The sequence below is a fragment of the Patella vulgata genome, chromosome 4 (genome assembly GCF_932274485.2).
Source record: "Patella vulgata chromosome 4, xgPatVulg1.2, whole genome shotgun sequence".
Lineage (NCBI taxonomy): Eukaryota > Metazoa > Mollusca > Gastropoda > Patellidae > Patella > Patella vulgata.
In genome coordinates, this window is record NC_065882.2 from 17,395,681 (window position 1) to 17,515,796 (window position 120,116).

A 120,116-nucleotide genomic window follows, 5' to 3' on the forward strand; every position below is an offset into this window, starting at 1 on the left:
ATTTAGTTGTTGCATGCTTTCTCGTGTTTACTTAATTGATGCTTTTCGAGGGAATAAGAGAAGTCTCTTATTTCATGTATTTACAAATCTATGTTTTCTTAACTCAAGCATCATCAAATTCTATTTTTGTGGACTGATATGGCATAAATTTAACTAGATTTACACTACTACTACTAGAGATCTACTTTCACTTTTGTGGTACAACAAACAACATTTTACAATGGAGCTATTTTAAATGTTATTACTTTTGTATTCAAGGTGCTGATTGGTCAAAAATGGTATACTCAGCAAGCAACAAGAGCTGTCAATCAAGCTATAGGGCGTGTCATACGACATAAACAAGATTATGGTGCTATCATTTTATGTGATGAAAGGTAAATTAAAGTAGCAAATCAAATTTAATCAATCTTACAAATAATCCAGTCCAAGCTTTTAAAAAATTGCCAGAGAGTCATAATATTTGGGGTGGTTCGCTGATTAGTTTGTTGAATAACTAATCAGGATCATACTGCATACCTCGAGAATACATCACTGCGCTAAATGCCGTCCATTTAAAATGCTCACGTGATCATTTTGGGGTGGGACTTTACGGCCTATGACGTATATATACGTGGTTTATGTAAACAAACATGTCAAGTTAGCGAAATGTCGACTTCTGCTATTCCGGTAAAAGCGATATATATGTGCCAGTGGGTGATATTGCAATACAGTCTTTATCATTGTAAACTGCCTTTAGAGTTTGAGACTGTTTATCTTTCAAAACAAGGTTAGATACTCCTAAATTTGTCTTTGCAAATTTGTCTTTGAACGTATCTTTCATGGGCGCCGCCAGATTGAATAATTAGTGGACTATTTCGTGCTTCCGCTCTAATCCATTTGACATCTTTCATACACACAACAGCTAAATAAACATATTAAATTTCATTGAATATGAAAATAGAAGAGAAATAAATACTTCTAAAAATTTCTAAAGGCATACTTAGTGTTTTCGACTAAAATTGTTGATGTAGGAATTAAAATGTTGGTTAATTAGGTTAGACCTATTCTCAAGCGGAGTAAACTGTAGAGAGGCATCCTAAGTTTGGGATGTAACCAGGATATCATGCAAAGGTTCTTAGGATTTTCCAGATTGGTATCCCCTTGTCAGTGCTGCAATCGTGCTGGTACAGAAAAGCTTCTACCGCCACCGGTTGTCATTTTAATGAGATGATAAACCTTGATATTCTCTATACCATTGGTGCAGCATGTTAAACATCATACCCTGACACTTAGAAATCGAAATAAGAGTAGGCGGTAACACTACTGTCAGGGCAAAATTCCCCCATTAGCCTTGTTGGTGCAGAAAAGTAGGATGTTAAACCACATTTCATCTCATTTCAGCAAATTGTAGAGCAGTGATACAAAATTAAGTGCAGTACTTTTCTAAATTGTCAACTCTGAAATCAATAATAACACTTGTTTATGATTCCGAAATGTTTGTTATAGGTTTTCAAGACAAGATTCTATCAAACAGCTACCTGTATGGGTTCGACCATATGTTAATAATTTTGATAATTATGGTAAAGCTCAGGGTTATCTTCTCAAGTTTTTTAAAACTGCTGAAAGTAAGGTAAGTTGATTCATTTCTTTAAAACTGCTGAAAGTAAGGTAAGTTGATTCACTTCTTTAAAACTGCTGAAAGTAAAGTAAGTTGATCCATTTCTTTAATTGGTCAAAGATACTCATTTGGTAAGAGACTTGGGAATACTCAACACTGCCTCAGTTATTGCTTCTGACTGAAATGTGACAAGTCTGAATTCTGTAATACTGTATGTAACCTTTTAACTGTGGATAGTAGCTGTCTAAAGTATGGGCATCTAGATTACTATCTGTACTAAGAATCCACTTCTGTCGTCTGTTATCAATGAATAATGCATAAAGTACAGATATATGGCTGTTTGTATTTCCACAGTTGCCAGTACCTCAAGCCAAGAAGAAAACAACTTCCACTGTGAGTCATGTCGGTTGTGAAGGAGCCTATTTTCAACCTACAGCCATTCGTTCAGCTACACCTATATCTTCTAGAGGAAGAGTAGAATCAGCTAGAAATGTTGCCTGTCATGGACAAACTTTACAACACACCACAGGTACATATTATAATTATCTTCTTTTCTAATTTGGGTCATTTTTGCAAGTGAGCTATGGTGGCTCAGTGAGTAAGACATTGGCTCGCTAACCTGGAGGGGGGGTGGATGGCTGAATGGTTAGCATGCGCGTGCTGTATCATAAAGTCTGTCATTGAGTCGAGTGGCGTGGTTTCGAATCCCCGGTTGTATGTGACAAGGAGTAGGGTCGCCTGTCCAACCTCGTGGGTTTTCTCCGGGTCCTCCGGTTTCCTCCCACTGCTAAAGACCTACGTGCAAGCGAATTATTGAAATAAAATTAAACCATATGTTAGTCCCGAAATGACCTAGTTTGTGTCGAGTTGACGTTAAACCCCATTTCTCTCTCTCTCTCTCTCGCTAACCTGGAGGTCACATTTTCGATTTTCTGCACTGGCCGAGAATGTTCATTGGGATTTTCCAACGTGGTTCCCCCTTGTCGGTGGTGTAGGAGAGGAGACCTTGCAAAGGACAATGTATAGTCGTTCGGATAGGATGGAAAAGAATAGGCCGTAGCTAGCGCCGCTGTCATAGCACACTGTATGGCATATTCCCTTCTTCATTAGCCCAGTCAGTGATGGCTGATAAAATTACCAGTATTTAGGATTTTCATGCTTGGTTTCCCTTGGTCAGTGGTGCAGAAAGTATGCATCTAGTTGTTCATATGGTACGAAAAAATGAGGTCCATCTTTGTTCTCATTGGCATGCATGTAAAAGAATCCTTGACAGTTGGAATTGGATAAAGAAATGCCACTGTCCTGTACCTAATAAACTGTTTACCATATCTAGATTCAAAGGCAAAATGATATTGAAAATCTGAAGTTAAAAACTGGCCATTTAGACTGTCATTAATATGTTAATATTCCATTGTTAATATCATTTTAATGTGTAATTGTAGATGATAATAATAAACTAAGTAGCCAATACCAACAGTTAGGTTCTTCTAAATCATCGACATCTAGAACCGGATTAATACAAGCTCTCGAATTCGATGAGGTACGAACTTCATATATTTATTTTGGGGGAGTGGAAGTGATCAATGTATACACATGTAATTTTGTCTTATGTACCGTTCAAGAAACAATTATCTGTCAAATTGATAAAAAAAATGTCGGCATCATTCCTATTTGGTTTTAGCAAAATTTAAAAACTTTGAATTACTCTTTGCAGAAGACAAATGAAGATGGGGATGACAGCTTCAATCTAGGTCAGGTAAGTTGAATATATCAATTTTAGAAATATCATATGTTTGCTCCCGATTGCCTGTTTAATAAACATAGTCTATAAAATAAAGTCTCACCACAGTTTATTTCAAAATTCCCAATTAAAACAACATTGTCCGTGTCTAAAATTACATAATTATACTGAGTCTGAGTAACACAGGAGTTAAAAATAGGTAGTGATTTTTTTCAAGGGATATGTCCACTTCTTCCAATAATAATTTTGTGAATTTTTTTTTTTTTTTTACCAATTTTTTTTTTTTTTCTCAGACATCCAGATTTGGACCCCAGAAAGCAACATTTAAAAAGAAGATAATAGTTAAGGTATTACTGTTGTACAGCCTTATATACTTTTATATTTTGATTTTTGGACCAGGAACTGGTTGCTAACTGCTACTCATTATCTTCTTGTTCTTGGGGTGATGCTCTTCGAAAAAGCCTAAGGCTCCGTCAATTCAAGTCCGATTGACATGAAAATTCTCATGCTTCTTCTTTGAACCTTTCTTCATCGATTTGGTGAATTAGATTTTTGAATTTCCTTCAACAACATGGTCAATTCCTGGTCCATACTTGTTAGTATTGACAGCTGTTACTATTGTTTTTTTTCAAAAATCGGTGGTTTCTGAGGGTTTTCAGGTCTGCAAGGACTGGTAGTTGTTGTTTATTAACAATATTACTACTGTGTCTCCCTTGTTATGGAATAAAGTCCATCTTTTTATTACACAAAATGATACTGTATCTCATTTAAATCACATTTCAAAACCGTTTATTTTATCATCTTTTATCTATATATTATTTATTATTGTGCAAAACCCCTCCACCTCTCAGTATAATTGAATAATTTACATATTAACAGTATTATTGAACAATATAGCAGTATTATTGAACAATTTAGCAGTATTATTGAATAATTTATCTATTTTTATAGAAACCTGGTGAAATAATTGAAAGTAAAACTACCAACGGTGCTAAGAACAGTCAAATAAAACAGAAACACTATAATCATGCTGAAAATTATCTTGAAGAGGTGGGTAGAATTTATTATTACTAATATCAATTAATATCATCGTACGATCCAGTAGAGCACACTTGCCTCCAAGTGATTTGAATATCAACCAGAAGTCACTCTGTGCCCTATGTTATAGTAAATCCCTATTGTAATGCTGAATGTTATAATTTCAGATAAAACAAGCATTAGCTAAAGATGGTTATAGAACATTTTCTAAAGCATTACGTGATTATAAAGAACAGGGTGATTATATAAAAGTTACAGCTGTATTAGCTGATCTGTTTACATCTACACCTACTTATTATCATCTATTTAGAAGTAAGATTTACACATCTTTTATTTTATATTTGTTCCCCACCATTTAGAGAAAGAATAGGACTATTGAAATGAGTTCATTTTTCTGCCTGTCCATCACACATTTTGGGACACAATAACACTGCTTCTAATTGAGCTAGATTGTTCATATTTGGTGTTGGTGTTTATTAGTTGAAACTTATGACCGAGTATTTATCTTTCAGTTTCAATTCTATATATTATTATTATTATTATTGTTTGATTTATATAGCGCTTCATTACACGTGAAGTGTTTCTAAGCACATATCACAAACATATACTTCAAACACACAGAAACAGTCAAAATCAGGAGAACATAATTAAACACAGCTGCCTGTTAGGCGCTATTATTCAAAGGTTTATATCCAACAAATCAACCGGCTAATCTCTATATTGAACTCAGTCGAGGTATTACCTGATGAACACCTACACCAAGTAGAGTTCAAAAAAAAAAAAAAAATATACTCTCATATGTTACAATACATCTATTTGTTTATGCTACATTCGTTTCATTGTTTGTTTCATCTGTCTTTTGGTCTGCAGTTATCCTGAATTATCTATAATTATGTGTTTTTCAGAGTTTTACAGTTTTTTAAGAGCTAAACATAAACAGGAGTTTGATCAGTTATGTAAAGATATAACTGGTGAAGGTGCTGGATATAAACCAGAAGATAGTATATCTAATAAACGACTTCGACAAGATCATACAGATGGTATGTTACTCAAGTGTAATACCATTTCCTGATAGTTCAACCCATAGGACGTCTTTGTGTGTTGGGTTTGGTGGGGTGGGGTGGGGGAGGGCATGCACTGGGATTGATTTGCTGTGACCTGACATTGTTTTATGGCCTTTGTAACTGTTATTGTTTTAATCCTGAATTGATGCTAGGTGTGACAAACTCCCGATTTCCAATCCCAGACAAATATGACAGTTATCTCTGAGGAATAAGAGACCTGGGATGATTCCTGTACTCCTAAAAAATATTAATGGGGACAAATTTAAGAAGGCTGTTTTTCCAAAATAGCTGTCAATTAATTTGTTAATTCTCTTGTCTTTTGCCTATTTTCCCCCTATTTGGCCCAAATTTTGGAGGACACTTGGTCCCGCCTCCCTGGCTTGTACATCCATTATTCAGCCATAGTTGTTTGGTTAGTATACTGTCCAGAATGTCCTGGTGTTGTGGCTTAAAAGAAAAATGGTATAATACAGTGATCAATAGAATGATTAAAAAAGATAAAGATATACACTAAATAAATAACACCAAATCAAAGGCTTATACTATAATTTAAACAGTTGCAATGTTTCAGCATGATGATGTTCAAGCACATACAGCTTGTGTCCCCATGGACTTTTTATACCAAAACAAGGTGGCGGGGATCAATTGGTCAACCCTTCCTGATCTCTCACCAATAGAAAATCTGCGGGACAGTATTGGATGTCGTCTTTCCCAGGGTTCCTAACTGCAAAATCACTGTCAAATAGAAGCAGCATTACAACAATAGTACTAGTAGAGAAGGATCCCACATGCGGCGATGCAGAGGCTTATTTTCTCCATTGGGCAACATCATTAACTTTAGATTTTGGCCCTTTTGCCTTTGTAGAGCCATATGAGTGGTGCATTTTCAATGCATCTCAGTATATTTGCATGATGGGACATGGTTAAGTTATCATCTCTTTTTCTCATATTTATCCAAATGTATTTAATGATGAACAATCTGTTTTTTCAGGTCCTGCAGACAAAAAAGCAAAAACAGACAATTTTAACAGTGCTAAACTTCCTTCAATAACAGCAAATGTGATAACTGTGTCTTCTAACCCTTCTACATCCAGTGCTCATTTAAATACTTTATCAAACTGTGCATTCTCAGAAACTAGTACAAGTAGTAAGGATATTATTGACCCGCCATCAGTGACTAGTAGTAAATCAAACAGTCAATCTAGTTCTATATCTACGTGTAGTTTAGATAATAATGAGAAGTTAACTGATGATGTGGTGGAGAATGTGAATAAAATTCTAACAAGTAGTAATAAACCTTGTACAGGTCAGTTTCTATTAAAACTTCCATTTTGTAGGCCGTCTCACAACACAAATATTCCGGGGGACCCTTTGACCAGCCCCATTTTAGATGAACTATGAAGTCTAGAATATCTCCCACTACTTTCAATTTCATTATAACAGCTATAGAAATATAGGCTCAGTAAGCTGGTGACCAGTAACAGAATGCTTAACTTAACTTAAAGGGGCTAAATTGCTAATATTTGGGACCTAGAAATTGACACAAATGGGTCGCAACGCATATAATAATGTAATATGAATGTATATAAACTGATTTACATTCAATCGTTTCTGTTTTTACTGTAATTTCTAATCAGTTATGTTCGGCGAAATACACCAGAAGTCTCAATCGAACGCCAATCTCTAGCGTCTGGTTATTCCAGTGTACACCGATAGTATTTATTGCGAAGGCTCTTCAGATACAAATATGGCGTCACCGTTTGACATGACTAGTGGAATATGCCTAGCCTCTTTTTTCAAGTCCCTTATAACAAATGGCATTGAAACGCATTATGGTACATGATTCATGTACCAATTGTAAAATGTTTATTTTGTCTTAAATATTGGATATCAGAAGGCCATCTTTTCCCGGTAAGATCACAGCATCAATGTCGAAGATTTGGATGATATTGAGTTAGAGACTTAGCTACTTTAAAGGGGTAACTTGTTAGATAAAATGTGGATATAGATTCTTAACTCTTAAGACCGTATATGTGCTCATTAACAAATGTGTTGATCCAAAAGTTACGGACACAAGCTATCAGCAGGTGTTAAATTCTATTGGGCTACAATAGGTTGCATTCAGTTCATTACCTGTCAAGATATTTCCATCTGAAAAGCTAGTTGAAAATAAGGAGAGTCACATAAAATGGAAAACATCATGTGACAATTGTTTCTCCCTGCAAGGCGTAAGCACTCCCTAATGACTCAAATCCGGAGCTAGGAAATTCCCACAGTGGCAAAAAACTGGAATCGTGTTATTTTATAGGTAGCACTCTTGTTTATTGTGGATTTTTATAGAGATGTTTTCAATCTGTATTGTAGGTTATACTTGTTCTCTATGTGGTAATGATTCTAAAGTACCATTTGAAGCACTGTGTCAACATACTTGTTGTCTAACATGTTGGAGACAAGTTTTAGATGTAAGTCTTGTTAAGTATATCGGACAGTTCCCAAGGTATACTCTCCAATTGATATTTCATTACCTTAGATGCAGGACACACAGTATACTGCATTGTTCTTAAATCATTAACTGTTGCTTTCCACAGAATCTTACACAGATCATATATTACCCTCCCCATAAAATATATTTGATCTTCAAAAGATTAGCTGAGCCATAAAGCATTATAAATCGAACAATAATAATAATAATAATAATTAAAAGATGCATCAATCGATTTTATGGATTCTGGAGGGAAATTTCTAAATTTTCAAGAAAAAATATATTTGTAGGAACGGATGTCTTTAGTTCGATATTAGAATTCTAGTTATGTAATAAATCATTGGGGATTCAATTGTATGTGTTGAATAAGTCGAGATCATCTGTTGTAACAAGTATTCCCATATAGTTAGGGAAATAATCTTATTTTACATGCTATCATGATTTTATTTTCAGGGGAATAAACTCTGTCCGGGTTGTGGTGTTAGAATCAGACGAAGACATCTCGTACAAAAACTGTTTGCATCTGGACCAAATTTATTACAGTAATTCTTGTACAAAGCAGGACTTCATGTTTCTATACATGTGGTGATATTATTAAAATGTCAAAATGTAGAGTTGAGTGTTAGTCATCATTTCCTTTGGATCGTATAAATGGTGATGGCTTGAAGTCAGATTACAAATATTTTGCCGTGATAGTGGCACTGCGGCCTACTCTTATTTTGATTTCTTACTATCAGGGGATCTTTAAAGTTCTGCAAATGGTATACAAGAATTCTTTTTTTTTTTCATACCATCTTAACAACAAGATGTGTTTGCATGCCAGTCTATCCATCTGCCACCACTGAAGCCAAGCTGGAAAAAATTCCAAGGAACAAATATATCGGACTTCAAATTCCCAGATTAAAGTACATTGTGTAGGACTGTATATTGCGGTTTGTCACTGAATCTAATGGCCTGGTTGCGATACCAGACTTGTATGTGCATACAGGTGACTTATTGTAATAAAGACAGACTATCTTAGTCCCAAAATGACCTAGATTGTGTTGTGGACATTAAACCCAATTTCTTTATCTGAAATCCCCCCTCCCCTACTCCCAAAATGTTAAATCTGGCGACCAATGTGATGAACATATTTCACAGTGAATATTTGTCAGACTTTAGCATTTTTAACACATTAACCATAATTTAATTAAATTCCTGTGATCAAATACATCAGGAGGGTCTGAAGTCCACTTACAAATGCACCAGACATCAAAGTCCATAATTTAAGATATTTCAACTGGAATTTTACTACAGAGCATAACATCTGCCAAGAAGAGACATGCCATCATAAAGAAATTGTCATTTCCTGCTGATTTCCCTACTTAAATAGTTGTTTATTCAAATAAAATGTGTGAATGTTATCTAAACATTAAAACTTGAAATAACATTAGCTAAATGGATATAACCCTGACAAGCTTACAATTTTATTGATGTTAAAGACACTGACTCGGGCAACATTATTAATCTCACATATATTGATATTTAATAAAATATTTGTTGTTTCTGGTGGACTATTAAAAGGGCTTGGATAACCAAATGATCTCACACGTATGCTTTAGATCATAAGTTCTGTAATTCAGTCAAGTGGCATATTTTTGAATCCGTCGTTGCCTGCCTAACCTCATGGGTTTTCTCCAATTGCCGCCCATTCCTACAGAACCCTATGTGCAAGCGGATTATTAAAATAAAATTGCACTATGTTAAACCCAAGATGACATAGTTTGTGTTGAGTGAAAGTTAAATCCCATTTCTCTTTAGCACGAGATTAAAGAAACAGGTTATGTTGATATTTTGTTTCTCACATTTTATTTTAATGAAACATCATCTGTTTTAGTGGTCCAGTTTGAAACTTATTCTGTTGACATTATGGTTTGCACATTTATTGATTTCTTAAAAATATTTTGTTTAAATAAAACAGTCTGATTCTGGTGATCCAATTAAGAGGATAATATTATTGATATTAAAGAAACTGATTCTGTTAACATAATGATTAACACATTTTATATAATATATAAATATATTTTTCAAGAATTTTATTTTAAAACAAAATACATATGTTCTGATAGTTTTATTGCACTGATATGTTTATTGATACTAAAGACACTGTTTCTAGTAATGTTACAAACTACACATTCGTCTAAAGAAAGTTATTAATTACCAAAATACATGTCAGAATACATGTAGAAAACTAATATTGTTTTGTTAATAGACAATTTTTAATGACATACTCTTTAACCAAAACTTTCAGTTTTAGTGACAAACTATGTAATTAGCTGTGATTCTCAATAGATGACTTATACCTATGTTATAAATTGTTAGCGAAAGATGACAAGTTCAATAGGGTTGTGGAACACACAAACTAGGTGACAGTTAGCTGAATAGCGTAACTTTGAATCAAATTTGAAATGTGACCGTATATTGTCATGGCCTCCGGCGCCCACAATTGCTTGTGGATGCTCCAGAGGCTAAAGATAATATCTGATTGAATTTTAATTAATACAGTGCGCAAGGTCATGAGACCATAGAACTGTACTAGAATACGATCTATGATGAGACGAAGAATCCTATTGATTGTCAATGATTTCCGATAAGTACTGTGAGTTATGGCCCTTCATAATGTTGAAAAATCATGTGGCAACTCTAGTAAACCAAAGTTATCATCCAATTGACTTTAAATTTATACACTGTGTTTAAGGTCACGAGGCACAGAAGTCGCCTATTGATCAAGCCCGACGGAGTGGGATGAGGAGGGCTCCAATAATTTGGCCACAAGTAGGCTACTCCTTTCTCTAGGTTATGGCACGCAAATAACTATTCAGTTAGATACAATAACGTATCTGGAAGAGTAGCATCACTTTAACATAGAAGTGAGACTTCTAGAACGTAGACTTTCTGAGAAAAAACCCTGCTATACTATATACTGATCCCCCAGTCACCCTAGTTGCAAGGGTCGCGATTAGTTAACTGAACAGTCGATCTTTATTCAAGCCAATCTCACTTCCGTTGTATCGGGCATTTGACGGGAAGTTTCTGTCAGGCTTTCAGAGAGAGAGGCAAAAATGGGGTGTAACGTCCACTCGACACAAACTAGGTCATTTCGGGACTAACACATGGTTCCATTTTATATCAATAATTCGCTTGCGCGTAGGGGTCTTTAGCTCTGGAAGGCAGGCGACCCTACTCCTTGTCACGTACAGCCGGGGAATCGAAACCCCGCTAGTTGACTCAATGACAGACCGTATGATATAGTGCGTGCTAACCATTCGACCCACCCCCCCCCCCCCCCACACACACACACCCACCCAACCTTGTGTAACAGGGAGCGGCCATTTTGTCAGGCAGTTTCGGTCCGATTTTCACGAAATTTAAACTCAATCGTAATTATGATGCAACGGTGATATTTGAAAGGTTTTTACAATCAAATAAAAATTGTGACCTCTAGATAGTCCAGAATCTAAAATGTGATTTTTCGTACAATTCAGAAATATCGACAGGAACCCAGATCTTTATAGATTGTAAGTTTTATCAAATTCGGATAAAAATTGTGACCTCTAGTGGTCCACAACCTTGGTATTATTATGCATATATTTTGTTCACCCCCTACCCAATCATGAATTGTTTCCGCCGGCACTGTTGATTTTCAACAATTTCCGATTATTATTGCCAGAGTTATGGCCCTTGACCACTTTGAAAAATCTTGGATTCTCTCGAGACAGAACTAGAAGTAAAACAAATCCTAATAATTACTTAATGGGTTGGTTACTCTTAATCAGTTTTTAGTGTATGGTAAATGCTCTCATTACCGACAAAATAAATAATGCGACAACCCTTGTGGACTGCACGGACGACTTACCAACCTATCCTTGTCAGTGCTGTTTCCAATTATTACAATATTCACACGCGTCATCATTTGTCCCGGGCGTTTATGGCATATTCCATATTCCCAATGGACTTTAAAGCATGTCAGTTTCTGTACATCAAGGTCATTTTAGAAAATAATCAGAATAACCTACAAATGTGCAAAGCATATGAAATATAAAACTAGGTCAACATTAAAGTTTAAGAAAATAGAAAATACAGTCCTGTATTCCTTCATTCAGCCAAAACTCAAATATTCTAAAATACGATCTTAAAGATGGGAATGGTTTGCGATTACGTTTACGGAACAGATCAATAGACGCGGGGGGGGGGGGGGGTCAGGCTGGGCTCGTGCACTCACCCGCATCCCCAATAACTTGTAATGGATCCAATTTTAGTATCTCTAGCATAACAGCCCTCTCCCCCACTCTCTCCCCAATCTGCTGTAAGCTCTCTTCGGCCATGTTACCGAATATTACCATGGTGTAGGGAAATAGAAGTTTTTTCAGGTGTTCGATTGCATCAAATTCTTCATTTTGAAAAAAATAAATAAATAAAAAAGATAACTCGTATTTTGTTTAATCTATCGGAAAATCGCTAATTCGATCCCAATAATTTGCTTCGCAATAAAGCATCGGTCCTCCTTTTGAAATTTCTGTATCCGCGATGCCTGGATTTTGTAATCAACGTCAGACTTTGTGTATATTTATTTAGTAATTTAAAAATTATTATTTCAAACTCATACACATGTATACCACCAGTCGATCATTCGTTTCATACAGCTAACCTCCCCAAGATTACAGACTCATATTTCAGAAAGATTTCTTTGGGCTTTCTTTATCTATACTGTCAATTGTTTTTGGAGACAATAATAAATGGGTAACTTAAAACTATAAATGGTTTGATACATCGGCCAACTATCATAATGCGTTCATAAATAACACACTTCATTCAGAACAACTTATTTACCTTCTAAACTTAAAAATATTTTCTCAACTAAGTAATTGTTATCCACAACCCTTGTAGTGCGAACTGTACCGAACCCAGTCAGATCCTTGGGGTGTGTTTTGTATTTTTATAACCTCCAAAAGACTTCATTACACTCGGCAGACATAACAATAAATATTGTAGACGGCTAAAGGGTTAGACCCTTATACAAATATAGAACTTTTATTGGCATCTTGAAATAATGATCTGTGTATAAGTATTTATGTTGAAATACCTATATATATATAAAGCAGTTAAAGGGAGGTGTTTATAATGGTTATAAATTAACCGTCATATTATAAACACACCATTCTGCCCACAGAGAACTACCTACTTCAAGAATAGATCTCTGCCCTGACTGGCCGCCATATTGAAAACATGGTGTATTATTTTTTTCTGCGGTTCTAAACCGTTTTACACAACGACTAAATAAACATTTTGAATCCCATTAAACTCTAGCGGAATAAATACCTCTCAATATTCTCGAAGTATATTAGTTTTTTTCCACTAAAATCCCCTTATTAGGAATTCAAATGTCGGTCAACTAGCTTTGTGTCTGTTCTCGAGCTGAGCTAATTGTAGACAGCCAATATAAGTTTCGTATAAATACACCTAACACAGGACTTACAAAACAGTTAATCTCTTCAAGTACTTTCAAGTAAGTACCACCCTTTTCTCCTTCAATGCTCTTGAAGTTCTCTTCCAATATTTATTAAATACAGGTAATACAAATTATTTTACCATACACAGGTAGGTCTTATACCAATTACTATTCACCTGTATTTTACAGAAGTACCTGTTTTGTGAGATCTAGGTAGCTACGTGTCTCATTTATTTATGAGAAAGTGATTACTGGATAATTAATATTACCACTTACAAAAATAAAACATTAATCGAAAGCCAGCAAAACGAATTACACCTCTAATACTATACACACATAACTCTGTGCGAATCTTAATTAGGACCAGTCGAACAAGTTTGAAGATAAAAACTACGACCTGAAAAATGTTTACAAATGTTTCGATCACAGGGGCAATAACTCTGTGCATGCAAGATTGAAACCATGCTCCTAATTTCGGTGGGATTCCAAGAATGTCTGAATTTAAAAAAAATACAAAAACAAAAAGACTTTGGAAACATTTTGGTGACGTGAGACTCTTAATATCCTCGTCATTTGTTTTTTTTTAATCGGAAAAACTCTGGCAATAACCACACATAAAATTGATGCGCGAATAAGAATTTAAACAGGATTGATACCCTCTGAACGAACGATATTCTAATAGTAACAGAAATGTTGAACACCTTGTGTATATGCAATCTCAAATTAAATTTCAACGAATGCAGATTATCAAACCAAGAAACAAATCAACAAACTTATATTTCACCCAAATTATTTTAATTTGAAATGAAAATTAAATTTACAGGTGCAAAATTAAGTTATCTTCCCTTATAACTTTGGCTCAAATGTAAATAACAGAGGGCTGTGTTTATTATTATTATTTCTCATACTGTATTACTATAATATATACCCAACCACTTTACGTAATCTTATTCAGTAATTGAACATGATCAGGCGTAGTTATCTTCACGTTTCTATCATGGAGCTGCTGGCATTGTTGCGGTGCCAAACCAATATCTAACCATCTCCCAAACGTCTGGTGCGTATTATGTGTTCTTCGGTTACTTTCCTGGTATTATCAAGTGTCGCGTAGTAATACAAACATAGAGTAACATCTCCTTGGCATTTACTCTGGAACCTTTTACTCACTGAATACCAGACATATGCGTAATTCTGTGTGATATCCCTCATTGTGCCATGCACGTGTGGTCACGTTTTAAACGGTAAATGGCGATTACAAGATACCGTTCATTTAGGTTTCACCCCGTTACCTTTCCACGCGGTCCAATGTATTTTTGGTTAGAAGCGTTGCTTGAATTATAAAGACCATTGATGAAGACTTTACTATTTATATTAGAGACTAAAATAGATGAGTATGTTACATCGCGTACACAAATGTTGACCACGAGAACAAAAGAAGGTCCACAGTGAAAAATCTCTGAATGTTTACAAATCCATAATTTAATTTAGTATATGCCCTGGTGTATATGTTGTAATTGGACTTGGGTCTTAAACTGTAATGCAGTAATTTGAATAAGGAGAAGATACAATGGAGATTTGTAAACCAGAACACTCTATACATTAGTTCGGTATGAGTTTTGAAGAGGATCCTGGATTGCACGTCATAGAATTGAATTCCCTCTTACTTCTGTGGCACCTAGCACCCGAGAATTCAATTTCTGGACGTTCAATCGAGTATTCCCTATATAAATCAAACCGAAACATCCAAAACAAAGTGCGATATCACCTCGGTGGAAGCGGACGTAAAATACAACTAACTCACACACAATCCAAGACAACATCTATGAGTTGCAAACAAAAGGATCAACATGACCTGTTGAAACAGGGTCAATCCCCAAGAATCTTTAACAATAACATTACATTGAAAATGACATAATTGCAGAATAATTTAATAGCAAAACCCTCTCTGAACAGCATAGAAACAAGTGGGTGTCTTCCTACAATATCGTAATACAGATAATCCGCGGTGGACTATTTATTTACATCCGTTTCCAATAAGACCTCCTTTGATAGTTAGACCTATATCTGTATTATATATATTGGTCAGATCATCAGACAATACGATGCCAGAATATACAACATATAGTAACGTATACCAGCTCATGCTATAAACTATAATATATTTATTTATTCACGTGGTGCGGGGCAGGATGAAGATTTTCTTTACATAAATAGGACCAGGAACTAAATACCCAATGAAATATACCTTTGGGAATAACTGATATTTGTCCAGAAGTCAAGAATGTGTTGTAATTTAGAATGATGTAGAAAACGGTATGTGTGTTATGTACAGACCAATGATTGTGATATCTTTTCTTACTACAATAACTTTTACTGACAGACATGTAAATTTTATCGACATTCTGCTGTTTTATGTGCTGTGCTAGAAGGCCCATAAGCTTACTTCTAGGTTGTGAAAGTCGAGTGGTCAGGGGACGACTGTCAGAGAGGTAGCGCTCCTGTGTGGCTGATATGTACAGTGTTACCTATTCGTTCGAATGTGCACCTAAAACTAAAAACCCGAGACAGCTGGAATTCGATGAAGAGTTGGTGGAAACGCCACTGATTGAGAAACATTATTGCACACGTGGCCATAGAAAAATAAATCACCAAATGTCAGTCTCAAGATGACCATAGCTGTATTGTGTTTAACTCCATTTCTTTCTTCTTTCTTACGTGTTAGCTATATTATGTAGCCTATTCCACAATGTGACCTGGCATTGTGTGTTCTAGAAGCAGTAAAAACAGCAGTTTTAGCATACCCAACTTCGTACACGGCATCATCATTATATGGAGCTAAATTTGGGTTTTGATTTTAGATGTCGAAGCAACCTTAATGACTGTAAAAGACGGAATTCGGTCGATGTTAGATGGTGGGATATTAGTAAGCATATTATCAGTCGTCTGGGGGACCAGGCTAGTATAATGACTAACGTCTATCATAACTCATCTAAAGGAGATGTTAAACCGAGATAACATAATTTAATGCATATGAACGAACATCCACTCAAGATGGTAGTTATTAAATAATCTAATTCAAGAAGTAACGAGTGCCGTTTACGAAGCAAGGTATCATTCGTCTACTCTTTCTAGAACCATCGTTAGCAACTTTGCTGATGACCCCGCTGGAGATTACACTCTTCCAAAAAGATGCCCCTCCCTCTCTCTCTCTCTCTCTCTCTCTCTCATTTTTTTTTGTGGGCGTTAGAGATGAGTATGGTATACGTGTAGTCACTAAATTCAATTGGAAATCTTAGTGGTCTGCATCCAGACATTACACTCCACCAAGAAGATGGGCCTGCTTAAGTCCAAGCGCTCTCTCTCTCTCTCTCCCAATTTTTTGTGAGCATTAGAGATGAGTATGCTATGCGTGTAGTCACGAAATTCAATTGGAAATCGTTAGTGGTCTGCATCCAGACTTTATCACACATAAACTCATCAAGAAACATTTATCTGAAGATGTTGGAGAACCGATTAATAAAACTGTTTACAAGTTAAAATAATTATTATTCATGAATACATCACCAGATTACATTCCTGTAAATACATCTAGAATTTATGACGATCCCATTCACCCACACAAAGAATGTATACACATTTGTGTGAAAAACATATAGTGCATGAAGCGTTTCAATCCAAAGCAAACATTTCAAATATTAACGAATTACTAAGAAGGGTGTGCGAAAATAAAACCCGTTGAAATCTAGTATATTACTAGCTACAAAAATAACGAAAAAGTTTATATTTGCTGACATCTCGACCTGCAAAAATCCTCATAAATCTGTTAAAATAATTCTCATTTTCCCATTCGCATTTCTAATTTTCCAGTTGTAGGTCAGTGACTTATCGGAATGAAATTGCCAGACTGTTATTTGTTGAATGCCGTGAATTTTGTCAGAGCGAAATAATAATAATTATTTGTAGATCTCTAAAAACCTATGTTCCAATGGCTCTTGTACGTATTTCAAAGATAAACATTGTGGAAAAATGGAATAATTGTTGGGAAAAGAGATTGAAAATAATGATGAAAAGGCGGTCTGTTTTATGTAAGGGTAAAAAGGTAATAAGAACCAAAAAATACCAAGGCTTGTTGTTGGTCTGGAATGGAAGAGTTCAATGCCTTAATGTATTTATCTTATATTTGTAAACTATAATTGAGAAGTCATTAAACACATACACACATACGATAAGTATTTACACGGGGGTATTTTGACGATAGAGTGAACTGAACCAACCCTGTACTATGGTAATGTTGATAGCTGATATTATTTTACTTATAAATTAGAGTACATAATTAAATGATATTAGCAATACACCTGCTCATGGTAAACCGCATCTTCACAATGTTAAGGTACTTAAACTGCACTTCTCAGATCTCACAAACCACAGCGCTGTTGACCATTAATTGTTATATAAATTATTAATTAAGACATTTATTAACTCACCAAGAAGATAATCAACTCTCGGTGCCATCGGATGGTTCCGATTTTAAGTAGATATGAATACGATTTGCGGGTATTGATTTAACGTAAAAAAAAAATGGATAATCGAGACTTTGTTTATTATCGTAACAACGGTAGCAATGGCAATAGAAGCTACACCGTTACTGTAACGCCGATAACTCGGCTCAGATTGAAGTAATTTGATTGAAATTTTCAACATATTCCCTTTTCATTATCTATTTTTTAACTATTATATATATATATATCTAATCTCATATAATGCCCATTTAATTCATTTGTTCTTTTACACTTCGAATGATCTCTTTAACGCATTGGTGACGATGACAAACCCCCAACAAAATACGAGGTCAGTTAACCCTACAAATATAAACACTATTTACTGACGGTGTTTAATCCGATAAATTATTTGCGGTCAGCAAGGTGTTACGAGAAACTATGACCCCGCCACAGTTTTCCAAAGATTTAGCTTTCCCAATTTGTCCCCCAAAGAGAAGTCGGGTGGGGACGGAGGTGGAGGTGGTGGTGGTAAACTGTATCTCCGGAAAATTTGTCAGAGGTTGAAAATTATGTTTATCTCCCCTATTATTATTAACCAAGAGCAACACCCCCTTCCAATTTGTTTTTAATAACCTTATCCCCCATCCAACGTCCTCTCGCCACCCTACCACCCGGCCCATTCCGCCATTACGTACTGGCTGGCAATGCCACTGTTGAGAAATAATCAGTAGTGTAGTGTGCATTGATCTTTCCTAGGTTATGTTGACATATATAGCTCTATTTAATAATTAGTTAAACAGGTGAAAACATGACTTTTAAAATGAAAAGTGGGTCAAAAAGAGAACTACTTTACCGTTTGGGCTTATGTACATCAGAGTTTTTTTCATCTGTAACAGGTTTCAGGCGCATATCAGAATGTCTAATCTATTACAAGGGGTACTGGTTGTACATTTTAAAGCCATAAGCTTCTGGCCAGTTGGTTAACTCTATCCTGCACCAGTATAAATGTATTGTCTCAAACTTGCCCCTTTTGAGTAAATCAAAGCCTGGGGTTTATCTCCTTTAAACTTCATAACTGGTAATATTCGAACTTTTTATGCAAATTTGTACGCCCACCCACGTCGCCTTTGGTTGTTTACCTATTGCCCGTTGCTTCAACATGCAAAAACAATCGCCCTTACCCAAACTTGACACTGAACCAATTTGTTATAGCAATTCGATCTATCCCATTTCTTCCATCTAAATAAGTAACGGTTAAAGGAGCTAAGTCTCAAACTCAATACTTTTCATAATATTCGAAATTAAAAACAGGAATTAGAATTCAATATTGATTAATTTCAATCACTATTGATGTTATTGTCTTGCCAAGAAACTATAGGATCCTAATATTCGATATTTAAGTCACAATTAACATTTTATAATCAGTACACGAGTCATGTACCCTATGATTTCGGGTGCCATTTAGTGATGAACAAATAAAAACATGTCCTGCAACACAATGTGGAAGTAATTAGTGAAGCTGATTAATATTAATACGAAAAAATAATAATTTAAAAAACGTGTAGAATGCACTAAGCAGGCGTAAACGACTGCCGTTCAGTTTGAACTGTTCACGTATTTCACCGAACATAATTGGAAATTACAACATTTTTTTCAAAAAAATGAATATAAATCACCCTCATATGTGCTTTTAGAACCATTTTTGTCTATTTCAAGGTTCCAAAAATAGAGCCATACGCCCTTTAAAGACAGACCGCAGAGAGATAATAATTTAATGTCCCCTTTGTTTTACAGTGACACGATTTACGATGGTTGGTATTACTTCACCGCATGCTTTAACAATTTCTTATCGTTTGTTTGCCTATTGGAGTTATATCATATACAGTACTTCACAGCCAAACAACTAACAGGAGGATAGATAACACACTGATTTATTGTTTATATCAACACAAACATGTGTCGATTTAGATTGATAGAAGAGAAGCAATTGGCGTCACTGTACGATAGCCATTTTGAGAAATGTAACATTAGACAATATTCCTTTTATATATTCTTTATTCTTTACTCCATGGAGAGACAAAAAAGCAGATACAGTTGTGTACAACTATAAAGTTTGCTGAGCTGAGCGATGCCAATTTTGTGGTTCTTTTAAACTTATTTTACAAATATACTTTATTCTTTCATTAATTTACCAAGCACATACTTCATTTTTCTCATTTAGGATTCATTAGTCAGTAGTTAATTCCTTCTTTTGAACTATATATTTCGGTGTGTAGTCCTTCGGATGGTACGAAAAACCTAGGTCTCGCGCATATGTTGGCTGACACGCAGTTGGGCCGCATTGCGTATGCAGTGTAAGTTTTTTCAACGAGTTAAGGTCGAATATATTGTAAATGGATTGATCTGGGCACTGATTCATAAGCGCGTGTCAGACTTACGGACACGTGAATCTAATATGTTACTTTACTACGTACACTGTTGAACTTACATGAACCTAACTTTACGCAAGATTCGTTCAAAGGGTTCCAGGTCCAAACCATGTCGCTATGATTGGTGCGAAGTGTGACACATACATGATGTTATATTAACAGTTGTACTTCAAAAGTACGAATGAGTCGGCTCACATCGTTATGGTACCACGCATATATCGGATATATTTCGACACAATTAAAATGCCCCCCCCCCAAAAAAAAACAAACAAAACAAACAAATGCGGAAGGTTAATAGTTCTCACTATAATAGTTAAAAACTAGATAATGTAAAGGCAATTTGCTGAAAATTTCATTCAAATTGATCCACGATGAACCGAGAACTAAACGATTGAAATTTCCGCCTAGCCTCGATCATCATTACTAAAGTCAGTACGATAAACAGCATAGTCTCGATTATCCATTTAATCGTTAAATCGTGAAGGAAAGTTATGCAGTAAATCAGCTCATAATCCACTAAAGATCGCAGGCTAACGATACCATCTAGAGTTGATTATGGTCTTGATAGGTTAATTAATGTTTAATTAATAATTTAGATAACATTTCAGGCCTAAAAAAAGACCTGCAATAGACAGATTTAGCTCTTACATAATGTATGTTTAAACACGCATCCAGTATAAACAGCTAAAGTTTAGAAAAATAACGGTGCTTAACGTTTAAATAGATTATATGCTTCTATATCTTGTGTTTATAGATGTTCTTTTTCACAAAATATATTATCTTGTCTTTAAGACGTTTACAAGATCATTTTTTGTCAGTAAAGTGTTAGGAGTATATCACGATACATTCAACAAGTAGTTAGATAACGTACATTTATCTCAACTGGTCTCTATATATATATCCATGTCTTCATTTATCTGCCTTTCCTCTACTAAAAGTTAAAAAATAACAATACAAAAACAGGGAGGTATTTTGGTTATCTTTGATACATCGGTCATAATAAGCTTGGCTTTTGAAAATTGGCAGTAATTCCGGCATTTAGAAACGAACTCCCACATACCAAAATCTATTTCAGTCCTTTTCATTGCCGCTGACATTGAATTGTGTAACGAATGAAAAGGTTACATCTTGTGATTTGGTTATCTGTGGATAATGCAATGTTGTTTTGTTCGATATTCTGTTTTCAGGTTTTTTAAAAGTGTATTTTTTCTCTATGGGCGATGATACATGGTGGTATATAGTGATATATAGTGATGCATAGTGATATATAGTGGTATATAGAGATGCATACTGACATATGGTGTATATAGTAATATACAGTGATGTAATGTCCAGTGGCATTTAGTGATATACAGTGGTGTACAGTAGTGATGCATTGTGATATATAGTGATATATGAAATGAAATGGGGTTTAACGTCCTACTGTTCTGCTCCTATACTGGGCTAATGAAGACGGGCATACGCCATACAGTGTGCTATGAGGGAAATTTTGCCCGGCCAGCGGCACTATCGCCTACTCTTATATCGAATTTCAACTGCCAGGGGATCTCGTTTGGAGTCCTCTCATCTTACCCTGCAACTCGTTTTTCTCAGTCAATCATAAAACCATTTAATAAAATAACACTTATCAAAATTCTGCATCATTAACGTTAGTTTCAGATAAGTTTTCTTTACAAATTGATTCTTGGCATTTAGGAAATATGACAAAGATTTTAGTGTTTTTTTTTTTTAAAAAAGCTTTAATAGTTATAAAGTAATTACTCCCGGTGTGGTCTTACAGCGTATACAGTGTTATCATTCTTAACCTGGGGATAAACTCCATGTAGAATGATATTTAGAATAAAATCCCCACAACTTATTATACATGGTAACACGATATATTATCATTATAGACAGTTTGATTTACCGTAAACCATCGTAAAATTTATCGCCTTAAAATGAATTGATAGACTTCTTTGATCTCGGTCAAAAATACAATTGGAAATTTCATTGAATTCTATATGTTGATGGTTGAGGACAGTTTCTCTTTGTTTAAAATTTTACGTCTATAGATAAAGCCAATGTTGAGATATAATCGCGTGTGTGACATTGTTGTCTTGATACAGTAATACAAGCCAAAATGAAACTAGACAAGAAAAGAGGTCCTAAAGAACCCCTGACAGTTGGAATTCGATGAAGAGTAGGTGGAAACGCCACTGTCCCGATAAAATGTCCATCATAGTTCACTGCATGGTGTATGTCCGTCTTTGTTATCCCGGTCATCAGAGAAAGGTATTCGCCCCCACCCCTTTATTTCATTTAAGAATAATAGAAGTGATAAATAAAATCACTTATTTGTTGTTATTCATACGAAATTATCATAAAGTAGAACAAGCGGTTGCCACATTTTGCAAAAGATGGAGAGAGAACGAGCTAAATAAAATAAGGAAGATTTGGTCCGATATGCGCGAATATCGACAGGATCCGAGATCTTAGGATTATAAACATAATATATACTTCAAGTTTAACGGTTTTTAAAACTGAATAAAAAATGCGAACTCTGTGGAGACCATAAGCTAAAATCGAGATTATTTCGTACAATCAGGGGTCATAATCCAGGAAGTTACTGAATGATATGCGCAAATATCGATAGGGTCTGAGATATTTGTGATATGAACATAAATTTAAAGTTTCATCAAATTCGGATCAAAATTATGACCTCTAGAGGATCCACAAGCTTGATATACCATACTTTTACACTATTTGCGTATGAGGAGCGGCCAGTTTGTCGGGCAGATTTTCACGAAATTCTAACTCAATCATCATTATGGTGTAACGTTGATGTATTTGACCTCTAGGGGGACCACAAGCTAAAACTGCAATTTTTCGTACAATCGGGGGTCATAATCAAGGAAGTTGCAGTTCGACATGCGCGAATATCGACAGGAACCGGTATCTTTGGGTTATAAATATACATTTCAAGCGTCGTCTAAATCGGATAAAAACTGTGACCTCTAGAGTGTCTGCAAGCTAAAAACGTGATTTTTCGTACAATCAAGGGTCATAATTCAAGAAGTTTCGATCCGATATATGTCAATATCGAAATGAATCGAGATCTTTTGGAGATAAACCTATATTTCAATATACTGAATACGGGCGTATAAAAACACACCAAGTACGAGCGCACTATACCGGAAACCGAGCAAGTCGCCATCGCAGCAATCTTGGAATTGTCATAATATATCAAAAATCGAAGTCAATGGAACAATGTCAAATTTCGTGTCGATTGTACTTGAATTGGCGGATCCTTATGCTTTTTGTTGAAGAGCGTCGAGGAACTAGAAGAACAAGATGAGTAGCGCTTGGGTCCAGCACCTGACTACAAAAAATCATCGAATTATTTTTATAATAAACATAAAAATGTAATATGAATAACAATTACTATTTTAATCAAAGCGTCGTTGCTTGATGACGTTGAGTGAATCATCAGAGAAACGTCGCGTCTTTCAAATTATGTTTTTGAGCTTATTACGTGTGATTATTGCTAAATAACACTAAAAGGAGTTTATTTTTATATTTAATCTAGGACATGTGTACAAAAACGACTCTTATGGAATACAATTACTGAATTTAATAGGGGCAACATTTCAACAATGATAATTTTGCTCTTATATTAAAGTCAGTAATTGTATTCAACTGTATTTTATTTAATGTGACCAATTACTGAAATTCCACTTAAACAAACAGCTCTTTTAATTTATTATCAAATAAACCTTGTCACGCCAAAAAAAGACAAGAAAGACAAAAACCGATGAATTAATATTATCCATAGACTTGAAGCCATGGCAGGCTTATAAGTGAAGTGCGGGGACAGGACACGGTTACTTGATTGATTTGGTCTCCATTCTAAATTATATGGCAGGGAGGCAAGGGTGTATTGTGTGTAAATTATTCCTCGACCCGGTCCATTACCTTCAGCGATTGTAAAGCCAATGACCAGGTTATCTTCACGGGAAATGTCAGCTGTGTTAAACCAAATGGTGTTTTACAACTCCTACAATAAAATGATTGATGCTCAAATAATGTAGAGTCAATATATGTTTAACCCCTAGTCCGGCTGTGGGTGGCTACCTTTAGGATATATGTAAAACACGGTCACCTGTTTTCATTGTACATATATCACACTGGTCAAATGGTGGTCATCGTATTCAGGTAATATAACCATGAACAGGTAACCAGATCCTGATCTTCGCTCTGTTTTATATGAGTATACATTTTATTACGGCAAAACAAATGTATGTATTGTCTATAAACCAAGTTTAATATTATAAATTTGAATTATTCTTTTACACATCAAAGACAAAGAAATAAAATTAACACAAAAAGAACATAAATATCTCTCCACATCGCCCGCCAAACAACCAAACAAACAAATAGGAATGAACATAAATTCAAATATACATGATTTAAAAAAATAAAATATAATTATTATTCATTGAGTGAGATTGCAGTGTATCGGTTGATATCTCTATATTCCATACGTTTGTATATTTTTGTTATTTTTTTTTTGTAAATATTAATATTTAATGAATAAAATTGCAGCGTATTATCTTATTAATTATTTTAATAACAATAAGTACGATCGTGCTATGGACCAGGAACTGACCATGTTGTCGGATGGAATTCAAAAATCTAATACACCAAATCAATTCAGAATTGCTCAAAGAACAATCATGCCAATTGTCATGTTGATGGGACTTGAATTGACGGAGCCTTAGGCTTTTTCGAAGAACAAGAAGAAGAACTAGATGAGTAGCGGTTAGAGACCAGTTCCAAATCCAAAAAAAATGCAAAAACGTATGACCACCGCATGTTTAGTGGGAGCAAAGATGACTCGGTGAGTGTAACGCTGGCTAAGTGAGTAAGTCGCTGGTTGGATCTTGTGTTCCTTCCGGCCTGATTTCAGGTGTTCTAGCAAGGACCTAATAGTTTGGATGCAGCTATGGCGGGTGTGGCGCCAGGCAGGCTAAGCTTACTCTTCCGGACACCTGTTACCACTGTTTGTCGTGTATTTTGTACACGAGGAGCAGTCCATTTGCTGATTACACTATTTTGCTTGAATACACTATTTTGCCTATAACGTTTTTTAGGACTTCGAATTCTGTCTTATGGTTTGGATTGTTCGTACTTGGTTTTATTTTATTTTATATCTATATAGTCGGTCAGGTAGGACGAAAAACCGCGGTCCCGTGTAAACCACTGGCGGCACGTAAAATAACCCTTTAGAGTTGGAAATAAGAGTCCGGGTAAAATTCCTCTTACAGCACACTTCATGGAGTATGCATATTTTCATTTGCCTGTCATTTGCCTGGGTGGTACAGAAAGTAGGACGTTAAACCTCACTGATTTTTCATTTCACATTTGTTTAGACATTATATAAATGCCGCTTAGACAATTTAGACAGTTGTTAGCTTTTTAAACAACAACAAAAATAACAAATAAGTAACATGTTTTAAAACATTTCAGTTCTGTAAAACTCCTTTCATTTAATATAACATAACATATATAACTGATATATTATTGATGGTAGCACGTAGGAGGGTAATTTAGGTAATTGGTCTAAGATTTTTCCCTTATTACAAAATGCTGGTGTTCCACTCAGACATTCTCGTGTTGATTAATTTACAATTTTCTCGAGTGACTTATATCGTTTAGTTCTGGTAAAAGTTATATCAGTCATCAGTCACGCTGAGAAGACTTATTTAATCAACATACGGTCCTCTACTTGAGAGAAAAATAAATGGTCTAGTTGAAAATAGCACTTAACTAATACCATTAATCAGATATTCAGCACTGGTTTGCTTCTTCAGCTTTACCTTCCGAGCTAGTATCGAAGGCTACCATTTATAAGCATCTGCTTCATTTTACTATAATCTTAATAGTATTGTTTTTGAATTGGATATAGACAGAAAGAGGCCATCTTTAGATGCTTTTCAAATAACTTGATTGAAATCACTTTTGTTTATGGGAAAATGAGTTTTCTTGGAGGTGGGTATGAAACATTGTATGTGGATTAACGTATTTATTATAATCTTCAGCTCAAGGATTGACCTTGCAACAATCTGATTAAAATACAGATCTATATTTCGTTTCGTTTTTTTTATACTTTCGATGGCCTACATTACATGAAGATCTGACAAGTTGTACTCGAAGGTCGTGTCAGGGCTTTTAACCGAATGACGTCAGACATGGATTAATCAATGAGCGTTGACATTTCTAGTGGTTTACCCACAGTTCCGTGCATGGCACGCCAAAAAGTCGCCGTAACAGACCCTATCATTGGCTTATCCCTCACTTCAACCAAAACGCCGGTAATATAACAACTCTTCCAGATTCTAGTGTAGTAAGGTCAAGTAAAACGAAATTTTGAACTATAAAAAACGAAACGAAATAGGATCTATGTTTTAATCGGATTGACCTTGTAAGAATAAATGGTCAGAGATGCCATGAGAAAGGTATTTTATCGATGATGAGGGGAGGAGATAGTGGGTTAGGGCTCCTAATTCATTGTGGTATCTGTTATTGTATTTTGAATTATACGCCCTTTTTCATCTGGTTAGTTTGATTCTAGAAATCACGATAGTTGAAAATGCAATGGAGAAATTCTGATAATTGAAAATGCACTGGATAATTTCTGATAGTTGAAAACGCAAAGATGAAAAGGTTTTGAATTTACAGCAAAGAGTGAGAAAAACAATACTAAAGTCTACAATGTCAATTTTTGGCAAGCAATTTTTGTTTAGATACCGATATTGTGACTTTCCTATTACATGATAATTTTACACGCGATATTTCATATGTCAATGATTCTGCTCCATACATTTTGATAATTTTGTCTCAATTCAAATGTTATTTTATATGTCAACGATTCGGCTCCATATAATTTAGCTATCCAAAGGTGACAACAATTATATACACTTCAGCACGATTGCATTCAAAAATGCTAAATATTTTATGTTGGGAAGGAAGCCGGAAAAGTCGGCCCTATAACTTACCAAGTGTAGGCTGGAATATTGTTTGATATGATTTTTAATAGTCGTTCCCCGCAACACTGACTAAACCAATTTCCTACACGAGTGGCATTTTAATCCTTGAGTGTGGGATAGGTTTTTCCAAATATTTTCGTCGGTGTTACCCGTACTCTTAACAAATTGGATTTTATATCAATTAGTACCCTCGTGGTGTCAAAATCTTATTTAATTTCGGAAGTGTCTCTCACATTTTGGCAAGTTTTGAACAGGCTTTCGTTATGATCTCCAAGGTGTATCTAATCTAATTGAATCATACAGACTATCCTTTTAAGATAAGATTCGTTAATTTTTATCATTAAACTGACGTAAAAAGAAAAATGCGGATTTTATTCGAAGATCTACGTGTAGAAATAAAAGAACTTTCAAATACAGTAACATGAAAACATTAAAATTTAGAACAGGAAACAGATAATAAGTGCAACGAAACCACCCAAAAACAAAAACAAAACAATCGCCCCAATTTAAAAATAATTGAATTAAATGCGGCCCATATATATATAAAAAAAAACAGAGGCCAGAAGCAGAAATTAGAAGTCAGTAGAACAGCCATATTGATAATAAACCGCACCTATAAATATGAACTTTATACTTGAGTGAAAAGTTATGATTTCCTGAGAGCGTGTTAACAAGGAAGACGTCAAGCACCTGTTGAAAGGCTGAACTGTTAAGTACTCTTGATCAAATAATCATTAATATTTCCCTGTGTCATATGATTTGCGGAACTGGGGGAAATGTCTAATTAAATAAGCAAAAATCAGTGCATATACAACCCGGAATTTTCTCGGTGGCATTTGTAAAATTGCAATATCTTTTTAAAGGAGTAACTGGTCTCTATGCATGCCAAAATAATTTGTTGGCTTTAATCAACCTTTAATCCTATATTCGCAGTAATTTGGAAATTGTAACAGTTTGGACCCCGGTTTTTGCAAAACAATACATTTACTGTTAACCAACGTCTAATTAGTAAGTACAGGAGGACCCCACTACACACAAAACAAAACCGACAAGACAAACTACCGACATAGCAAGAAATAGACGATCAATATCAAATCAAGTGAATGGATCCGGGGGTGAGTCGTGAGCGTCCACTGCGCTGTACACTCCCGGATCTGTAATGATACAGGCTTCACTCAGAATGAAAAATGATTTACAAGAAAGGCATAACAGAAATAATGCGACCGGTCTTGCCGGTGGTCGTCTCTTGAATAGGGATAGTGTGCCACTTGTGTTAGAAATGAAATGAAATGTGATTTAACGTCCTACTGTTCTGCTCCTAAACTGGGCTAATGAAGACGGGCATACGCCATAAAGTGTGCTATGAGGGAAATTTTGCCCGGGCAGCGGCGCTACGGCCTACTCTTATATCGAATTCCAACTGCCAAGGGATCTTTTACGTGTACACCAATATGTACACGGGACCTCAGTTTTTCGCCCCATCAGAACGCCTAGACAGCTGTCCTTGTCAGGCCCTCCGTCCTGCATCACTGACAAGGGGAAGTCACGCCGGAAAATCTGGATGAATTTTCTCGGCTAATGCAGGGATCGAACACCCGACCTCCAGGCTAGCGAGCCAGCGTCTTACCCACTTAGCCACGTGATCCCCCACTTAGAACGGCAAACAATTTTAACAATATTTTACCCTCTAGATCATCGGATGATTGTGATTTTGAACGGATTGAAACACGGTCGCCATTTAATAATTTAATTTAAATATAATCGAAACTTAAAAATCTTAACAACGTTAACAATGAAAATCGAGACTACGCTATTCTTCAAACAGTCATAACTTCGCTCAGAATGAAGTAATTTGACTGACATTTTCATTATATAACCATTGAGGCCAAATGGAATATCTGCATTTAGGTCTTATAATGCAATGGGACAATCTATGGTGATCTGTGGCATGTACGGCATGAGATCAGATGCTCGACCTCATTTCCGCTCATCATCGCCATTTAGATGTATACTGCAATCACTAATTCCATAAACTATCAGAGATTAAACTATTTAGGAAGTTTGTTATGATTTATCGCTGTATGTGTATATGCAGACTTTAATGCAAGAATTACAAGGAAAGCTGTCTAGTCGTTCGGATGGGACGAAAAACCGAGGTCCCGTGTACAAATTGGCGTGCACGTAAAAGATCCCTTGGCAGTTGGAATTCGATATAAGAGTAGGCCGTAGTGCCGCTGTCCGGGCAAAATTTCCCTCATAGCACACTGTATGGCGTATGCCCGTCTTCATTAGCCCAGGTTAGGAGCAGAACAGTAGGACGTTAAACCCCATTTCATTTCATTTCATTTCATTTCATTTAATGCAAGAATTTAATACTCAATAGTACTTTACCAATGCTATAGAGATGCCAAAGACTACTAGACTCATTCACAACATGAAATAATAATAAAGTGCCTTAGATTGCAGGGGATTGACGATCTTTTCAGTCCATATATAATAAGTTGCTTATGAACTTACAATAGTGAAAACCTTTGACTTATACTATTATGCAGTGGCGGACCCAGGATTTATTCCAGGGGGGTGACTAAAAGAGGTCAGGGGCGAAGCGCGGTCGACCAAAGGCGGGAGCACTAGAAGGGGGGGGGGGCATAGGGTGTCCAAAGGGGTTAAAACTATTTTGTGCTATCTGAGGTATCTTCTGGGCAATAGTTCTCAACTGATTATGTCAGTTACTCTTTTGTCGTAAAGAGACATGCATATAGTTTTTTCATATAGAGATATGCCTATTTTCCAAACGTATAAAGAAAGACGATATTGACAACCAAAAATGGCCTGAAATTACAATGTGGGACTATTTCCAAAAAGCATCTAGATTTGTCCATAATGTCTCATCCCGAATTGTCCAGCGTTTCACGACATCCTTCTTGCAAATTTTCAAATTTTGCGCCTGGCTGCCAAACATCTTGCACTCCTAACCATTTTGAGAAGTCTCATGCTGTTGCAGAAATCACAACCTTTAAGACCCAGTCCTGGTTCTTAGAAATACATGTATATTAAAGCTGTTGATGGTCACTTGAGGAATTTTGAATCTCCGGCAATATTGTGAAGGTTAAATCTTTAAACGGAATATCAGTCCAAAAATGGTTCAATTCCGGTCAGTATTAAAAAAAATCGCAAATCCCACATTTGGCATCCACTATGTAATACACCAGCGCCAACTGTAAGTGAAATGAAATGAAATGGGGTTTAACGTCCTACTGTTCAGCATGGACAAGGTTAATGAAGACGGGCATACGTCATGCAGTATGCTTTGAGGTGTGCCCGGACTGGGGCGCTATTTCGAATTCCAACTGTCAAGGGTTCTTTTACGTGCATGCCAATGTGTACACGGAACCTCGTTTCTTTTTCACCCATCCGAACGACTCTACGTTGCCCCTTGCCAGGCCCTCCGTGTACACCATGGACAAGGGGGAACCACGCCGGAATATCAGGATGAACTTTCTCGGTCGAAAACGGGACCTCTAGGTTATCGAGCCAACGACTTACTCACTGAGCCACTGGGGCTCCCCAAACTGTAAGTGAAGTTTAAATTTTTTTTTCTCTTCTATGAACCGTGCTCAGTGCTGACACACCGGAGGACTCAAATGCATTCATACTAAAGATACAAAAGTAACTAAGAAAGTATATTTGTGACCGTGATTTGTGTTTTTCTATCAGAAAGTATGCGACAGTGAATGTGTTTTTCCGTATGGGTAGTCTTCAGACATCTAGACTGTAATGTCACTCACCAGCAGGCTTCAATCGAATATAAATCATTCAATGTTATAACAAAATAGGTAAGCGACCACCTTGATATAATAATATTTCGCCAAGGGGAATACACACATATATATCAATTTAGTAGAATCACTTTGCCTATTATATCCAGTGATCCAGAACCAGATTTATAGCCTTTTATGAGAGATTTGTTGTATTAATATCGTGTTGAACATATTCCATCATATATCAAAGCGATAAACCATAACAAATACCTATAAAATAAGTATAATATCAATTAAGCGGCATGAAAATATTTTTAAAAGATTATTATATCTATTTTAACCACATAAACCAGGAGTTATTTTACTATTCTATATAGATACTATTTATCAAATGAATAGCAGATTTAGGTTTGAAATGACCATCCATACTTTTATGTTCTTTATTGCTTTGCAAATAAAACCGAGAAAAAACTGAATGAATGCAGTGGGGTTTAACGTCTTAATTGATTTTCTTTACCAACCGAGCTAAGGAAAACGCGCATCGTGTGTGTGCTATGATGAATATTTTGCCCGGAAATGAAATGAAATGAAATGGGGTTTAACGTCCTGCTGTTCTGCATTTTCCTCGGACAAGCGGTACAACGCCATACTTTCATTTCGTTTCCCCACACCCATGAGATGTTAACGTCCTTTCTAAACGATTTAGCACCTTTTCTTACCAGCCCCTCCAGGTACCACTGACATCACGCTGGAAAATCCAGGGCTCTCCAGGTTAGTGAGCCTGGCCATACCCATTGAACCACTGTGGGTCGACTTGTGGAAACCTAAACATCTATATCAGAATTTCTTATACTAGACAATGTTTTGCTGTGGTATCCACCCATCATGATTAAAGACGTCTCAAACCTGTAGTTCTTGGAATTCACTCTTAACGATTTGTAGTCTACATCCAAACCAGTTAGCGTAGGTTGTCGTGAGTAGGTTTGGTGTTTCTGGAGCCCCCGATTCAATTTTCCACAAGCTTACACACCTTTGTTGCATTTCTGCATTCCAAACGAAATGTCTTTAAGATTTGAAATAAGCATCTGAGATCGTCTGTAACCTCAAGCATGTGTTTTGTTACATATACAATTTGTCCATGTGAAATTTAATGCGTATGTTTACGTGTTTTAAAAGTTCGTTAAAGGTTTTGTTCACTTTTCAGATTTACATTAAAGCTTTTTAGATTCTGTTTTAGCAATCATACTATATGCAAATATCTATATCGCAAAATGTTCCAATGAGACCAATGAAGGTGATAAATGTTTCTTTGACACGGATGATTTGCGTTGGTTCAATTACAAACGTTGCTATTAAAATGAATTTTCGATGTTGGGTTTCAATTACAACTTCTTGACAAGACAAATTTATAATCTGCAATGTAAACATTATCAATGGCCGAATCTTGATCCTTTGACACCCTGTAATCTCTACTTGGTAATAGGTAATCTTAAAGGGGAACATCCACTTAGATATTGGCTGGTCGGCAAAACAACAAATTTCAATTTAACGCTTTTCTATACGGGTACATTGGGTATGTTCAGGTCAAAATCTACCAAAATTTACAAAATTTTCGCAAAATTTATCTTATCTTAGTAAGCCACCACTTGGATTTTCAATAATTAGGCGAATCTGTGGGTTTTTTTTTTTTTAGAGTAGGCCATTATCATATATTTTCTTGCTGAAAGTGATACCGCCTCTTTAAACCAAGACCTTTATACAGTTGACTGGCTTTGAGTACAAACTTACTGAATATCGAATGACACCAAATAGGTTAATTCCCGTTTAGACACCTCGAGCTTTCGTTCATTGTTATATCTGATGTCAGATGCAGACATTTCACCTTAAGATTATAATATATCTTTTAATTTCCAAGATCAAGTTCGGGTTGAATTAAATGGCGATAGGTTTTGTTTTACAATGGCTAGTGTCAACTATTCGGATACTAGATAGTGTACTTTGTTCCCGTAATTAGCACCTAATAGTCCCTGTCGGCTAAAATTGAAAATGACCAACTGTTCAAATGTCATACGGTGTATGACCTGTTGTCCAGTCTGTGAAGAGCATGTCTGGTGAAATCTCTGGTAAGACTCGCTCGGGATATCTTCATATTCCCGTTGTGTTACATCGTTTCCGTCTACGACTTCAGTCTGAAGAAAATGATCGATACTAAAAACCCTTGAAGACTAAGCCACCCCTCCCATTACGTTTGTTTTGTTGTTGGATGAGAGAGGGAACTTCGGGTTGGGAAGGGGGGGGGGGGGTCGAACGTGTGCGTTTAAGATCAAAGAAGTACCATTTAGTAAAGTGTAGTAGATGTTAATAGCCTACCTAACATATAGGTTTTCGTCGTGTTCTTTCTGCTAAAGACCCCTACATGCAATTGTATTATTATTAAACAAATTTACCATGTGTTGAGTGGACGTAATACCCCATTTCTCGCTCTTTGTTTTGTTGGAACAAAAAATCAGCCGCTTTTCTGCCCCCCCCCACCCCCGCCAATAAAATATAAACTTTATATTCTAAAAAACCTTGATAAAGTTAAAGGCTGTTTAGTATTTGTTTAGTATCTTGAAAATATCGTAGTGTCTCGAAAACAATTTTCTTCCAATAGACATTGACTCGGGTGGAATGTGCACTCTCTTTTGTTTGTATTAGATCTAATTGATGCCTGGAACTACAAGAGTTAATGTTACGATTTTGGTGTAGATATTTTTAATTTTTTGCATGTTTTTCTGTTATATTAGAAGATATTCTTCCACCAACATTCACAGGATGTACACAGCAACATTGGGAGTAGTCTTAAAATAAACAGATCTAGTTTCGTGGTCGGTATTTACAGACTGTTTGGGTCAATGGCTCAGAAGAAGATTGTAATGTAATCTTACATGCGCCTTTTGATGAAGACGCAAACCGAACCCACCTCTTTGCTTACCCCATCACCAGTAGTCCTCGACACAATAGATAAAATACCAAACGATGAGCTAGTGACACATACCTAAGAATCTCTTACATAATCTTTGACCCAGGGTGATCAGACACGATTTGAATTGGGTCACGTACAGGTGTATGAATTGTTATTCAAATTATGTCACCATTCTCAGAAATGACCAGAAGCACGAAAGGGCATGGGATAATACAAGTTGCGGGAAAGATAATCAAGAAATTTATCAAAGTTTGTAATACGAATAACCTTGATATGGTAATCTACAAATTATAAGATACAAGATAATGTGACAGGCACCGATCGTTACCATTGGTAAATAAAAGACGTTGGGGTAAAATCAATTTATGAAGGGGTGGAGCGCCGGACAGCTACAAAGGGCATGTTTTCTGTACACTCAGTGGAGTGAATGTAATAAGTTTTGGCTTTAGTCCCCCATGACCACCAAATTATACTCGCCGCAAATGGTCATTTTCCTTTCTGATTGACAGGTTTCTAATATAGCTATATATTTGTCGTTGTGATCCGAGAGATACGATAATTCTAGCAAAACCAGAGGCATTTTCAGAGGGTTTCTTTCTGGATGTTTTATTTTTGAGTCAATATTTATCGATAAATTTGAGCAAACTAGAAACAGTCGTCTTATTATTTATAGGATTCCGTATATGTCTCACCAAGTATATAAGCCGTGAATTTTCCATTGAAAACAGAAAGGCTTTTGGAAATGATGAACTATTTCTTCTCTTGGTGCCTGTAAGAATTCTTGTGTCGAACTTTTATGGGCGCCGTACGGAGCGACGTAAACATAGTTTTTACTTTAAGCACCCTCTATATACACAACTGGGATTTTATTTTTAAATGTGTGGCAAGAAAAAATAATAATTGATTTTTGTGGAGGGGTGGGGTTGGGTCGGGATTGTCCTCTTTTGTTGTCGACATTACACAAATGCAGAGAAAGTTTGTAGTGAAATAAGCATTACAGGATATTTTGTTTTTAAAAATCCCCGTGTACTCTAATATACTTATAGCACTGATTCATATCGTGTTAAAAGAACATTTGTTTTAGTTTATCTTACCACACCGACGTTTCTTAGGTCGTAATCTAGTTCTTTCCGTTACGTTTTTCATTCCATTTTTCACTTCCTCCAACACCAAGATCTCAAGCTGTTTCCAGTTTTAACCTACAATGAACACCCGACATATTACATGTACAAAAGCCCGACACATATAAAATTTTCTTTCAAAAAACAAATCTATTTAATTTCACAACTTTACATAATAGTCTAATATCCGTTATGCAATATAAGTTTGTTTTATGTGGATATATTTTTAAATTCTCGTAAAAATATTATAAGTTAAATATTTCTTAATTTTAACGACGTGTCCATTGTTATTTTTCAACTATGTCTGATATAATGCTTGATGTATGCTCATAACAAATTAATTGAGAAATGGAATTTCACACGTATTCAAAATTTACAGAAATTTTTTTTTTTTTTTAAACAAAACTTGAATAAAATAACAGTGAACGGGCAATTCCCATTTTGTGCATGCGGTATATTCAAATTGTATAGCCTTTCCACTGCCAATTTTTTTTTTGGTCAACCATGTTTACTTTTTAAAGGTACATTGTATTAAACAAAGGCTAGTCATAGGCCTTGGGCTGAAGATTAGATTCGCATTTCAATGTGAAGAAATAAAATAAAACTGGGGGGGGGGGGTAGGCCCATCCCTTATGATTAAATAATGATACACCCCCCCCCCCCAAAAAAAAAAACCAACCTAAAAAAAACACTACAAAAATACCCTTGCCCCATCCGCACCCCCTCCAATTTCTGTGATATTAGTTGTTTGTGATGGGAGTCTGTCTTCAACGAAAACTAAACTCGCCCCCCGTATATGTCCGCAACACCAGTAGACTCTAGTGATTTACTTTCTAGTCCAGCGAGATATTTTTCCTTTGTCAGACGATATTTTGAAAGGTATAAGCTACGTTATGCCTTAAAAACTTTTCAAGTTGAATTTGTGTCTGCTAAAATAATCACATTGGAGTGACGGACTGAAGTCATATTCGTACGCGAGGTCGCGTAACGAATTTATGTCTCGGAAATATCAAGATAGTAATAGCACGCGCGTTGGAGAGTCTGATTTGGATGGGAGCACAAGCAAATACACGAAGAGTGGTTATACGGTAAATCAAACACACTTGTCCAGTTAACTAGAACTTGCTCATTGCGCGTAGTGCTATTTGTGAGTTGAGTGTGTAGAGGGTTAGTCCTCTAATCACAACAAAACTTGGAGGGCTCGGTGACTTAGAGCGCGTGGATTAACTTCAACAAACTGAAGAAATGTCCGTTATACGTGTTCTTGTGTTTTTAGTAACTTTTTTGACAGGAGTACGTGCTTGTCCTACCCGTTGTCTGTGTTTTAGGACTACCGTGAGATGCATGTTTTTACAGCTAGAGACCATACCGCAAGTTAAGACAGACACAACTATATTGTGAGTATACAAATCTTTTACTCTTATACTTGGTTTGTCTTAATACCAGTAATAACAAGGTTTCATTTAATAATTCCAGTCGTTTATGAATGAATTAATCATAAGAAATTAATGAATGTAGGCCTATTGAAGATACGATTATATTGAAATAAGGTCTACACATGTAAATTTTCCAATTTACTTAGGGAAACTTTACCTCTGAGCTAATGAATTAAGTTGGGTTTGTATAGAGTTACGTGTTCTATTTTCAAAAATGAATAATAAGGCATGCAGTTTCCATATTATTTGAACTTACACGAACTAGGGTTATACCCTGCATATTATAATTGCTGTGAGTTGATATGTCAAAACGTACACATAACACCCATTCTACTCATTACACAAAGAAATTCAATGTGGTGTATAACTTTTCTGTGTACTCAGGTATACCAGTATCTCAAGTCTACCAAAATAGCCTAATATTTATTCTGATTACTGGCCACCACATGGGTTAGAAATTACAATTTTGCCTGGGTTATTAATATACAGATTTAGAACTTTATTTATGATTTTTTTTTATTTATTGTGTTTTAAAAAGAACAATGTTTTGTGGTAAGTTTACCATGGGTGCTGCAATTTGAGAGAAATTTTATTATGTCAAATGGAAAGTGGTTGTCTAATTTGTAATTTTAAGAACACAGACAAATAACAGACCTGCAAAATGTTCCCACTTGTATGAATTCAGTTTAACACAGCTGAGGGCACCATAGTGGCTCAGTGAGTAAGGCGCTGACTCACAAACCCGGATGGCCCGATTTTTATGCCAGTGTTAATCGCAGAAATTCCTTAGGATTTTACAGAATGGTTCTTCCTTTATCAGTAGAAAGCAAGAATGGGTCTGAAAAGGAAAAGTGTCTAGTCGTTGAATAGACCGAAAATCCAAGGTCCCTTGTATACCATTGGCAGAACCACTGATGGTTCTAAATCAAAATAAGAGTAGGCCATAGCTATAGTTACTAACCAGGCAAAATGTCACATCACATGACATGATGATCGTTCATCTTCATTAGTTTATTGCATTACAAATTGGTAAAGTACATTGCTCAATCTTGGCACAAACACAATCTTCTGTAATCATTTATATGTCTGTATTATACTGTACAGTATTTAGCCCTGTATAAACCACATACACAGTCATACATCCATCAATATGAACCACTCTCATACACTGATACATGTATCAGTATTAACCATACATATTCATCAATGGTACCATGTACACCTGTAATATACAATAAAAATATTAATTATAAATATCAATATACATGGGACTACTAATACTGTATATTATAAACTACTGTATATTATAAACTGTGTATTCAACAATATACATGGGACTACTGTATATTACAAACTGTGTATTCAGCAATATACACATGGGGCTACTGTATATAATAAACTGCTATTCAACAATATACACCAATATACACACGGGACTACTGTATATTTAAATGGGTGTATTCACTAATATACATGAGACTACTGCATATTACAAACTGTGTATTCAACAATATACATGGGACTACTGTATATTATAAACTGTGTATTCAACAATATACATATACTACTGTACATTATAAACTGTGTATTCAACAATATACATTGGACTACTATATATATTACAAACTTATTACACAATAACTCACAGTGAATATGCATACCTAACTTTTATAACACACAATATTTAACACTGTTTATATCATATTGTCTAATAACACATCATGGATCACAGTTAATAACTTCTAACAAAATTCGACTAGAAGTAGAGACTGGTGGTGTGCATGGTGCATGATGCATGACATGCTTACACAGTCTATAAAAGCTGGATTCATTTCCCATTTGGTAATAGCTTCAGCAATTGTCATACAGGTACATGTACTTCTGTGTATCACCCATCATTTCGAGTACATCTTATAGCACTTCTCACATCCATGAAGTGAAGTGGGATCATCAGCGACAAACAATTCCTAGTGTGTTAAAGGCTTAAACATTGGGCATATTTTGGTCCCTAGCCTTATGTTGTATGGTGTATGCAGGCCTTAAATATTGGACAGATTCTGGTGTCTTGGCTAATGGTGGATAAGACTTAGTGGTGTGCATATTGTAGGGCCATGTCTATACAAGTTGAGCCGCTCTCTCTTTCTCTCATATTGTTGTACCACACTAGACTATGATTATAATTATAGTGAATAAATTTAGTCATTGGAGGTTGTATATAAAAATGAGGGTATATCAACAATATAGTAATATGTTATTCTCAGTATGAAAGGATCATCCCTTTATCCTCTCTAGTATACACCCATGGATATTATTTTTGAAAAAAAACCCTCATCATTTCTGGTTCATGTTTGGATTATTATTTTATAAACATAGTAGTAGTTATAGTAGATTAAGTACATGTTATGACTATGAAATGAAGTTATGATAAGTAAAGCTAAATATTTAGATATACTACTCACCACTAGTCATACTGTTTGGAATGTCATATATTTTTTATACTGAAATTTTTTCATATGTTATATTAATGATATCATCATCTTCCATATTCCTAAAGCAATGGTTACAAGCTTTATCAGGTTACTATTTGCTTCTATAACAAGTGGGTCAACATACAGTGGCATATTTAGGGACAAGGGTATTGGTTCATTAATTCTTTAATGAATGGAGATTTGCTTAACAGTAGGTGGTGTATGCCCATATTTATTAACACAGTTGGGGCGGAAAAGTAAGCCCCATTTCATTTCAGCATTTAAGGGCTTCTGTATAGCATTGGTGTTAGGTTCCTTTAACAGGGTATAGTTGTATTCATCTGAGCTGACGTGGAATTATATTAGGTGGAGTATGTATAATTTTAATGTTGTTGTCAATTACTCCAGGAGGGGTTCTTGATTTGCAAACAGGGTGACAAATAATAATAGGTGTGAACTGGCTGACATTTGTTGAATTAAGTTTAAACTTTAAGCATACATGTACATTGTATTTTCTACCAGACACAGATACCAACGTGGGGTAGAAGGGTGTGCATCCCAATCTGATTAAAATACAGATCTATATTTCGTTTCGTTTTTATACGCCCACATTTAAATGTGGGCGTATAAATGTGTCCGTCGTCCACAATTGCTTGTGGACGCTCTAGAGGCTAAAGTTAATATTCGATTGACTTTAAATTTATACACAGTGTTTAAGTACTTGAGACAAAGAAGCCTATTGATTTTCAGCGATTTCCGATAATTACTGCCAGAGTTATGGCCCTTGATCACTTCAAAAAATCTTGTGGATGCTCTAGAGGCCAATGTTAATATCCGATTGACTTTAAATTCATACACAGTGTTTAAGGTTATGCGACGACGAAGCCTATTGATTTTTAGCAATTTCCGATAATTACTGCCAGAGTTATGGCCCTTGCTCACTTTGAAAAATCTTGTGGACGCTCTAGAGGCCAAAGTTAATATCCGATTGACTTTAAATTTATAATCAGATTTTAGTGTATTATAAATGTTTCATTACCGAAAATTAAAAATATGCGACAACTCTTGTTGACTGCCCGGACGATTTAGCTGCTGTGGGCGTATGTTTCGTTGCCTGGCAACCTATCTTTTTATACTTTCGATGGCCTACACTACATGAAGATCTGACCGGTTGTAGCAATAGGTCGCGTCAGAGGTCATAAGAGCGGCTTTTGACCCTATGATGTCAGACATTTGATTAACCAATCAACATTTATGTTACTAGTGGATTACCCACAGTTCGTGCAAAACACGCCTAAAGTTCGCTGTAACAGACTGTTTCATTGGCTAATTCCTCACACCATTCAGAACACGTCAATGATAACAACTCTTCCAGATCCTAGTGTAGTAAAGACAAGTAAAACGAAATTTTGAACTATAAAAACGAAACGAAATAGGATCTGTGTTTTAATCAGATTGGTGTGGGTCCAGTGTCCAGTCATCCTACTGTTTCTGTTTATATTTATGGAACATAATGTCACTACATTAGGAATGCTTATGGGAATTAACACTGTTTACAGTATTATAATTATATTTCCATCACCAATTTGCAATATCCCTTTCCTCATTATTTAACTGTTAGGTTTTCAACATAATACACTTTCTCAAACTATTAATTACCGCCATAATAGTAGGATTGTTTTCTGGGGGTGGGCGGATTTTAAGCGAGACCATAAAAACAACCTTGGTACCGGTAATTTTAATTACCTTAAAAGGTAATAATTTCGTATTGCTCTGCTCAGCTGCACATATAAACATAAAATGCATTCATAGTTTAATAATTCTCTTTTATATTTTAGTCTTGCTTGACTAAAATATACATTATTTATTATAAAATGTTATAAAACCCCAGTAAATAAAATTTGCGTATCTTTGATTTATTCAAAATGTATTTACCAAGACGTAGAATAAATTTTGTCTTTCTCTTTTTAAATCTCTTTTTGATGAAAATATTTGACATTTCCACCCATCAGTGAGAAAGGAAAGCTATGCCACTGACACCAACCCAACAATATTACATGTCACGTGAACATATTATGTAATGATGTAATAATGTAACATTTAACAATAAATGGCACATTTCAGTCCAGTTTGTTTTTTTATCAGAGAAATCACTAGAAATGGTTCCAGATTTATTTTTCAGTCTCTCTTTGCTCGGCAACACTTTTTAGTTTTTAGTCCACTTTGTTTTTTTATCAGAGAAGATACAAGATAAAAACCCAGATTTTCTTTTCATCTCTTCGCTCAACAAAACTTTGCTTTGTACCCCTCTTTTGTATCCGCCTTCTGTCTGCCGATTTAGAACTTGCCATAACATTTACCTTTATATGATAAGATTTAGTACATGGTTAAATTGACCTGAGGAAAACTACCCAAACATCTGTCCTGTATTAAACCAGAAAACAGGTTTCATAGTAAAGCTAGTCAGAATCAAACTGACTGTGTAATTAGATGTTATCTTTCTCTATGCTCACAATAATAGTGTGAGTGTGAAAAAAGCCAACTTCAAGCTAGCCTAGGTTCAGACTGGGTCGTTGTGTTTCAGCTAATAAGGTTAAGAAATTCTATTGAAAGGGAATCCCAGGGGCGGATACGGGAGTTTTGAAATGGGCGTGGATATGATAGTTTTGCCAAGCCTTGCAAGACCAAAATATATTTGGACCTTTTTTCCCATCTGTATCTGCTCACACATGAAATCAAGGCACAAAAAAATTGAAGTCGCGTTATAGCTGTCATTTTCTTCTTAATATTTCATGGTAATTATCCATGTAATTATATGACAAGTGTATGAAACATGCTTTTAAGACTTTAATTAAATTATTTTGATCAGTTTTCTATAATGCTTATAGTGGCATGTTAATGCCTAACATACTAGTCTTCCCCCCCCCCCAGATTCTCAGCTTTTACCCATTGATATAAGATATACCATGTTAGTCCCAAATTAACCAAGCATATACCTTCATTACCAAATTAAAGTAATATTAATAAGTGCACAGGAGGATTGTAGGCGTCCACTGTGGATTCCATTTTATTTTACATCATACAAAGCTTAGTGTTTGATGCTAAATATCATAGAAGTCTGACATCTAATTATTTATTTATAATATAGTTGGTTACTTGTATATTCAAATGATTATGTAATTACACATTTATGTATATTAGTAAACTTGCTGGGATTTATTAATTGAGGAAACTAATAACACATGTTTGTTAATAGAGTTTAAAGACCCTGATGTGTAGTGTATTTACATGTAAGTGTGTAGATCTGTCCAGGGGCCGTAGATTAGTGGATACATTCTAGATTCTACAAACATTTAATAGAGCACTGCTTCAAGTCTAATAAATCTGATTTTCATAGACATTAAGCATTACTAAAGAAGTCTGATTTTGTGAACATTTAGAAAATGCAACTGTAAATCTAGTAATAAAATAATTAGGTTTGCATTATAAATATGGAAATAAAAGTCTGCCACTGAATGGTTATCACGAATGACTTAAAACAAGGTGGATGTGGTGGTAGGCACCTTTCGCTCTACGGGTCCCCTTGCTTCCCTTCATTTGTTTGAAATAAGCATCCTCAATCCTTACTAATTGATTTTAAGCCTAACTGTAAGTTGTTAACCAAGTTCATCTGCAGATGGAATTATTGAATGAGATGGTTAAGATATTTATATCAAATTGTATTTATGCTTCAGCAAAATGGAAAATATAGAATTGGACTAATTTTTGGGTAGAGAGAGTAACCGCTAATACCTATAGTTATAATAGACACATTCTGTAATAGATTGACCAGAGTGCACTTTTGGTTATCAGCTTCAGTTTCAGTACAGAAATATTTATCTTCAAATATGTCATTCGACACTTTAGTACTTGCCAAAGGTGAGCGGAGTGGATATTAACTTCTACCTTTTGTTTGTTTTGTGTGTGACTTGCTGTCAATAAAGGGCTTTTAGCAATGATCTTAATAACTTCATCACCAATGACTATTTTTTCAGCCTAACTACAAACATTAAGTGAAGGCCCCACTGCTGGGTTTAACCTACAATTTGTTATAGTTGGGTTTATATTTGGTTAAAAGGAGATGCTGACGTTCACATTTCTCTGCATGATACTGCATAAACTTTTCACCTAAAGATCTGACAAAACTAATCTCTTGGGGATCAAATTAAGATTTGCAGCAGCAAAAACAATATTTCTGACCGTCCAGTAATTTAATTTTTTTGGCCCTGTGAGAATTAACCATAGACAGTAACCAACACGTGTTCATAAAAGTTCACAGACAGGAACTAGATCAACTTTTACCTGCATATATTATATAGTTCTACAACACAACCCTGGCTTTGACAAATCCAGCCAGATCAGATGGGAACAAACATTAAACTTAGATATTTACAGAAATTTCTACTATCTTTGTGACCTTATTAAAGAAAGTCTATGACCATGTGTTGTATAATATTGGCTCCAGTAGACAGAATGAGATGACAGTAATCTGATTACGTTGACAGCAGTAGCGATCTTTCTGAAACTCAACTTGAGTAACTTTTCCGACTTTAGGACTGTCTTTGGTTTTTAGCTGTTTGGGCCAATCTTACTGTAACTCTACATTTTTTTGGACCAGGAACTGGTCGCTAAGCGCTACACTTCTTGTTCTTTTTGGAGTGACGCTCTTTGAAAAGCCTAAGGCTCCGTAAGTTCATGTCTGATCGACATGAAAACTAGCATGCTCCTTCTTTGAACATCAGTACCTGATCCATAGCATGATCATACTTGTTGAATTTATGAGTGTTAGTAAATATTCATATTTTCAAATCACAATATTTAACATTTAGATCTGCATCTGCACTTCCATGCTCAAATTGTTTGGGTTCACCAGTGCACAGAATAAATTTGTAAATTTAAAGTGCCACGCACAGTTATCTTCAACAGCTAGCAGTGATTTCTTATCTACTATACCGTTAGGTTGGAGGTTAGAGTTAACTACGCATGGGTAGCTTCATATTCTTTATTTGGTTCTTTCACGCTTTTGATAACACCGACACTGCATGAATCCACCGTTTTCCCAGGAATGTATAACTTATTGAGTACTGGGCATGTCCAAAGTGCGCTGGAGCCAACCCGTTCAGATGGCCAAGATGAACCAAGTTGAACAAGTCGCGAGCTGGGGTTTTAAACTTGTTTATTTGCCCCACATTGGGGTTCAGGTGACTACGTTAAACTGGTTTAACGATCCCCAGGGTTTTTAAACCAGTTCAACTTAAGTGTCTAAACAGGCTATACGTATGGTCTGTTTAATCCAGTTACAAACTGTGAACATAAGAGCTATAGGGCATTGTATATCTGTTGATAAAAGGCACAACAAGGTACATCATTTTCATTTATTTAAAAAGCAAAAAATATATGCATTATTTTATTGCAAAGACTGTTATGATTAATAATTAAGGACATCTGAATATAAAAGACCTTCATGTACATGTAGAATGAGCTTGTATAACTATATTTGTTATTTCTATGTTTGTCAAAGAGAGATAGAGATGGTGGTGTTAAGTCAATAGAAACCAATGTAAATTTTAAATGATCAAAACTAGAATAGAATGATTTAAATAAATTGGGACCAGAATCTTTCTAAATGAAAGTATGTTTTGAATGCGGATGATCTTAAACTCTATATTTAACATTTATTCTGACATGTTGGGACTTTAATTGACTAGAAATGAATTTAGTGTCAGAGAAGTCATTATAGATCCCATCTAGTGGAATCTATTTTATATAGATGTTACATCGGTATCAACACATGCCAACAGTTTTACACTCACTTAACCCTTATCTATCTTATCCTAGTTCAGTCTACCATACATTCCAACATCTTTATTACTTCTATACTCAAATATCATCAAATCCTTACCTATTGTCATCTTCACAATGTCAAGGTATTATAGAAGACTTTGTATACTACGGTGAAAAATATTTCGGAAAATTTTAAGATATATCTGAATCAAGACAACATAAGCAGGCCCGGATCCAGGATTTTGTCAAGGGAGGGGGGGGGCATACATTGGAGCAAAGGGTAATCATCAGAGTGCCGCATGCCCTAGTGGTTTGGTGTAGTGCCCAGAGTCTTCGTCGCAGCCTCATTCCGAAAGCAATTGTATACGTTGCAACCTTAGGAATTGTTTGGCCGGAGACAATGCGAAAATCATGTTTATATCATCTATTAAAGAGCAGATATGTGAACTACAACAGTAACAAAGCAAACGAAAATGAAAATCAACTATGTCACATATCAATAGTTGATGTTATTGTCAGTTATGTCATCATTCGAGTATGTAGTTTTTTTGTATAGGAGCATACATGATCGTTGATCAACAAACGTGGATCCACGCCTGCGTTGGAGAAATAGCTTTTGTTGTTATTGTAAAGATGTGAGCTTTGGGGAAGCGAATAACCTGAAAGGAAATCCGTTGTTGGACACAACTTGGTGCTCTTAGTGGATTTATTTCACTGGATTATTAATTGCATCAAAAAGAGACAGTCCCAGTCTGCAAATGCCAAAATATTGAGAAAGGGTCCAACTCAAAATATTGAGAAAGGGTCCAACTCAAAATATTGAGAAAGGGTCTAGTTCAAGTTATTGAGAAAGGGTCCAACTCAAAATATTGAGTCATTGTTTGATTGCATGGGTTACAATCACTTACATGTACCACTATAACTTAGGGCAGACATCGCTATCCAGTAGCTTGGTTTGGATGAACTTATTGCCATTCACTGAAAGTTTGTATTTCAGCAGAAAAAGTCCCATTGAACTTTAGATAGTTATAGAGAAATAGGATCTAGGTTTGTAAGAATTTTAACCCATTTGATTCACTGAAATATATCTGGGATGGCTTCATAAACAGATGTGGGTCCAGGGGTGGGGGGCAGGGCAGGGGGGGTTGGGGGTTCCCCCCCCTCCTTTGCTCAGCTACATAAAAGAATTGTAAATGAAGTAAAATGAATTTGAGTTTAACATCCTATTGAAGGAAAATAAAAAAATTGTAAAACAACACTTTTAAGAGAAAGGTGTCACAGTTGTGTGCTTTATCCTTTATCATCAGATGGTGGGATTGGATGCGCATTAAAGCGCGAGATAATGATATAGGCATATGTGATATCACAATTAACGCTTTGCATCAATGAAATTGAATCACAATGTCATCGTATTAAATCATAATAATAATTGATGTCAAACGGGGTGTTATATTTCTCTTTCAAAAGCTCAGTGTGTATGAGAATACGCCAAAATGACAATAGAGACCATGTATTTCTATTTCTCAAAAAAAATTCAAGGCGGGTGGGTTTTATGGGGGAGAGAACCCCCGGACCCTACCTTCCCAAAATACATTGTCACAGGTAGCGGGCAAACCCCCTCCTGCAAAAATTCCTGGATCCGCCCCTGTTTAAGTAAGGTCCATCTGAAAGTCAATTTCTAAAATCACAATTTATCATAGAGATGTTAATATCTTTATGGGTGGCACGGACAACTTTCCAGAGAGGGAGTGTACAATTGGTGTCAAACCGCCATCAATTTAATGTACCAGGTATTTTGGTCAATGTAGCGACAGAGTTCATTGTTATTCAAAGACACTATACAAATTACTTTCCGAGTTGTGAATACCATAGGTTACTCTGTTCATATGTGTAAGAAAGAATTTGACTGTTGTTGTTTCTTTTGAAGAACCATGCTTGGTTGAAAGGCTCATCTATGTGTGAATGTTATCTAAAATCGGTATGTCAATCTAGAAGTCAGATTGCTGATAAATGTGTAAGATTAATGTCTTGTAGAGAAATGTTTTACACATTATGTTGAGTATGATAATCAAATGTTAACAATAAGGTGATATATGATATATCTTTGTTAATAAAGATAGAGTATAACATCATAGTGTGTGTTTACATAATTAAAAAACACCTTTTTATTTTTTTTATTTGGCTTGGTATGTAAACTTTCTATCTATAACCTATGTTATCGCTTTGTCATAGAATTAGGTTTAACGCCACGTCAGCACTTTACCTTACTTTTTAGACTAAGGTAAGATTAGTTTGTATGTGTGCACTATGTGTATAATAAACCAGAGATTGTTGTCCCAAATAATCAGGCCCCGGGTTCCCAAAACATTCTCAGACATAAGGATTTATTAAAAACTGTTCACCTTATTTTAACTAAAATATAGCCCCTTATAAAATACAAGTATCAAATACATCAATAACAATCTATATGCAAAGATACCTTTATTTCTCATAAACAGTGATTAAAAGTTGAGTAAATTCTTAACTTAAGTCTGAGAATGCTTTGTGAACTTTGTGCCAGGCCTTCAGATTACAGTTTTAATTGTACATGACAAAATGTAAGGCTCTACTGAACTATCGCCTGACATTTTGAACTTTGTGCCAGACATGTAGAAAAAAATATCAATAAAACAAGATAAATCGGTGCCGGACAAACTGACAGGCACTAGAGGGATTGTGCCTGACAGAGTCTGAATTTGTGCCGGACAATGTCTGTGACAGATGTCTTATTTCTAGGCTTGGATATTATAGACCTCAGTGTGACAGTTCACCGACACTCTTTGAGATTCCAGCTGTCAATCATTTTTTAACCTGTGCAACCTAAGCTTAAATATTAACATAACCTCAGATTTTCATTCCATCTATATGACTAGATATTTACTTCTGTTATCAGCTCCTCTGGTGATAGCTGAAGCAGTGACTTCACTTGTGTGCTTTTTCTTTTAATGGTACGAAAAACCAAGGTCTATCTGTGTACATCATTGGCGTGCTGGTAAAGAACCAATGAGAGTGTTAATTGAAAAGGAGAAGACCCAAACACCACTGTCTGAGAAAAACTTCCAACCTTGTTTTGCAAATGTAATTTATAGAAACAAAAGATACCACATATTTGTCTCATATTGACCAAAGTATTGCGTTGACTAGAAATTGTATCCAAAGGACCTTTGAAAACATCTATAGTAGTTGTGAGCTTTGTATTAAATGTCATGAATTTGAACTTAAAATCCCGGTGAAAAAGAAATTTGAAATATGATGTCATCGTTTTGATATTAACAAGCCCACCCAGTTTAAAAAAAATAAATCTGTAGTTATCTATGACATATACCTCCTTACCCATAAAAAAAAGACTCACTACCAAGTACATCTTCTTTATTATCTTGTTGAATGTGAGAGTTGAGAGTGTCTGATTGTATCAATAATCTAGCACTATTAAAAAAACAGGAGGCAGGGATGAATGTTTACCATCAATTAACTACTTCCACTGATACTGTTCCTTACACATGTAAATATACATTTAAAAAAATCTTATTACAAAGACTCCAAATTTGGCTTTGTGTCAAATGTATACCTTTGGTGATAATTTATGTCTGACAAAGTCTGTAACAGGTGCTCCATGTCCAGGCTTACAAATAAAATTTCTGATTATTTTTATACAGAATCCAGGAAGGACTGTGCAAAAATGTTTTATCTGCACTGTGTACCGTCCTTACATATATTATTAATATTTTGTCTTTTTATTTTCATTCTGTTTTTAATACCCCACTTTATCATACCACAGTAGTTTTTGTGCAGTGGTGGGATTTACTGACAAAACCTGGTTGTTGCTGCACTGGCTTGAATTGGCAGGTCACTTGTATTCATATATATATGCGGGCATTATTATCAATATATTTGGAGCTTTTTTTCCAGATCAGATTCCTTTCAAACATTATGCCATTCTCATAATTGTAGTTGTCACAATCATTGTCAACATGAAATGTTAAACTCAATTATATTGTCACTATTAGTTGTACAATCTCTTTGACTGTTGTATTCTGAATTTAATTTTAAATTACTAGTCATTCTTTTTTTTTTTTGTTCTCTTTTATATTATACATGATTTACCAGCATTTATATATGGCCTATATTTGTTTGTTTTTTTTTCCTCCCTGAGAATTTATGTTTTTTTTTGTAAATGGGTTAATCTACCTGATTTTTGCATGTTAATTCACCACCAAGCTAAGTTTTCATCACAGCTTCAAATTATATATATTGCAATTAGATGCCCAACAACAAATGACCTGTACATACATGGTCATACGATGCTATTGAACTTGCCCGTAGGTTGTAACATTGTGAAATTCATACAACTGGAGCCCAGAAAAATTGGGGGGGGGGGGGGGGAAGACGACTAACATTTGTTACATCTGTAGTGAGTGGAAAATGAATGACCCATAAATCCCCCACGAAATCATCCAGACAACTCTTCCCCTTGTATCGAAACCTTGCCTCTTGCCTTATTATGTTAAACCACTTGACCAACTGGTCCCCCTCAGATATGATGGAATCAGAGCACATGACTTACAAATCTTGGTTTAGTAGGTTATAAATATGTTTTATATGTAATGGTAGATGTATGTGAAGGATGAAGTCGAACACTCCATGAATTGATCAAAATTTTTGGGCACCAATGCATATGAAGCTAACAAAACGGAATTGGTTGAAAGATACACACTTTGAATTCCCCCCCCCCCCCAAAAGGCATCTTTGACCCAGTAAGCAAAGGTCCTTTGGTCCTAATATTCAATAACGAAATAAAACATTAAAACTGTCATGAAAAGGTGGATCAGTGAGGTGTGTTGGCTCAAGCAACCAGGAGGTCTAGGCTTTGATCCATTTGTAGGCCGAGACAGTTTATCAGGGTTTTGCAGGATGGTTTCCCTGGTCAGTAGGGTAGGATGAAGGGCCTCGCAATGAAATGCATCTAGTCGTTTGGATGAAGCGAAAAGCCAAGGTCCACTGATATACTCAGTGATGGGAGTGTAAAAGAAGCCTTGACGGTCAGCATTCATTGAAGAGTGGGTACTGTACTTAAGAGAGCCTTAAGAGAACCCTTGATCATGAGTAGTTTGAAAACATCAATAGTAGTTTGAAAACATCAATGTCTGGGCCAAATAAATCTGAATAATGTACTGCATGGAGAATTATAGTCGTCTTCATTGGCCTGGTTGATGCAGCAAGGTATGGTATTTAACCCCATTTATTTTATTTTTTTCAATGATGAAAAGGCTAATATAATTTGTAATAACACTTTTTCTTGATTTTATGTTTTCAGAGATTTAAGATTTAACAAAATAAAGAGTATACCAGTTGGAACATTTAGAAATTTAAACAGACTAACAACACTGTAAGTATTACTTTCTTTTATTAAAGTAGCAATATTGGTATTAATTTATAAAACCAATATTGTTAAAAAACCCCAAATTACAAATTCTTGTGTGTGGTAGTGTCAGAATTTATGTATATTAACAATGACAATATGGAGGAGTGTATTGTGGGAATCGGTCATCTTGTTTGTATAAACCAGGAGTTTTACCCGGGTAGAGTCGTAACCTATGATTATACATGTAGTCACTTTAGATATGTCATATGGTACTCAACTTTCAGAAGTTAACTCCTAACCAACAGAGTTGTCATACATCCTTGACAAGTCCCATGGACAAGGAACCGAACCAAACCAAGAACAGATTCAATCTTCGACAAGGGTTTGTGTAGGTCGACCATATAAATAGGATTATGATGGAAAATTTACTCTTGTTCATTTATCCTGCCAGTATGAGACTGTTTATCATTCATTAGTAATTTTCACATGTCTCTCAGATGTAGATATAATGTTTGAGTGGGAGGTTGTTGTAAGTAAGTCATTCACTTAATATTACTCAATGACCTTGTCACTTCACATCATAAGGGAAATGGATCAGACTGTTTGACTTGCTAAACGTGTAATACAACAAAATGTGTAAGTCATTAAACCATTTAAAACCTGAAGGTATATTAATATATTTAGACATATATCACACACAACTTTATTGTACACCAATCTTATATCTCAGACAAGTTTACATCTGTTCTCCAGCATGTAAGTTCAAAGTAGAAGTAGGCCTGTCTATTGTCTTAAATATCAACTAATAGTTCAATCTGATTAAAACACAGATCTTATTTCGTTTCGTTTTTTGTAGTTTAAAACTTCGTTTTACTTGTTTTTACTACACTAGGATCTGGAAGAGTTGTTATATTACCGGCGTTTTGGCTGAAGTGAGGGATAAGGCAATGCATGGAACTATGGGTAAACCACTAGAAACATCAACGCTAATTGATTAATCAATGTCTCATGTCATAGGGTCAAAAGCCGTTCATACGACCCCTGACACAATGTACCAGTACAACCGGTCAGATCTTCGTGTAGTGTAGGCCATCAAAAGTATAAAAAAACGAAACGAAATATAGGACTCCCACTTCAAAATTTTGAAAGCGGTGAATTGATAGAGTATTTTGTTTATCTCTGAGTGACCAGGAATTTTTTGTGATCAAGTTTTAGCATTTAAATCTGCATTATTAAACCCATTTTAGCATTATCTTATTTGTAAAACAATTGTTACTGTTAATGTTTTCACACAAAATTTAGAAATTTGACTGTGTTAATTACTTCTTATTGTCCAGTATTGCTTTAAGGTGTTCAGGATTTCTGAAAGAGGGGGCCACAAAACTTTGGTTAGTTATAAATTAAGGTAAAGATAAATGTTGTTATAAAACATTGAAACATTAAATACATTGACACTGAGTAAGGGAATGTATAGCATTTTTATTTAAAAAAAAAAAAATTAAGAAAATGTATAACATTTTGACTTCATAAAATAAATGTTGTTATAAAACATTGAAACATTAAATACATTGACACTGAGTAAGGGAATGTATAGCATTTTTATTTTAAAAAAAAAAAATTAAGAAAATGTATAACATTTTGACTTCATAAAAACATTTCAGTGTTCTTGAAATTTCTAAAATAATTTTATTACAATTTCCTGAATTAAAAAGCATACATTTTTAAGTTGACTGTAAGATCTAAATGGTCATATGTATAATTGAATTATAACAATTGGATAAAATAATTATTTTATCAAATGAATCAGGCACTAAGATTATTAAATTTGTTTTTCAATTCCATCTTTACTAAAAGTGCAGTGGTCTGTTGTTGTCTGCTGTCAATTCTTTAGAGTTCACTGAATACAGCCTTTACATAAAGTTCACTGAATACAGCCTTATTTCGAAATCTAGATGTATCAGCTAGTGCAGTTCAAAACAACACCAATTGTGTACAAAACAACCCAGTTCACATTATATGCTGATATTTTAGACAGGGAGAGTTAAATTGGAGTAAAAGTATAAAAGTAGAGTCCAGAAAAAGAAAGACCTATTAAATATTATGTCTAGACTAGTCTATGTTGTGACTGGAAGTGATATTTGAATATTGAGGAGCAGAACTAATACTGTCTTGTCTACAAAACACAATTTTCCTTTTGATCCTAAACTACAATGTTCATTGTAACTTTATTTTGGGACTGAAATAACTTAGTTTGTGTAGTAGAGTGGAGGTCAAACTCGCTAATCATTTTTGTCCATCCCCTATGCACAAGTGAAGTTAGGCCATAAATAAAGCAGTTTGTGTTTAGTGGAGGTTACCCTGTGGTGTTTATTTCTCCCCAATATAACCCTTGATTTAGCTTTCTCCCTCACATATGTATTTCTCATGTACAATACTTTGTGGAGACAGTACCTGTCTGTTCTACTTTGGTAAATTACGTGTTAGAAGAATGGGATTGTCTACACGATTCATAGGAACCTATTACACTACGTTACCTACTAGAGACACAGTAACATACTTATATATTACTTATACCTGGCATGATACATCGTCCGCTATACAAAAAGGTGAGACAAATCCTTCATCGTCAACATGTTAAAACTTGAGATACAGTCATCATTAGACATTGATAAATAAACTTGATATGCCCATAGACAGCTTTCTCCTACTAACTATGGATAGTAACAAGCAACCAATGATCCTGATACTGTGTTTGACAGAAGGGTTTTATCGTTATTTTCTTTAACGGTACTTATTGTCATTAAAAACATTAGTGAACCAATTAACACATGATAATGTTGATGTGGATCTGTTTCTATTGTAAAGGATCTTCACACAGGGGTGTTTTGTACTCTATCAAATATACATTGTTTGACATCAATCCAGACATCTTTCAAATAAAAGATATAATTTGATGGTGAATAACCAAAATTTCTTGGCACACAGACTGTCTGAATAATATACAGAGCTTTTGAAATGAAGTGCCAAAGTGTCTTGAAAGAACAAAAAGTCAGTAGTGTTCTCCTTATGAGTCTTTACCAATTCCACTAATCTCAACACAAAGACTAGGGTAATACAACAAATTTGCGAAGAAAAGTTCCTGAAAATTCTTTTGCCGTGAATATGAAATACAGAGATCAAGAACACATGCAGTGATGATACCCACAATAATGAGGAAGGATGATGTCACCCTTAAAAAGGGAGCATTTTTAGAATATCTTTTGTTTCATAAAGACATCGACTTGTTATTGCCACTGTTACGAAAGCTTGTAAATGATTTTTATACGCCCACATTGAAATGTGGTCGTATATTGTCGTCGTCCCCGTCCGTCTGTCCGTCCGGCGGTCCGGGCCGTCGGTCCGGCGTCCACAATTGCTTGTGGACGCTCTAGAGGCTAAAGTTAATATCCGATTGACTTCAAATTTATACACAGTGTTTAAGGTCATGTGATGAAGAAGCCTATTGATTTTCAGCGATTTCCGATAATTACTGCCAGAGTTATGGCCCTTGATCACTTCAAAAAATCTTGTGGACGCTTTAGAGGTCAGAGTTAATATCCGATTGACTTTAAATTTATACACAGTGTTTAAGGTCATGAGACGAAGAAGCCTATTGATTTTCAGCAATTTCCGATAATTACTTCCAGAGTTATGGCCCTTGATCAATTCAAAAAATCTTATGGATGCTCTAGAGGTCAAAGTTAATATCCGATTGACTTTAAATTTATACACAGTGTTTAAGGTCATGAGACGATGAAGCCTATTGATTTTCAGCGATTTCCGATAATTACTGCCAGAGTTATGGCCCTTGATCACTTTGAAAAATCTTGTGGACGCTCTAGAGGCTAAAGTTAATATCCGATTGAGTTTAAATTTATACACAGTGTTAAAGGTCATGAGACGAAGATTTTCGATAATTACTGCCAGAGTTATGGCCCTTGATCACTTCAAAAAATCTTGTAAATGCTCTAGAGGCTAAAGTTAATATCCGATTGACTTTAAATTGATACAGAGTGTTTGAGGTCATGAGAGGAAGAATCATATTGATTTTCAACGATTTCCGATAATTACTGCCAAAGTTATGGCCCTTGATCACTTTTAAAAACATTGTGACCCTCTAGAAGCTAAAGTTATCATCCGATTGACTTCAGATTCATACAAAGAGTTTAAGGTCTTGAGACAAACAAGTATATTGATTTGCAATGAATTTTTATGACTTGAACAGCTAAATCCATGATGTTAAAGTTTCCTATACTAAACGTTAGCATGGGGCAAAACTTTATAAAAACCAAACCAATTCTAATGGTTTTCTGATAATTACTTAATGAGTTGTTACTCTTAATCAGATTTTAATGTATTATAAATGTTTCATTACCGAAAAAGTAAAAATATGTGACAATTCTTGTTGACTGCCCGGACGATTTAGCTGCTGTGGGCGTATGTTTCGTTGCCTGGCAACCTATCTTTTCAAACTTGCTGTAATTACTTGGCTAGTCATTAAAAGGAACCCATATCTAAATTCAGAGTTGCACTTTTTAACATGTGTAACAAACTAATGATCATTAGTCTGACCGTTTATTCAGCATATGAACCAATTAAAATGTGCAACTTTTGCCCCCCTTGTCAGTGATACAGGACGGAGAACCTGACAAGGACAGCTGTCTAGTCATTCGGATGGGACGAAAACCAAGGTCCCGTGTACACATAGGTGTAAAAGATCCCTTGACAGTTGGAATTTGATATAAATGTAGGCCGTAGTGCCGCTTTCCGGGCAAAATTTCACTCATAGCACACTGTATGGTGTATGCCCGTCTTCATGAGCCCAGTTCGGGGCAGAACAGTAGGAAATTAAACCCCATTTCATTTCATTTCATTTGTCCTGCATCACTTATTACAGAGTTATTGTCCCTTTTACCAAAAATATTGTCCCTTTTAGCAAAACATTTTAAACACTGTACAGATCAGTTCTTGAGATGGAATTATTGCCTTATTGATATTCATCACAACATGCTCAGATGTCCTTGCCTCCATATGCTCAGATGTCCTTGCCTCCATTCACAAAGCTGGTGGTGGGCATATTTTCATATTGCCTTCAACCACTTTGTTTATTATTCAAAATATCTGTTTATCAAGCAAATACATGGGTTAATTGTGTCAGTGTGCGCTATACATGTAGGTAGGTGTAGTAGAATAAATTTAATTTCTACTGCAGATATAAAAAGGTATAAAAATGTTTATCATATATTCCTTTCAGTCTGAAAAAAATATTAGATCTCCTCAACCAACCAGATAACACCCTGATTTTAAACCGTGATCTTCCTTTCACCCATATTGTACAAATCACACATTATTATAAGAGATCAAAGAACAGACATATTATTTAACACTTCAAAGGGAGACATGTTTTGTTGAGATATACAAATTACATGTTTCGTGTTCTATTAAGACATGTCTGATCTTTTATTAAACATTTCTTGATCTTCAGACAAATTTCTTCTCAGCCAGACATAAGCGGTTTAAAAGGACATAACCTCTTTGAGTGGTGTATGGAAAATGAAATGGGCAATTTCATTAATTTTGATCATAATGTTTGTTTTTCATTAAAGGTTTTGGAACAATTTTGATATCAGGTTGCCCTATTTTATTAGCCTAAATCTAATACTTGTTTTCTGAAATGTGGAATACAGGTAGTTACAGATACTGAATGATATTTGTGTCTGGTCAACATATTCAATCAACAATCTAGGGTAGTTGTATCGTCTAATAGTGTGCGCATCGAACAGGTCTGTCATTGAGGGGTGTGGTTTTGATCACACACTTGTACATGACAAGAAGTAAGGTGTCTGCCCACACTTGTACATGACAGCTAAAGACCCCATATGCACAAGCAAATGATTGAAATAAAATTGTACCATTTTTTAGTCCCAAAATGACCTAGTTTCTGTTAAGTGGACGTATAAGCCTATTTCTGTCTCTTTGTCTCAATCTTCATTCCTTAATTAATTTGGTACATTTGAATTTTTTCTCAATTTTGCCGTCCCATCCGAACGACTAGATGTTGTTCTTTGTCAGCCCTCTGTCCTGCACCACTAACAAGGGGGAACCACACCGGAAAATCCTAATAAACTTTCTCAGCGATCACTGGGATCAAATCTGGGTTTTCCCGGTCAGCAAGGGTTAGGAGCCACCATGTCTCTCTGTAATCATGTGAAATTACATATTTACAAAAATAGAGTGGAACATTCTATATCCATATATACGGTACTGTATCGGGTGGGGGACAAAGTGGGACAAATGTGGGGCCTCCACATTTTGGGTTGAGTACACGATGAAAAGTTCCATTGGATGATCGAGAGATTCTTGTGTTAATCTCCCAGATTATACCTCAGAATGCACCAGATCAAATATATTTTGCACACTTTGATTAATTCAGGCTCTCTCCTTAACTTGTCTTGGGCCCCCATAAGGTTAATCCGGCCATGTGTCAATACAAAAGCGTTGAGATATAACCGATGTTGTGGTCAAATTAAAAGTTAAAAAAAACATACAATAAATGCTTATGCATAGGCCTTCCCCTACAAAAATAAAAGTGTAATCATACTGGTATATCAATAATCAAAGAATGAAACGCATTAAAACCACTTGTAACGGCAACCAAATTCAGTGCTTGATCTTGACCTAAATCAAAGTAGTCTCCTTTCTTTAGAACATGTTTTTATCTTCCGAAAAAGTTCTGATAAACAAACATGGGCAAATTAAATGAACTGTAAATGAAATTCTATACCTACATGTTGGTTTTATCATGTATGCATCTTTAAAAACATACATAGAAACATTTGTATAAAAAATATTTATGTCATGTTTATAGTTGACATTCCTTTTGTTTATTGTATGTATAATGTACATGGGTAATAGGCTGGGAGTTAGAATAATGGGAATAGAAACTCCTTTCATAGTTTTATCCTCCTTTATTCTTATGTGCCCACAATTTAATATGCAGAAAATATCAGAAAGTAAGCACAAAAGTCAATCAGTTGATGAATACCGTACTTGTCAGAATCACTACAACTTGTTATGGGAGCAGGAAACTTAATAGCAGGAGCTATATGGCATGGGAGCCATGGTCAGTACTGTGCTGGTTCACTTACCAGGAAATCCAAGATTCAATTCAGGTGTTCCCTGGGATTTTGCTGTGGGATTTCCACTTGTTACTGGTGCAGGATAGAGGGCCTGGCAAAGAACAGTGTCTGGTCTTTCAGTTGGGTAAAAAAAACCAACAAGGTCCTGTGTATTGTGTTGATAGACATTAGACCCGATTTTATTCCATTCCATTGTCAACAGTTAATACTTTGTTGACTTGCCTTTCTAACAATGTCAGTAAACAATGATATTTTTGTTTGGTTCTTGCAATGTCTGTGTAGTTTGTCTTGTCTGCAGATTTGCCTTATCAGTTTTGTTTGTGTGTAGTGCTGTCCTGATGCACTTACTATTATCCGCAAAAAGGAGGACAAAAAGGCCTGTTTAAGAGAGTAAGCTTCTACTCCCTTCATTTCTTTTCCAATTATAACATGTTCCTTTTGTTTATTGGAATAACCCAACCACTTGTAAAAACTGCTGTTCAAACCCACAAAACTCAACTTGAACATTCCAATCATTCTCAAGTAAATAAAGCTAGTACAAGATTGCATTGATTCACCTACTGTACCTATTCATAAAGACCTATATAATACATACATGTATATACACAAACTATAATTATGTTTGATAAACTTCTATTTTGTCTGGGAAGAATAGGGTCTCAATAGAAGGCAATATTACATGTACTTGAATATATAGCAAATTATTTCTTTAAAAAGGTTCAATGCCAGTGCAGCATTTTAATTTGATGAAAACTTTTATTACATCCTTTTGATATGAGTGATAATCGGGCTTGTGGTAAATTTAAAGCAATTCAAGAACAGTTTATTTGTCCAATTTGATGTCTATTTTAATTTTGTCTTTTACTCAGTTCCTAATGAATTTCACTAATTAAATTAATTAAATCGTATCATAAGATAAGAAAATGCATCATTGAATTTGTCATCCACTGATATTAGCAGACTGTTTATTTGGCCCATTAGGCCATCCACCCAAAAGGCTTATGTCGTCACTTCAGTCCACCGTTTGCCTAAAGTAAACAATTACTGGTAGCCATATTTGACTTCTTTTCCTGGAGTGCTTTCTGTATTTCAATGAAATTTAGTAGGTATGTTGCCAGTGCCATGTTTATTCAGATTTGTTAAAATGAAATTGCTTGTCCTTGTAGGACACAACCTTAAAACGCTCATAGGACATAACCGTAAAGCGCTCATAGGACATTACCGTAAAGCGCTCATAGAACATAACCGTAAAGCGCTCATAGGACATAGCCATAAAATGCTCATAGGACATAACCGGAAAGTGCTCATAGGACATAACCGTAAATCACTCATAGGACATAACTATAAAACGCTCATAGGGCATAACTGGAAAGCGCTCATAGGACATAACCGTAAAGTGCTCATAGGACATAACCGAAAAGCACTCATAGGACATAACCATAAAACGCTCATAGGACATAACTATAAAACACTCATGGGACATAACTGGAAAGAGCTTATAGGACATAACCGTAAAGTGCTCATAGGACATAACCGTAAAATGCTCATAGGAAATAACCACAAATCGCTCATAGGACATAACCATAATGACGTGCTCATAGGACATAACTGTAAAGTTTTCATAGGACATAACCTTAAATGAATCAGTCAGAGTTTAGTGAGTGGACAGAATTTTTCTCCTCACTGTCTAAACTTTTTAAAACTATTTTCTTTTCCAGATTATTGAATAATAATGAAATAGAAAAATTAGAAGAAGGATCTTTTATGGGATTAAATGAAGTTAAATATATGTAAGTATAAAACAAGATTAATTAATGAGAAAAACCCAACTGTTTTAATTGTCTGATATATTACTAAAATCATAATATACATGTATGCTGTTCTCATGACATTGTCCGTTTTAAGATACTGGTGATGTTTTAACAACAGGTTGGTTTAATTACATTGCTAAATTATGATGTTGGTTGTCAAGCTGCATGAATAAACATCCTTGAACTTACCAAATTTTATTTATTATTTATGTTGAAATAATTTGTTGTTATTATGAATACCCCATATTGTATAATCTGCGTCTGATTTTAAGGGATATAAAACCTTTCACATCTACTTTCAATTAGATTAGAAATTTTTTTTCTTCTGATTTTTACACTACGTTTGTAATCTAACCAACTGTCTTATCATCTGTATCATCTGACAATTATATTACAAATGGTTAGAAACCCTAAAACCACCAAGAATTATTCTCATATATACAACTGGCGGTAGTTTTTTCTTTTATGTCCATAGCAGTTATATCTCATAACAACCTGTCATGACGTCATCATAGGTTGATATATTCGTTCATATCAACCGCTGATGACGTCATGAGTGGTTGATATTTCATATCAACCGCTAATGACGTCATCTCAGGTCGATATAGTCAGCTCATATCAACCGCTGATGACATAGATGATCGAAATAAAACAAAAAACATAGAAATAAATTTTTATTCTTTTGACCATTAAAAATTGTTATGGTACAGTTTGTAACATTCTGGGCCGAAATAGACGGCGTACTTATCGACATATTTAAATCGATTACCCATACTCCATGTCTAAGATATCTTTCAGAATTTTCTTTCCGTCCACACACTCCTAGACTTGAAAAATATTTATCGCTCAAGAGTTCATTTATATAGTATTTTAAAACAGCCGGTCAAATCCTTCTCTGAACATACTGAAAACCTCCAATATGGGTTCACTGTCAGAATTCTTGGAAAACAATGCCTCTTGGTCCAAATTTTCTGCAGGCTTTGGATAGATCCTCGTCGATATTTGCATTCACATCTATTCCATCGTCAATATGTTGGCTAAAAAGGATTGATTATTCTTCTGACTTCGTATTACTATCCATTTTGTTTTTGCTTTCAATTCAATAGTCCAAAATGGCGACGTATAAACAAAAACATGCACGTAATTGCACGTGATTACTTCGGTAATTTTCGCTATTTGGCGGAAACTATCGAGCAATTATCCAATCGTTGTTGCCTTTTAATGGAAGAGCCCATTAAATTTAAGGGTGAAATGGCGTTGTATATGTCGGATATAAACCTACTCTCCCTCGGATTGATATGGTAGAGAACGCTTGGGCTTCGGGTAGGTTAATATCCTATACATATACACTTTCACATAATTCATCACAGTGTACAGCCAAGTATACAAATACAGACAATTTGATTTGTTCAGAATTCTAGGTGATCTGAACAATGTTTTGAAAATAAAATATGTCAGATAAAATAAAATGAAGTATAATTGATTTTAATCTGGTTAGAAACCATCTTTAAGATGGTTTATTTGAGGGAGCTTGCTTCAAAGTTTTACAAGTCAGTCCTTTATTCTGCATTTTATTAATTCCATATTATTTTGATCATTCTTTGTACAGACAAAACCTACAAGTATAGCAGTGTTTATATCTGTCGTAATTCTCAAAACACCTCATATCATGGCTGTAAATAGATTGACAGGTAAATCTACTCCTGGTCAATTTCATAGTCAGTCAGATCAGATTGGCTAGTATGTCTGAAATTAGAATCCTATTTCAATCCCTAAGCGTTGATTTGAAATTGCCTTGCTATATGTAATATACATATTAGGATATACACATACATAATTAACTCAAACCATCAATAGTTGAGAATAGTGCAGCAGATGGTTTATCTTATAACCGTGTGAGCTCGATTCTCCAGAGATTTTAAACCAGCTTACATATCACTTTCTTATTTCTTAGTATAGATATTCATATCTAAATTACTCTTGAAATATCGTTATCTTCAATAATTCTACTTTGTGGTGTTAGTCTTACCAACGGTTGTTGTCTGAATGTTTGACATCCTACATCTGGGAAATGGCAGTTCATATTGTAGGCACTACAATGTCATGCCTAGAAATCAGTCCATTGGTGTTTAAAGGGTTAAAGGTGTTGTACAGTAAATGTAAACAACATAAAGGAAAGAAGCGAAACTAAAATCTAATATTAATTAGATTTCTTATTAAACATGCATTATGCAAGAGCAAAATCTGCTTATTACAAGTCTTTCTTTAGGCCTGAAATTAGACATTAGACATTAATTAACTTATCCAGACCATAATAAACTCTCAATGTCAAGGCTAGCCTTCGATGTTGGCTGGATTAGATTCCTATATGCCGCTAACAGCCATTAATAATTAAATAAAAAAAAGTGGATAATCGAGACTATGCTGTTTATATTAATGATTTTAGTAATGATGACCGAGACTATGCAAAAATTTCACCTGCTTCTTTCTCGGCTTATAGTGGATCAATTTGACTGAAATTTTCAGCAAATTACCTTTACACTATCTAGTTTTTAACTATTATAGCGAGAACTGCCATCTCTTTATCTTATCTCACATAATGTATCTTTAACTATGTGAAGAATACATTTCTCTCAGTGTTTTTGTTCAATTTAAATAAGGAAACGTGTATTCATATTTTTATTTTTTTTTGTTTTCGAATAGACTTAGTTTCATGCATATTGTGTACATATTCTAATTACACATTGTTTATAATTTGATAATTGCAGATATTTATATAAAAATAAAATTAGAAATATTGGAGAGAAAACATTTAGAGATACTCCAAAGATAGAACAATTGTAAGTATAACTATTATTATTTTATTTTAACTTATATATCACTATTAGTGGTTATATGACAGCACAAATCCTAATAAATGAGAAAATTATACTATACATTAACATATAATAAGGACTGTTGGAGACAGTGAGGATATTCATTCAGTAATTTCTTTGATGTGTACAGGACCAGATTTAATGGTGATGGGCATAAGGTACTTGTCACAGACACAAATTATTACTCAGACTCTATAATGTATACTTTGTGTGATAATTTATGTCGGACAATGTCTGTGACAGCTGTGCTTTATGTCCAGGCTTTCTGAAAAGAGTGGGTGAGGGTGAGGGGACTTCTATATTTGTATTTGGCTATTATTTTTAAGCAAATCGTAACAAAATGAAATTTTCTTAATATTTAATTTAAAGTCCTTAAGGATCAATATAAATTGAAAATGTTTTAAAGTCATTATTCAGTCTGTATGAAATTGATATACTCTACATTATTCAAATTGGTTAAACAAAGAAGCCTATAGTAATTTCTGTTAATTACTTCTAGAGTTATGTTCCTTGTTTCATTGTGTAGCATCTTGTGAATGCCACAATAACAAAAGTTATCATCCAATCAGTTTGAAATTAGTGTGTTATTAAAATTAGTGAAATGAAGAACTCTTTTGAATTCCTGATAATTCTGATTATAGAGTTATTACCGTTGATTATGCCATAGAACCTTTTCAACATGACATTGATAATATACAGTATAATGAATTTGTTTGTATGTACCTAATGATTACCTTTTGTGGATTGCCCAGACGACTTAGCTGTTGTGACTTTGTGTTTCATTGCCTGGCAACCTATCTTTTAGGAAGGTATTCTGTAGAAAATTAAAACCCATTTAATTTCAAACTTTTCAATAGTATTTTTAGAATATCTCTTAACAGAATATCGTAACTATATAGACTCAATATTTACAGATTGTTTTATTTCAAATGGAGAACTCTTTAACCAAATGGGATAATTAGTAACTATGCCAGAAAAACAGAAAAAAATCACACAGCCAATGATTTTAAAACATTGTTTCGTTTGTGGTAATATAAAATGAAATAGGGTTAACGTCCTACATGTACTTTTCTCCACCTACAAGGTTAACGAAGACGGGTGTTACAGATAAATATTTATTTAACTTTTGAGATGAATGTAATATAGGAATATTCAAATGGCTATGAAAAAATAAATGTTCAATTACACTGTAGATCATTTATGACCTTTTAGAAAAGAAATCTTGAAATATTAACATGAAGTGTTGATAAATAATATAATGATGCGAAATTTGAAAAAAAACATCCCCCCAAAAGTTGTATGGCAACAATTTTTGACATGAGGTCATATATGGAACATCTGGTATAAGTAATGTTTTTATCTATATTTGTGTTAGTTGATAAACGAACAGGCAACTTTACAATTACATCATGGGGCCACTCCTGTTACCAATAGATTTGGTGTGTAGTTTGTCACAGGTTAACATATGGAATCTCACGATTGTTGATTCATAGGGTAAAAATCTGCCTCCCTTCCTATCTTAATGTAGAAAAACATGCCATGTCAGCTTGACTTATAAAGAATATTAATAAATCAGATGATTCTGAGCCTGTAAATCATATTTTTAGGTTAATATTAAGTTTCCGGTTATTTTGATTTATTCCATTAGCATTGAATGGGATTGATAACAAATTTGAATTTTTATGCCCATGAATGTAGGAGTGATTTTCATATTGAGAAGAATTTAGTAAAATTGATAACTTACTATATTCTAGCCATGTACATCACACTATATCCTACAGTCCCCCCACATAGCTCAAATACAGTGTTTGAAAACTCAAATTCATAATTTATATTTTTACATCAGACACGATGTTATGGAGTATAATTACTGTTTAAACATACATTATGCAAGAGCTAAATCTGTCTATTTCAGGTCTTTCTTTAGGCCTGAAATGTTATCTAAATTATTAATTAGACATTAATTAACTTATCCAGACCATAATCAACTCTCGATGTCACCGCTAGCCTGAGATATTTACTGGATTAGAACCCAGTCTGCTGCTTCTGATTAAATCAAAAAATGGATAATCGAGACTATGTTTTTTATTTTACTGACTTTAGTAATGTAGATCGAGGCGAGGCCGAAAGTTCAATCGCTGAATTCTTGGTTCACAGTGGATCAATTTGACTGAAATTTTCAGCAAATTTCCTTTACATTATCTAGTTTTTAACTATTATAGTGAGAACAGCCAGCTCGTTATCTAATCTCCCATAATGTAATTTTAATTCCCTAGTCTTTATCAGGCAAATGATACAAAAGACCTTGAAGAAGACCTAAATTTATTAATGTAAAACTCACAGGGTGGTGATAACTGGAAATTTGATAAATTGACCCTTTGGACCTACACCTGTATCTCCATATCGGTCATCATTAACTACAGTACTCATCAAATCTCGGGTTATCATCTCAATGTTATCGAAAGGGGAAGACCACCAAAAGTTTTTTGAATAAGGTGTGCTTCCTTTGTTATGAAATTGACTTAACAGCTAAAAGGATTCAAATACGATCCAAACTTTCTGAAATTTGTAAGAGTTGTTTAGCTCATATTTGATGACTTAGCTGCTAACAGGCACAGCTTTTGATGTCTAAAATCATTTTGCTTAAATTGTTTGAAGGGCACCTGTAAATCTGCATCCCCTTTCCTCTCTGTTTTACTCCCAGGTCTGATTGATGCATCATTTAAATAATGATCAGACAAAAATAAAATCAGTGATCTAAATTTGATTTAGGAAACTATGGGTTGCATTCATCTGTTAATTAAATCAATCAAACTTACATCTCCTTTCCATAATTAATTTAATTTATTTCAACTTGAAACAATCAGCCACTTATAGATTTATTTATAAGATATGAATTATCAACATTCAGTAGTTACTTCTGTAAAATAGCTAAGGAGATCTTAAGTTAATGACAGGAAATCTATTTGCACCCATCCCATGTGATAAAAGAAAGATTGTTAAAGTTATTTTAAAAATGGGATCAGATAGTCTATTTTATGCCATCTGATGTAGAATGATAGTGGGCGGAGTGAGCACGGAGTGGCATGTTTTAGTCATAACCTTTGGTCTATTGGTTAATGCACATCATTCAGAAATGTTTCATTCATGAAACATATGATTCACAGCAAAAAAGACCAGTTTGGATCTAAATTCCAATAATTCTTGTTGAAAGAAGATATAAATCTAAAGTTCTTTCCTTATTTTTTACACTCACAGCTAGGATTTCTAAGGTTTCAATCCCCGCACTGAACAAGATAACCCTTTGGAACTTTTAAAAGGTCTCTAGCCTAATCAATTGAAAAGAATGAAACAAGGAGGTCCTGTGTACACATTTATAGTGCAGGCAGCAACTGAGTGTATTTTGTTATCACAACTTTATCTAAAAAGTTGAATAATTTGGACTTCTTTCATCTGGCTCCGTAAGTCGATCAATGACCTCATGATATTTCATTACACAGGTTTCTGAACACCTAACATAATGTGATATCCTGACTTCCTTTTAGCAATCATGTCTCTGTATTATACAGAATTTTTGTGCTATATTAAGTTTACCTTCCACTATCCTACCAGTACCCTGTTGTCGCTGGGTAGACTGAAATAAAGTGGTTTTTCAAGGACACAGCTAGAGTGGGGAATCGAAGATGCAACTGTGCGATTGCTAATCATTGTGCCATATTCCTGTATGTGCTTATTCATTTTTATAGTTTACCCAATATGGCAAATCATGTATACATTGTCTGAATATTGTATGCCATTCCATTCAATGCTATTCAATCTTCACTTTATTCAATTATTAACTGAGTTTGGCTAGCTAAATGTAAGAGTGTATTTGCTTGTATTTTCAGATATCTTCATAATAATATTCTGGAACGATTACCGAAGGGTATATTTAAAGGTTTATCAAGTTTAAGGAGATTGTAAGTATATTAATTGGCATTTGTTAATGTTTAGTGGAGATTCCACTCATTTATAATTCTATATATCCACTTTAACATATGATATGTTGAAATAGCAGACTTATTTGACTATTATCGTTGTTATTAATGAGAAGTCTAATCTAGCAGATTTTTGATTATAATACCAGACTAGGATATGCTATGGAAAACAACATGCCATTTCTTATCTCATGCATTAAAAACATCAACAAATTCTTCATTAACTGATGGTGGGAAGATTGTTAATAAGCTGTGTTTGTTTATATTTACTGTATGTCTCGATATGAGATATCCAGTTCTGTGCAGGTCGTTTATATTAGTGGCATTAATTAGCCCAAGTTTAATTTGGCTAGTACAAAATGGGTGAAATTAAGGAACTTAAACATAAACTAAAATTTGTTTTCAGTCCCTATATGAGATATCAAGTTCTGTGCAGGCCGTTAACATTAGTGGCATTATTTACTGTAGTCCCTGTTTAATTTGGCTAGTGCAAAATGGTTGAAATTAAATAACAGAAACTAAAATTTACTTTCTTTCCCCATATGAGATATTGCGTTATGTACAGGTCGTTAACTTTTTCATTAATGGCATTAATTAGTCTAAGTTTTATCTGGCTAGTACAAAATGGATGAAATTAAAATCAGGCAACATGTAGGGAACTCAAATTTAAAAGATTTTGCACCGAATAAGGGAAAAGTCATTTAATTAGATACTTGTATTGCATTTAATTAACTGTATCTGTTCTGTGAACTTATTAACTTCTGCATTAGTACCGTTAATTAGTTTTAGTTTAGTCACTAGTATAAAATGTTAGAATTAACTAATCACATGGAGGGAAAATAAAATAACATCATGATAAATATTAAGAAAAAAGTCAATTAGATGTTGAATGTAACGTACTGTATCTGTTTTTGTGTTATTGTTAGGTATCAGGTTCAGAGCATTTCTTAACTTCTGCATTAGCACCATTAATTTGACTAGTACAAATTAAAATTAAGATATCACTTGGAGAGAAGCTTGAAAAAATCAGAAATATGTTCATGATATCTAGTAGATATTGCACATAATTTACTGTATAAATTTATAGTATGTTAGATATCTGGTCTGGTGAACTTTGTTAACGAGTACCATTAATTAATCTAGTATATGAAATCGTTAAAATTAAAATAACACTTAGAGGAAACTAAAAAAAGATAGATATTAGAAAAAAGTCAGTAATATTACTGGTACAAAATGGTTAGAATTAAAATATCAAAAGCTAAAACTTAAAAAAAATAAAGATGGGTATCAGAAAAAGTTAGTTCTTGCTTTTCAGGTTTTTTGCGTTCGACTGTAAATTAGTCTTGGTTTAATTTGGCAAGTACGGAGTGATAAAATTCAAAGTGTCACATGTGGAGAAGCTTTAAAATAAGATCTTAATTAAAATTATAAAGTCTATAAAGATATGGCATATAATTTCATTAAATTATAAAGTCTGTAAAGATATTGCATATGATTTCATTAAATTTTGAGCTTATGATTCATTACTATATGTACATTTCTCACTCAATCTAGTAAACTTTTCTAATTTAAAAAAACAAAAACAAACAAAACTTGATTTTATATAGTCAATTAACATCAAATCTGAATTATTTTTCATTAGTCTGATGAAAATTTGATCTATTGCCCATCCCCCTTTAGCCCCTAGATCTGTTTATTCACAGTAGATTAGTGTGATGGATGCTAGCTGACTCCCAGATTTGGGGACCTGGCAAGTAACAGCGTGATGTTATGTGTACAAAGAAGCCATGACAGGCGGAATTAAATGAAGAGCAGGCAGAATGCTGCTGTCCATTCAAAATATTCCTCATAGCACACTGCATGGTGTATGCCCGTCTTCACGAGCCCAGTTGGTGCAGAAATGTAGACCACTAAACCCCATTTTCATTTTTCATCCCCACCGTCCCAAAACCTGCACCACCCTTCAGAATAGAAAATTAAATAAATTAATCGGCTATATCAGAATTCCTCAACCTTTCTTGGCAAAAATTGTGTTAATGATAACCTATTTTTGATCCTGCTCTCAGATTATCAAGTCATGTCTTTGAAATCTTGTTGCCTACAGCATGCATTTTGGTGTGAATTAGTTGGCTGATTTTATAAGAAATGGAATTGATAGCAGATCGAGTCTGTTTGCCATTACTGATAGAAAAACATTGTTGTTTATTTCAGACGTTTAGACTCCAATGCATTGGTATGTGATTGTCAGTTGATGTGGTTAGCCAACATGCTGAAGGAGAAACATGGTTATACGCAAGCTGCAGCCACCTGTCAGTTTCCTGAGAAACTTCAAGGCAGATCTTTGATGAGTATATCACAAGATGACTTCCATTGTAGTAAGTGTAATGGGCGATATAACATACTCATTGTTTAAAGTCAAACGTACTTGAAAATACCTGCATGGAACACATCAATACCCGTTTGTTAAGTGTACACCCATTAATATTAAATGGGTTTTTTTTATGCTTGTATTTAATGCGGACATATATTATCATCACCCAGATCCATCTGTCTACACTTCCTTTTTGATGTGGTGGTGTTGGTGGTGGGGGGGGAATGGTCTAACAAGGTCAGTCAGTGAGTCAAGTGATGTGGTTTTGATCACTCGCTTGTACTTGACAAGGAGTAGGGTCGCCTGCCCAACCCACCTTGTTGGATTTTCTCTCGATCTGCTTTCCTTCTACTACTCAAGACCCCTACATGCATTGAATTATTGAAATTGATATTGTACCATATGTTAGTCCTGAAATGACCTGACTTGTGGCGAGTGGATGTTAAACTGTAGTGGTGGTGTGGTTATGGTGTTGGACTCGAAACAGAATGTCTCAGGTTCAAATCCTGGAGTGGGTGGAGATTATTCTTCCTCTCAAATTGCAGAAATAAGTGTGAGGGTATATTATTGTCTGAACCATTATAAATTTTAAACAGATTTCATCCATTAGGCTGACCTTAAAAATATCTTTGTTTCGCCTAACGCGACCGACTAACTAAAACCACCCCCGACTTAAATTATTTTATTGCACTTTTCCGCTATCTTTTTATTTTATTTTGTGTGTCAACCTGAAATATATCACGAGAGTTATTTCCCTTTACTATGGCTATGGTTTGATTCATTATTGAAACTGGTTGATCAAGACGAAAGCGTCATAGGTGTCGCTTCTCAACAAAATGGTTGCAGACGAAAGCACGTCCATTCCCACGAAATGATTCTGCCTCTATGTCTGTGGGGCGTCGTTTTAAACATGACGACGATATTTTCAATATCCGTTTTCGAGAAAAATAAAGGCACAACCCGCACGATCGTTAAAAACGTGTTGAGGGAGTTTCAAACGTGAGTTTGTCGCAATTTGTGTGCGAGTTGTGCATCAAGAAAAATCCCGATGTCATTGATTTGTTTGCCAATAAGAAGACGAATGTTTGCACATGGAAAATTATCAAGCTGTCAAATTAGCTCTTAAAAAAAAAATCTGAAAAAAACCCCGACCTACCGACCCTTCTCCTCGATTGTGGGTCGGGTTTGGTGAAACAAAGATATTTTTAAGGTCAGCCTTATGAACAAACTACTTAACTTTGGTTATCACAAACTTACCTGTGTGTTTGAAATCATATCCTGTTAAATAGAATCCATTGTATAATTGAATATCCCAAAGAATAAAAAAGGAATCTGTTTAAAATTTATGACAGTTCAGACAGTAGGTTGAATTTACTGTAATATTGATTATTTGACCATGACATATTTTGAGAAATTACAAGAGTTCTGAAGTATTTACAGTACATTTCAATCAATGAGATATGTATTATGATTTGTAGAGGGACCTCAATTTGTAATGGAACCAAGAGATGTTGATGTAACATTTGGTAATACAGCTTATTTTACATGTCGTGCAGAAGGTTCTCCTGATCCAGAAATAGTTTGGCTTCATAACCAGTAAGTTGAGTTTTTTTCTGTATCATGTGTTCTTGTTATTAAGTTAGCTGCAATCTGAAATAGATTTTATCTGTCAACATGTTAAAAACGGCAATACTATATACCAGAAAACACCGGAAAACTACCGGAAAACACCATGTTATACTGAATACTGGAAAACTCCAGAAAAACACTAAATACCGGAAAACACCCTAAATAGGTAACCTAGAGCCTGTTCCTCTATTTGCGGGGAGTTAGGGTTAGGGTTAGGTTTTTCCAGTGTTTTCCAGAGGACCAGCCGTGGGTTAGGTTAGGTTTTTCCAGTGTTTTGTAGATGACCAGACTCCGAGTTACCTATTTAGGGTGTTTTCCGGTATTTAGTGTTTTTCCGGTGTTTTCCGATATTCAGTATAACCTGGTGTTTTCTGGTAATTTTCTGGTTGTTTTCCGGTGTTTTCCGGTATATAGTATAGCCCTGTTTAAGATCCTCTGATAGGTTAGGTTTTTCCAGTGTTTTCCAGAGGACCAGCCGTGGGTTAGGTTAGGTTTTTCCGGTGTTTTGTAGATGACCAGACTCCGAGTTACCTATTTAGTGTGTTTTCCGGTATTTAGTGTTTTTCCGGTGTTTTCCGATATTCAGTATAACCTGGTGTTTTCCGGTAGTTTTCCGGTTGTTTTCCGGTATATAGTATAGCCCTGTTTAAGATCCTCTGATAGTTAGAAATTGAAAGAAGAGTAGGCTGTCGTGTCACTGTCCAGGTAAAATTTGCCCTTAATACATTGCATGGTGTATATCTGACTTCATTAGCCAAGTTGATACAAAACATTACACCCCATTTACATATGTTACATATATTTACACATTGTTTAAGTTTTTATTACGTTATTTTATTGATGTGGTAATATAGCTTCCATACCAAACTGTGAACAATTACTGCCGAGTTGCAAACACTGTCTGGATTCTTTCCAATTCACCCATGATATCTTTTAGGAAACTGAAGTTCATTGTTGCAGGCTGAAACCATTCTAATTTTTTTTCCTGTTTCATATGTTGCACATGTCGGGTAAAAGAGTGTAATGCTCTTTTATTTGATGAACCTATTAAAATTATATGGTATATGTAATGTTTTGTTCAAATAAGTCTTGTTACATCTCTTCTATTGAGATCAATTAACAAATTTTAAAGAGACTATCAATTTGATCTTAAAAATGAATGTAACGGTACCAGTAATTGATTTTATACAAGATAATAAAATTATCTTAGACTGATACACAAAAACACATAATTATGGAAAAACAGCTACTTATTTATTTGGGTAATGTCTCGAAGAGTATTCTCTCAACGTTATCAAGCTAATGTGTTTTTGTGTATTGATCTATCCAGTTACTAAATGCCTCTAAAAGATTATCTTAGACTGGTGTAATAAAAGGTGCCAATCCTGATTACATGACAATATCTAATTTTTAACATCTTAATCCATGCTAAAGTGTATGTAAATTGATTATTTAACATTTGATTAAGAAAGTAAAGCTAAAATATGGATTTAGTTGGATTAAAAAGAGTGACATCATTTGCAAAGGATACAAATGTTGCAAAATTCTTCATATCTTAGTCAGCGGCTCATTGAGTAAGTCGTTGGCACGCTAACCTGTGTGTTCAATCCCTGCATTGCCTGAGAAAGTTCATCATGATTTTCCGAGGTGGTTCCTCCTTGACAGTGGTGCAGGACTGAGGGCTTTGCAATGGACAACATATAGTCGTTTGGATGGAACAAAAAGCTGAGGTGCCGTGTACACATTCGCGTGCATGTTAAAGATCCCTTGGCAGTTGAACTTTGCTATAAGAGTAGGTCGTAGCGCCGCTGTTGGTAAAATTCCATCATGGCACGCTGTATGGCGTATGCCCGTCTTCATTCCCAGTCGGAGAGAACAGTATGACATTAAACCCCATTTCATTTCATATCTTAGTAAATACTTTTAGACTGATATTTGTTTTGAAGATCTAACTTACACAATGTAGCAGTTTGCAAGGGATTAAAAAATTTTCAATTGAAGATCAGCGCCTTTGTTGAAAATCTGAACACTGGGCTATATAGAGTAGACTTTTTTTCTCCAGTGCTGAACTCCTTGAAAACCACTTTAGACTATAATGTGTACAAATCATAGGAATCTCTATCACAGATTTGTTTCAGGTTTTGTATAGTCAAATCCATCAGATGGAAAATTTTGTAGTTTACCAATGTGCAAATGCATCTTTAATCAAAACTAGATTTATGCAATGTGTGGATGTATCTTTCAACTACAATGTAAAAATGTGGCTTCCATTAAACTTAGTAATTGTTTCCATAGAAGTGTTTTGATTGTTGTGATTTATTTTCATGTGTTTTAATTACTAAATGTGACTTAATGTATGCAGGGCGTCACAGTGGCTCAGTGAGTAAGACGTTGGCTCGTCCTGTGTTCGATCCCTACATTGACCGAGAAAGTTCATCAGGATTTTCAGGTGTGGTTCTCCTTTGTCAGAGGTGTAGGAAGGAGAGCCTGACAAGGGACATATACACATTGGTGTGTACTTAAAAATAACCCTTGACAGTTGGAATTCAATATAGGAGTAGGCTGTAATGCTGCTGTTTTAGTTAGCCCATCAGTAGGATGTTAAACCCCATTTGATTTAATGTATGTAGTATATATTTTTATCTTTTAGAAATGAGATAGATGTCGAGAGAAATGATAGATATAGTATGTTACAAGACGGAACTTTAATGATTCAAGATACACAAGGATCGGATCAAGGAGTGTATGAATGTATAGCTAGAAATATTGCAGGCGAAATAAAGACCAACAGAGTTGAACTTAGGTACTTTGGAGAGCCTGGTAAGCTCTAGATAATAGAACATCATAGATAATGACATCTTAACACATAATTGTTTTCCCAACTTGGCCTGATAAGATACGCATGATTTTTTAACCCTGATTTTCATTTGTCATTGGTAATTCCTGCGGAGACAAGATGTAAAGTATTAGGAAGGAAATCCAAGTTATCCACTCATGTACATGTTATGCTTTAAAGGAAAAATTCTTTACTCCATATATCATTGCACATAATTGTTTGTTATTCTCAAAATGGTAGAAGTATTGTGTTAACGTTAAACTCCCTTCCTTTACATCATTACACTTGCCTAATTGTCGTAAACATTTGTTATGTCCTTTGAAATTTGTAAAACACGTTGCCCCATGATCAGTAATAGCTTTGTTTCAATTTTGTGTACAATCTAATTTGAATATCCCAGAAGTAGATGTATATTTGAATCATGTCAAACTAAAAACTTCCCATCACATTACTGCCTCTTCAAAGTCTGATATTTTTGTCTAGTGAACAGGTTACAGGGTTAACTTGTTATAACGATGACATTTTAACAAATATACTAAAGGGCTTTATTAATTTATATGATACAAGAGAGAGCTTGATTTAATGCTTCACTGTATGTTGTTCAGAAGTTGAATAATGTTGGTCAGTTTAAAAAAAACTTGGTCGTCCAAACTGGTCAGCTAATATTTGCTGGCTTGATTTATCTTAGGACATGCACATTTCAATATTGAGTCACTTACCTGACTGCTGTTTTGAAACTACTCGGTAGCATATATATAGCCAATAAGCTGAATGCCAATAGCTCTCCCAGGCTCATTGAAATATTGAAATTCTTGAAAGAACAACTCACAACACCTGTGAAAACACTCTCGCAAGTTTCTGTACACTAAATCTTTCTCATATTCTGACTTTCATCTCTTTAACAAAGCAATGTCGGTTATATAGTAATCTAATTATGTCACATGTATATTGCTTATTGTGTTTAATACAAGGAATATGATCTTTTTGATTTATATAAAAACAATAATTTAGTGTCTGAGATACTGCAATTATCACAAAGTATATAGTAGTGGAAATTGAACAGGCTAATATAAAAAGGGGGAAAAAAGAACTGGATAAAGAAGAATTTTATAAGAAATGAAAACTGAGAATATTTGATAAGAAATTGTAGATGGTTGTATCCAGTGCTCCTTGTATATAAACCATATACACGTTATCTCCTGATTTGGTTACTGTATAAATGAGTCTGATTAAGCAAGACTATTTAGGGCGTAATTGTTTGTGAATTATTTTTGTGAATCCGTCAGATATTAATGATCCAAATCTACACAATAAACACAGGTATTGTAGTGAATGGTGTCATGCAGGTGGCAGAGTATGATTACTCTACCTAGAACAACTTGAAATAGCAAGCCAGGTATAATCATAAAATCTAAAGTATTTTGAAAAAAATAGCAAGTCAGATATTATCATAATTCTAAAGAATTAAATACAAGAGTGTTTTGTAAAAGAAATAAAACAGAATTTTAAATTTGAACAATCTATGAATCACTGCCTTGATGATGGAATCATTCTATAGACAAGAAAAGATATATAAATAAATTATTAGCATTCTTTGAATAAGCATCATCATCAACAGTAAAATCTGCTCACATACATAGGCTGTTTGCCAGAGTTTTTTTGTTTCATTAAGAGGTATAATGCTTTAAAGAAACTTACGTTATAAAATACTCAGACAGTTCTAAGTAACACAATTACTGAAGAAATGTGAATAAGTTCCAATAAATAGTAAGGATGGGGTGCTTGAGTGCTCTTAATCATGCACTTTAGATCGTAAGGTTGACATTGGGTCAAGTAGTGTTGGTTCGATCCTAAGCTTTTACATAATACAAGACCCCTAACTGCAAATGAATTATTGAAATAAAATTATATGTTTGTCCCGAAATGACCTGGTTTGTGTCAAGTGGTGGTTACCCTACTCTCTCCACGATGGTTATACAAGGGTATATCTTGTATTTTAATGTTATTATTAGGTGTACAGCTGCTACGGGGAGGGGATGTTTGATCGAGTGGTCTAATGCGTGCACTTTAGACCATAATGTCTGTCATTGAGTCAAGTGGTGTGGTTTATCCTTGGACCTCCAGTTTTCTCCCACTGCTAAAGACCCCTAAGTGCAAGCATATTATTGAATTAGAATTCCAACATATCTTCGGTGAAGTGTCAAAAGGGTGTATCTCAGGAAATTAGTCAAGTACACTTTTTTTGCATTTTTAAAATCTCCCAATTAATATGTACATTTCTGTCTAAGCTGTGTATCTCTACTCAATTAGAACTGTTTTGGGTATCATGTGTCCAAATGTTGTATCTTGATTTGTGGAAATTTTGAAATTCAAAAGTTTCTATTTCTTAATCTTTAGAAATTCTTCGATACACCCTTTTGACACTTCACCACCGATATGTCAGTTCCCAAATGACCTAGTTTGTGTCAAGTGCACTTTTAACCCAATTTCTCTCTACACTAAATAAGGAAAGATACAAGGGTATCTTTTACTTTGATGTTTTTTTAGTGAGTGTACTTTTTGTTGCCTGGCATCTCTTCTTTTAGGCTAGTTGCTAGAGGAAAAAATATGGCATAATGTTGAATGCAATTGAACTATAATTAGATCTTATCTAACCACTTCTTTAACAATTCTCTATTCTCTTTGAAGTCTTAATGTCAGACACTCTGTGATTGGTTAAAATCATTCATGAACAAGATGAAGTGTCTGTTCATTGGCTAGATGATAGGTCAGGTCAGGTTGTTGTACGATAGACATAAAAATGACCTTTCTTTTATGATTTAATCACACCCGAAATATTATGATATATGTGACAAGTTCGGACCAATTTAATTTTCTGAGTCACATTTCCAATTTTAACAATGAACTGCGGGCCATTAAACATTAATATGCTGTCTGCTAGAAATAATTTACACAGGGAAAGAAGTAAAAGAACACAGTGTGTGGTATTTTATATATAAAGGGCTAGATAGCGAATAAGTGAAAGTAATCAGAAAAAAAGGGCAGCTCGAATTTCAAAGCACAAGTGAAAATGAGTCAGTTCAAGTTAGATTCATTCTTGTCACAGGGTGGTTCGGGGGCCGAATGGTTTAACGTGTGTGCGTTAGATCGGAAGGCTTCTCATTGAGTCAAGTGGAGTGGTTTTGATTCTCTCCTTGTACATGACGAGGAACAGGGTCGCCTGTCCAACATGTGGGTTTTCTCTGGTTCCTTCCACAGCTAAAGACCCCTACGTGCAAGCAAACTATTCAAATGAAATTGAACCATATGTTTTGGTATGACAATATCGTTACGATACATATCATTATTTTCATTGTACATTAGAGCCTGAAATGAATACCGATAGTGATATTTTTCAAGGTAACTAAATTCAGCCATGCCCCTTTAATATAAAACGTTTGATTATTTACTATGTATAAAATATCCATATAGAGTGTTGTTTTCACTTTAACGTTAGTTATCTTAAAAGCATGTTCAGTTTTTAAATGCCATTTCTATTAAAAAAGATTAAGGCTATCGTATGTTTGTGTTAACATATGTGATATTTATACTTTCCTGAAGGCATTAGTATAAAATATATATTATACCTTTTAAGGGTATTTGTTGAAGTTTAAAACATATGTGTACTAAAACCATGTCATTGAAATGTTACGTTATGTAAAGCAACTTGAATAAAAGTGTTAACGTAATAAAACAATGGCCCTGTAAGATTGACAGTGGCTCAGTGGGTATGGCAATAGCTCACTAACCAGGATTTTTTTTTTTGTTAGGAATGGGCCAACTAATATCTAATCATGGAATAAAAAATAAACCAAGCTCCAACTGTGTACACAAGGGCATGCATATAAAAGCACTCTTGATACACAACTGTCCAGGCAAATTTTCCCTAATAGCACACTGCATATATGGCATATGCCTAGTTTGGTGCAGTTAAACCCCATTTTAATTCATAATTACTACTTGTAATTCATTGTGGCAAAATATCGTCCAGTGGTGCAATTTTTGTGTCAAGGTAGCAACATTTCCACATACTCTTCATTGCATTCCAACTGTCAAGGGTTCACTCACACCCATAGACAATTGTGTGTTTGTGGTTGGACCTTGGTATCATGACTGGGCAACACTTTCCATGTCAGGTCCACAAGTGAGAACCAATCTTGAAGAATCTTGAGACACTTCTCAGCCCCCACCGGGATTCACATTTAGGTCATTGTAGTTGAGAGTCTAGTACAGCTTGACTATTGCATCCTTCCCACAACTAAAAAATAATGTTGAACAATGATATTGGTATAACTCATTGTAGTTGAGCATCTAGAACAGCTTGACTATTGCATCCCTCCCACCACTAAAAAATAATGTTGAACAATGATATTGGTATAACTCATTGTAGTTGAGCATCTAGAACAGCTTGACTATTGCATCCCTCCCACCACTAAAAAATAATGTTGAACAATGATACTGGTATAACTCATACTAAACCAAGGGTAGTAGTTCGGCGGAGGATGGTAGAATTATGAGCATTGCTTTAAATATAAAGAAATTAAAGATATCTGGACTACAGGTAGTAATTGTCCAGCCCAAACATATTTATTTATTTAAATTAATGTACTGTGAGTGTAAACTATAGAATTTCATCCTGTATACATGATTTTAACTGGTAAAACATATCATATTACAATGCAACATGCACAGCATGTGTAGTTATTAAAACAAATCTGATAGGATTTATCACTTTAGTGCTTTTTACTTCTGATAGTTCTTTTTGAACTTATTGTGTCAGTTTTACATGTTTTATGCTTATTGTATAGGTTTTGTCCTTATTGTGTAGGTTTCGCCCCTATTGTTTAGATTTTGTCCTTATTGTGCAAGTTTTGTCCTTATTGTTCAGGTTTTATCATATGGATTAATAAGGACAAAGACTGGGAATTGATGCCAGTTGTTTGACATCACTAACCTCTCTATTTGTCTTTTTCTTTTGCATTTCATTTCATTTCTTTATTCTTTGGAATTATTTGAAGTTTAATGTCTCACCATTATACAATACTTTGGTTAATTTGAGATTATTAACACACAGTTATTTTTTTCTTTCATTATGTATACAATGCAAGGAGGAGAGAATTTTGCCCAGACAGCTGAGTTTACACCTACTCTTCATTGTCCTTTAGGTGTATATATACATACACAGGTGACATACACAGGTGGACCTTGATTTTGTGTCCCATCCAAATAACTAACTACCCCTAACAAATGGAAATTGGGCTTAAAACTGCATGAAATTCCTGATGATGCACGCCAGGATTTGCACCTGGGAAATTCTAGTTAAGAATCTGGTTGCCTTACAGCTGAATTACCGCTTCCACCTGGGGTGGGGGAAGAATAGAAAGTAAAGATAGTAGTTAATAGAAAATAAAGATTAAAGATATATGGAAATATATAAGATATATGACTGATCCTTCTTTTTCAGTACAGCCTCAATTCTTGGTGAGGCCAGACGATGTAACAGCCAGTGCTGGAGAAACAGTAACATTACTGTGTCAAGTAACAGGAAATCCCAGACCTGATATAAGTTGGAGTAAAGATGGATTAGTTCTAGCACCAAATGATCGATTTACTCTCCAACCCAGTGGAGCTCTAAAGATCATAGATGTCCGAGAATCTGATCGTGGTGTTTATAGATGTAGAGCAGCGAACAGTATACAAACTATATCAGCGTCAGCAAGAGTTATTGTTCAAGGTAATTTACATATTTTATTTCATTTTTATACGCCCACATTGAAATGTGGTTGTATATTGTCGTCGCCTCCGTCCGTCCACAAGGTCATGAGTCGAAGAAGCCTATTGATTTTCAGCGATTTCCGATAATTACTGACAGAGTTATGGCCCATGATCACTTCAAAAAATCTTGTTGACGCTCTAGAGGCTAAAGTTAATATCTGATTGACTTTAAATTTATACACTGTTTTTAAGGTCGTGAGATGAAGAAGCCTTTTGATTTTCAGCGATTTCCGATAATTACTGCCAGAGTTATGGCCCTTGATCACTTCAAAATATCTTGTGGATGCTCTAGAGGCCAAAGTTATTATCCGATTGACGTTAAATTTATACACAGTGTTTAAGGTCATGAGACGAAGAAGCCTATTGATTTTCAGCGATTTCCGATAATTACTGCCAGAGTTATGGCCCTTGAACACTTTAAAAATTCTTGTGGACGCTCTAGAGACCAAAGTTATTATCCGATTAACGTTAACTTTATACACATTGTTTAAGATCATGAGACAAAGAAGTCTATTGATTTTCAGCGATTTCCGATAATTACTGCCAGAGTTATGGCCCTTGATCACTTCAAAATATCTTGTGGATGCTCTAGACACCAAAATTAATATCCGATTGACTTTAAATTGGTACACAGTGTTTAAGGTCATGCGACGAAGAAGCCTATTGATTTTCAGCGATTTCCGATAATTACTGCCAGAGTTATGGCCCTTGATCACTTCAAAATATCTTGTGGATGCTCTAGAGGCTAAAGTTATCATCTGATTGACTTCAGATTGATACAAGTATATTGATTTTCAATGAATTTTGATAACTTGAACAGCTAAATCCATGATATTAAATGTTTTGTATACTAAACGTTAGCATGGGGCAGAACTTTATAAAGACCAAACAAATTGTATTCATTTTCTAATAATAACTTAATTTGTTGTTTCTCTTGATCAGATTTTAATGTATTATAAATTTTTCATTACCGAAAAAAGTAAAAATATGTGATAACTCTTGTTGACTGCCCGGATGATTTAGCTGCTGTGGGCGTATGTTTCGTTGCCTGGCAACCTATCTTCATACAAGAAATACATACCCAAAATAAGGTCCTTTGGAGGGAGGATTGTAGTGTAGTCTTGTGGAATGCACAGTAGAATTAGATGTTCTTAGTTTTGAATCTCAGTGATTGTCGAGTAGAGCCAATGTAAAAAAGTATAAACTGAAAATTGGTTCATTTTGGTTCATAATTCTCTGTAGAAGTCTTTTGAAATCTGAATTTACTATCTGAAGCGCTTAATAAAAAGTTGAGGGCAAGCACTCTACAGGAAATATGTCACCCATATAAACTGTTATGGCTATTAATATCCAAACGGCTCAATAATTGAGCTGAAACTTGCAAACAATGGGCTATTGTTGCACATTTTGCCAAGCTGCTTTCTCTTCAGTATGATTGTTGGAGGCCCCCTTTTCTTCCTGAGGTCCCATGTTATATATGTCTTGTTATTCTGTTTGCTCATATATACCAAAAGTACATGCACATGATTCCTTGGGATCGAGTACCAATTTTTCCTCCCCACAGATAGAAATTACAAAAGACAGAAACAATATTTACCTTGTCGAGAAATTAAGAACCACTTAGTTATATTTAATGAAGACTGTAAGAAAGGATATTATACTTAGTTTTGTGTTATGTTTTTCTATATTTTAGTTGCACCAACATTTACTGTGACACCTGAAAGTATGTCCATACCTTTATCGGCAACTGTCAACTTTACCTGTGTAGCTTCTGGTGATCCATCTCCAATTATAACCTGGTCTAAAGACAGTAAGTACAGTATTAAATCACAATTATAACCTGGTCTAAAGACAGTAAGTACAGTATTAAATCACAATTATAATCTGGTCTAAAGACATTAAGTACAGTATTAAATCACAATTATAATCTGGTTTACAGATAATAAGTACATTATTAAATCACCATTATAATCTGGCTACAGATATATTAAGTACAGTATTAAATCACAATTATAACCTGGTCTATACAGACAGTAAGTACAGTATTAAATCACACATGTTATAACCTGGTTTAACCTGGAGGAAGTAAACACAGATTGTCCCACAGCACACAGATGTTAGAAATAGCCACTTTATGTTTTTTGCACTTGAGAAGTCGTCTATTCATGGAACAGGCACCATACAATCACTACTGTTGCTCACCTTTAGTTTGAGTTTGTAATTTATGAATTTGTAAGAGCACACAAATGTTGAAATAGTCGTTTTATATATTTTTGCACTTGGGAAAACTTGTTTAATCTGTTGACGGAACAGGCAAAAAAATCTAGCCATTGTGTGAGCTAATCACTACTGTTAGTTACTTTTTGAATAAATTTGTAATTTATACATGTATGTTTGCAGATCTTCCATTACCAAATAATGGTAGATATCAGATAGAGAATAGAGGTCAGATATTAAAGATTTTTAGAACACAGACAGAAGATCAGGGTATATATACTTGTAAAACAGAAAATGCCGCAGGAGAGGTGATTGCTTCAGCTAGATTGGTTATACAATCAAGTGGTAAGAAAAATAATATACACTACTATGATTAATCCATTTAGTGCCCAGTTTTCATTGATTTCTTACAAGTTCAGGTCATATTTGTTGGTCTTGATGCCATAAAATCGGAATTTCGAAGAATTTAACCATCAAACACACTAAATACAGTTAAAGTTTTACTTTTTATATGTAAAAACACTTAAAAATTTATATACAAATTGGGATAATGATATTAATTGTCATATTCATTGAACAAAATATCTTTCTAATCTCAAATAAACTAAATAGATTTCAAAAATTTGAAGTGAAATCCCTTTCACATATTACCATATTGCCCGTACTATCTGTAATCACGAATTTGTTTTAACAATTAAAATAAAATTTCTAAGTTAAGTATGTTTGTTTTATAGTTGCTCCATCATTTAATGAGAGATTACGAACTGTAGAGACTAATACTGGTATAGATTTAACATTACAATGTGAAGCTGAAGGGGATCCACAACCATCATACAAGTGGAATAGAGAAGGTCTACATCTTACTACAGATGCTAAATTTATTGTACAAGGTGGAAGACTTATAATACGTAATATTATATTAGGTGATACAGGACGATATGATTGTATAGCAGAAAATGTAGCTGGTAGATCAACTATGTCTATAAACCTACTTGTTCATGGTAAGTTGTATGTTAAGTGGTTTTTATACACCTGCTTACAAGGGTGTAATGGATGTCGCCCCATTCTTTAGACAATCCTGGTTTTGGTAAAGTATACTGAAAAAAGGATATTTGTTATGCAAGTAATTGATTAATTATGATAGGGATATACAGCTGTTTGAGTGTTACTTAAGTTTTTATTTGTATGTAAACAGTCCCTGGTCAACTTCTCGATAGCCGCTTCTAGACGTGGGAAACAACTAATCTATCAGAAACTTACTTGAATTGAAGAAAGAAAGAGCTTGTGTTTGCTTATATCTACCAAAACATGTAATACCATATTTCATGTTGCATATGTTGGCCAAGTTGATTTGGGATGGGGGGTGAATATATTATGTCTGTAAAGACGGCTCCTATTTATTTTCCCCAAATTGCTTTATGACATATGAATATGTTTAGTTCCAGTGCAGTTTATATTCTGGTAGCCTTATTTATTTTCAGATGTTTTCGTATTATTAATAGATAGTATTTTTATTTATTTTCAGCGGATGAAAGAGAGACAATACAGAGAGACAGAATCCGTAACCGTCCATTAAATCCTGGTAGTATTCAACCAACAAATATCAGACCGTTGTTCCCTGCTGGTCGTGATCTTCAAGATGCCAGACTTACCCGATTATATCAGAGACAGCGCCTTAATCAATTCCCGAGATATACACCCATTAGATCGGGGCATCATGATAACCGATTAACACCTAGAGAAATAGAAAGAGCCATCAGTCAAGCTACAAATCGAGTTAATACTGGAATTAACGATACTATTATGGATTTGTTTAGTAACAACAGAAATCATTCGGTGCATGATTTATTGTCTATATTCCGATATCCAGCACCAGAAGCATTAGAACTAGCCAGAGCCGAAGAAATCTTTGAACAGACGTTAGAAATATTACATACACATATTAATCAGGGACATATGTATAATCTAACCCAACATGGTGAGTAGTGTCAATATCACTCAATCTGATTAAAACACAGATTCTGGACATGGTTAATGTTTTAGCATTAATTTATGCTCCCAGAGATGCATAGGTGTATGGGACCATGCATGATTAGGACATAGGTGTACAGTACCATGCTTGATTAGGACATAGGTGTATTGAACCATGTATGATTAGGACATAGGTATACTATTCAAAAAAAGTAGGGGATATTTGATTTTGGGGGCATAATACTAAAATATGCAAATGACTACGAAAAAAGTCACTATAGAACCTAACAGAAGAAACATTTCCAGTTACATGTGACGCCCAAACGCACCAATAGCTACCGCATGGAATGCATGTGATGCTTGGGATCATCATGGGGGTCCAACCCAAGATTTGCACGACTCTGACTTTGAATGTTACAGTCATTGTGGCATTGAATTCCAGGGTGGAAACATCAGTTTAATTGTTTTAGTGACCAGAAAACAAATTTTGATATGCGTCGGCTTACCCAAAATGAAAGGTTACGTGCCCTTGGCATGCTACAGATCGGCACAACACAGGCGGTTGTGGCGCGGACGATGAATGTTTATCAGTCTGTCATAAGCAGGCTATGGTCCAGATACCGTGATACACAATCTGTACAGGACAGACCACGCTCAGGTCGACCAAGGGCGACAACTCAAGCCCAGGATCGATTTATCCGTACCTTGGCCTTGAGAAATCGTGTCATCAAAGCAAATCAGATCAGCGCTCGTCTTCAAACAGACACTGGTGTGAGAGTGAGTGGCCAGACGATTCGGAATCGACTGCATAGGGGTCACCTTCGCCTCCGACGTCCTCGCGTGATCCCTTGTTTGAGAGATCATCACATTCAGGCAAGACGTCGTTGGTGTAGGGATCGTCAACACTGGGATAATCGACGCTAGAGCAATGTGATGTTTTCAGATGAGTCAAGGCTCACTGTTGATTTTTTGGACAGACGTAGGAGGGTGTGGCGTCGTCGAAACGAGCGCTTCCAAGACGTTAACGTCATCAGACATGATCGATTTGGGGGTGGTTTTGTTATGGTGTGGGGAGGCATCACTGTTGCTGGAAGAACGGCTTTACATGTTGTTGCAGGGCGTGTTACAGGCCAGTACTACCGGGACAACATCTTGGCAGTCCATGTTGTGCCGTTCGCACGACGTCATGGCCGCCGTTTCATCTTCCAGGATGACAACGCAAGATGTCACAGGGCCAGGATCGTTACAGGTTACCTCCAACAACAGAACATCACCACATTACCTTGGCCAGCACTGAGTCCCGACCTCTCCCCCATCGAGCATGTCTGGGACATGCTTGGACAGAGGTTACGTCAACGTCAACAACGTCCTGTCAATGTCCAAGAACTTGCTGCTGCGTTGCAACAGGAATGGGACAATCTGGACCAAAATGACCTTAGACGTCTCATTAGGAGTATGCCACGTCGGATCAATGCTTGTTTGGCAAACAGAGGAGGATTTACCCGTTACTGACTTGGTTGTGATGCTGTGGTAACTTTGCTGTTTGACCCCGGGTATCATTTTACCCTTATAATGGTCAGTCTGTGCCTTACTTAGTCTAAGGATCATTTGGAATAAATCGATGAATGTGAACTTCATTTCATTTTGTCATTTGTTTCTTCGTCAGTTTCATTAGGTGACTTTAATAACACTTAAAAATCAAATATCCCCTACTTTTTTTGAATAGTATATATGGGACTGTGTATGATTAGGCCATAGGTGTATGGGACCGTGTATGGTTAGGACAAAGGTCTATGGGGTCATATACGATTATGACATAGGTCTATGGGACCATCTATGATTAGGACATAGGTGCATGGGACCATGTATGATTAGGACATAGATGTATGGGACCATGTATGGTTAGGACATAGGTGTATGGAACTGTGTATGATTAGGCCATAGGTGTATGGGACTGTGTATGATTAGTACATAGGTGTATGGGACCATTTATGATTAGGCCATATGTCCAGGGAACCCATTAGGACATAGGTGTACGAGGCTTTGTATGATGAGAGGAGAGGGTCTGTAAAGGTGTTTGAAAGGTGTATGGGACCCTGTATGATTAGGACATAGGTGTACGGGACATTGTATGATTCGAGGGCCTGTAAAGGTTTGAAAATACGTTTATGCCTGGAAATGACTCCTTTGTGTGTGAAAATGGTTTTCAGATACATTTATACAGATATCTGTATTTTAATTGGATAGCGATAAAGTCTTATGGGTAGATACAGCCTGACTGATCTTTCAAGCAATATTTTATTGTGACAGTATTGTACTTAATGGAGTTGGGTAAGAGGTCAGTATTATAGAAATCTATTCTATTTTCTCAATATGACAAGTTTATTTCTGTGTTTTTATATTCTAGATGAAACATACAGAGAACTGGTATCACCTGCTCATCTAACTCTTATAGCTAACATGTCTGGTTGTGCTCGACGACCAATGGACATAGATTGTTCCAACATCTGCTTTCACAGGAAATATAGAACCTTAAATGGTATTTGTAATAATTTTAAAAATCCAACATGGGGAACTTCAAATCAAGCTTTCCTCCGACTTCTACCACCTATATATGAAAATGGTTTCAACACACCAGTTGGTAAGTCATTTATTTTACATTGTATTTACTCAATGACTGTCCGTTCCATTGAATTTCATATCTCAAATTTTTTTTGTGCGACAAGATTATGTCTTCGTTCAAAGTTTTATATCAAAAGATACAGCCAATGTTTCGACATAATAACCAGTTGTATTAATTAAATTTATTCCTGTAACTAAGAATACAAATGGCAGACCCCATTACACCCAAGTTACAAAGATCATGTGACAATATGGTAACTTGTACATTTAGACTGACCTTTATATCATGCACATAGAGTCTAAATATATTACAAAGTGTGACCCATCAAGTCAAGTCTTCAGTGGTCTCTTCAAATCTTTTATTAAAAATGTCCCCAAATTATCCATGGATATGTTGTACAGCAGTATGGTAATATTATCATTGTACAGATTTTAATGTTTAATTTATTAGCGTTACTTCATTATTTCTTTTTTACTGTTTTCAGGTTGGAATCGAGGTAAAATGTATAACAATATTCATCTACCTAGTCCACGATTAATCTCATCCTTTATGATGTCCACAGATCATGTGACCATGGATGAAGTTTACAGTCACATGTTAATGCAGTGGGGACAGTTTCTCGACCACGATTTGACTTTATCTCCGCAGTCGATTAGTTTTGCTAGATTTAGTGATGGACAGCGATGTAATGAAACTTGTGAGAATGTTAGTCCCTGTTTTCCTATATCGGTCCCGAATAGCGATCAGAGAATTAGGAGTACGTGTCTTGGTTTCACCAGAAGTAGCGCCACTTGCAACACTGGCACCACATCCTTGTTCTTTAATACAGTGGCGCCACGGCAACAGATAAACGCTTTAACATCCTTTATTGATGCCTCTAATGTGTACGGAAGTGGGCCTGATGAAGCCAATGCTTTGAGAGATTTAACCAATGAACGTGGATTACTGAGAGTGGGTCCATCTATAAATGGAAACCGATTACTTCCCTTTGATGACGATACATTGCATCGCGTCGATTGTCAGTTGGATGCCACCAAACGTCACGTACCATGTTTTAAAGGTGGAGATCACAGAGTTAATGAACAGATAGCTTTAACGGCCATGCATACTTTGATGATGAGAGAACATAATCGTATAGCCACCATATTGGAAGAATTAAACCCACACTGGGATGGCAACAAACTCTATCATGAAACTCGAAAAATTATTGGAGCTGTTATGCAACATATTACGTATAATGGTTGGTTACCGAAGGTAATTGGTTCAAAAGGTATGGCGATGATGGGCGAATATAATGGTTATAATCCTAACGTCGATCCTACCATTGTCAATGAATTTGCCACAGCAGCGTTCAGGTTCGGACATTCATTAGTGCAGCCCGTGATATTTCGATTAAATGAAAGCTATCAACCAATTCCAGAAGGTAATCTGCCCTTACACAAGGCTTTCTTCTCTCCATATCGTATTTTAGAGGAGGGTGGAATCGACCCGCTGTTGCGAGGATTATATGGTGTAGCCGCCAAGAAGAGGATGCCAGGTGAATTATTGAACACAGAACTAACAGAGAAACTCTTTTCCTTAGCTAATTCTGTGGGACAGGATTTAGCTTCTTTAAATATACAGCGCGGTCGCGATCATGGTCTACCATTCTACACATCATATAGAAAATACTGTAATCTATCAGCTGTTAATAGTTTTGAAGATTTAATTCATGAAGTTCAACATGCAGATACGTTGGAAAAACTACGAGCTGTCTACACTCACGTTGGTAAGTGTTGATACTGTATTATATTGAAATTGTGCAAACAGGTCTCATGTTGATTAGTTTAGAAAAGGAAAATATTGATGAAACACTATAAATCATCTGTGTCTGCTGCTTCCCAAAATTGTTTCTTGATGTGAGTGATGCAGGACAGGACCTGGCAAGGAAAAGCATTTAGTTGTTTGGATAACACAAAAAAACATGGTTCCATCATGTAAAGGAATGGTTGACTGTTGGAATCCAATAACGAGAAAGTAAAAAGGGCAAAATTTTGTGTGCTAATCTTCATAAGCCAGAATGATGAAGATAAGTTGGACGTTAAATTCTATTAAAAAAAATTATTTTGTGTCATTTGTGGACTTCTCAGATAAATCAAAAGTGGTTTTAGGTGCTTTAGAAAGTGTACACACATCCCATCATATGAATGACACCCATCAGTAAATATTATATATTTAAACATATTTTTTTTATATTTATTTTGTAGATAATATAGATTTATTTGTTGGTGGTATGAGTGAGACTCCAGCTCCTGGTGCTAAAATAGGACCAACGTTTCTATGTATTATTTCTAATCAGTTCATGAGATTGAGAGATGGAGACAGGTATTTTTTTTATTTTTACACTGATGTTGGGGTGAAACGACCTCACCAGCGCACCTGTATAATAGCATTACCATATCAATATTGATACTGACACCTGCATCACAGTGAGCTTTGCTACACAAGGTCCTGGCAACTATTAATGGTGCACAGTGTGGACTAAATTATGACTTAAAATCAACTAAAATTCTGTTTTCTGGAATTGTTTTCGGTTAAATTTTAAAGTATTTGATTGAAATATAGTACACTGTTGTACATAGTAGTGTTATAGAATTTAAACATATTTTGATAATATATTCACAGTTTTAGACTCTTATAGATACATGCAATACTCTTAGAATGCTTGTTATTTGTAGGATTGAAAAGTTATTAGCCCAGCTTCTTTTAAAATGGCCTTTAGTTTATTTTGCCCGTATTTTGAGGGGGTGGGGCTCAACCCACAGACTAATAAAGTTATGATAAATTGTTACTAAAGATATTTAGAGAAGTAATGCTGAAGTCAGTGTGCAACCAATGGTTTTGTTTGCCAAGTTTCTATAGACATATTTTAATTCTTGATTTCTTCAGTGTATCTAGATATTTCTGAACTGGAAATGTGTTATTAATTTTCCAGATTTTGGTATGAAAATCCGGGTGTATTTACCCCGGAGCAGTTAGATCAGATAAAACAGAGTAGTTTGGCTCGTATTATCTGTGACAATAGTGATGGTATCAGAACATTACAACATGATGCTTTCTTATTTAAAACACAAGAAGAGATGATATCATGTGAGGACATACCAAAACTTGACTTACGTATGTGGACAGACTGCTGTGAAGGTAAGGAGGGTTACTATTAGAGAACTAACATGTCAGAATATAGAATTTAAGGATATACATGATATACACGATATAAAAACCCCACAAAACATTTTGATCTATAATGGATCAATGGATTTATACTAAATTAAAGATCCTGAGAGTGATTTTAATGCTATAGGAATATCTTACAAACAACAATATTGTGAAAAGAGAGAGAGATATTGGGGTGTAATGTCCACTAGACATAAACCAGGTCATTTCGGGGCTACCATATGGTTCACAAGGTTGGACAGGCGACCCTACACCTTGTCATGTACAAGTGGGGAATTGAAACCATGCCACTTGACTCATGACAGATCTTATGATGCAACATGCACACATTAAACATTCGGCTATCCAACTCCCCCACAATATTGTGAATGTTGAATTTCTAATATGAATATCAGTCCAAGAATGGTTCATTTTGTTAAGCATAATACAAAGATATGAAGATGTGAAATTCCATCGATCTATGTTGCTCACTGTGCAGCAAGCCTGCCGCCATTTTTATAGTCCGCAAAAACTTTCTATATGCATATTATTTTAACAAATAAAAAGAAGAAGATAACCATGGCAATTTATCTGCCTGAAGCTAAGTACTTTTATTATAAATCACTGTATTGTTATATTTCAGAATGTAGACGTAACAATTTTGAGAGTTTTACACGTCACTTCAGAAGTCGTAATCAGTTTAGTTTCCCAGATAATCGTCCATTTAATCAGTTTGGTGGTCGTTCATTTCAACAGACCCCTGTTAATACTCGCATCAATTCCTTCCAACAAGATCAACCAATATATGATGATCATTCAGAAGAAGAAATAAAAGAAGATATGACAGCTCTGAATTCACGATTGGAAGGAGTAGAATCTGTTATGGAAGAAATGTCCAAAACTATCAAACATTTGAAGAAAAAGGTAAAATACCTCATTTTAATTGTTGGCGTCTAGTTGTTCGGATGGTATAATAACAAGTACGATCATACTATGACCAGGAACTGAACATATTGTTGGATGAAGTTCAAAAATCTAATTCAACAAATCAATGCAGAATTGTTCATAGAACAAGCATGCCAATTTTCATGTCAATTGCACTTTAATTGTCAGAGTCTTAGGATTTTTCGAAGAGCGTCACCCAAGAACAAGAAGAACAAGATGAGTAGCAGTTAGCGACCAGTTCCTGGTTCAAAACTCAAGGTTCCATAATACACACAAGGAATTACATGTAAAAGTATATTTGGCAGTTGGAATTCAGAGAAAAGCAGGCAGAAATGCTGTTGTTCTTGCTAAATTTCTCTCATCTCTCAAAGCACAATGCATGGCATATGTTTGTCTTCATTAGCCCGCTTGGTGCAGAAAAGCAGCATGTTGAATCCCATTTCATATCCTAAAAATTGAGCCGTGGATCTAAATTGGTTTCTCTGTAGAATTGATGGTAGCACGCCTATTATTCAATAAATGATTTTTTTCTATTAAAAAGGTGAGGTTTTTACAAAAACAAATGAAAGGTGGAAAAAAACAGCATACTTGTATGGATTTTGATAAACAAATACGAAACAATAATGAGAAATGGAATATGAATGAATGCAAGATTTGTATATGTAAAGTAAGTAGTTGTGTATTAAAATTATCATATACAAACTTTTAAGATTCTATCATAGACTCAGATATGGCCAGCAGTAACTCATTTCACTGATGAACGTCATGGTTGTTAGGGTTAGGGAAGATGCAATTGAAATACACTCCACATGAGATCTGCACTGAACCTATGATAAAGGATCATTCTGGGCATAGTCGATGGAAGGTTCTGGAATTGAGTTCTCTTAATTGAAAATTCAAGAGAAAATTAAAATGATACTACCTTCATAGCTTCAGCAGTTGATTATGTCACAATTCAGTTCACATCACGTTTATTTTCATGATTGGCAGAATGCAGTCAGTGTCACTCAATTATTCCGTCAATTCAGAACATTCCAGGCTGATAACAGAGTACCATGTCAGTAAACTACAGAAATTTATTTTTAAACATTGTATATTTCAGAGAGGTAAAATTGAATGTATGAGTGAAACCTGTCCACAAGTGTCCTGTCAATCTCCGATTAAAATGGAAGGAAAATGTTGTCCTGTGTGTTCCTAATCGTAGAAGTAATTCCACCAAAAATATCAGGGATATTAAGTTGTGTTGTAAAAATGCTTCTACCTTTACAGTTTGTGCCAAGTGTTGACTGTTGGACATTATAGTGATTTCAGAGATAAATGGACAATAATTACAATCAGGTTTTTGTTTGCTACGTTATCTCAACTTTATGGTGCTGAATAATACATAAATAAACATGTATATATATGAACTTATTTTGTTTTGTGGAACTCTTATGATAGACAACAATCTATCAATTTTTTTTCTCTTTTGTTTAGTGATTGTCAAGTTTTTAGATGTTAATTGTTATTTAAAAGTTTGCGTAGGTGAATGTTTTTAATTCTATGAATTGTTAGATTCGTTTTGTAAAGAATACAGTGTACAACAGTCAAAGAGCAGGCTCGTGAAATTGACTGAAAAATATCAAAATGTGAGATTTAATTACTTTTTCCACCAGCAGGTTTATTAGATTTTTTTTAGTGCAGAATGGTACAGGCGTTGTGCTAATCATACATTATTTATACAAGGTTGGAAATATTGGACCCACATATTAGAAATAGTGTATAGGTGTTGAATGAGACATTGCATAAAACATTTAGAAAACTTGGCCATACGCTCTGGTGCAGTATCAATATATTACTTAAAATCTCCTTTCTCAACCTTTAAACAACACTTAAAGCACTGTTATTTAAGATATAGGAAGTGCTGTTTTTAAAATATAAAGTTTGTCATATTTGTTTCAAAAAGCACTTCTAATTTGTAAACCTACTGGCAGAGACAGTAAGAAAAGGTGTATCCATAAAACTAGAGTTATCTTTCCTGATTTGTGATATCTATATACTGCCAGTAAAACTATTTTTTAACTATTTAAATCAAATACTTGCTACTAGTTTCATATTGATAAAGATTAGTTGAATATTTTAATCTGCTGATTTTATTGTGGGATTAAATAAGTGCCTTAGTTAAACAATTTGTGTCATTTTATAAAGAATAAGTGCCAGTGTATCTTTTTATTTTTTAACTGCAATTATGATTTTAAAAATTGCCACAGGATGCTAGTGATTGATTCACTCATTGTTGAGTGTATAAATTAAACCTACTTCTCACTTAAAACAGCTGATCTGTATTTGAAAGAAATTAAATTCTTTACATTACTATAATGTGAAAGTTGAGTCTAAAAATAAAAAGAAGAATTTCAGACCAGTTACTTTCAGTATTTACAAAGATATAATAAGTACAATGTGCATTAAGCTGTCAAAATTTTGATCTTGTCCGATCGATAGGGATCGATCAGTGACATTAACTTGACAACCAGCTTTTGGCAAGTCCTTTTTTATCATTTTATTTTACCATATGACTTTTTACTTGCATGTTAATATTTCTATTTTAGATTTCTTGGTTTATTTGGACATTTTATTAATTATACATGTTTTAGCATTATATATACATCTCTTCGTGTAGTTGGTTTATAATTGACTCTGTTAATAATAAACTTTTGTTTTGTAATATGTGTATGCATATCTGTATTACTATTACTGAAGTTAAAAGAACACAACATCTATGATTTGGGTGGGAAATAAGACTTTCGATTTGTTGGTGTGAAATATTTTTCTACAATTAAAATGTGATTTCAAAAGTTTTAACTAAAATAAGTAAAGCAAACGATTTCCACTCACGTTGCAGAAATAATGATGTTAAATAGAGCTTTGCATCTTTACAAATTGACACATCACATCTGAGAGCTTAAAGAATATATTATCTGACCTAAATCAAAAGAGGTCTTTGGTTTTTGTTTTACTTTAAACTTGAAATCTCACTTTGCTGCATAATAAATATACTTTATGCAAAAATTTTGTAATTATTTAATTGACAGTATTCAAGGGTATTTTTATGTTGGTTTTTTTTATACCTCATTTGTAAGACTTTTTAAACATTTTTTGATATTATCTTTAAATATTAATAATTCTCTCTGTCCATAATGCATTTTAATTGGTGTTTTTAGATATTAGTTATAATACTGACAAATTTTTTAAAAAAATGAACATCTTTAAGATTGTATATCCATTTAAAATCAAAGATATCAAAACTTTAAGTTATTTCACAATGATCTCGGTTTTGTAGTCCAGGTAAACATTTATACATAATATTAATTTCCTATATCACTGATCTGATCAAATTGTTAAAAAAGATACAAATATGGAAATACTAGCCAGATTCTTATTGATAAAGATTTTATTCTGATGGCAAACATGCAATAAGGTCAACAATTTAATTTAATTGGATTTTTGGGAATAATTATGATGTTGAGTAATGTAACTGGACGTATATATTAAGATTATGGAATATGAGTGTAATTACAATTCTAGTAGACCCAATCTCCTTATATGGCCTTATCTCCAAGTTGCAAATTCCAAATATTTGTAACATAGGGTGAATTTGAAATCAATATATTAAGAATGAACAATCTTAATAAGAAGTGATACTTAGACAAATTAAAGTAAAGGGAGTTTTTAAAATTTATTATTATTGGTTTTAAGAACAAATGCATTGTGGGCTTGTTATAAAAATGGTGCTAAAAGATCTGAATTTACAGATATTAGCTGTAATGGAACCTTTATGTCTACTTTATTATACAATGTTTTGTGGCTGTATGTATTTATTTTTCATTTTTACTTTTGTACAATAGACAGTCATGTGATACTGGAGATTATATAAAGGTAGAAGAAGTTTGTTAATAATTCTTCCATTGATGTGTGGATTTCGCTGAGAAAATATTGATTATCAGTTACAATGTATGATGTTTTTTATAAAAGGTATTAAAATGCAAATAGTTGGCCAATCAAAATATTTATGCATTAGCACTCAGCAGTCTTATTTTGAGTACTTTGTGAAAATACAATATTTTTTTTTTTTTTTAATTGCATTTTATTTCAATACAAATTTTGAATTTTAGAAATGTACATGTACTATTATTATTTATCTATAAAGTCACTTAAAATACCTTTCGAAAAATACCAAATATGAAATTTAGATAAAACGTTTTCTTTAATTGACTTTTTCATGGTTACTAAATGATTGCTTGTCACATCACCTAATTGTTGTACAAAGACAAGATTTTGATCAATACATAACATAAACTCAGCCATTGAAGTGGGACGTACAAATATGGAAATAACACTTGTGCCACTGAGAAACCTGTCCAATTTGGTGACTATTCCTGTCATTAAAACAAAAAATCTGGAACCGTGAATGAATGAATGAAATGGGGTTTAATTAACATCCTACTCTTCAGCACCTGGAACTGTGAAATAATCACTTGTTTGAAATACTTACCAAGAGTATATGAAAAGAGTTCCAGCACAAGGAAGAAATGCTTTTTTCTACGCCCTTTATTAATACTTCAGGAGTTATATGACTGTCTTGCTCTATAAATGCTATATTGTACATGTATGTACATTTCCCGCTAGTAATTATATCTTCTTGCCTTGGCTTAAATGTAGTCTTACGTGACATAAAAGACATTCCCCCCCCCCTTTTAATAACAGAATGTGCATGATGTTTGTATTAAAACTAGTTTACCAAGGTAAAGTTAACAACATGCAAGTATATATGAGTAAATTACATATAAATAAGCAATTTGATTGGCTTTTGTGTACGTAGATCTGAATAATAAGATTATATTTGATATATATATTTTGTGACATATTTTCAGGCATTATAATAAATGTTTATATATCTAAGTGTCGAATGCCCAACTCTTACTCTAGTTAAAATCTTTCTTAAGAGATTATTAATTTGATAAATGGTGACAAGACCAGCAACATTTGGTATGAAATTCCAGCTGTATTCTACCAAATTCTGTTGTATTTCTGTTTGAGTTTGGACACTTTTTCTTTATATTCATGTCTCCTCTTCTCCCTGCATCCGTTTTATGATGCAGAAGTTACACAGATTCTGCCTGTTCCAGCCTTTTTGACTCATTCAAGGCCATTTTGCCAATCCACACTGTATCCTCAATAGATTATCAATTACTTACTTTGACACTTCATGATGAAATGTTTTGACATTTTTTAATAACAATGTATGAAGGCATTATTTTTTTTATATATATAAATGATACCAGATTTTTAACTTTACTAAAATATTTATTTTTCATAATGTAAGATTTTATCTAAAGTATGATTTGGGCATTCTAACCTTACATAATATTGATCCCTCTGACTGTCTTGTTCTTTTATTATTTATAGTATTTTGTAAATCTCAAACCATCTCTATATAAGTATCATTAGGGTGTACAGTTATCAAAAATGCAATAAATTTATTCTCTTTTTACACATATTTTGTTGGAGTTTATTTATAACTATATGAAGATATAGGTCTGGTTCCTGCTTATTATAGGTAACATGATTAATTGTTTGGATGGGACAAAAAATCTGTTTACAAATTTATTGTGCATGTAAATAAATTGGAGAAGGGCAATTTTCTTAGTCAATTTATAAGCGATTTTAATTGTCTACATATAGCTTGTGTGTGTGTGTGACACTAGAATGTCCTGGTTGAGAACCTTGAGGGATTTTTCAACCCATTTCCCACTTCTCAGGGGTAGCGCAAGTACATGTAGGGATGACAAACAATGTGTTGCCATACTGTGTATGTAAAAGAACCATTGACAGTTGGAATTTGATGACACATTGGTGGAAACGATATATTGCACACGTGGCCATAGAAGAGAGACAGAGAGAATGAAATGAAATGAAATGGGGTTTAACGTCCTACTGTTTTGCTCCTATACTGGGCTAATAAAGACGGGCATACGCCATACAGTGTGCTATGAGGGAAATTTTGCCCGGGCAGCGGCACTATCGCCTACTCTTATATCGAATTCCAACTGCCAAGGGATCTTTTACGTGCATTCCAATGTTTACACTAGACCTCGGTTTTTCGTCTCATCTGAAGGACTAGACAGCTGTCCTTGTCAGGCCCTCCGTCCTGCATCACTGACAAGGGGAAACCACGTCGGAAAATTGGGATGAACTTTCTCGGCCAATGCAGGGATCGAACACCCAACCTCCAGGCTAGCGAGCCGGCGGAGACAGAGAGAAATGGGGTTTAACGTCCACTCCACTCGACACAAACTAAGTCATTTTGGGACGAACACATGGTTCAATTTTATTTCAATAATTCGCTTGCGTGTAGGGGTTTTATCAATGGGAGGACTTGGAGAAAACCCACGAGGTTGGACAGGCAGGCCATAGAAGAAATCAACCATATGTTAGATTTAAAAATGACTAAAGTATTATGTTGAGTGCTTTGACCCCTTTCCATTCCATTTAAGTTATAGAAGTAACAAAACTAAAATGATTTCTACAATTTATATTATCACATATTATCATCTTCAGAATCACTGTCAATATACACTGATAAAAAATCTAAAGATGACGATATTTTCACTTTATCTGTATTGTCTTTAATTAAATTGTCTTCTGTCATTTGATCACAAAGAAAAGAATTCTTTTCTTTATGATTTGTTATATTAACACTCTGATGTCTGTTTTCTGGAATTTCCATGTTGCTAGAGCATGTTCCTACAGTGGATCTAATGTTCTTTTCATCATGATTTGCTGATTGTCTACTGATTTTTGTTGCCCATGTTATTGCTGGCATATTTATTTGATCAAACTGTAAGGGTTCGTCCTGCAAATCAAAATTCACACTAGGAATAATAGTTTTTTGTTCTTGATACCCATATTCTGTTTTATAACTATTATCATTATCTAATACTGGAGTTGGTATTAACAAATCTACAGAAAGTTTGCTTTTCTTCTCATTTGACGATTCGGATAAAACTGTATCTGAAATAAAGAAGAGTTGAGTCATAATTGTCAAAAAATCTGCCATTATCGGAAAACCATTTTGTCTTGGTCACACATTGGGTCTGGGTGGGGTAGGGAGTGAGATACTTGATTGAAGGTTCCATCCATTAATGAGAACTTTGAGCGTCAATTGAAAATGATACTGATTTTTAAAACCAATCACCATGGATGTTAGTCTAATAGATTATTTCCTCCTGACGTTCTTGTCAACTGTCTTACAGCTTCTTCTTCTATTTGTGTTTAACGTCCGCTTCCACCGATACCGATGGTGATATCGCACACAAGTTGTCTTATTATGCTCATTGCACATCCAGTGGTTTTTCCTGTGGAAGGAAACCAGGGTACCCAGAGTAAACCATGAACACCAGCCAATTAGAGCTTGAAGCACGACACTCTAGACCACTAGGTCATCTCAACCCCCTCTTAAAGCTTGTTGGTCCAGGGTCTTTGTAGAGTTTTTTGGTTTGACTCAACAAACAGAAGTATAAGGCCATGACTTATATGTTTGGATCTTGAAAAGGTCTGTGGGAATTATTCATAGACCGTTTGCTGAGATTTCAGTGCTCAGCTAATGAACAGCTTGCATTCTTAAGATATTGTTTGTAGGCCCGGGGATTTGTCCTATTTGTGCTATGCAGAAGTTAACATAAAATATACATTCTCTGTTCTGGTTCATATTCCAAGAATGAAAATGTAAACCCTTAATCTTTGGTTTAAAGCTTATATATCCCATTCTAATAAAACAATACTAAATTCATACAAGAATATAAGTGAGTTTTACCTACCACCAGAATCATTAATTTGATTTGCTGAATTAATTTTGGATCTTTTTGAGCTGTAAGGTCTGTTGGTCCATGGGGTGCTCTTAATATCAGGATCAAGAAAGCGCAATTTGCGAAGGAAGGCTCGATATTCTCCTTGTAATTTATCTATTCTTCTATTAAACTCTTCTATTTGTTTCTGTGGGTAACAAGGTACAGACGATTGCTGAAAAAATAATAAAATACAAGTAGACTATGCAGAAAAAAAACACCAAACTTTTAAACATTAGATCAAGAGCTGACCGTTCTTGCTATAATAGTTCAAAAATAGATAATGAAAAATGAATACATGTATATTGAAAATTTCAAACAAATTACTTTTTTCTATGGAGAGTTATCATGCTTTGAATTGTTTACAATATAGTCTTGATTTTCAAGTACCATTGTTATGATAATTTATTAAATGGTGATCATGGTCTAGAGAGCTGATTTTGGGCTTGTCATGTTAATAAAAGAAAGATGTGCAAATAGGCAGATTTAGCTCTTACATAATGCTTCTTTAAAGTATGCTACAAATGACACAGTTTGTAGAGCTCATATAAATGTTTGAATTTGAATAGTTTTTCATGGTTATTCAAACTGATTACTTAATTACTAGTTGTTATTCTTGTCAATTAAAACTAACTGAGTTTTTTTTATCTTCTATGAAATATTTACTATTATTTATTTAATGGAATCAAACAATGTTAAAAAATGGACCAAAATATATAACTTAATTGAATTAAATGGAACAGAATTTGTATAATGACTTAGAATATTGAAATAGTATTCAATGTGTCCACTAGGTGATAACTGGAGGTATTTGTGCTTGATGGGGAATCCGGCTAGTTATATCAATTATTATTTAGATATTTATTCACATGACAAGCCTATAATCAACTCTCTAGAACATCTAATGGCTGAGATTTAAATGGATTAAACATTCGTCGTTGTTTAATGATTTAATTTTAAAATGGCGAAGCGCGACTAAGTATTAAATAATAAGTAAGTATGGTTGTTACAATAATAATCAATCTATGTCACATCCTGTCAAAACTTCACTCAGAATAAAGAAATTTGAATGAAATTTTCAATATTCATTTTGTATTATTTATTTTTAAAATATTATAGAACGAACAGCAAACTCTTACATAATGCATCTTTAAAGAACAAAGTTTGCATTTATAGTCTTTGAAGTTACTAGGAAAATGGTTACTCTCTTCTTTTGTTAATTTCTGCAATGGGGCTCTGTTACTGAAAGGGGGGAACCTAAGGTAATTTGCATTATGTCTCTTTAATACCCCCCCCCCCATTTAAATCTCTTTAAATCTTACTGCAAGGTAGTAGTTTATGTCTTCTTTAATTGATGGCAGCCATTTCTTTACTTCATCTGCTGAGTAAAGGTCATTCTAAAACAGAAATTTCATAAAATTAAATAAAATAATAACAAAATGTCTGTCAATCTCATGAGAACCTAAATCCCAATAATATGAAATGAGATGGGGTTTCTAACAGCCTACTGTTCTACACAGACTGGGCTAGTGAAGACAGATATATGCCATACAGTGTGCTCTAATGGAAATTTTGCCTGGACAGTGGCACTTATATGGCCTACCCTTTTGTCGAATTCCAACTGTCAAAGGTTATTTTACGCACAGGTTGATGTGTACACAGGAGCTCAGTTGCTTGACTCATCTGAATATAAGTTGTCCATTGCCAGAACCTCCATCCTACACCGCTAGCTGGGGGGGGGGGGGGGAACCATGATGGAAAATCTAGTTGAACTTGCTCGACCAAAGAAGGGATTGAACACAGGAACTCCAGGTTAGGAAACCAAGGTCTTACACTCACTGTGCCACCATGGTTCCCCTAAATAATATGTCAGAGTAAACTAATCATTTGGATTTATGACCAGATCCACACATCATCCATTACTACAACCATAAAATTCACTGAATGAATACCATGTTAAATACCTACATGTACCTTTGTGGTGACGTCAAATTAATGCGATTTATCTTTGAAATTAAATTAAGCATGTTCGTAACAGAGGTTTTTTATAAAATCACAGATTTTAAATTTCTAACATGTAGTCAATGTCAAGTTGCCTCAGATATCTCTAACCTCACATGACTAAGTTTTATTATCAATTTCGGCAATGATTTATGGGATGACAAAAAACATAATATCATAAAGAACAATGATTTGGATTTTAAAAAAATAGCACTCTCATCACAGGTATTTATGCTCAATGTGCCTAATTTAATTCAACCAACATACTTGTTCAGAGAATGTCTGAAGCCTATGAGTCTATGAGAGATATTTTGAACTATGACTCTTATAACTGAAAATTAAAAAAAATAAAATAATTACAAGTTTTGGTCTTGGTGGTTTTTTCTTCAATTGTTCTGAAAAAGAAAGAATACCTATATTGAAGAATTTCCCTCTGGGTTGTGTTATACTATAGCAGAAATAATGATTTTGAAGGAATTTTGTTCATTTGGACTCTAAAATGTGGTAATCTAAATTATTATGTCTATGATTACAAACTATGGGACATGTAATGCTTGTGTGTAATGTGAGGGATGTTAATTTTACTGTTCACCTTTCAAAGGGTTCTTTAATTTGAACCAATACAATGTAGGTACAGGGGTGAACTTTTGTGGAAATTGTATCACCCAAATGCTTTCCTTAATTAATAGATGTCTGCCTCTGTGGCAAGTCTGGTTTAGACTTTAAAATTCAGTGCTTCTCCACATTTCACACTATCAATCCTGGCCAGGATTGGAATATTTTCTCATTTCACGGATGCAGTCTTCTATCAGCATGACACCAGTTCGCAATTTTCAAAAACAATGACTATTTTTAAGGAACTGTAAAGAATTACTGTAAAGAATTAACATTAAAGTCAATGGGGAAATCATTAGTGATCTGTGGCCAATTATAAAAGGAAAAAGGGGAAATAACTCCATTTAGTAGACAAATCTTCCTACGCAAAATCGTCTTTATATGAATATCTAAGGACCATCATAACCTTCCCCCATAAAAAAATCCTATACCATCTTTTTGTTGCTGTAAGTAAAACCTGTTCAATCTTGCTAATTGTTTTTCTTCGTTTCTAGCCATGGCATTATTCCGATTTCTTCTATTTTTACTATCACGATTCAGCGAAAGTTAGCTTTTAATGCTGTGATAGTTTCGTATATAACAAAAACTATTTTTGACAGGTTTCCTTGTAAGTTATTAGGCCTAAGTCTGAGTTTGCTAATTTTTATACTGTAAAGAAACACTTTGAAAGCATAAATTATTCTTTCGTTCCATTACGCATAAAATAATACGAAACAGTATCTTTATACAGAGCTGAACTATCATGGGCACATAACTCTCGATCCATGACCGGCATCGGCAGAAATTTTCAAGATCGCATTAAAAAAATATATTAATATTACGAAAAATAAGAACTTTAAGGATGGCGACTTCTTCGGTAATTGTGAGATAATTGGTCGAAGCTGTGAAATCTACAATAAATAACCCCGTGATCTAATATGACTAGATAAATTACAAATATATTCTTATTAATGAAAACATTCATTATTATGATATTTAAAGAACATGTTGTTTCACTACCAGTCTTTGATAAAATTTATGAAAAGCTTTGATTAAACCCATAAATTAAAGGGCGTATGGCTTTAATTTTTGAACCCTGAAATATACAAAAATGGTTCTAAAGTAAACTGGATGTGGGTCAGTTCATCCCACAACCGTTTCACCCCGGGCTGTTTCATCCCAACCTGATTTTTTATCGGGCTGTTTCATCCCCCTTGTTATTATAATAGCAGTCAATTACCTGAGTTGTACTTATCGTTAAATAAACTGTTAAACACTTACTTATTGTTAAATAAACAATAATGTATGGAATAAATAAGTTTTACTCGTCGATTTTTGTTGATTACCGATCACGGCCGTATTGTTTATTCGTATTGTTAGTTAATTTCCGTTATGATTTTAGATTAGTTCACCAATGGTTTTGTAATAAAGTATACTCGTATTGTTTGTTAGTTTATGATGTCTAACATCATTTATCTTCTTTATAAAAAGGTGTTTTATAATTACATATTGACAGCTGAATCACTCGCCAAAAATATATCATGGACTCTTAGTATTACCAAATAATCAACTAAATTGCGCAGGAGCCCCTTTTAAATAAGACAAATTAGATTGATATTATTTCGAAACCATAATTAATTTCAAAACTGATCATTGATTTAATTTCCGTACACGAAATGAAACTAAACATCTCAAAATATAAGAAATCCGAATAGGAATTCATTTAGAATACCAAAATGCGAATCGTAACACATTGTGGTCTGAACTGTGTGATAAGTTATAAAATGAATCATAAATCAATGGAACCTGTTGTAAGGTGGACACTGCATGCTTTCTTTTAACGTTGGGTTATTTGAGACGCCAGGTAGTCTGAACATCTAAAGATAACACGTGTCGAAATAGTGGCTAAGTGCAATTTTATCCTTTGATCTGTTCTATCACAGGCAATCCTTTTATAGTGAAACCAACATGCATGCAAATGACTATACAGTGTATTACAAGTTGAATGTTTTGCTATGAGCATCGCTCGATTGTAAGCAAATTTTAGTGAACTGTTTCAATGGCATTTAGTAATTGAACTAGAGTATACAGGTCACAATTCTATGGAATACAATTACTGCTTTTTACTGAGCGACGTTTCAACTAGGTTCTAGAAGCCTAGTCGAAACGTCGCTCAGTAAAAAGCAGTAATTGTATTCCATAGAATTGTGACCTGTATAAATTTTAGTGAAATTGGTGTCGAGAATTGGTGTGGATTCGGAAAATAAACTAAAGCGTATACAAAGAAAGAAGTTGGACACTATTCAAATTAAAATTGCATTGACATCGTATAAATAATATATTCGGAAAATAAGCTAAGGCGTATGCAAAAGAAGGAGTCGGACACTATTCATGATAAAATTGCATTGGCATGTTGTTATTTGTATTAATGTATAAATAAAATATTAAAAATTCATGTAATACCAGTTTAAATTTGTGGGATAAAAGGACCCGATATAAGTGGGATGAAATGACCCGTGTAAATTTGGGATGAAACAGCCCGGATGAAACAGCCCGAGATGAACCGGTAGTGGGATGAAACAACCTGCTCCCAAGTAAACTCACATATTAAACATGCATTATGCAAGAGCAAAATCTGCTTATTACAAGTCTTTTTTTAGGCCTAAAATGTTATCTAAATTATCAATTAGACATTAATTAACTTATCCAGACCATAATAAGCTCTCGATGTCAAGGCTAGCCTTCAATGTTGGCTGGATTAGATTCCTATATGCCGCTAATGGCCGTTGATAATTAAATCAGAAAAAGTGGATAATCGAGACTATGCTGTTTATATTAATGATTTTAGTAATGATGACCGAGACTATGCAAAAATTTCACCCTGTTCTTTCTCGGCTCATAGTGGATCAATTTGACTGAAATTTCCAGCAAATTACCTTTACACTATCTAGTTTTTAACTATTATAGCGAGAACTGCCATCTCTTTATCTTGTCTCCCATAATGTATCTTTAATGTAGTATGAAATTATGAATGTAATAAAGTGATTTATCTATATACCATATTCAATTTTTAAAAAAAATATTGTAATTTCTGATCAATTATGTTCAGTGATATATGTGAACAGTTCACATTGACCGGCAGTTGTTTACGCCTGCTTAGTGCATTCTACACATTTTTTAAATTATTATTTTGTCTTATTGTCCCCCGCCTTTCGAAGAAAGCAGGGGACTATTAAAATGGGTTCGTCCGTCTGTCTGTCTGTCCGTCTGTCTGTCCGTCTGTCTGTCCGTCCGTCTGTCTGTCCGTCACACTTTTTGGGACACAATAACTCTCTTCCTAATTGAGCTAGAATGTTCAAACTTGGTGTATGTGTTTATTAGGTCAATGCCTTGATGGAGTTCGAAGATGAGCATTTTCCGCTTAGGGTAAGCAGAGATAAGCAATTTGATTGGTTGATGCTTTGGGACACGATAACTTTTAATTGAGCTAGAATGTTCAAACTTGGTGTATGTGTTTATTAGGTCAATGCCTTGATGGAGTTCGAAGATGAGCATTTTCCGCTTAGGGTAAGCAGAGATAAGCAATTTGATTGGTTGATACTTTGGGGCACGATAACTCTCTTCCTAATTGAGCTAGAATGTTCAAACTTGGTGTATGTGTTGATTAGGTCAATGCCTTGATGGAGTTCGAAGATGAGCATTTTCCGCTTAGGGTAAGCAGAGATAAGCAATTTGATTGGTTGATGCTTTGGGACACGATAACTTTAGTTCTAATTAAGTAAGATTGATGAAACTTGGTGTATAGTTTCATTACAGTAATACCTTGACTAAGTTTGATAATGAGCATTTTCTGCTCAGGGTAAGCAGAGCGATACGCAATTTGATTGGTCGAGACTTTGGAAAACAATAACTCTCCTACTTTGATTGTTAGACTATAAGTAAAGATATACTGTTTGATTGTTCAATACTTTGTAAAAGATAATTTGTGATAAATTTATATGTGTCCTCTAATTATTTTCCTATTTCGGCGGGGGACATCAGCCTCACTGTTGGCTTGTTTGTGAATCAGCCATCAGCCTACTAATTACTTCCACATTGTAGGATATGTGTTTATTTGTTCAGTACATTATGGCACCTGAAACCAGAGGGTACACGACTCGTGTAGTGCATGCGCATTGTATCATTAGATCTTTCATTGAGTCAGCTAGCACAGGTTTGTTACCCTGCTTGTACATGCCAAGGAGTAGGGTCGCCCGTCCAACCTCGTGGGTTTACTCCGGGTCCTCCAGTTTCCTTCCACTGCTAAAGACCCTTACACACAAACAAATTATTGAAATAAAATTGAACCATATGTCAGTCCCGAAATGACCTGGTTTGTGTCGAGTGGACATTAAACCTCATTGGCATTTCATGATAATGCATGGTTCTATTTAACCATTTATAAAATCAGTCATAAATTTATTTCACTAGAATATTTTCATCCCTCAAATCAATTTATCACGTCAACATTTGAAATCGTTTGTATCACTTCAGGGTGCGCCATCAACTAGTGGTAGTAGCAACTCTTCAACACAGGAATATACTGTACGAATTCCAAAGTGAGTAGTCTGCATGAATACATTCAATATTTCCAATGAGATATAGCAGTTAGAAAAACTGTATGTACAAATTCTGAAATGGCTTCCAAATTCTGGACCAAAACTAACTAATGACGAATGTTTGTTAGATCAGGAATTCTTTATCACTAAATTTGTTTGTATTGGTTGTAAATTTTATTTTCTAATTCCATAATTAAAACTATGTTAAATATGTATTTATAATTCTTTTTTTTAGAGATAAACTGAAGAATTTTAGTATGATGAAATTTGGAACTAGTGGTGATTTAGATTTTGCCAAATTAGGAAGTGTAAGTAGCTTGATTAAATACAGAGTTTCACATCCACATCGCACATCAAAAAAGCTCTCTTTGATTTTCAAAATTCAAAATTCCTAAAGATTCTCTCCCAAACTAGGTCATTTTGGGACTAACCTATGGTTTAATTAGATAAGTCGCATGAGCATAGGGGTCTTTCTAGCAGTGGGAGGAGAAAACCCACAAGGTTGGACAGGCAAACCTACTTCTTGTCACGTACAACTGGGGAATCGAAACCACACCAGTTGATTCAATGACAGACCCTATGATACAATGCACACACGCTAACCGTTTGGACAAGCTGAAAGATTTGGTAAATAAGGACTCCTTAAAGGAGGGTTTGTAATAAGGATAGGTGCTTAGAGTACAAGATTTAGAATTTATATAGCTTGAACTTCATTCTATAAGTAGCCTAAAAAATATTATATAGTGGCATTTGAACATTTATCAGCGATATAAAAATAAAATATGGCAGTTGTGGGGCACGATTTTCAACTAACGGTGCTTGATAAGAAAAACCTCTCCTCAATCAAATTTGAGCACAATCAAGCCCCTGCATCTCAATTGTAGTTTATACACACATAAATTCTTTGTTTGAAGTATGTACACCATATAATTATTATGTAAGGTATTGTTTTGTCACTCACTGTATATTCTGTTGTAATCATGTTTTTTCTTAATTTTCAGAGTTCAGTTTCAATTGCTAGAGAAAATAATCTAAGAGAATTTAAAACAGCTAATGATATTGATATGTTGCCTAAATTTGGGGCTGGAAGTGAATTTGGAAGAGAGCAAAAGGAAGAGGCAAGAAGGAAAAAATATGGACGTATGGCAAGGAAGTATAATCCTGACGACCAACCTTGGATGATGAAAATTGGATCAGATAAAAAGGCAAAACGGTTTGTAATCAGTTTTCTGTAAATGTCCCTAATTGATAAGAAAGTACAGAAAACAACCTAAAATCACATTTAATCAAGTTGTATGTTAGTTGGAAAACCCCTTTAGCTACAAGTTATGACAGATAAATTGTTTAAGTGGCATTTCTTTGTTCCATATTTTGTATATATATCTTCATTTGTACTATGGTTGTCATTCTTTGCTTGACAAAGACGGGAGAACCCTCATCGAAACATCGTTGAAATAAATCTTTTAAGTAATACTTGTATTCCATATAATTGTGTCATGTGTTAAGTTATGACAGGTTGTTGAAAAGTAGGACATTAAACCCCCATTTTATTTACTCTTTTTAGAACATCTGATAACACTTCTCATTTATTTTGAGGAGCATTGAATGAATGATAATATCTGTCCTTATCATATTTGTTGTGTGGCTCTGTGAGTAAGACACTGGGTCAATAACTGCTTTCGATCTCACTTTTGACGAAGATAGTGCCCCAGGATTTTCCAAATTTTTGGCATGGTTACATCTTGGCAGTGGTGCTGGATGGAGGGCCAGGTAAGGAACAGCATCTAATCGTTTGAATGGGACAACCCCCCAACCCCGAGGCATGTAAAGGAACCCTTGACAGTTGGAATTCGTTGACGAGAAACACCATTGCCTGTGCAAAATTTTTTTCACAGCACACTACATGGCATATATACACTGGTCTTTATCAGCCCAGTTGATGCAAAAAGTATGAAGTTAAACCCCATTTCATTCCATTTTTGATGTCTAAATATTTCAGATATAAAGGAGTAAGAGAAGGTACCATTACAGAAAATACATCATATTATATATTTACTCAATGTGCTGATGGTGCATTTGAAGCCTATCCTGTGGATGAATGGTACAACTTTACACCAGTCATAAGATATAAATATCTTAATTCAGAGGAAGCAGAGGAACATTTTAACAGGTAATTATCATAGTTCATCTTTATATGTGATTTATAATTAATCATAACAACCCTTTAATAGGTAATTATCACAGTTTCTGGTACATTTTATCCTCCTTCATACTCATACCAACGAGAGGGAGATAAGCTCTTTTTTCTACTAGAGAACCCCTCATCTCAAATTTATTTTTAGAATGTCCATTTCTCATTAGTTTCTGCATGGTTTAACATACAACAGTTTATAATTTGAAAGGTTAAGGTAATGTACTCAAATTGATGTAGCCTGTAAGAGATCTCTTGGCTGTTAGAATTTATAGAATAGGTAGAAATGGTGCTGGCAGGCACCATAGGAAAGATAACCATAGGATATAAAAGTGATTTCAAGTACTGAAGTACTACATGTAATAAGATTAGTTGAATTTTTCTTCTTTAAATTAATAGGTAGAAATGGCACTGTCAGGAAGTACCTAAGTTAACCATAGGATATAAAAATTACTTCAAGTACTGAAGCACTACATTGATTTCTTTCATTTCGTATATCACACATTCGTGTGATACACATGTGACATAAATGTATATCTTAAGTACTTATCTCTTGTGTTACAGGAGAGATAAAACATTGAATTATTTTAATATTATGGTGAAGAAACGTATGAAGGTAGACGATGGTACAGAAGAACAAGAGGAAGAAAAAACTACTGATAAAAAAAAGAAAAAAAAGAAAGATTTTGTAAGTTTTATAACATTGAACATTTGAATATAATCTTTATTTATCGTAAGAGACAATGTATAGTTGTTCGGATAGGACGGAAAACCAAGGTCTTGTGTATACATTGATGTACACATAATTAACATTGACAGTTGGAGTTCAGGCAAAATTTCCCTCATAGCACACTGTATGGCGTATGCCCGTCTTCATTAGCCCAGTTCGGAGTAGGGCGTTAAACCCCATTTCATTTCATTTCTTTATTTATCACTTTGCTCTACTGTGACATTATGGACTTGGGTGGTGGACTACATGCATCTCTTTCAGTTTAACTAAAGCTGATACTTTAGTTTGATGAACATACATGAATAGTTATTGGAGAAACTTAGTTCCTAGGTAGGAACTGTTCCCTAACAGATCATTCAAACTAAAAGAAAGAAAACCAATATTGAGATATGACCAATATTTTACATCAGAAATCAAGTTCCGTGGCATCATCATTGTAATGCTCAGAGTGAAACATGATAAAGATTAAACTCTCTCTCTCTCTCTCTCTCTCTCTCTCTCTCTCTCTCAGGATTTGGATTAATATGATGTAAATATTTTTTTTAAACACAGATGTTAACAGATCATGATGATTATAAAGAACGTTCAGAAGATGAAGAAGGAGATGATGAAGATGATGAAGAAGAAGGAGAAAATGGAGAAAAGAAAGGTTGAGAATTAACGATTTTTGGAGAATAGCAACATTTTTGTTGCCCACTGTTTCTGGGGAAAGCGGCACAATGTTGCTCTGGGTGTGTGCCCCATCGAATAGTATAGTGTAATTTCTATTCCACAAAATTTAATATTTTGCGTGTAGAGTGGGTTTCTGAAATATAGTGGTGTAACCAATTAAAATTTGAACAGACAGAATATGTGACCAGCTCTGGCAACTTTAGATTCTCCAATACCTTATTTGAGATATGTCACCAAATATGTAAAACATTTTAATGTTACTAATCTTTAGTTTCCTGGTAAATGATCTTATTCTTCGGACCCCAAAGCCCAAAGGCCAAAACTTAATGGAAATAAAACAGTTATTTGTTGGCCTGCTATTCTATCTTAATTCTTGTTATCTTTTGTAGCTAAAGCTAAGACAGGAAAGAAAAAGAAAGGTCCTGCGAAAAGAAAGAAAAATGCTAAGATAAATTCTGATGATGAAGCTGTAGAGGAGAGTGATGAGGGTGATTATGATGATAGAGAAGTTGATTATATGTCAGATACTAGTAGGTTAGTATAAGTTAATTATATATTAGATACTAATAGGCTAGTATACTATTCAAAAAAAGAAGGGGATATTTGATTTTTAAGTGTTATTAAAGTCACCTAATGAAACTGACGAAGAAACAAATGACAAAATGAAATGAAGTTCACATTCATCGATTTATTCCAAATGATCGTTAGACTAAGTAAGGCACAGACTGACCATTATAAGGGTAAAATGATACCCGGGGTCAAACAGCAAAGTTACCACAGCATCACAACCAAGTCAGTAACGGGTAAATCCTCCTCTGTTTGCCAAACAAGCATTGATCCGACGTGGCATACTCCTAATGAGACGTCTAAGGTCATTTTGGTCCAGATTGTCCCATTCCTGTTGGAACGCAGCAGCAAGTTCTTGGACATTGGCAGGACGTTGTTGACGTAACCTCTGTCCAAGCATGTCCCAGACATGCTCGATGGGGGAGAGGTCGGGACTCAGTGCTGGCCAAGGTAATGTGGTGATGTTCTGTTGTTGGAGGTAACCTGTAACGATCCTGGCCCTGTGACATCTTGCGTTGTCATCCTGGAAGATGAAACGGCGGCCATGACGTCGTGCGAACGGCACAACATGGACTGCCAAGATGTTGTCCCGGTAGTACTGGCCTGTAACACGCCCTGCAACAACATGTAAAGCCGTTCTTCCAGCAACAGTGATGCCTCCCCACACCATAACAGAACCACCCCCAAATCGATCATGTCTGATGACGTTAACGTCTTGGAAGCGCTCGTTTCGACGACGCCACACCCTCCTACGTCTGTCCAAAAAATCAACAGTGAACCTTGACTCATCTGAAAACATCACATTGCTCCAGCGTCGATTATCCCAGTGTTGACGATCCCTACACCAACGACGTCTTGCCTGAATGTGATGATCTCTCAAACAAGGGATCACGCGAGGACGTCGGGCGCGGAGGTGACCCCTATGCAGTCGATTCCGAATCGTCTGGGCACTCACTCTCACACCAGTGTCTGTTTGAAGACGAGCGCTGATCTGATTTGCTGTGATGACACGATTTCTCAAGGCCAAGGTACGGATAAATCGATCCTGGGCTTGAGTTGTCGCCCTTGGTCGACCTGAGCGTGGTCTGTCCTGTACAGATTGTGTATTAGGGTATCTGGACCATAGCCTACTTATGACAGACTGAGAAACATTCATCGTCCGCGCCACAAGCGCCTGTGTTGTGCCGATCTGTAGCATGCCAAGAGCATGTAACCTTTCATTTTGGGTAAGCCGACGCATATCAAAATTTGTTTTCTGGTCACTAAAACAATTAAACTGATGTTTCCACCCTGGAATTCAATGCCACAATGACTGTAACATTCAAAGTCAGAGTCGTGCAAATCTTGGGTTGGACCCCCATGATGATCCCAAGCATCACCTGCATTCCATGCGGTAGCTATTGGTGCGTTTGGGCGTCACATGTAACTGGAAATGTTTCTTCTGTTAGGTTCTATAGTGACTTTTTTCGTAGTCATTTGCATATTTTAGTATTATGCCCCCAAAATCAAATATCCCCTACTTTTTTTGAATAGTAGTTGATTCTATGTCAGATAATAGTAGGTTAGTATAAGTTGATTATATACTCTTAAAAAAAGTAAGGGATATTGAAATGCAAATACCTATGCAGGTTGTGATATGATAAATAGTTATGGACACTTGACATGCTTTGAGAGTATGTTCACAGATGAAGAACTTATCGCCCCAACAGAACCACTGAGCTGCATGTGTGACACACAATAGTGCCATACCCGTGGGAGGGGTTCATTGTCAAATTTACACGTCAAGGAAGGGTTGAGGAAAACTGCCGCTTGCTGGTTTATCCTATCCATGTTTGCTTTCCTATCGGTTCTTGCATAAGATTTACTGTTTAGCATATCTTTGCTTTAGTGTGTTACGTTTAATTTGACCGGGAGACCTGTTCGTCGACGTCAACGTCAACCGACAACACTGCAAGAATTGACAGTGGCAATGCAAGAGCAGTGGGTCAGATAGCCCCAAATCATGATTGGATGGTTGATTAGGAGCATGCCACAACGAATTTCTGAATGTCTGAGGATTGGTGGAGCAATTACTCATTATTAGAGTGGCCCACAGACTCAATTATCTCTACTATATAAACTGACCTGTTTTAACAGCATGTTGTCACGCGGATCAAAACTTTGTTTATGAGAAAAGTGCTCTCACGGGCTCGCTCGTGCACTGTAAGCAGCAAACAGTCACCCAAAATAGACATTCACGTGACAATATTCATTCACTTATTTATCAATAAAGCCATGTAAAAAATTATTCTTTACTCGTTGTAATTTAAAAATAAGTAGTTAAGAACTAGATTAAAATTTTGGCTAAAACTCAACGATTTAATTTCTAAGTTAGTTGATTGTAACCAATGACGTATATATTGTAACGGTTCTCGGTTCAGAGTCAACTCGTGTAGTTTCGCCCTTTTTCTATCTTTTAAATCCACTCTCGTGGCAACATACCGACACTGCAAGACTGTGAAAGTTACTTTTATTTAACCGCAAAACTCTGTTGTTAGTGGGCGCTTTAGTTACTTTAGAAGTTACATTGTTGCTAGCTCTAAATACGAAGAAAAAATCTGAGACTGGAAATTAAACGAAATTATTTTCCCTAGTCTCGATTAACCAGACGTGTATGATTAAAATAAAATTACGGTACTAGGGTCTGTTTCACAAAATTTTAACTAAGATAAAATCCAAATTTTAGTAATTTCATTGGATAATATTAGACTGATTGTAGTGCTTAGCCAATCAAAATTGAAGTATCTTCTAAAATTTCGTGAAACAGGATCCTGGTCACAAGACTCGGATTCTAATCATTTTAGGGCGCTGCGAATTTGGCCTCCGGTTTTGTGTCAAATTTAATAGGAGGATGTGCCATTATGGCTATGCCATTCGTGTTTAGTATCCTTATGCATTTGCCATTTTTAACATGGTGGTTACAAAACGTTTCAGTTATTATAAATCCAGCAACAACTCATTTTTCTAGAACTGAAATATAACCAAAAAGACACGCATTGACTGTTTCATAATTATTAAAAATATGAAAACGCGACACGATGCGTAAATTGTGCGTCTTACTTTCGAGAACAATAGCTATAAAACAGAAATTTCCAGATTGTTACATAATACGACACAACCAACCATAAGTGGTAATTCAAACACAAAGGATATATTTAAACTTAAATTTCTCTAACATTTCACTAAAAGATCCCTATTGTAGAACTCCCAACTTATTATGTAGTCACTGTCATGCCGATTGTTTTTAATAACAGAATTTTCCAGTCATATAACAGATCAAAGATTTTTTCGTCGACACATTTTCACGTATCGACTTCTATTTTTGGATTATCTGGCGCCACAAATAGCTCAATCATATCAAAAAGCATGCAGTTCCACCTTGAAATGGGTTCAATTGATTTACGGTTTATTCTATAATTTATAACACAGTTTAGAGCGCAATGTGTAGGAGTCGCATTTTTGACTTCTAAGTAGATTCTTATACAGAATTCTGGATGCAATGCTAGACATTTGGACCACTGCTGCAGAACCAATTTGAAAAGGCTTAAGGCTTTTTTTCTTTGCGCATGTCGTGTGCTCCTCTGTTTTTGATGTGTTTGATTTTTATATTTGTGATAATTATTTGAAGCAAAATAGGATTATCATAAAGGATATTTAACATATACAATATGAGTACGGTAAGCACTCTCTACATACTGCGTTTGTAAACCACAAGATTCACCCCTTATTAGAAAGTTTTAACTATAGTCTATTGCATGTAATCAGCTCAAAATACAGACATCTCTCTCTCTCTCTCTCTCTCTCTCTCTCTAACTAAGGGCTGCGCACGCGTACAAATGTTAAATTCAATCGTTAATTGTACGTACGTAAAAAAACGAAGATAGCCGACTGCGTATATTAAAAATTCGTTTTCCAGAGCAAAATTTGAAACTTTGATGTGACCAAGAAACATAACTCTTTTTAATGAAAAAATCTACCGCTGTAACGCTACTTGGGCGATCAACTTTTCCATATAATTAGAAGGTATTTGGCAATTATAGTTTGTTTAATATATAATTATTGGCAATCAAGGAAAAATTCACTGAATAAAAGTGATCATACTTGTCGATACCCTGTAGTTTAAGCATAAACCTGATTCTGATTTTATACTTTTCTTTCTGTTAATATAGTAATATGTCTGAGATAGAAGAGGTAGATAAAGAGAAAGACACAAAAGATGAAGAAAAGGGCGTTGCGGAAGAAGATGGCCTTCGAGTATTGATAGATTCAGAAGCTGAAGAAGAAGAAGAAGAAACAGAACAGAAGGACGAAAATACACAAGATCTAGAAAAAGCTCTAAAAGGAAAAAAAGATGGTAAATCGTTAAGTATAGAAATAAATACAAATCATAGGTTCCCTCTTTCAGGACTTATAGTCGTGCTTGGGACCTTACAATTAATTTACATGTGGCAAAACTGGCATATTTTAGCCAAACCCAAGTACAAACATGGCTACGATCAACTTGCCATTTAAAAATCAACAGTCTGTACAGATTTAATAATAATAATAATAATAATAATAATATCAAATAAGGGTGCCACAGTGACTCGGTAATAAGGTGCAGACTCACTTACTAGGAGTTGGTGGAGAATGTTCCCCTGGACTTTCCAGCATGGTTTCCCCTTTTCAGTGGTTTTTCCCTTTTGTGTTTGTTGTTATATATTAGCTCAGTTGACTTTTAGACAACACAATATTAATTCTTATTTACTTGCAGGATTGTTTGACTAAACAAGTGAGCTAATTAACTTCTTGTACTGTTTAAAGTTTTATGTTCATTAATTGTTATTCCAGATGAAAGTGAAAGTAGTAGTTCTAGTTCGGCAAGTGATTCTGATATAGAAAAAGATGAATCTATTAGCTCAGCATTATTTATGACTGTAAGTACATGTTTAAGTTTCATACAAGAAAATGTTTTGTATTGACAATTGAGCTTTAAATACTAGGGGTTCATCAATTGCTTGTCTTGAAATAATATGTGGTGTGAGCAGAATCGTGACGTAACGTTTCAGCTATGGAGATTGGTCAAGATAGTATCCTATTCATATTCAGTTGGTGCATGCCTTGTCTTCAGAAATTCTTTTGTTTACTCGATTGTACTCCTTTAGACGGATTGAGATAATTCAATTTTGGAATGTTCATTAAGTATTCCCCATGGTATATGACAAAAAAATTATAGACTTGAATCGAGGCATGGATGAAGCGAGATAAACAAATGTTTGGATTTTTTAAAATCTAATTGCAACTGACTGATTCTCTGCAATTAGTTTCTAGATACATATAAAACCTTATAACAAGATACTGAAACATTGCTGATCGTTGTCAGATTGTAGAATGGAGTTGTAGTGTTGAGCTTGTGAGCCTTTATTAGTTTGAAATGGACAAAAAGTGGATTGAACAGCATCAACTGAAAGTTGAACAGAAGCATTAAAAATTACCATATATATAGGTAATGTGTTAAACTGTCTTAAACCCCACCGTGTTGTTTCTATTTTTAGAAAAGTTCAGATAAAAAGAAATCTGACAATCGTCCAGCCACACCTAATAATGATGAAAGAGGTAATTTGTTAATTATACAATCAATTTATGATAAAAGTATGGAACCATCATGTACATGTATCTATTTCATAGGATGTTTAGTTGGCTTGATTGTGAACCCAAAATATAAATATTTCCTAAGCTACACTCTTTGAATCATGAACTACTCTAGCCTATCATGAACTACTCTACCCAACCAGGAACTACTCTACCCTATTATGAACTATTATACTTTATCATGTACTACTGTACCGTACCAACGGCCGACGTGGAACCTATGGTACCAAGTACTACTCTATCCTACCAAGTACTACTCTACCCTATCCTGTACTACTTTACCATACCAACTACTACTCTACCATATCATGAACTACTCTACCCTATCATGAACTACTCTACCCTATCATAAAATAATCTACCCTAACAGAAACTACTCTACCTATTATGAACTACTGTACCTTATGATGGACTACTGTACCCTACCAGGAACTACCTTACTTCATCATGCACTACAATACCCTATCATGAACTACTCTACCCTAACAGAAACTAATCTACCCTATTATAAACTACTGTACCTTATCATGAACTACCTTACCTTATCATGCACTATCCTACCCTATCATGAACTACTGAAGTCCTTATCATGAACTACTGTACCGTACCAGGAACTACCTTACCCTATCATGAACTACTCTACCCTATCATGAACTACTTTACCCTATTATGAACTACCCTACCTTATCATGAACTACTCTACCCTATCATTAACCATTCAACATCACATATATAATTATTTCTTGTTATTTTATAAACAAGGTACAAAGAGAAAATTGGATCCTGAATCAGCATCTGGTAAGAAAGCTAGAACAAACAGTCCAGTACCTACTACGTCATCATCTGCTACATCTTCCTCATCAAATACAGCTTCTAGCAGCAGGTATTGTAGATTTTCTGATCAAGAAATGCATGTGTAATATTGCTATGTACAAGTGATAAAATAACATAATTAACTACTTTTACAATTACATGTATTTATAAAAGCTCTCGATTAAAAAGGGCTTGTTTTGTTTATAAGAATTTAAATGGGTTTTATTGTCTTACTTTTCTTCACCAACCTATGATGGAAATTACATACTACTTATTTTGATATACAACTGTCGGGGGATATAGAGGATATTTAGATTTACAACTGTCGGGGGATCTTTAAGTATCTGAGAAACAATATATGATACCAAGTTCTTAGAGTGTCACCTTGAAAAAACATTCACTTGATTAAAAAAAAAATGTATTTTTATTTTGCTTGTTATATATTCATATATGTATTATTTATTAATGTATTTTGTTATTTTATTTTACAGTGAAGGAATAACAGAGGAAGCCATTAGAAGATATTTAATGCGTAAACCAATGACAACAAAAGATTTATTAACAAAGTTCCGTTCCAAAAAACTGAATATGAACAGTGAACAAATGACTCACACAGTAGCTCAGTTACTAAAGAAAATAAACCCTGAAAAAAGAACAGTTAATAAAGTGTTATATTTATCACTGAAAAAGACAGATTGATTCGATGGTGATTAGGAATGTAAATATTTGTTTTATATTATCAAAAAAAAAATAAATAAAGAGCTGTTGTGTATGGAAGAGATATAAGTCTTCAAATTAAGGAAACGGTGGCAAAAAAAGACGAATGAAGTACCTGTCTATAAATAGATCCATAATTCTCAAGACTAATTGGCTTAATAAAGCCTTAATGTGGGAGATAGTCAGTGATCATTTATGGGATACAATAACTAGAATACATTTTCTATGAGGAACATCTCCAGCTTAGGCTCAGCAGAGATCAGGGCCCTTATTCACGAAAACTTAAACTAAGATACAATCGAAATTTTAAGATATACTGCAATTCGATTGGTTGACCAGTAAAATCAATTTGCATATATCCAATTTGCATATTGGTCAGTCAATCGAATTGCAGTATTTCTTAAAATTTCGATTGTATCTTAGTTTAAGTTTTGTTGAATAAGGGCCCAGGAATTTGATTAGTCGAGATTTAAGGACACAATAACTCTGCTTCTATTTGATGCAGATTCTTCAAATTTGGTGTGGAATAGTTGATGGTCAATAATCATTTTCCTTAAGTGGTGGACACACTAGCCGACTGATTCGGCCGAATCAATCGGTGTCGAAATTCGCCAAGTGTGTCCACTGTCATTCGGCTAAATGATTCGCCCAAATCAAACAAGTTTGATTTATTTTCCTCACATGTCCACTTTGCCGATGCATTCGCCCGTTTGTAGAATTCATTAGCCAATCACCACTCATCATCCAATCATATCGAGAAGTCATATGATTGTTTGAAGACATGGTCGTCGCTATGTTTAATCATGTGATGTGAAAGGTGATGCAAACGTCTGGTGAAAGGATACGCTTAGTGTGTCCACCCATTTGGCAAAATAAATTGGCGCCAAATTTTATTCGGCTGAATGTGTGGACACACTAGGCGAATGATTTGGCTAATGTGCCTTCCGCTTTATTTGAAAAAAGAAATTAAAAACAATCTAAAAATGAAAACAAAAATGTTATGTTCGTGTGTAGAAATGAAAGATTGTTTATAGATAGAAATGAAAGATTGTTTATAGATAGAAATGAAATGATGTTCATAGAAATATTGTTAATGTGTCGGCTAACTATCTTAGAGAAAAAAATGGTGGTATAAAATCGACGAAAATTTAATAAGTTTGATAATGACTACTTTATATTATGTAAATAAACTGAAAATCTTTTGTCTCTTTGTCTGGAATATCATGCCTTGAAATCTAAAATCAGTTCTAGAGGTGAGCTGTATGAAGAGTGACTGTAGATAGATTATTAAAGATTTTACTATTACAATGTTTAACACAAGGAAACAAAAAATCAAAATAGAATTTTAATTCATAGTATGATCTGTCCTGATGATGATGTGGTTTGATATTTAATCAAAAAAAAGAAACTTTTTAAGCTATGGTGGTTGGAGATATTTTTCTTGTTCTTTGTTACCCTGTAAAATTAATTTTCTTCTATACTTTACATTCTTGTTTCCACTAAAAACAAACTGGTTAAAAGACTGTCTGTCTTAATGCAAATAAACTATAAACATACTTATGGAAAACAGCTACTGATTTATTTAGGCGACGTGTCAAAGAGTATACACTTAACGTTTTCAAGCTAAAACGTTGAGAGAATACTCTTCGAAACGTGGCCTAAATAAATCAGTAGCTGTTTTCCATAAGTATGTTTATAGTTTATTTATCTGCCCAGTTACTAAATGCCACTGAAAGACTGTCTTAATGCAAGTTAATCACAGGCTCAGCATCTAACTTCTATATCCAGTGTGTAGAACCATGGTGGCTCAGTGAGAAAGGCATTGTTTGGCTAACCTGGAGGTCCCAGGTTCGATCTCAGTATTGACGAGAAAGTTTCTTACAGTCTTCTGGCCTGGTTTCCCCATTTCAGGACAGAGGACCTGGCAAAATGGTAAATCAAAACCCATTATATATTCATAGCTAGTTAACAAATTGTCCAAATGTGAAAATATTTATCATGAGACTATTTAAGAAATTATTTGTGTGGCTGTTTGCAAGATGTGTGTACACAGACACACATGAAGAGAGAACTCACTATGTATATTGTACAAATAACTTATTTCTTTTTCATTTGTAGATTTTGAACATACCTCATGTAATTGTACAATAATCTATTGATATAAATTGAATAGTATTTGTACAATAATCTATTGATATAAATTGAATAGTATTTGTACAATAATCTATTGATATAAATTGAATAGATGTCACTTTGTAAAATATAAAAATAAAAAAAAACCTGTTCAATATTTGTGGCATTGTTCTTAAATCTTGTTTTTTGGATGACATGAGATGGAATTCTAAGAAGAGGAGACGGAATTATCCAAAATGCTGTTATAATCATTTTTATACGCCTACATTGAAATGTGGTCGTATATTGTCGTCGCCCCCGCCCGTCGGTCTGTCGGCCAAAGTTAATATCCGATTGATTTTCAGCAATTTCCAAAAATAACTGCCAGAGTTTTAGCCCTTGATCACTTCAACCGAGGTCCCGTGTACACATTGGCGTGCACGTAAAAGATCCCTTGACAGTTGGAATTCGATATAAGAGTAGGCCGTAGTGCCGCTGTCCGGGCAAAATTTCCCTCATAGCACACTGTATGGCGTATGCCCGTCTTCATTAGCCCAGGTTAGGAGCAGAACAGTAGGACGTTAAACTCCATTTCATTTCATTTCATTTTGATCACTTCAAAAAATCTTGTGGACGCTCTAGAAGCCAAAGTTAATATCCGATTGACCTTAAATTTATACACAGTGTTTAAGGTCATGAGACAAAGAAGCCTATTGATTTTCAGCGATTTCCAATAATTACTGCCAGAGTTATGGCCCTTGATCACTTTGAAAAATCTTGTGGACGCTCTAGAGGTCAAAGTTAATATCCGATTGACTTTAAATTTATACACAGTGTTTAAGATCATGAGGCGAAAAAGCCTATTGATTTTCAGCGATATTTGATAATTACTGCCACAGTTATGGCCCTTGATCACTTCAAAAAATCTTGTGGACGCTCTAGAGGCCAAAGTTAATATCCGATTGACCATAAATTTATAGTGTTTAAGGTCATGAGACAAAGAAGCCTATTGATTTTCAGCGATTTCCGATAATTACTGCCAGAGTTATGGCCCTTGATCACTTTGAAAAATCTTGTGGACGCTCTAGAGGCTAAAGTTAATATCCAAATGATTTTAAATTTCTACACAGTGTTTGAGGTTATGAGACGAAGAATCCTATTGATTTTCAGCGATTTCTGATAATTACTGCCAGAGTTATGGCCCTTAATCACTTCAAAAAATCTTGTGGACGCTCTAGAGGCCAAAGTTAATATTCGATTGACTTTAAATTTATACACAGTGTTTAAGGTCATGAGACGAAGAAACCTATTGGTTTTCAGCGATTTCCGATAATTACTGCCAGAGTTATGGCCCTTGATTTTCAACAATTTCCGCTCTAAAGGCTAAAGTTATCATCCGATTGACTTCAGATTGATACACAGAGTTTAAGATCTTGAGACGAACAAGTATATTGATTTTCAATGAATTTTTATGACTTGAACAGCTAAATCCATGATATTAAATGTTTTGTATACAAAACGTTAGCATGGGGCAGAACTTTATAAAAACCAAACAAATTCTAATGGTTTTCTGATAATTACTTCATAGAGTTGTTGCTCTTAATCAGATTTTAGTGTATTATAAATGTTTCATTACCGAAAAAAGTAAAAATATGCGACAACTCTTGTTGACTGCCCGGACGATATAGCTGTTGTGGGTGTATGTTTCATTGCCTGGCAACCTATCTTTTTACATCTTGCATCTACAGTATCTCAGAATAATAAAACAGCTTTTATTATATGGCCACATG

At 34.8% G+C, this 120,116-nt stretch overlaps 5 protein-coding genes across 6 annotated transcripts; 4 read left to right on the plus strand and 1 right to left on the minus strand.

Moving 5' to 3' along the window:
• Positions 1–1,629: 1,629 nt before the first annotated feature.
• LOC126818675 (regulator of telomere elongation helicase 1) lies at positions 1,630–8,534 on the plus strand (the record flags this gene model as incomplete). The annotated part of the gene is made up of 11 exons (XM_050546222.1): positions 1,630–1,647; positions 1,952–2,126; positions 3,040–3,137; positions 3,312–3,353; positions 3,632–3,685; positions 4,290–4,388; positions 4,544–4,688; positions 5,282–5,416; positions 6,432–6,746; positions 7,805–7,902; positions 8,376–8,534. Coding segments are annotated over 11 exons (1,272 nt in total), but the record flags the coding sequence as incomplete, so codon positions are not given.
• A 27,568-nt stretch (positions 8,535–36,102) lies between these two features.
• On the plus strand, positions 36,103–78,749 carry LOC126818652 (peroxidasin). Its single transcript, XM_050546177.2, has 9 exons — positions 36,103–36,607; positions 50,291–50,362; positions 59,235–59,306; positions 62,096–62,167; positions 66,091–66,162; positions 68,392–68,555; positions 70,030–70,147; positions 72,831–73,000; positions 78,525–78,749. The coding sequence occupies exons 1-9, from the start codon at positions 36,456–36,458 to the stop codon at positions 78,614–78,616; spliced, it is 984 nt and encodes a 327-aa protein (XP_050402134.1). The 5' UTR covers positions 36,103–36,455; the 3' UTR covers positions 78,617–78,749.
• A 1,919-nt stretch (positions 78,750–80,668) lies between these two features.
• Positions 80,669–95,310, plus strand: LOC126818589 (peroxidasin homolog; the record flags this gene model as incomplete). The annotated part of the gene is made up of 11 exons (XM_050546061.1): positions 80,669–80,684; positions 81,231–81,392; positions 81,782–82,048; positions 82,573–83,025; positions 85,426–85,659; positions 86,126–87,409; positions 87,888–88,005; positions 88,616–88,821; positions 89,477–89,757; positions 90,320–90,445; positions 90,881–95,310. Coding segments are annotated over 11 exons (3,243 nt in total), but the record flags the coding sequence as incomplete, so codon positions are not given.
• Positions 95,311–96,334: 1,024 nt separating this feature from the next.
• On the minus strand, positions 96,335–100,824 carry LOC126818666 (uncharacterized). Of its 2 annotated transcripts, none has more exons than XM_050546202.2 (5): positions 100,709–100,824; positions 100,023–100,057; positions 98,984–99,058; positions 97,638–97,836; positions 96,335–96,828 (listed from the first exon to the last, which is right to left on the minus strand). In XM_050546202.2, exons 1-5 carry the CDS (start codon positions 100,773–100,775, stop codon positions 96,356–96,358), a joined length of 849 nt encoding a protein of 282 aa, XP_050402159.1. In that variant the 5' UTR covers positions 100,776–100,824; the 3' UTR covers positions 96,335–96,355. The 2 variants fall into 2 exon arrangements, with proteins under 2 accessions (XP_050402159.1, XP_050402158.1); XM_050546201.2 differs by having other exon boundaries at positions 97,635–97,836.
• A 184-nt stretch (positions 100,825–101,008) lies between these two features.
• Positions 101,009–118,506, plus strand: LOC126818613 (general transcription factor IIF subunit 1). Its single transcript, XM_050546121.1, has 13 exons — positions 101,009–101,133; positions 104,790–104,854; positions 105,090–105,162; positions 105,856–106,067; positions 106,854–107,024; positions 107,610–107,733; positions 108,328–108,424; positions 108,837–108,981; positions 113,223–113,407; positions 113,884–113,969; positions 114,588–114,648; positions 115,447–115,567; positions 115,989–118,506. Exons 1-13 carry the CDS (start codon positions 101,119–101,121, stop codon positions 116,194–116,196), a joined length of 1,563 nt encoding a protein of 520 aa, XP_050402078.1. The 5' UTR covers positions 101,009–101,118; the 3' UTR covers positions 116,197–118,506.
• The last annotated feature ends 1,610 nt before the right edge of the window (positions 118,507–120,116 follow it).

Coding starts and splice junctions, on each gene's coding strand:
- LOC126818652 (XM_050546177.2), top strand. CDS start 36,456: ATGTCCGTTATACGTGTTCTTGTGTTTTTAGTAACTTTTTTGACAGGA. Junction 50,363..59,234: donor TTAAACAGACTAACAACACT/GTAAGTATTACT, acceptor TTTCTTTTCCAG/ATTATTGAATAATAATGAAA. Junction 68,556..70,029: donor ACAAGATGACTTCCATTGTA/GTAAGTGTAATG, acceptor TATGATTTGTAG/AGGGACCTCAATTTGTAATG.
- LOC126818666 (XM_050546201.2), bottom strand. CDS start 100,775: ATGGCTAGAAACGAAGAAAAACAATTAGCAAGATTGAACAGGTTTTAC. Junction 100,058..100,708: donor CTTACAGCAACAAAAAGATG/GTATAGGATTTT, acceptor TTTCTTTTTCAG/AACAATTGAAGAAAAAACCA. Junction 96,829..97,634: donor TCAAATTAATGATTCTGGTG/GTAGGTAAAACT, acceptor TCTTTATTTCAG/ATACAGTTTTATCCGAATCG.
- LOC126818613 (XM_050546121.1), top strand. Junction 104,855..105,089: donor TATACTGTACGAATTCCAAA/GTGAGTAGTCTG, acceptor TCTTTTTTTTAG/AGATAAACTGAAGAATTTTA. Junction 107,025..107,609: donor GCAGAGGAACATTTTAACAG/GTAATTATCATA, acceptor CTTGTGTTACAG/GAGAGATAAAACATTGAATT.